This window comes from Gastrolobium bilobum, unplaced genomic scaffold (assembly GCF_033153095.1).
Source record: "Gastrolobium bilobum isolate Gb01-03AN ecotype WA unplaced genomic scaffold, APGP_CSIRO_Gbil_v1 utg500, whole genome shotgun sequence".
Lineage (NCBI taxonomy): Eukaryota > Viridiplantae > Streptophyta > Magnoliopsida > Fabales > Fabaceae > Gastrolobium > Gastrolobium bilobum.
The window spans coordinates 748,286-889,313 of record NW_026896335.1 but is presented as its reverse complement, the minus strand read 5'-3'; the positions used below and the strand labels follow the sequence as shown (position 1 = coordinate 889,313).

The following is a 141,028-nucleotide window of genomic DNA, read 5'->3' as shown; positions in this document are numbered from 1 at the left end:
AAAAATTAACACCATTTCTGTCTCAAAAAGAAAATCATGGAAGAATAGTTCAGCTTACCTTATAATACAAGTAAGGTTAATACTTAATAATGCTTTAGATCCTTTGATGCTGACGACGTATTAGTACAATATTATGATGATTTTTTGACAATAATAAATCTAGGCTTCATTGAAATACAAATTTATTATATATTATATGACTTCATGGCTAAGGTCAAGAGATGCCTTCTCGATATTCTTTAAATCAAGCCACTTTCTTAATGATTCAGCCTCATCAATCTTGGCCGCCTTTAGATTGTGACTGAAATCAAAGGATGAAACCTAAATCATTGACAAGTATATTATACCAAATGGCAAAAAAGAAAGACTAGTAACTAGCAATAAGCTTGGGAGAAACCAGGACAAAAATTATAATAATAATAACGTTGACCAGCGTTGTATTGAACCAAGTACCTCGTGAAGCTCGTGGTTCCAGTGATTTTCTGCTCAAGATTTCTCAAAACTATCAATAGTCAGTACTTAATTCCAGTCAATATCCATTTCAAGAATGGAAATTTCCATGCTCTTTCTAACCCAGTTGAGAGAGGTGAATCTCCATTCCATTATTAAGAATATCAATGCTTCAAAAGCCAGAATATCTTAACTAACCTGGTCCAATATAATTGTTGTCTTTTGGCCGAAAAGGCGATTGATGTGATATTGGGATAATGGACAAAGATAGATCTTCAGCTATGCTTTTGTTCATCATTTTTATGTTATCTATCCACAGCGTTTTTGGTGCAGACCTTATTGCTATCTATTGTCCGAATGAATTCCCATTTTACACTCCCAACAATTCATTCCACAATAACCTCAAGCTTCTTCTGGGGTTGTTGTCCTCCGACACCGCTTCAGAGGCAGGTTTCTATAACACATCTACAGGAGAAGGGCCAGACCAAGTGTATGGACAAGCACTCTGCAGAGGGGACATCACCAACTCCACAGTTTGCAAGGAATGCATTGAGAAAGCAAGCCAAGATATAATGAATAGGTGCACCAGTGAAGATGCAATGATATGGTATGAACTTTGCCAAGTTCGGTACTCCTTTCAGATGTTTATATCAAGGATGGTTTATACTGGAAAGTATCCACCGCATAATGATCAGGAGAAGAATGTCTCAGATCCTATTGGATTTGATAAATTCTTGACTTTCTTAATGAACAATCTCTCATATGAGGCTGCTTTTAATCCTGCTAAGAACATGTTTGCAGCTGGGGAAATTGATATCCCTGGGACGAAGACAATTTATGGACTAGTCCAGTGTACCAGGGACATTTCTGAAACAGACTGTAGTAGTTGTTTGAGTTCTGCATTAATGGACCTTACTGCATGTTGTTCCTACCGGGAAGGAGGGATGATTGTTAGTAGGACTTGCAATGTGAGGTTCGAATCGTCTGAGTTCTTTAATACTTCATCAGCATACCAGTTGATTTACCCAACTTCGAAAGGTAAGGTTATTAAATCTGACAATTTGCATATATACATCAAAGAAATTATTCATACTTTTCAGTTTCACTGCTTGCTTTTAAATCCTATTTCAAAAATACCCCAAAGTTGACTAATAGATTAATTTTTGTTCAGGATTAATCTTAATCTATTTTGTTCCTATTTGTTTATTCACATTTCATAAATAATAACTTTAAGAAAATTGAAATTAAAAGTAGTTAATGAGGGGTGTGAATAGGGAATTTGGATTGTAGCATCATCCTAATTTCATCCATCATGTCAAAAAGGAATTGATAGAAGCTTGTTTCAATTTACAAGGAAGAGGGAAATGGAAGCCCTGGATGTTTGTGTTGACTATATGTGGGTCAATTTTGACATTAGCAGTTCTTATTGGGCTGTGCACTGTTTGCTTCTGGCGAAAAAAGGATAGAGACAGAGGTGAACTTCTATAATTGTAATTCATTTTCACAAAATCCATATAAGAACTGCAACCCTCAGTTCTCTTTTATTTCTTTGCATTTTTTGTCTTTAAATATAAAATTAAACAGGTGAAGAAAAAAGCGAAATGACTCTATTACAAGAGTTAGCTAGCCCCAAGAAAGTAGAAATTACACAAGAAGGTGACTTGATTAGTTCAGATGAACTGTTGTTCATGAAGTTAGCAACAGTTAAGGCCGCTACTGATGACTTTTCTGATACAAATAAGCTGGGTCAAGGAGGGTTTGGTGCGGTGTACAAGGTAATATAATCCACTAGAGCTCTTTTAGTAGCAGTTCTGTCATTATGTTTGATTTTGGAATTCAAATTGCCAGGGTGTTCTGCCAGATGGTAATGAAATAGCAGTTAAAAGATTATCAAGAAAGTCTTGGCAAGGAATAGAGGAATTCAAAAATGAGGTCAAACTAATTGCCAAACTTCAACATAGGAATTTGGTGAGGCTAGTGGGCTGTGTCTTAGAGGGAGAGGAAAAGCTACTCATATATGAATTCATGTCAAACAAAAGCCTTGATCAATTTATCTTTGGTTTGTTCAGATTCTTACTTTTTCATAAACCTTCCACATGTATCGTTGATTGGTTTTACACAAGATAACATTCAATTGACTCTTGTTCTTTATTACTCAAGTTCCAGAAAAACGTTCCAAACTTGATTGGAAGACATGCTATGGCATTATCAATGGCGTAGCCAGAGGCCTACTTTATCTTCACGAGGAGTCTCGGCTTAAAATCATTCACAGAGACCTAAAACCAAACAATGTGCTGTTGGACCATGAACTAGTTGCTAAAATATCAGATTTTGGTATGGCCAGGATATTTTCTGAGAATCAGAATGCAGCAAACACGAAAAGAGTTGTGGGAACATAGTAAGGCAAAATTTTCACCCTTGTTTAATTTTCTGTTATTGCCATAATATTCATGAACTGAACTAATGAACCCATACATGATGCTGATGTACAAAATAGTGGATATATGGCTCCAGAGTATGCAATGGAGGGTTTGTTCTCCGTTAAATCTGATGTCTTCAGCTTTGGTGTGATCTTGCTCGAAATCATCAGCGGTAAAAGAAATAGCGGCTTTTACATAACTGAAATTGCCCCGACACTGCTGGCATATGTAATTTCATTAATCAAAGAGTTGATTTAGTTGTTAGTAAATCCTTAATTGTAGGGGAAGAAAATATATAATTCTTTTAAATTCAAACTATGACAGGCATGGCGGCTGTGGAATGAAGGGAAAGAATTGGAATTTGTGGATCCTGTGTTATTGGAATCATGTCTTTCCTACGAAGTTCTGAGGTGCATGCACATTGGGCTCCTGTGCGTGCAGGAAGATCCTGAACTCAGGCCCACCATGTCAGATGTTGTGGTTCTCCTAGGAAGTGAATCAATGGCTCTTCCCCAACCAAGACAACCAGCATTTTCTTTGGGTAGGGTGCTTCATGTCGATCCATCTATGCCAACAAATCCTTCCATTAATGAGATTATTTTGTCTAGTATTTTACCACGATGATATAACATTTTGTCACAACCTAGGGGTGCTACAATGTATTATTGACAGTACAGTAGCATAGAAATTGGGGCATGTTTTATGAACTGTGTATACTTGTATACTCTAGGCATATATGTATAATTGTTACATGAGATTTTCCGCTTGTACATAGAATTTTTAGGAGCTTGTTTTGTATCTTTTTTACATATATCAACAACAGTACGGAGACTTGAAGACATCCAGATCCGTACACGCGTTCACTTTAATCTTAATAACTCACGGTTCTCCATCTGACATGTTAGACTTTTCTTCTTTTCTTTTCTTTTGTATTTTGTTTAAGGGTTTTATAAGAGTTATGTTGTAGGAAAAGTGATCGTGTAACGTTATAGAGATTCGTTTTGCGTGTCTTAATCTTTTATTTATTTTTTTGTTTTAAAAAGTGTGGGCCCCACAAAATATTGTGAGGTAGGAAAGTTTGTTATGTCATGTTAAAGGATAAAACCAAAACCTTTCTTTAAAACATTTTCGAGTTTCCAATACGTTATAATCGAAATAACTCAACCGAGAAAATAAAACAAACAAACAAATAGAAGCTTGACTTACTTTATTGACTTCCGTCAAATGATGGCCATAAAAACCGACATAGGATTGCACAAAATATAACCAGCAATCCCATGAACCTGGTTATGAACATATCCTCCATGGCTGCTTCGTTGAAGCTTGTGTTGCTATTTATCATTCTTAGCTTCCTCAACCTTGGTACTGGTAAAGCACAGGAATTGGATTCCCCTGTGTATCTTTACCAAAACTGCTCAACCAACACCACCGGCAACAGTGCCTACCAACTGGACCTGAGGACCCTTCTCGGTTCCTTATCTTCCAACGCCACTGGCACCACCAAATTCTACAACACCACCGTCGCCGGAAGATCCCCCTCCGACACGGTGTTTGGACTTTTCATGTGCAGGGGTGATGTGCCCTCTCAGTTGTGTCGGCAATGCGTGGTGAACGCAACGCAGCGACTGCGCTCACAGTGCTCACGGTCCAAAAGGGCAGTGATATGGTACGATGAGTGCATGGTTCGTTTTTCCAACAGGTCTTTCTTCTCCACTGTGGACACAAGGCCTCGACTTGGCCTTCTCAACACTGCCAACATCTCCAACCAGGAAAGCTTCATGCATTTACTGTTTCAAACAATAAACCAAACTGCTGATGAGGCTGCAAGTTTTTCTATTGGTGTCAAGAATTATGCCACGAACAAAGCAAACATATCTGGGTTTCAGTCCCTCTATTGTATGGCTCAGTGCACACCAGATTTGTCACCCCAAGATTGTAGAAGTTGTCTCAGTGGTGTGATAGGGGACCTTCCATGGTGTTGTCAAGGAAAACAGGGAGGAAGGGTTCTCTATCCCAGCTGTAATGTCAGATATGAGCTCTACCCTTTCTATCGCACAATTACTCCTAATACTACAATTTCTCCAAATTCTACAATTCCTCCAAATTCGGGAGGTATAGTTTCAAAATATATTTGCTTTCGCCTTATATCTTCACTCTTATAATTAACATCTCCAAAAGAAGAATATGGGGGAATGGAATTTTACAATATCTTCACTCCAATGAAAAAAAGAAATCTTTTTTCTTTTCTTTTTTTATGTTTTGGAACTGTAGGAGGAGGAAGCAGTGGGATTTCAGCTGGGACAATTGTTGCAATTGTGGTTCCAATCGTAGTAGCTGTGCTTCTATTTATCGTGGGAATTTGTTTCTTAAGTAAAAGAGCAAGGAAGAAGAATGATTCTGCACAAGGAAAGAGTAAGGATCCACGCGAGTGAATCGGAAAGATATTAACTCTTTTTGTTCATAGTTGCGCACTCTTCTCTGGTAATTTTATCTTACACGTTTGATTTGGCCTCTTAGCTGCATATGACATCACCGATGTGGAGTCCTTGCAATTCGATTTCGGCACAATTGAAGCAGCCACGAACAAATTCTCTGCAGATAACAAGTTGGGTGAAGGTGGATTTGGTACGGTTTACAAGGTATGGTACTAAGATAGTTTGTGCCTTTTGTTTCTTATCTTTGTAAGAAGCAAATTACAAGGTATGGTACTAATTTTGTGTGGAAAATTCAGGGCACTCTTCCAAGCGGACAAGAAATTGCTGTCAAGAGACTCTCCAAAAGCTCCGGGCAAGGTGCAGAAGAATTTAAGAATGAAGTAGTGGTGGTTGCCAAGCTTCAACACAGAAATTTAGTGAGGCTTCTGGGATTTTGCTTGCAGGGAGAAGAAAAGATACTTGTTTATGAATATGTGCCCAACAAAAGTCTGGACTATATTCTTTTTGGTAGGATCATCTTATCTGAATTCTGTTCAGTGTACAATTTACATATACCTGCTTTGAATCTATTTTTTCAGTTTTTGCCCTATTCAGTGTATATGTTACCAAATTAGAGAAAGCTATGCATTTTAAAGCAATTGAGTATTCATTGGCCTAATAATAACCAAGATGAAATCATATTTGACATTTTTGGTATGACTTGAATATTTTGTTCAATGTGTAGATCCTGAAAAGCAAAGGGAGTTGGATTGGACAAGACGGTACAAGATTATTGCAGGGATTGCTCGAGGCATTCAATATCTTCATGAAGATTCTAGGCTTAGAATTATACATCGTGATCTTAAAGCTAGCAACATATTGTTAGATGGAGATATGATTCCGAAAATCTCAGATTTTGGCATGGCAAGAATATTTGGAGTTGATCAAACTCAAGGAAACACCAGCAGAATTGTAGGGACTTAGTAAGTACAAATTTCATATATTTCTTGGAGCATCCATGTTTGTGAAAGCGCTGGTTTTAGTTTCTAACAATCTAACAAGCAGAAACACTTTTTTAATCAAACAAATTTTAAAAAGCGTTTTCAATCTATGTTACAGTGGTTACATGGCTCCAGAGTATGCAATGCATGGAGAGTTCTCTGTTAAGTCTGATGTATACAGTTTTGGAGTCCTCATTCTGGAGATTATTAGTGGCAAGAAGAATAGCTCTTTCTATCAAACAGACGGTGCTGAGGATCTATTGAGCTATGTGAGTATTGCAAATATTTAGCTTCCTTGGGTTATTTCAACCAAAACTTGTTCTTCTAATGAAAAGGAAAAATATATGGTGCTCACTGCTCACACCTTAACAAATACTTAATGAAATTTTTATGTAGACTTGGCAACTTTGGAAGGATGGAAAACCCTTGGAACTGATGGACCCCATATTAAGAGAATCCTGTAATCCAAATGAAGTTATCAGAAGCATCCACATTGGTTTGCTCTGTGTCCAAGAAGACCCAGCTGACAGACCTACAATGGCAAGAATAGTTCTTATGCTAGAGAGTGACACTGTTACTCTACCAACACCTAAGCAGCCTGCATTTTTCCCCCAGAGTGGAACTGATCCAAACATGCCAAAGGAACTGCAATTTGATCAATCTACAACAAAGTCAATACCAATTTCTGTGAATGAGATGTCGATTAGTGAAATGGATCCTCGATAAGCTTGATTGCTTGAACACTGGAGGTTTGAATAGATGAAGAATCTTTGCCTGTGTAGTTATGAGTCATAGTTTAATATGACCGTATTTCGAAATATTGGAATATTATGTATTGTAGTTGCTTATTTTTCAATGTGAAATAATATATGCTGGCCATTTAGGCCATATATTGTATTTAAGACTACGAGGACTTATTGTCTATCTAGCACCGACACAACATGATATTTCGATATGTCATTTCTAAAAAAATATAAATTTTGATACGTTGAGACATATTTTATTAGTAAATAATATTTTTAATTTATATAGTGTATATTTAATTTAATATTCAATAATTTAACAAAAAAATGAAACTAACTTGATAATATCCATCAACATGTTATTTTCCAACTTTCCTTTTCAAACCAAAATCACATAAAGAAAAATTGGTTCAGATTCGGAATCCAAGTGTTACATAAAGGGAGAAAAAAACACAAATCTAATGTAACCAATGGCAACAATAGCAAAAAATTCACCAACACCCAATACCAAGAATCATAGCAACCTTCTTCACAAAAGGAATCATATCTAAAATTATTTACTGAATACACTGCAGAATAAAAGAACATCACGAACGCAATCAAACATTATAAAGGTGAAAGCTTTAATAAAAAAAAAAAAAAGAACTAGATGAGAGATCATATCAAAGAGAGACAGAGATCAGATTAGAGAGAGATCAGCGAGAAGGAGACACAGCAAAAGCTTAACAGGAATTACAATGACGATGCTGAGATGATCTATTACCTACTTAAGGGGAAAAGGGGGGTTGATCTGATTGTGTGGCAGCTTTATTAATATATTTTAATTTTTTTTTAAAAATAAAAATATAATATTTTTAAGAAAATTTCATTTGACCGTGTGTCGAACACAGTTAAATTCGAGTGTCAAAATGGTCAACGTGTCGATAATGTCAATCGCGTGTCGAACACTGTCTCAGAATATGTTGGAGCTGTAGGAAATCTTAGATTTATGCGGAAGCGGTTTAGGACCTAGTACATTGGTATGCTTACCGAATCATCCTTGTTTCACAATTACCTCTCGGTGCGCAAGTCTCGTGTAGAATCTTTCCTTGTAGGATTTCTCTCTCGGTGCGCAAGTCTCGTGTAGAATCTTCCCTTGTAGGATTTCTCCTCACGAACAGCTCACCTCAGCACCGTAGCACGAACAACCTCCTTGAAGCTGGACTGTGGCAGATCTTCCAAACTATCTCTCGAGGAGGATGAGATGGTTGTGTGGGCAACTGTTCAGAGTATGTTGGAGCATGTCAACGTATCAGAGCATGTCGGACACGACACTCCCTGTTTTTTTGGAGTGTCCATGCTTCGTAGCTTATTGTTATCTCTCCCCAAAATGTAAAATGTATATATTTGAGAGCAAGTTTGAATATGAAGTGTGATTTCGCTGTCCGCTAATAAGGATTACTCTGCCAATATATCTTTCTTTTATTGAAAAGTAGGGATCATGATAAAGATTTTTTTTTTTGTTCTAAAATTTTTCAAGTTATGATCTTGTCAACCAATAAACATCGTATTTGAAACTATGTTAGCGTCCAAAATATATCGCTTTGCAAGTTGCATTAGCAACACATCTTGCCATGTAAATAGTAAGGATTCTGCACCTTACATAAACAATCCATATTAAGTAGTAGTTTTGACACTAGAAGTTTATTTGGTCCTGAATCTAGAAGGATTTGAAAAGTTTCCATACCCACCCAAGAAAAACAAGCACGCAAGCGGCGTTTATCCTCCGTTAGTACTCCCAATGAAGATAAGGGGACGAAGATCTTTCCATAGCGAGAAGGAAATCCACACATTCGTTGATCATGCAATGCAACAGCAGAGTACTGGTCTGCTCTAGTGACATCGACACTTGAGCCATCAAAGTTGACTCTAAAATAACTAGTGACTACCAATCAGTCTCTAGCTAACAGATAAAGAAAGATATTTATTCAGTTTTTGCTGGACTTTAGGGGAAGTCTGAATCATTATTTTCCACAAAGCCGCACTGTCATTTGCCCCAATCTTGTGCTCCACCAATTATTAAGAAATAAAAATGGTTGAAAGTTACCTTAGTTAGTGCGTTTGTTCAATGTCCCTACAGCATGCCTAACCCACTTGTTCAATGTCCATATATCATGTCTTAAAGGAGGATTAAAAAAAAAAAAAAAAAGGACACAAAAACTGAAAACAATTGGTGAGTTGCAAAAATGAACAATCCATTCCAAACCTGTCTACCAAGAGAGTTCACCCCAATGCCTACTTCCAAGTACTCTGTAATTTCTACTGTTTTTCTGTCTGCGTTAATCTTTCTAGTCTTTCTAAGCGAAGCAGCTCCAATTTACAGTGATCATTACTGTACAAAATCTATCACTTACCAACCAAACACAACATTTCAAACAAATCTTAATCACCTCATATCATCTCTTTCCTCCAAGGCCAGTGAAGGCAACCATTTCTACAGAACAAAAGTTGGCAGTGATGCCCCTAACATGGTCAACGGCCTCTTTCTCTGCCGGGGTGACATCCTCACCAGCACCTGCCATGAATGTGTGAGCACCGCAGCCAGAGAGATAAAACGCCGTTGCTCGAGTGAGAAAGAAGCAATAATCTGGTTCGACGTGTGCATGTTGCGCTACTCTAACCAATATCTCAACAACATAGTTCCTTCAGTGAGCCTGTTGAATTCAAAGAACATATCTCGTGCTGATTTGGACAGGTTCAATGAATTGCTGGCTGGCATGTTGAATGCTCTGGCAACTAAAGCTGAGAATTCCCTGAGCGACAAGTTTGCAACAGAGGAATTGAACTTCACGAGCACAGTGACCCTTTACGGATTAGTGCAGTGTACGCCTGATTTGACAGTGTTTGAGTGCAACATGTGCTTCAGAAGCGCCATAGCATCAATCCCCAATTGCTGCAATGGAAAACAAGGAGCAAGGGTGCTGCTTCCGGGTTGCAATATTAGATATGAACTCTACCCTTTTTATAATACTACATCACCGGTCGTTCAATCTCGTTCTTCAGGTAACCTTCTAAGTATTCGATTGTACTATGTTCGTGGTTGGACCAACTACTAATTTGATTTTTGACAACTGATATTGGTGCAGGAAGGAAGCATGTTTCAATAATTATATCATTTGTCATTCCGATTGTTGCTTTAGTGGTGCTTTTCATTTTATGCTCTTTTGTGGAAAAGAAGGCAAGAAAAAGGATACAGTTGTGGAAGAAATCGGTAATTAAGATGTGCTCTTACACTTTCGATCATTGTGAATGATTATTTATTAGGCTTGATATGCAAGATGCTAACTCTTTTTTTTTTTTTTTTTTTGTAGAAAATGGAATTTTCCAAAGATATAGAAGAAAGTGATACAGGAAAGAGTTCAAGAAATTATAGTCGAGGTAATGAGAATGCTCAGAAGTAAATTATTTGGAGTTGGGACAACAGTATCACTAAAATTCGAGACTTATTTGATTTTATAAGCTTGATTTGGAAGGTTGTAATTAATCCAAATAGCTTTGAAAACTTAGGATTCAAGAGTTAAGGAAATCTCTAACGAAATGTTCAGATGCATCCATGTTTGGATTATTGTGCTTAGAAAGATACTGCCATTGAATTAGTGGGCTCAGCGCTCTGGTTCACTTGGTGTTGCTTGCCAATGTCTGCTTATAGGTGGCGAGTGGTGAGATAGGAGTAGGACTAGCCATAAATTCTTAGTGAGTTTGAGTAAAACATTTTTTTTTTTTACTTTGTATTTCATATGGGTATTATTTCAATTATAATATTAAAGATATATTTAAAGTTAAAAGCAGATAATTCACAATATATATTTAATAATGAAAAATACATATTTCAAAAATTTCTGATGAAGTAGCAGCCGCAGCCCACTATGTCTAAAAGTTCGAATTTAAATTGATTGTACTTTTTTTTTTTTTTTGATAACAAAATTGATTGTACTTTTGTTTATTGAAAAGGTTGTAGATGTTTGTAAGTTATGAGTTATAGAACTTTAATGATGAATTTTAGTACAAAAGTGGGTTCAAAGTAAAAAGTACCAGATATTTGAGTACTAGGAAATGTTGTACTGGGCTGCGCCGGATATTTTATGTTGTACTAGCAAAAGCCCAGATATCTTAGTAGTGAGCTGGGTCGGGTTTTTACTTTCCTGACTCAAGCTTACGTCAAAAAAAATTCAGTCTATTTGGTCTATTAAAGGCTTTATTTGTAAGTCAAGCTCGACCCATTTTTAAAAATAAGAAAGTCTGACATGACCTACAGGCCTTGTAGGCCTCTCACTCTGTTGAATTTGGTGATTTTCGTATTTTTCTCATAACGAAGCTAATGCTATGTCAAAGAAGTCATGTGTAGCAACTGGCAAAGCAGAAATTACATAGGATGTTAAACATCAATTCGTGAAGGAACTGTTACAATTAAAATAGTTGAAAGCTAAGAGAGAGATTATGTAGCTGAAATGAAATCTTTTCTATAATTTGCCTCAATTATTATTTTTTTCCTCTTGGGTTTTTGGTACAAAGTTTAGGAGTGAATGTTATGTGTGATTTATTATTACCTACAAGAATCGAACCAATATTCATAATATTCAATTTTACGAGGAGCAAACTTCATTCACAATATCGATTTTAATTTATTTTAATAAATTAAATAGGTCAGTCTACAAGACTGTAGGCCGAGCTTGACAAAATTGATCTATAGCTTATTTGTTAAAAAAACTTTTTTATAAATCTAAATCTACTCTATTTTTCTAAAAGACCGAACCTGAGCTGAACACAATCTAACCCGGCCTATTTACACCCCCGCTAATTGCTAAACTCATTCACTGATATACGCAGGCCATATATAAATCATCCCAGGTAAAACGTACCTTCAAATCTGCATTGCTGCCTTTTGCTGAGTGAAAGACGATCCTTTAAGTGATAATATACTATTATTTCAAAAATAAAATATCAATAACTGTCAATATTAAATGTTAAACAAATATATACATATAACAAAAAAAAATCCCAAGAGGATCGAACTCTAAACCATTAAACCATAGTGGTATTCTAATATTTTATCCAAAAATAAAATAGTATCATCTAAGATTATTAGGTGATGACAAATTAATAATTTTATATATTATATCTTATTATATGTAGCTTCCAATGCATCTATTTTAATTGTGTCCAGAAAGCAAAATAGATCAATAGACAAAAATTATTACTTTAAGTAATACTCCATTTGTGTTACATCTATTGATCGTAATGATAAAACTGTCTTTTTAATTAGAAAGTTGTCATTCAAATAATAAGCAATTTAGAATTTTATCATAAGCATAGTTATTAAAATTTCGATTTATCATTACGATTTTATCATTTTATGATTTTTTTTATCAAAATGATTTTACCAATATTCTAAATGTTTTTACGATTATTTAAGATTTTTTTACATTATGATTTTATGTGTTACGATTTTTTAGCCCCTTTTCAATTTTATTTAAAATCTCAATTTTAACTATCTTGATCAGAAAAGTTTTGTAGAAAAGAAGGAACACCATCAATATCTAGACAAAAATAAATTTCACACAGAAAAAGTATAGAAATTATAATAAACAATAATTGCACCGTTTTCTTTTCTTTAAATTTCTATACAACCAAATGAACTTGAATGTAAAATAAAGTCGTGTGCTCTGATATAAATTATGACAAAAGTATGTCATTTATGGGACCCATACTTGAATGTAAAATAATTTGTGTTATTTCACATTTTTATTTTATTTTTGTTCACTCTCTTTCCTACATAATTTATCTCTCTCATATTTAAAATTACATAATTTTACATCCTTTAAAATAATAAAGATTGTTTACATAAATTATTTAGCCACAAAAATTGACCTGGGGACCGTTACTTCGTTCTTATTTCCAAGAACTATTCCATTGCTTCTTTCTCTACCGGTACCCCTAGTTTCTACCTTAGTATTTGACCATCTACGATTCTATGTTCACTTTGCACGTGATCCATGTCATGGAAACTTGGAACTGAAACAGAACAAGAAGAAACTTTCCTTTACAAAAGTTGCTTCGTTGAGGCACAGTGCCTCTCGTATATACAATGGAGCCAATTTATTCATTGAGGTTGGATCAATAAAAATTTAAGTGGGGTTAGTATTAATTTTTTTTTCAGAAACTTAGGGACAATTATTTAGTCATTTTTAATGTGACTAATTTTTAAAAACAAGTCCAGGCCAAAGGCTCCTAGACCCCCACCCGCAACGTGGCTCTGTCATTGCATATATATATATATATATATATATATATATATATATATATATATATTAAGTGTGTGTTGTTGCATGACACACTTTGGATTTGCTGTTGACACAGTATTGTGTGGGACCCACTACTATAATTAAAAAAAAGAAAAAATGACTATCACATTTTTCTATGGATTAGTAGGATATAGGTTTATGTTTCCTGCAACATAACAGTTATGGTTGTTCATGGAGCGATTCATAACCAATTTTGACAAAAATCGAATCGAACCGGTTTTAAAAGGTTTGGTTTTCAAACTATTATATTTAAGTTTGGTTTTGCTCCTTAAAAAATATTATTTATAATAATTTATAATTAATTTATATAATTTTGAAGTGTTATTTGTGGTAATTTATGATTGAATTATATATTTTAGAGTGTTGTATATAATAATTTTGTGATTAATTTATATATTTTGAAGTGTTGTATGTAATAATTTTGTCATTGATTTACATATTATTATTATTGAAATTTTATTTACAGTTTTACATAAGAGATAATTAAAGAATTGTTTTGTTCAAAAATTAAAACTAAGCTTTTAGAAACAAAAATGTTTAAGACATATTAATGGAATTTAAAAAAGAAAAAATATTGTTTACCAAAAAAAATAAAAAATGGTTACAAGTATACCAGTGGAATACCAGAAGAGAGAGTGTGTGAAAGGTAGGGGTGTCAATATGGGTTGACACGACACGAATTCGACACGACACGAATTCGACACGACACGAATACATCAACACGAACACGACACGAATTTTCATTCGTGTCAAAATCTTCAACACTGACACGACACGAATTTTTTGCGGGTTGACACGACACGACACGAATAACACGCAAAATAGGGGACAAAACGGTAATTGACAAAAAAAATTAAAAAAATAGGTCGAAAATAAATAAAAAATTAAAAAATAATAATAAAAAAATAATAATTAAAAATAATACGGGTCGACACGAACACGAATTCATAAACACGAACACGACACGAATTTTTTGCGTGTCATTTTTTTCAACACGAACACGACACAAATTTTTTGACGGGTCAACCCGAACACGAATTTTCGTGTCGTGTCGCGGGTTGACCCGCGTGTCAAAACCCATATTGACACCCCTAGTGAAAGGAAAGACATGACGTGTTTGTGTGCCAAATCAATGGAGTGTCCAAACTGGAATTGTGGGACCATTCTAACATCCAAATTATGATCAGTTTGGATCAGTTAATTAGGATATCCAAACTGTTTTCAACAAATCAAAACTGAACCATATCCGAAATATAAAATCCAGTTTGGTTTTAAAAACTTTTTTAATAAACCAGTTTTTATGGAGCAGTTTGAATTAGATTTCAAAGTGGTTTGGTTATTTTGGATTTTTTGCACATCCCTAATAACAGTTGCATTTCACACACACACATATATATAGGGCTCATGAGTGTCATGCGACAGAGACAGCACATGTGGGCATCACTGATTTTTAAAAAAGAAAAGAAAAAATAATGCACGAGTTTTGATCAGTCTGCGGGACAAAAATTCCAACTCGTGCAATGTTATACTTGTTTTTCGCTATATATATGGGACAAGATCATTTGACACCAAATCGTAACCGTTGATTTTTGTCAATCTAACAGTTATAATTTATTGGAAATTAATAATTAATTAATAAGTATGACAAATAAATTATAACCATTATATTTACGAAAATCAACAGTTAAGATTCGGTGTCAAACGTTTTAGTTTGATAACGGTATCAAAGGATCATGCCCTTATATATATATATATATATATATATATATATATATATATATATATATATATATATATATATATATATGGAAATTATTATATATTAAAATAGGGTATATATTTTTCTAGAGTAACTTAATTTTTAATTTATTTATTTTTTAAAACGATACAAAATTTGTCATCACCCCTACCTTTATTAGTGACGGTTTGATAGGGGAGTGATTTGTATTATGGCTACATAGGCCCATTATTATGGTCCAACCGTCTAAGGCCCATTAAGGGTCCAACTTAGTGACATCTCATAGGTAAGCTCATGGACCTCACCTTAGGGGATCCCCTTCTCCTGTACACGGCCTACCATCGTACGGCACGATGGTAAGGAAGCACTTTATTGCAAATGTGAGTATTTGGCTAATGATTTTTGACTTTTTGGCTCAGTTTTCTCTTTATATAAACTTCTCTTCTCCTGTCAAAGAAATACTTTGTCAGATTTTAGAGCCATTGTAGCCTATACACACACCTCATTCATAGCATACTCTATGACTGCATTCACTGTAACTCCCCAATATCTCTCTCTTCTTGAGCATTCATACATCGAGATACTACACTCCTTCAATGATATAAACCTAGCTCACGTTCCACTACAGCTCAGTTTGGTTTGATCAATATCGTTGTTGGTGTTTTTTTTAAATTTAAAAATATTTTTTCAAATTAATTATATTTATATATAATATTTTAAACCATTTTCTCTTTTAATTTTTTTTATACAAGTGAGAATTGAACATATAACCTAATACAACCTACCCAAATTCCTACCACTAGACTAATCCTAATGGCTTTTTAATTTACTTTTTAAAAATTTAACTAAATAATTATAAAGGTCGGTTATATTGTCTACCATTTTAATCTTTTACTCCTACTAATTTTTTTTGCACATTCAATTAGTTGAATCAACATTCTAAACACCTCAAAATTAAACATAAAACACATAAAAAGTGCATTTATCTCGGTTCGTCAATATGTGAGTTCGGGTTCCAACTTTGGGATCCAATCAATAAGAAGGTGGTGAGAAGTCGATATGTGATATTTCATGAGAACGGGACTATTCAAGACATCTCGAAGCCCAAAGTTTGGGTTACTGTTAGACATGAAGAACTCATCCCTCCTGTCCGAGCTGAAGCGGGGGAGAAAATTAAGAGAATAAAGAAAATAATGAGATTAACAAAAGGTAATAAAAATTGAGGTCCTGAGAACCAAGATCCTGAGATCCGAGATGAGAATGAAGAGCCGAATTATCAGCCTAATGAACAACCCAAACACTCTACTCGAGTGAGATGACCTTCTACAAGGTACCCACCTGATGAATACACTGTTGTTGCTGAAGATGGTGAACCTCAAATCTATGATGAGGTTGTGGTTGAGCTCAGATAAGGAGGAACGGGAAAAGGAAATGCAAGACGAGATGAAGTCTCTGCACGAAAATCAGACTTATGAGCTAACCGAGCTTCTAGAAGGAAGACAAGCTCTGAAAAATAAGTGAGTTTACAAAATCAAGAATGAAGAGAACGACCAGAAGCTGAGATACAAAGCCCAAATTGTGGTAAATTATGGTGAAAGGCTGCAATCAGAAGAAATGAGTTGAATTGCGGAGATATTCTCTCCTATGGGGAAAATGACTTTGGTCCGAACCGTGTTAGCCATGGCAACTTCGATGGACCTTGAAGTAGAGCAAATGGATGTGAAGACAACATTTCTTCACGTGACCTAAAAGAAGAATTTTATATGGAGCAACCTGAAGGGTTCTGAGCTCCATAACAAGAAAGTTTGGTATGTCGGTTGAAGAAAAGTCTATACAATTTGAAGCAAGCACCTCGGCAGTGGTACAAAAAATTTGAATTCTTCATGACTGATCACAAGTTTATGAAAACAGAAGACGACCACTGCGTAATTTGTGAAGAGGTATAAGACTGGAGATTTTCTAATTTTGTTCTTATATGTTAACAATATGCTGATCGTAGGGTAAGACAAGATAAGGATAGCTGCCTTGAAGAAGACGTTAAGCTCGTCCTTCGCGATGAAGGAACTCGGTTCTGCAATGCAGATACTCGGCTCTGCAATGCAGATACTCAAAATCAAGATTATCCAAGATAGACAAAAGAAGCTATTGTGGCTGAGTCAAGAAAAATACATTGAGAATATTCTGAAGAGATTCAGCATGGACAAAGCCAAAACAGTGAGCACCCCCTTAGCCGGAGATATTAAGCTGAACCAGAAATAATGTCCAAGATCTGATGAAGATAAAGATGAGATGTTGAAGATCCAGTACCAATCCGCTATCGAAAGCTTGGAGTATGCAATGATTTGCACGAGACTCGACTTGGCATATGTTGTTGGAATAGTAAGCTAGTATCTGCCAAACCCCGAAAAAGAACACTGGGAAGCATTGAAGTGGATTTTCAAGTATCTCAGAAGAATAACAAAATTGTGCCTCCGATTTGGAGAAGGTAAAGTCGAGTTGCAAGGCTGTACGAATGTTGACTTAGGGGGAGATTTCGGCTCGAGAAAGTCGACAACGGGATATATGATGACTTTTGCAGTAGGAGCTATCTCCCGGCAATCAAAACTACAGAAATGTGTGGCACTTTCAACAATCGAGGCCGAGTATATAGTCGCGACTGAGGCAGGCAAATAAATGTTGTGGTTGAAGAAGTTTCTCTCTGAACTCGGGCATGATCAAGACAAGAACGAGCTGGAATGTGACAATCAAAGCGCCTTTCATCTTGCGAAGAATTTGACCTATCACTCCCACACTAAGCAAACTGATGTGAGGTATCACAGGATCCGGGATGTGGTGGAAGGTGAAGAGCTCGAACTTGTCAAAGTGCACACCGACCTGAATTGGTCCGACATGATGACGAAGCCGGTACCAACAAGGAAATTTGAAGACTGGTGTGAAGGTGTCTGGTTACTGCTGATGTTGATGCATTGAAGTCGGAAGGGGAAGATTTGCTGGACTTCCTCCTTAATGCTAAGCCCAAAGCCCATTGAGGGGTTTGAAAACCCTAAACCTTCTTCTTTCCCCTATAAATACATTAGTTGTGGGATTGAGGTAGGTTAGAAGAAGATAAAGAGAAGAAAAAGGTTGACTTGTGAGATTTGAGGGTTTTGAGTGAAAAGCTAAAAGCTTTGATTTTGTGAACACCTCTAGGGAGAAGCTTGAGTGTTATAACTCCTTAGGGAAGTTTGAAAGAAAACCACCATTGTAGGTGAAGTTTGAGTGTACCACTATTGTTGGTGAAACTTGATTCTTGTAACCCATTATTTTCATAATGGAAGTTTGATTCTGGATTAATGTTTCGTGGATTTTTACTTCTTCACATTGGAGAAGGTTTTCTCATGTTAAAATCTATTGTGTTCTTCTCTCTCTTCTCTGTGTTTTCCAATTCCCCACTGCGTTAGCCGACCTGATAATTCAGACTGACTTCTTTGACTCAGCCGAGTTCCTAGATCAACGTTTGACTTTCGCAAAATTTCTTAGCTAAATTGTGGGAACCGAGTTCCCAACATTTAATCACTGGATATAGGAAGAGACAATCAAACAAGAGTTTATAAAGAAAAGAATAAAGTCCATTTTCAGTCCCTAACAAAAAATACAGTCCCCACTTTCGTCCTTTACAAAAAAAAAAAATCAATCTTTAGTTCCTCTACAATTTCAATTCTTTGAAAATATGATCCTTCGTAAATCAATGAAGATATAATTTAGTCCCTAATGCAGTATTTATAGAGGGGATAGGATATTTATATTACTAAATTTCTGCGATGTATTCTTCTTAATTTTTTACACTACAGTGAAGTCAAACCTGGCGATGACCTGTTTTTTCTTTTGGTTGTTGTATGCGTATCTGTCAGAGTGAATCAGAAGTTTGTAACTAGAAGTTTTGACCTTTGATTAAGTAGGAGGAGGACACCTTTCTTCCTCATTATCTGTTTTGGCGATTTTCTAAGTTACTGTTCTGCAGGACATTTTCCTTGTCAGCACAACAGATATTCTTCGCCAGATGCATTAAAATAATATAATTAGTTTTTATTCTACAATTAATTAAAACCGCGTGAATTTTGTAGTTAATTTTGATGCGAAAATTGTTGGGGTTAGCCCGAGTACCGACTCTTAACATTAATCAATTAATATCCCTCTTTTATTAACTATCAGAAATCCCCTTCCTTGGATAATTCCTCCCGTGATCAAAACTCAGAAGCATATCAGGCGTAGAGTGTAGTTTTAAACTTCTATCATTCCGTCATCTCAGCCCTACCAAATCAAACCACAATTGCAATTGACTATAACATGCGGGGTCATAATGTAAATTTAGTAATTTCGAATGTTTAATTCAAAATTATTGCTGGTCAAAATTGGATTGATGGTGAAATATGAACTAGATTTCCTTCTAACCAATTTAATAATCACACGCTACGACCCATCTTTCTGCCATCACAGTTTGACTTTCATTTTCTTAAAACGGTTACTGACCCGTTGTTTAGTGTTTACACTCTTTATTTTTGTTTTCCTCTCCCATATAGCCAGAGTTGATAATATTAATAATTGTTGTGCTTATCAGCTTATGTCAAACATCAAATAGTTGATAATATTAATATAATTATTGCCGGGTCAAACCTGACTTCAGTCCCATCAGAAACTGTCAAAGACATGGCATATGCATCCTCCAACCACAATAATAGCAACCCTTTCTCCGTGAGAGAGAGAAATTGATCCAAAGATGGTTACCTCAAAACAATACTGGGCAACCTTTTACACACTTCTCCCCCTGTTTGGGATGCTAAGCTTGGCAACCCAATCATTTCCTACTTACGTTGGATCTTACTGTAACAACAATACCACATACGCACCTGACAGCAGACTAGGTAACAATCTGAATGTCCTACTCTATACTCTAACAACCAATGCCTCCCAACAACAGGACGGTTACTACATGACAATCATGGGCTTCGGAACCACTGATGCAGTCAACGGCCTGTTTCTCTGCCGCGGCGACCTCAACACCACCATGTGCCAACAGTGTGTCGCCACCGCCGCCAAAGAGATAACACGCCGCTGCACCAACCAAACCGAGGCCGTGATCTGGTACGAGGAGTGTTTATTGCGTTACACAAACAGGTACTTCAAGTACTACAGCATCGTCCCCGGATTGTACCTGCCGGATGGTAACAACGTATCTGCCGTTGACTTGCAACGGTTCAACCAATCATTGTTTAGTTTGTTCGATGAGTTGACAACGGAAGCGGCGAATTCCCCGTCTGCAAAGAAATTCGCCACCGGGGAAGTTGGAGTAACCAGCTCTCAGACGGTGTATGGGTTGGCGCAGTGCACCACAGACTTAACGAGTTCTCAGTGTGAGACGTGCTTACAAAGTGCCATTGGAACTCTTCCGGCGTGTTGCAGTGGACAACAAGGCGCAAGTGCTATGCTTTCGTCCTGTATTGTCAGATATGAACTGTACCCATTTTACAGTAAAACAGGGTTACCATCTTCATCTTCTTCAGGTAATGCACTGAACCTATTCATAAGCTCTTATTTTTATTCCCCGTTTTATGCCAGGCTCATCTTATATATAATTTGCAAGAGAATAGTATAAATTATTAAAATTGATTATTTATATGATATTAGAGGTTCCGTGATGTGTTCGATACTGGCAGTCACTCATCTTTTTTGTGGAATTTTTTATTACAAATAAGTTAGAGCTGATGCATCGTCCACTTTTCAAGTCCAATAAATCCTATCATAAGAAATATGTTAGAGAAATATATAAATTATTAATGCATCTTTATTTAATAACTTACTCTTTTTTTGAGTTGAATTGATTCTTTACCCAAACTATTTTGAATATACAAGTTTATTATACCTATACGTAACGAATGGCTCATGTAGACAGAGAAATCTCAGCCCTATAAAATACAAATCAACCATGATGGGAGAATATATTAAGATAAAATGATGATTTGAAAAGAACAACCGCTGATTTATATATTTACGGCTGAAATCCTCTCAGATATTCTCTAGAATCGATAAATATAATAGGTTATTATAGGCGGACTAACTAATCGAAGTTTAATATAAGTTTTAGTATTATTTTTTGGTTAGTTATCTAATTGACAGAGCCTCAACCTGAACTTACTTACCCCGAATATTGTTGTGCAGGGAAAAATAAACTTGGAACAAAAACAATTGTCATCATTGTTTTCGCGGTCTTCATTCCGGTAAAACTCTTACTTTTAGGCTGGTACTGCCTGCGGAGAAGATCCAAGACGAAACGTAGGACAATTCTAAAGGAAAATTGTACGTTATTTGAGGAAAATAATAATACAATCCCGTTTCATTTGCTTTTTCCGGTTAAATTATTAATTGGTGATTTTTTGCATGCTTACTTCAAAGAACTGTTTATTGGCTCAGTTGGGGATGAACTTAAAACTTTGGAGTCATTACAATTCAGTTTGGCTACAGTTGAAGCTGCGACAAACAAGTTTTCGCAGGAAAACAAAATAGGCAAAGGAGGATTTGGAGTTGTCTACAAGGTAAAGCAACTGAATAAAATGTATAATATATGCGAAAAATTATATTTACAAATTTTTTGTTTACAAACTCTTTACAACTTATATTATTTCTTATCGGTAAAATACTCTTGAATGAAGTCTTACTAATAAAACATAATGTAGTTTGTAAGTTTGAAAAAAAAAAAAAATTATCAATATAACCCTCTCGTAATATATATTTATGTTTGTTTTATGGCTAACCAATAAGTTATAATTTTAGGGTGTTTTTTTGGATGGACGACAAATAGCAGTGAAGAAACTCTCAAGAAGTTCAGGACAAGGTTCACATGAATTCAAAAATGAGATTTTATTAATAGCCAAACTTCAACACAGAAATTTGGTGACTTTATTAGGATTCTGCTTGGAAGATCAAGAAAAAATACTTATATATGAATATGTGCCTAACAAGAGCCTCGATTACTTTCTATTTGGTAAGAAACTTTTAGTCATACCCTCTACTTTGCATTGAATTTTAGTATGGAAAATGTTATATTTACAAACTATACTATGTCTGATCGGTAATACACTCTTGAAGAAAGTATTACCGGTCAGACATAATATAGTTTGTAAATTTGTAAAAAAAAAAGTTTGTCAATATAATCCTACTTTTTTAGTATACTTATTTTTGAAAATTGCACTTTCCTTTTCTTTTCTTTTTCTTTTTTTTTTAATTTCATTCAACTTACTTAGAAAGTTATTCCATAATTAGTTTTTTACCGAAATATTCCACCGTGAATTTGTAGATACCAAGAAGCAAAGAATATTACATTGGTTTGAGCGTTATAAAATCATAGGAGGAATTGCACGAGGAATTCTTTATCTACATGAACATTCACGACTTAAAGTCATACATCGAGATCTGAAACCTAGCAATGTGTTGTTAGATGACAATATGAATCCAAAAATATCAGATTTTGGCTTGGCAAAAATAGTTACAATAGATGAAGAACAAGGAAATACTAACAGAATTGTCGGAACATAGTAAGTAGTTATAAAAATCCTTATTACTCTTCTCATTCCATTCTTCAATTCTTTTGTTTCTTATAATTAGGTACAGATAAAATGTTTTTTTTTTCTAATATTTGGTGATTTTTTAATCATATAAATATCTGATGCACATGGTAGCACGAGCTTAATCATTATTGTTTCCTTTCTGTACTGTATTTAATTTAAAACAATTTTGCTTGAAGAAGCATCATATAGATGCTAACAATTATTGACCTCTCACTTAATTCTTCAGGTTGAATTTTTCACTTCACATCCAAGTTTAACTAACTAGCTAACTTCCATTATCAAAAATAAAATATTATGGGAATTAATGATTGTTAATTACCCGGCATACACAAAAAGACATCGTTGATTCAGTATTCAATGCACAGAATATACTTGTATTTTTAATGTCAATAAGGTTTTAATATCAATAATTTTTTTGTAGTGGTTATATGTCTCCAGAATATGCAATGCATGGCCAATTTTCTGAGAAGTCAGACGTATTTAGTTTTGGAGTCATAATTCTTGAGATAGTTAGTGCAAAGAGGAATGCTCGTCCTATTGAATCACACGATTTTGATGACCTCCTAAGCACTGTGAGTATTGAAATTTAGTATAATGTTTCCTTTTGTTGATGCTCGTATGTATAATCATCTCTTCTACTGAAAAAAAAAAAGTAACGATTCAAATACCTAATTTGTGAAATTTCAACAGGCTTGGAGACAATGGAGGAACCAAACACCCTTAGAAATATTGGACCCTAATCTAAAAGATTCATTTTCCCCCAGTGAAGTTATTAAGTGCATTCAAGTTGGTTTATTATGTGTCCAAGATAACCCAGATAATAGACCTACAATGGCAAAAATTGTTTCATATTTCGGCAGCCTTTTAGTTGAATTGCCAATTCCCGGAGAACCTGCATTTTCCATGGACAATGGAGCACCTGCCTCGAGTTCGGGTCAATCTACTAATTATTCTGCAGTATCCTCAATCAATGACATGTCTAAGAGTAATTTTTTTCCTCGATAGTTAGAGGTTGATCTTTTGTGAAATGATTATTTATCTATTTGTATTTAATAAATAAAGTTTCATGGCAAATCATTCGCTTCCAATGATGGAAATTTAGGAGGTGTATTGGATTAGGATTTTAAAATAGTTTTTTGAGATAAAAAATCCTACAAATTTTAAAAAACATTTTAGAATTGGAAAGACTTTAAAGATTTTTTTTACAATCAAGATTTCATAAGATTGGATTTTAAAGAATTTATAGGATTTGAAAGGACAATATGGATTTATAAGAATTTAAAAAACCATATGAATTTTTAACAAACATTCGAAATTACAAGAGTCAATACAAAAGGGAAATGTTATATTTACAACCTTTTTTTGTTTACAATATTTTACAACCATATTCTAAGCGGTGATTTCCGTCAATTAACGGTTATTATTCGTTGCAAATTAAATATTAATTAATGAGTTTGATTTGCAAAAGTAATAACTATTGATTGACGAAAATTAACGGCTGAGATATAATTGTAAAAGGTTGTAAACAAAAATAGGTTGTAAGTATAATCTTTCCCATAAAAAATAACAAAGAAATACAATGAAATTAATAAAAAGAGTATAACCTAATATAAATTTCTCAATCAGTAAAACATAATATAATCTTTAACAAACATTCAAAATTACTAAATAATAGCTTTTCACATATCTAATGGGTTGAAAATTATCTTCTTCATTTGGTATCAAAGCTATGCATATATGATTATAAGACCCAATTTTTTTTAATTATAAAAATAATTCTAATTTTGCATATAGAACCTAAAGTTCATGATAAAATTTTGTTTGGAATTTTTTGCAATTGACTTGAAAACCTCGGGGTTTTTAGAATTTTCTAACCATATGAATCTGAAATTTTGGGTTTAATTACATGAAAGTTTCGAAAATTTCTCAAATTTTTTCAATCGATATATTGAAACCTTAAATTGCTTTGGAGCTTTTAAGAAACAAGCTTTTAGTTATCTATTGACACAAAAATTGTTTGAAATTGTTTCCTATAGTGAAGGAATTTCGTTTGTGAATGTATTGTTACGAAATATAGGATTCATATTATGAAAGTTTCAATCTTTCTTTAAATTGATATTGTTTCATTGATATAAAACGAAAAATTATTTTGAGAGTTTTAGTGTCCCTGTTATTTTTCACTGTTTTATGTTGTTTTTAATACAAAAATCACACATTTTTGTGCCAAGAAAAAACGCGACCCATAGCTTGAAAAATCACTTTTTAAACTTTCAAAATTTCTCAAAAATGGCTCAAAAATATGTTATTTTTGAGATAGATTATATTAAAATCTCGTTGATTTGTTGTTTCTGGGTTGTTTTGTGATGAAAATCACTCAAAAATATGCTCCCTTTTTTTTTAGTTTTGACGAAGCTCCCATGGCGGAACCTAATTTTGAGCAGTCAACTTGCCAAAAGAAAAAAAAAACACTTCAATAGAAAAATCTCAAGAATTACTAAGGGTTTGGGTTAAATTGTGAGAGAGACATCTTATTTATATTTTTCACTAAAAAAGCCTCACGAAATTCAATCCAATAGAAAATCCATTAAAATCGTCGTATTTTTGAATATCACAAGATTGTGATTCCATTGTTTAAAATCCAGATTGAATACCAACGGATTTGGACGGATTCTAAAATAATCCTTTAAAATCCTAATCGAATACAACGTGACTTTTTTACCATCCATTAACATCCATTAAAATCCTAATCGAATACCAACGGATATTTTTGTCCAAAAATAATCTATTAAAATCTTTTGAAATCTCAGTCCAATACACTCCCTTAAACTAGTGCAAGTTTTGGTCGTTGCACTAGCTGTATCATAACTTTTGGAAGTATGTGCAGGTTATTTTATAGGGAATAAAGTTTTTAAAGTGAATTTAAAAAAATTTGTCTAATGCTCATCAAAATGTTATAGTTTTGGGGTTAAAAAATTAGAACAATAAAAAATATTATAATCTTAAAATAAATTAAAATTATAAATATATCTCAATTTTCTTCCTAAAATGACGTCATTTCAGTGAATATTAGATAGATTTTTCTAAAGTAACTTTAGAAAAAATTAACCCTATTTTATAAACCTGAATGCATTTGCTTCATAATTCTTTCAGATGCGATGCTGCATACTGTTAGTAATTTTGTTATAAAATATTGAAAAATATGCTAATTAATTAACTTGTATATACATGAAATTTTATCTAAAAAAATGCTATGGTTATAAATTGTGTACCCAAATCTCCTATGTTTGAAAGGGAAGGAAAGAAATTTTGACTTTTACATGAACATTTTATTTTCTCCCCTTGATCTAGACATTGAGAATTTTTTTTTGAAAATTTTGATTCCTCTCTTTTTTTTTTTTGATAACATGATTCCTCTCTTTTCCCCCATCTAATACAAATATAGTTTTTTCATAGGCTTTAATTTTTCTACAATGAATGTAGATAAGTTATCTACATTTGCTCTCAAAACGACGTCGTTTTGGGTTGAAAAGTTAAAAAATGGGGTTTGATTTTCTCATGTTGCATGAGAATTCAACTATCATGTTGTGACTCAATTAGCGATGGACCCTACATTTATTAAAAAAAAAAAAAATTACACGCAAATCGAAGGGTCACAACATGAGAATTGAATTCTTATGCAACATGAAAAAATATTTTCCCTTAAAAAATATAATGAAAAAGACTATTATAACCTTGAAATAAATTATAATTACAAAAATACTTTAATTTTTGTCTCAAAATAATGTCGTTTTGGGCTCAACGTAGATAAATTATCTACATTGAGTATAAATAAGGCGACCCCTTTTTCATATATTATGTAATAATGAATATTGAAGCAACAATAACAATTAACATAATATAACCCTTAACCCTCAATTCAACCAAAATATATAAATCTTTCCAAATAAGATTATTTCTTGTTTCAGTCCTATGCAAGAATCTGCATGTTTCATAATATTATTGCTTGTCTGGTTAAAAATACTCCTTGACATCTTTTCCTCATTGTCATTAACAATCTGCTGGTGTTAAACACTGACTTTATTTCAGAACTTGGTGAATAACCAACTGGCCTCACCTTAGAAGCATTCTTCGGTATATTTTTATTTTTATTTTTTTTCCAAATTTTAGGGGAGTGGTATTTTGCAAAATTACAAGCAAAAGCAAAGTTACTATTAAATTGAAAATAAACCAATGTCCATTTAGATTTGCTTACAGTAATTTTTCAATGAAGCAACGGGTCGAGAAGACAGTTGAATCCTATAAACAATTACACAATAACCGTTTAAACATTTCCTAAAGACATGTCTTCCTTCATGCTGTACTCACACTCAGTGAAAAGTTTTGATATCTTGCACCAACTTTATCATAGAAACCATGTAGTAAGTAACAATGTATCTCTCCCACAACTGCAGAGTTTTCGTTTTTGTTTTAATCTCAATTTCTGTGCTCATTAGCCCCAATAATTCCCTGCCAACCTACAATTTCCATATCTGTGAAGATCCATCAGAAAATGCAACTGATGCCAATTTCCAATCCAACCTGACTTCCCTATTGGATTCTTTATCTTTAAAAGTTTCACTCCAGAGCTTCTACAATGATAGTATTTCTAGTAACCTCTATGGCCTCTTCCTATGCAGGGGTGATGTTTCCAGTGACACATGCCAAAATTGTACCAGAACTGCAAGTGAAGAAATCAAAACCCGATGTGAATATAACACAAGTGCAATCATCTGGTATGAAAAATGCATGCTTCGGTACTCCAAAAAAAACTTCTTTGGAAAGGCACAAACTTATCCAGAAGCATTCATGTGGAACGTCAACAATAGAACTTCACCCATTCAAGATGATATCGAAGCACAAGCTCTGATTTACCAATTAATAAAAGAAGCCTCAAATACGGATATGCTGTTCAAAACAGGAAAATCATTGGGGAAAAATGAGTCTCAGAATAGATATGGGTTGGTTCAATGCACAAGAGATATAAATGGGAGTTCATGCGCCACTTGTTTGTCTCAGTTGATGAAGGAGGCTCAACAGTTTTGCCAACACAAGGTTGGGTGGCGCATAATGGGTCCAAGTTGCAATATAAGGTATGAGAGGTATATCTTCTATCAGCATACTTTGGTGCCACCAGATATCTCTACAAAGCAGCTTGTCCTACCAGTTATACCAATTACAGTTGTTGCGATCCTTTTGGGTTTAGGGTGGGTTTCATGTTCTCTCTGGAAAAGCAGAAAAAGAGGTACTTTGAAACAGTGAAGCCAAGGAAGTTTCTAGTTTCTACTAAATTTTGTTATATTTGCCAAATCTTTCCTAACGAGATTTTAATTCAGGAGGTGGAACAAGTGATGAAATTCAAGTCAAGAATTTGAAAAGCTCAAGAAGGTCACACTTTAAGAAGCAAGGAATGAATGCAACACATGAAGACAACAGTGGAGAAGTGCACTATTTTAGTTTGAGAACGATTAAGGTTGCTACCAACTATTTCTCTGATGGAGCTAAGCTTGGGGAAGGTGGCTTCGGACCAGTTTTCAAGGTTGTACTGCATTTTTTCTTACTTCTTAGCATTTTTAGTTACAATTGCATGTGATTTTAGTTTCACAAGAAAATAACTGTTTGTCACAAAAGTAGCAATGGTTCTCTGATAAAACATACAAATAGTAGTATTGCATACTCAAAATTCACTAACTGTCAATGCACTGCACTATCCAATTCCGATACGAAATCAACCTCATTTCCAATAGCAAACTAGCAAGCTACATTTAGCTTTCATTTTTTCTTAAATCATGAATCTCTGGCAAGCATACAGGGGAAGTTGATTAATGGCAAGGAAATAGCAGTTAAAAGGCTTTTATTCAAATCAAGGCAAGGCCTTGAAGAATTCAAGAATGAAATGGTGTTAATCGCCAAACTTCAACACAGAAATCTTGTCAGGCTTTTGGGATGCTGCCTCGATGAAAATGAAAAGCTTCTTGTCTATGAGTACATGACCAACACTAGTCTCGACGTTTTCCTGTTTGGTTAGCTCTTTATGTCCCTCTATGATTTGTTGTCTGTATTTCTTTATGTATGTCATAGATACTAATGAGGAGTTTCCTTCTACTCTTATCCTGGCCAAGCAGATCCAAACAAACGTATAGAGCTGGAGTGGCCAAAGCGGGTTAAAATTATAAATGGAATTGCAAAAGGCCTTCTGTATTTACACGAGGACTCAAGGCTGAAAATTATCCATAGGGATTTAAAAGCTAGCAATGTGTTGCTAGATGAAGAGATGAACCCAAAGATATCAGACTTTGGGACTGCTAGGATTTTTGGGGGCAATCAAATTGAAGCAACCACTGAAAGAGTTGTTGGTACATAGTAAGTACTTTCAGTTCTAATATCTCAATGTAAATCCATATGACCGATACTGTAAAATATTTTCTTCCCACTAAATACAGCATTAGTTTATAAATGCAGCATAGTGAAAATTCACCATGTTACTTTTCCTGTTGCCGGCTAATCCCCGTACCTGCAGTTTATAGCTCATTAAGATCATGCTATGTATGACATTGGACAAAATTGACATTAATCCTTCCTTATAAGGGTGAATCTACGGTTCTAAGGATATTTTCCTAATTACTGATAGTGTCTACTGTATAAAGTCCTATCCAATAAATTTTAAACTATTGATTTTGAAAGAGGCATATTCAATTGAAGTGTATTAAATACAGCAGCACTATAATATGCCTTCTATGACCCTCTGACCTCTCATAAAAGCCAACTAATGTTATATTTCTTAATCCGGTTGCTGCAGTGGTTACATGGCACCAGAATATGCCTTGGAGGGGTTATTTTCCATCAAGTCTGATGTTTACAGCTTCGGAGTTCTGATACTAGAAATTATGAGCGGGAGAAAGAACACTGGCTTCTACCAATCAGAGCGTGGTCATTGTAGTGGACAAAGCCTTATATCCGATGTAAAGCTTTTTTTTTTTGCCTCCAAATTTGTATTTCTTGAGCCCCTTTAACAGTTTACAAAATTTATAATATTACTGATGGTGATTTCATCTATGTCATTTTTCTGAAATATAATACATATTTACAAGCAATTAATGATGAAGTCACAACTCTAATCTCACCCCTATACGAGATTTAACAGGCATGGCGACTCTGGAGTGAAGGCAAGGGACTTCAATTTATGGATCCTTTCTTGGTCAACTCTTGCCCCATAGGTGAGGCGTTGAGATGGATCCATATTGGGTTGTTGTGCGTTCAAGAAAGACCCATGGATAGGCCCACCATATCATCAGTTGTTCTCATGCTTGGAAGTGCCATTAATATTCCTCGACCATCTGCACCTCCATTTTCCATAGGCAGATATTTTGCATCTGAACAATCTTCAACCACTGGAAGAGAGATTGACTTTCTACCATCTTCAAGTAATGATTCTATTAAGGAAGTTTAATAAGACCGAAATGTTCCTGCTACTTATTGGAGATTGTTAGATCATTTATGGAATTTATTTGTATATTAAATTTTCCTATTTCCTACCTCATTTCTTATAGCTTGCTATACCCGTTGGGAAAAAGATCAATGCTTGGTTTCTTCTGTGTTTTATCTTCTTTCTCATTAACACAAAAGAAGGAAAATATTATATTGTACGGATGTGTTCTTGTGCTCCCACTCAACAACCTTTTCGCAAAAAAATTAATTTATTACAATTTAAATAAATAATTATAAACTTATTGTTATTTTAAAATTATTTATACGTGTATTGCAGTGTTACGTCCAGATTGAACGTCACCCGTCACCTCTAAGTTGGGTGTCAACACCAGACAAGTCACGCCTAAATTAGACGTGAGTGCCTCGTGAGTAATGTCTAACTTAGATATAAACGCTCAATCCGAGCATGACACACTACAATACACGTAAATAGTTTCAAAACAACAATAAATTCATAATTATTTATTTAAATTATAATAAATTATTTTTTTTCCTCAGTAATACACCCTCCTTCGACTTCGAGTAAGGGATGTGCATGGGTCGAACCGAACCGGATTTTTTGAAAATTCGAACCGAATTGGTTTAAATGGTTCGGTTCGGTTCGGAAGTGGTTCGGTTTGGTTCAAAACTGGTTCGGTTCAGAACCGGTTCGAAACCGGTTCAGGTCTACCCTCTTTTGAAAAAAAAATTAAAAATTTAAAAATAAAGTTATAAAAATTAATTTGGTTTGATTTAAAAATGGTTCGGTTCGGTTCGGAACCGGCTCGGTTCTTAAACTGGTTCTGAAAACCGGTTTGGTTCTTAAACTGGTTCTAAAAACCGGTTCGGTTCATGAACTGGTTCTTTAAAAATCGGTTCGGTTCATGAACTGATTTTTAAAAACTGGTTATTTTATGGAGCGGTTCGGTTCGGTTCATGGTTCGATCCATTTTTTTGATTATTTTGCACACCCCTACTTCGAGTAGCATGCGTTTGTTTTCTCTCTTTTTATTTTTATTTTTATTTTTGTGGTTGGGTTGTCTGGCCCATTCTCATGTTGGGCTTTTTACTTTCGGCTTTCAAGCACTGTATTTACGCTGAACTGTTAAAGGCCACTAAGCTTGGCAAGTCGTTATTAACCATCCTTCTTCCCTCTATTTGAGTATATTTAAAAAATATAAATATATATAGAAAATTAAGAAGAAGAAAAAATGAAAGCATATCGAGATGAAAATGATTTTGGTTTTATCATGATTATTATTTATAAATGTTAAAAATATCACTTTTAATTCAATTATATTATTAGGAATCGGAATAACTGGATTTTATGGGGTAAGGTACAAAATAATTTTGGTTAAAGCAACTTTTTCACGAAAGTTAGCCAAAAATGACAAGCCTTATTCATTTGATTTGGCGGTTGCTAATTGATCCTGGAGGACACGGAAAATCGGGAATAAAACAAAAATAAGTGGGGCAACGAGGACAAAGATTAAGCATGTCAATATGTTTGTTGCCAGTTGCCTAGCTCAACATGAATAAAACTCCTAAAACTTTCTTGGCATTTTGTCGTCAATAACAGCTATATATTTAAAAGAATTCTTATAATGAACACAATTCATATGCAAAATTATATAGGCCAAAAGAAGAAATTAATATGAAAAATAGAAGAAAAAAAAAATTCTATTTAGTATGGTAGGGTTGGGACATTCCTAATCGGGTAAATGCAGACGCTCACTATCTCTACTCTCTGCCCCAGACATTGGCACAGTCAGACTTAAATATTTCAAAGAACACCTAAATCCTTAAATAGATTCACTACTTAGCGTAGAGCTCATAATTTGCACTTGTTGCTTGCTTCCCTACCCTTCTTTTTCTGCTCATTCAGGTGAATTCCTTTCCTATCCTTCCCCTTCCTCTTCATTTTTGAATCAAGGGTTTCCCCTATCTCTATTTAAAACTCAATCTTTCTTCTTACTTTGGAATAGCTATAGTTAGAAACCCCCCCACCCCTTTATCTTTCTTTTTGTTTCAAAGCGGCAAGGACTTTCTCTTTGATGAATGGAGGACAAGATATGGGCTTGTGGTTCTTCTTTTCCGATTGATCTTTGATAAAGATTTTGTTTCTTTGAAATTTTCTGTTCTTGTTTGTGTGTGGCTTTCTAGGGTTTGCTTGTGGTCTCTCCTTCGGGGATTCTTTTTCGTGAAACCCCCCACACTCACTACTTACTGCATTTCCACTTTTCTTGCCAATTGTATAGATTTTCATGCTTAAAGTAGTGTAGGCGGAGATAACTAAATGAACAGTTATATTCTTTCCACTTCTCAAAACATGTTATTTTTCACTTTTGAGGTAATTTGTGTTTGCTTTTCTGGGAGCATTTATTTCCGCTCTGGCAGCATCAGGCCATAATTTCAGTTTTGTTTTGTTGAACGCTGTTTTCCGCTTATCTGTGCTTCGAAAAAATCCCTTGACAAAGAAAAACACCTTAATTTAAATGATTATGATGATATCCACTTTTATAGGTTGGGTTTTTGTGTAAAATCTTGTTGTTTAGTTCTTTATCCCATCTCCCACGCCGTCTTCCCCCCTCCCCCCCCGGCCCAACTTATTACTATTTGTAAAAAGATACATGAATGTTTGTTGCCCCATTTAATAGTTTGTCTAGTTGTTTTTCATTTCTTTGTAGTTATGGAGTTTTCAGTTTGATGGGTGTTTTGTTGATACAGGCATTTCAAAGGAAGGGTATTATTTGTTTTTTTGTTTTTTGTTTTTAATTTTATTATTAATTTTGCCTTTTTAGCGTATCTGTACATTGCTGATCATTGCTCACTTCGTTCCTTAATAATGCATTCGAATTGAAAACAGGTAGCCTGCCTTTGCTATTTGGAGAATATAAATTTACGATTTTTTTAAGTTAAGCATGTTAAGACGGTCGCCTAGTAGAAATCACAGATCCAAAGGCATCAAGGTAAAGCATGTTCTGCAGATTATTCTGTTGATTGGTATTTGCTTCTGGTTGATCTATCAGGTTAAGCACTCTCATGATAAGAAGAGGGAATTTGATGAGAATGATGCAAAAGTATCAGTCGGATCTCAGACTGCATATAAGATTCCAAAACTCGGTAGAAAAGACCTTCATCCGGTTAAAGACGAAGTAAACCAGAATGAAAAGCATGAGAAAGAAGAGGAAGATGAGAATATTGTAGAGGATGAAGATAAGCATCATCACAATGAACATGGAGAAGAAGGAAACAGGCATGAAAGTGAAGAAAAAGAAGACGTCGAGCTTGGAATGAGAGGAGGAGGAGAAGAAGAGGAAGATGAAAACAAAAATGAAGACATGGAAGATGAAAGAGGGGGAGGAGATGATGAGATAGATGAAAATGATCAAGAGAAATCAGAGGTGGATACTGGTCGAGATGAGGAGTTCATGGACGAAGAGAAAGAGAAAGAAGAGGAGGGTGATAAGAAGGAGAACGAAAACAGTGAGGATGAGAATGAGGAAAAAGAGGGTTCAGTCGAAGACCACAATAGTCATGAGGCTCGGGACGAACATTACAAGGGGGATGATGCTTCTAGCGCTGTGACTCATGATACTCATACAAATGGCGTTGTAACTGAGACAGTTAGTTTGGGAAATTCTGATGTGAACTCAGAAATGAGGATGGCGAAATTAGAGAACAAGCCTAATTATACTGAGGAAAGTAACAGGAACCAACCTAGTTCTGATTTTAAGTTTACAAAATTTGAACTGACAGATGGGACTTCTTCCAATGCAAATTCTGGTAAAGAATCTGGAAACAACAGTTTGTCCAACCTAGTGGATAGCTCGCATCTAGATAATACTGCCTCGACATATTCTGACAGTCACTCAGAAGCAAACAGTAATCTGACAATAGTGGTCCCTAAAGTCATCAATAACATGACAGGAACTGTTGCCAACACTTCATCTGAGCATGATAAAATGGTAATCTTTTCTGAACCAAACCAAGCTGAAAATGATACTATGAACACAACTATCACGGAAGATGTGAAAAATGTGCAGACAGAGGGTGGCAATAGAGCCTTTGAAGAAAACCTGACTGGTTCTAACTTAACAGTCCCTGTTGAAAGAGAAAATGAAGATACAGCTGGTGGTGAATTAGAAAAGACAAGAAGATTTGTAGCATCAAATGAAACTGAGAACAAGGGTAACACTGAAACGAGTGAAACAAACAAGACTGAGAATAATTCGTACAAGAAGGAGAACACTGATGCCACTAAGGATGAAAAGTTCGAGGGTGACAGGCAAAGAGGTGAAACAGCAGACTCATTCGCTGTGAATGGAACTTCTGATTCCGTTGAACACCATGCTACTGATTCTTCTGATTCTCATTTCCTCAATGGAGTGACAGGGATCCGAACTGATCTGCATACGTTGCCAAATATTAGAAATGAAGGAGATAATGGTGATGCAACTGCGACAGAGTAAACTTGAAAGATGGTTTTGGGTTCTCGAGAAGAGCTAATGTGTTTTTCTTCTGACCCATGTAGTTTGTCAAAGGTACAAATGTAGTCTAGGGGATATTTATATCAAGGTCTGGATATGTAGAATTAGTTCTATTTCCACACTACCTACTGCTATTGTTTGTTTCCCATCTTTTTATTTGTTGCTATGAAAGTTTTTTTTTTTTTTTTCTTTGGCTGATCATGATTTTCTTGTTTGAATTTCTCATTATATCCAAGCCAATCCATTTCTCTTCTTACTAGGGTGGAGTACAGAAAGTAAATAAATAAATAACTGAAAAATATAAAATTTGCTATAGTGGAGAGAAATTAGGAGTGACAGGACTAATGGGGAAAGGATACGGAGAAAATCATGCAGCAAAACATGGACACGAAAGGCTTACATAAATACGATACGATCATACGATGAAAATTGTTCATGAACACCTGATTATTTGCGTGACAAACCAAAACAGACACCAGCCGCATTTTTATCAAACATTTTAGCGTAGTGTGCTTTACAAATTTGTCACAGCATGAAACCAACAAATTATTACATATTTTTCTTTTTACAATAAAATCTTTTTTTTGTCAACTGATTATGCCCTCAAATAATTTTTAAATTTTTTATACTATAATATACTTTTTATTTTCAACTCTTAGTTGTTCTATTTTGTATATATTAAATCGAATACATTACATTGAGATTATTTTTTCTTTTAATCTATTCTCTTAAATAATAATATATGATATTCTTAATTTTTATTTAACTCAATTTAATTTGATTTAACTATACATATCTTCGATATAATTTTAATTTTTTAAAATTTACATCCATTCCTCATAACTTTACTTTTTTAATTTATATTTTTTTAAACTTTATCTAAATTTAAAGTATCCGTGCAACATATTAATTATCCGTGCAACATATTAATCTAGTTGTAATCGCTTGTACAATTGTACATAGCTTAAGTCGTAAAACCATACTTAGATTAGAGTAAAAGTTCTTCATTCAATTATCATTTAAATTTTTATTTTCTTTTTTTTTTTTTAAAAAAAGGTCATATCCCAAGACATTTTAAGAAATAGTTTAAAAATAATGTGATCAAATAACTTTGTCCGTTCTAGGCTTCCTGCCTGCCAACCTATGTCCAGGAATATAATACCAATTAAAACATGTAACAGTGCAACCTCATATATGCATGCACTTCAACCAAAACATAGGATTCTCAGGCTGAATTAATCTCACAACAAATTCCAACACAAGAGACATGAATTAAAAGTACTGTACAAACCCATCATCAGAATAAGCAAAATAAAAGAATACTAAGACCTGATCCATGAGCAAAATCGGAATTCAAAAATTTCTGTCTTAGCTAAGAAAAATATTCAATTCAAAGAATGATCCTGCCAAATAATTTCTCATCTCAACTGTACATTTTTACTCAAAAAAAAAAAAAAAAAAAGTCAGTACTCAATGTTACTCCGGATTACTAGAGCAATTAACCTCGAAACGACAGACACCCGAATCTACTGCCTCAACTCCTTTCGGAGCTTCTGAGAGAACAACTTGCAAGCATCCATGCTCAAATCCACGGCTGCGGCAAGAGCAACGAAAGCCGCAGCATCCTCCGTGCAAGTCACGTGCTTCACCCCAACCTCCACCTCCGGCTTGCTACACTTTCTTTTGCCGTCCACCGTCGCCGACATCACAAACCCCTTGTACAATAATTGCTGCTCCAACCCGAAATCCGAACCGGATCCAGAACCAGGCCTAGAACCGGACCCGAAATTCGAAAGGCATCCAGAACGGGGCCTTGACCCGGACCCGAAATCCCAGCTGCCATGTGGAGTATTCACCGGGGTAACGCCGGAGGTAACATCGATGGTGAATTTCCCGCCATGTTGGGAACTGATGCTGGACTCGGCGAGGACCACCGGGTCGGCGGTGGCCGGAAGCACCTCGAACCGGTACCCGACGGCGTTGGAGTTGCTGTGTTCGCGCCATGCCTCAAGGCGGCCCCAAGGTTTCCACGTGCCATCTCCATCGGGTCGGATTATGAGCCAGGCTCCAGGGTTGGACCGGCTGACCCGCTGCGAACCTGGTGAGGGAACGAACGGCGTGACCATAGACGCAGCCGCAACGGGCGAACCGGACAAATCGTGAACGGTAATGGACCATCCTTTACGCTCCGCTACATGATTCGCATTCACCGAAGGGAACTGGCCCGGGTTTCTATCTCTGAAACTGAACTTGCAAGTGAAAACCGGTTGCTTAACATCCCCTCTGACTTGAAAGACCTGAGGACTGCATTCCGGTTCGCCGTCGAACCGAAAGACGAATCTCGGGTCGGGTTCGGCCCGGACTGTTAAATGCAATAACTGACCCGACGAGTTGACCCAACCATTGTGGAACATGCAGGGTCTGGAGTCTGCCAAGGTGAGATCAAGTGGCACCGAAATCTTGCCCAATAGTTTGGCGGAGCTGAAGGCACACGAGGGTGTTTTCCGCCCCTTGTAAAGATAGATCTTGATACGAGGGTTCTTGGAGACCTTTAGGATTTGGGCTTTCGTGAAATCGAAGCAAGCAGCGATTGAGTGAGGTTGAGGCTGTGTCTCCGATATTAGAGGCACTGTGGCCACGTGACAGCCAGGGGAATCGAAGCCCACGCCCTTGAGTTTGATCTCGCAGAAACATGGGGAACTTGATGGGTGCACTTTGCCGGAGAAAGAAGGCTTCGATGATGCCGGAGATTTGATGGCGAGGTTTCCGACGAGGATCCGGACGAAGGGACACGGATCCATCTGAGAAACTAGAGTGGTTTGTTCTGAGGGGAATTGAATTGAATTAATAGGTGGGCATAATCAGCAAAGAGAGCAACTAATGATTTTTTTATGAGTGAGGGAGGGGTTCTTTATTAAGTAGGAAAACTGAATGTGACAGCCTGTAATTTGGTTGCGGTTTCATCATTATTCCTTTTTTTCCTTCCTCCCTCAATTCCTTTGAATTTTTATACATGATAGCGACATTTTAATTTGGCAGCCTGTTATTCATTAATAAAAAAATATTTTTGCGAATTAATAATTAATTAATGAGTTTGATTTGAAAAATGATAATCGTTGATTGGCGGAAATCAACGATTAAGATGTGATCGTAACATTGTGCGTAACATTATTTGTGTGTCACAATATCCTATCCTTAGTATTTTTATTATTTTGTCATTGTTTCGATTATTATTATTTTTTTGTTTTATTTATGGCATTAATATTTCTACATTAAATATAGATAAGTTATTTATATTTATTTTTAAAATGACGTTGTTTTGAGTTAAAAATTAAAAAATTATAATAAAAAATATTATTATAACCTTGAAATAAATTATAATTATAAAAATATTTTGATTTTCGCTTCAAAATAACATCATTTTGAGCTTAATGTAGATAAGTTATCTACATTAATTATAAAAAAAAAAGTGAATCTTTTATTTATTATATTACATTTTATTTGGTACTCACTACCAAATATGCCCAAATTGCATCTAATTCCTTTAAAATCAGTCATTCTAATTGACTACAAATCTTTCCCTTTAGGATAATTCGCAAGTTGGAACAATTTTTGTTTTTGTTGGAGGCTAATAAGTAACAAATCTGACTTGATGGATATCATACTAAAAAATAATTATTTGGTAAATGTGATTTTTTTTATTTGCTCATTAACGTACGAGATTTTTGGTACTTTTTTGTAAGGTTAAGATATATTTTGATAAAATTCAAAATAGTAAAATAATATTGTGTGTGTGCACTCACGTGCGTGGGTGCAAAGATTATCAATAAGTATTTTGAACATCAGTGCGTGAATCATTTAATAATTGGAGAAAACGCTAAATTATTTTCAAAGTTAAAAAATGTAAACTAAACCACTTAAAATTTGACAAACAATGAAGGACTTTGATAATTTGTATAGATACAAAATACAGTATCATCCCTGTATAATAAAATGAAAAAGTGAACTAAATGATCTTGATGATAATAATTTTAAAAAATAAATAAACATAATTTTGAATTAATATGCCTTTTTTGAACATACACACATATACTATTGAGTATTGAGAATGAGAGGTGTACCATTCCGTAGTTTATTGTATAACCCTTTTTTTTAGTAAATCATTGTACAACCCTTTTTGAATGTGAAAAAAGGTAACCACAACCTAGAATAAATGTAAAGTAATTAATTGCAAACCATATTAATTTGATAATTGCTTATTCAAACTTGAGAAGTTTAAAAAAAAACAAAAAAACTTGAGAAGTTTGATGTCATGTTACTCATTTTGTCTGTTATAAAAAAAAATTCTTAATATGATAAATTGTTTTAACAAGAAAATTTGATTTTTAAAAAGAAATATTTTGATTGATGTGACATTATTTTCAATGACAACGCTAAGAAAGTAATAATAAGTTAAGGGGACGTTTGGTATGCGGTATTTTTCAGAATTTTGAGGAAATTAAATTTTTCTAAATTTTTAATTTTCGAATATAATCGTGAACTGGATGTAAAAATCATATTTTTAAAAATCGAGATTCTTGAATAAAAAAAATCTCTTCTGCCAATACATGATAGTTAAGGGGGTTTTTTTTCGGAGATAATAGTTAAGGATTTAGAAAAACGTTATTGTCATCGTCATGAATGGGAAGACAGAAAGAATGAATCAGTTTGGCATGTTCTGTGATCTTTGTTAATTAACATGGTACCTAATGAGAAAAAATAACCATGGAAGTGATGGATTAGAACAGTAAAGAAAGAATTTCAAAAGATAAGAATAAGAAAAAAGGAGGGTATACTAGGATGATATATAGAGAGAGAAATAAAAATAAAAATAAAAATAAAAAGAAAGCGGTGGTGGGTTTGAGTTGAGTGGTGCAAAAGAAAAAAGATAGAGTATGAGAGGAATGAGCTGGAGGCAGAGAAAGGAGAGGTACAGTAAGAGCCAGCAAAGAGTAAATGGGGGAAGTTTGTCGTATTGGAAGTGTGCACGTACACTTTCCTCATTGGCTACAGCCGCATATGTCGGGGATCCAACTCTCACACAGCTGGCATTATTCCACCTGGCTCTTTCAAATAAAATCAAAGTGCATCAGGTGTTATTATCTGGATCATGTGGGTCCCATTACTTTACCAGAACTTTCACTTCTCACGTTTGCAGTCGTCAGATCGAATCTTTGTTCTTTCTTTTAAACAATGTAATGTAATTAATGAATAATAAGAATAAATAAGTGTATATTTGTTTCAGTTTTTTAGTTTAAGACGGTAATTATTTTTTAAGGAATCCTAAAAAAAACATTTGTTATTTCTAAAATAAAATAATTTAAACACCCACTAAATTAAACTTTACTCGTTTGCCTTTTTTACCAAAAGTATTTCATTCTTAATATCATAAATCTCATACTTTTTCTTTTGTGATTTAAGTTTTATAGAATTTTTTAATATTATTTTATTCTCTCTCATATATACAGTTAAAAAATAAGTGAAAATACCACAAGAGTGAGTATGTTGTAACGAATCAGACCACATAAAGGCAAAATACCAAACTTCATAATTCACGATGATAAATTATTTTTTAATCAAATCACAGAAAGATAAAGTAAAATTTACCTTTTGGCACACGTGCAACTTCTCTGATCCGACGTGATTTGAGGTTAGCTTTTATTGACGGAACATCTTAACAAAACAAAAAAAAAAAATACGATGATAGATGTTCCATCAATAAAAGTAACACATACTAATTTACAAAATTGACATAGGAATTGTAAACTGTTTGGTGTGGTTAACCAAGAAAAACATGAGGATAAAGACTGCAGAACCGATGACCAAATAGCTCGTTCAAGAGACAGCTGTGAGAATTTGCATGAGCTTACTAGGTGGTTTTCTGATATTTCTCTGCTTCAATGAAGTAGATTTCAAGGATATCCTCCATTCTCCATCGTTTACCGCTGAAGACTACATCAGTTCCCGTTTGTACTTAGTATTCTTTAGGATTTTCGAGAAATTAATTTTTTTTAAATTTTTAGATAATTTTCAGATATTATCATAAACTGAATGTAAAAATTATATTTTTGAAAATTGAGATTTTCGGATAAAAAAAAAAATTTCTCCTCTACCAAACACCCTATTCAAAGTATTCACAGTACAAATGCTACACATGGGACAGGATATTTCCCAATTCCCATCATTATGTACTTGGAGACTCGGAGTATCTCTAAGGAGGCGTTCAGTATGGGAGAATTTTTTTTTTTTACTCGGGAATCATGATTACTAGGAATATAATTAGAATATTAGTTTCCGGGGAATGGTACGAAAAAGTTGTTTGGTAGGCAAAAATATTACTGAGAATTTTGGTTAATTTTCCTGAGATGCTATTTGGTTTATGATAAAATATTGGTGAGAGTATGAAAATTTTTTACGAAAATAACCTCATACATTAATAGACAGGATTCGAAACAAAAACATCATTGGGCGAAAAAGAGTATTTTTTCTGGGCGAACTCTTTGAATACAGTAAATCCATGTTCATCTTGAATATTCACATATCGTGAACATCTTAACATCACCTCATCCTCCTGGTAAGGGCATCCACTGGAAAATATAAATTTAAATAACAAAACAATTGCTGATTCGTTACAAATATAACAATCTTCACTGCATACTAAATCTTCCCCATATCATGCATGTTTCCTGCAAATTTCTGAAATTGTTTTGGAGAACTGTCAAGAGTCTTCCCATCAAAGGATCTAGAAAAGGAAGGATTTCTTCACCCATGTTCTCGCAAAAAACAGCCAAAGCATAGTATGACTTTTCCTGAATAAATTTAAATGTAATGCTCAGATAACATGCAAACAATCCAATTAACTTTTTATTTTTAATTTTATTTTTGTATTAGCACATAATCTTGCAATCTATTGTATTGAGAAAATCGTTCTCTTCTCCAACGTGTACCTTTGCTTCATCAGATGCATCCTCAAGAGCATTTAAAATGCAGGGAAGAACACTCTCATAATGGGATACAATTTCAGGCTGTAAGTGCTCACAGTAGAAGATCGACCAGCTGTCAAAAAGGAAGGATATAACTGTCCAAAAATATCAGATTACAAATCCTTACATTGGGTATTTCACAAATACCACCTTTTTTGTGGTAATTTCATAAGGTAAAGTACAACACATTTTGCTCATAAAAGCAATTCCAGGGCAAATTGAATACTCACGCAACTAATGTGAAAACTCTTACCAAATGTGGTCTTTTATGATACCTATTATAACTTTCCTGGTATTTTTCTAAACATACCTCTACCAAACACTGTACAAGGGAAGGTTTTAAATTCCTATGAAAGTTACATTAGTAATCTTATATTCCCATGTTTGGTACAAAAAAGATGAATTCTTTTTCTTCTGGGAATCATGTTTTCCCACTCAATAGGTGGTATTCTACAAATCCCACTGGATGGGAAAATGCACCAAATTTCAGGGGACAAAAATAACCCTGCTTTATTCATTCCAAATTTCTATCTTCATCTCTTTTTATGCATCTCCGTTAGCCAATCACTGGGAAATATAAAACTTTCAATTTTTATCAGTATAATATTATGGGTCAGAGTAAACCCTGCTCCAACAAGAATCATAACAGAAACAAAGGCCATAAATTTGAAAAAAATAAACAAGATAAGCAGAACATAATGGTATCCTTGTCATCTTTCCAAATGATAGGTGAATATTGTTGAGAACAAAAACAATGAAAATGCCAAAGTAGCCATTGAAGTCGAAAATCTTTGCAACTTTTCCTACGCCTGTTTTGAATGTTGTAGTCACATATCAAAATGTGTATTGATGAGAGAGAGAAATGCTTCATGAATAATTTTTATTCATAAGGTTACTTTTGTAAAATCACACCACATTCCCAACAATATTTTACAATCAACCAAACATACCGTTGAAAAAATAAATTAGGATATCTTTATTTTTTGTAAAGATCTATTTTCTTATTTCATTAGAATTTAGGTTAGGTCTGGGCTGAGTTTATATATTGTACTCTCCTGTGTCAATTCAAAATATAGATTTATTCAATGTTCCTCTCGTCTCTTATAATTCTACAGGGTATTTAGAGCCTAATGAGATGAATCCTTGTTTGCCTTTCCTTACTCTTTTTCATAATTTTAATATGGTAGTAGAGAGATATCACCCTCCGTGAGGTATTGACTTTCCCGTCTATTCCATTTCTCTCCTTCTCTCTCTGCTTCTCTTAGTTTATTCTTTTCGTTCCAGTCTTCCATCGAAGACTCAACCACCATAAATAACTAGCACCGGCCAGAACCATCCCTGCCTCTGCACAGTAGCAATTCTCATCGTCCATGTTCATCCGGTCACCGCCACAGTCCACCGCCAGAATTTTGTCCAACGACTTTTCAGCCGCTAAGCACCATTATTCGGATTGTCTTCCAATGCGCTCCCTGTCATTCAAGCTCATCTCTTTCCTCCGGCCACATCATCTTTTCTTCTCTAGCAGAACCTTGTTTCTTCCGGCTGTGTTTTTTTCTTCTTCGGTGATTTATTGTTTTTTATTTTGATTTTCTTTTATGACTTGTATTTGGCTAATTTTATTTTATTCTCACATATGTTTGTGGTGTTATTCAAGTCTGATTTGGCTTGTATTTGATTAATTTTTGCCATTGTTTGGCTTTATTTTGACCTCCCATTTAGGGGGAGCATTTATCTCCGTTGTTGCCTAGTCTGTGGATTATTCCAGTTACACTGGCTCCGTCGGCTTGTATTTCAATTGCAACATTATCTTTTTTCCCAGCCCTTCCTTGGCTGATGTCTTTTTCTTCCTTTGTTGATGTCCATTCCAGCATCATCTCTTTACCAGCTCTTCAAAATGCTAGTCATTCCAATTGATTTGATGTCGATTTCTCCGTCTTATATTCTGTGAAACTTCGTTTTAGTTTTCTTTCTTCCCAAGATGAAGTGTCGCTCCATCTTTGTTGAAAATCGACAATCACGCAAATCGTAATCGAGAAAGAGAAAGAGAGAGACTAAACACACTGATTTACCCTGGTTCATCTAATTTAGGCTGTGTCCAGCTTGTATGTACTATATTCACCTCACCGCCACTCATTACAAGTCACTCGATTTACAAAGAGAATATAAATGGAATTAGAAAAACCCTAACAATAGCTATTCATGGGCCCAAGCCCAACAATTGTCTTTCTACTGGCTCCGACAACAAGGGCCCTCATCAGCATGCGAAGTATGAGCCATACCCAACATTTTTATACCACTGTCAGGTGGGTCCAAAGGAAGCCCGTGGCGGGGGACCACCACCAATGGGCTAAGTGGATCAAATACACCAAGTGAGTCTGACACCATGTTTCAACCCAAAACCTTAAGGCATTGGGTTCATGGGTCTTTCCACTTATATGCTTTTCACTTAGCTCATTACCAACCAATGTGGGACTCATCACACTTGAATATCTCAACAATCTTGAGAGGGGGTATTCGAGATATAGATAATATTTTATTTTAGTTTATTATGTTTGTTATTTTTTTTAGGGTGAGTTGTAGAGTTGTTACAACCCCCACTCGTTTATTTTAGTCTTTATTGTTCAAACTTGTTGCTTATGATCTATACCCTTCAGCTTGAGGGGGAGTGTTGAAAAAAATATCTTTATTATTTGTAAAGATCTATTTCTTTATTTCATTAGGATTTAGGTTAGGTCTGGGCTAAGTCCGTTAGTGTTTTTTTATATATTGTACTCTCCTGAATCAATTCAAAATACAATTTTATTTAATGTTCCTCTCATCTCTTGTAATTCTACACATAACATCAGAAAAATTAACATAACATTCCTGGCTGGGAATATTTTGACCTACCAAACAGCTTTTTGATAATATTTTCGGGAAACTTATTTTCTCACTATATTTCAGAGAACTATGATTTCTGGATAAAAAAAAAAATTCTCCTCTACCAAACATCCCATAAGGAATATCTTAGATATGGGTTAATTGTTTCTCTTGTTATTGAAAAAATAATTAATCTTCTTGCATATACATAAAACTTTGCACCTGCTTTTTTTATTTTAAGTGATGGGTTCCATTTATTTATGTCTGGGCAGGAAGCCATGCTTCTCTCCTATAAAAAAAATGTTTTGCCCTTGGATATATATTCTATGAGTTATGGGTTGTTATTTTTGCCAAAATATAGAGCTATTGTGCCCTCGACACCATCCTTATTCTCTCAATCTTTGCGTGATATATTCACGATGCTCTTATAATAGAGTTTTGGTCCATATTATTGTCTCCTAAAGCACAGTTAATATATACTTCACCTTGTTCAAAAAACAAATCTAATCTCACCACTAAATGATTCGCCTAACAATTTTTTGTTTTGGCGTGCAAAATATATATATAGCAGATGTGGTAAATTGCAGCTAAAAGGTCCCAGTCTAGGTTGCTCAATTTATTATTATTATTATTTTATGAAAGGTGGTGGATATATCAGTAAATGAAAGAGGGTATTTATTGATAGGTGAGATTCCTTAACGATGAGTAAGGCTACTGATTAGTAATAGAGAGCCATAATTATTTTGCCCAATAAATCTCATTATATGTGTGAGTCAAGCACACCCACTGTAGATGGGATATGAGCAGTGACAGACCTAGAACATTTGATTTATGTCCGCACATTAAGTGGCGGAGGTTCGGGGAGAGTGCCCTCAAATTTTTATTTTTTTTAAATATATTAAAAAATAAATAAAAAAACTTCAATTTAACAAAAGAAAATATATTTTTTAGAAGCATTCCACTTTCCATATGAATTGACATGTGAAATGAGTGCCTATAACATACTCATCGTGATAATATTTTTTATTACAATCAGTGGTACCCTAATTTTTAAGGTGCCAACCAACTTAAACTCGAGAGAAACAAACGATGACATGTGTGATTAGAGTTGGAGAGTATTGTTCTAGAAACTAGGCGAGGCAATCAACACCATCCGTCCATCAATCATGGTCTTTCTAGATACAACCTAGCAGCATGTGGCCCACCAATCAGTACTCATGATAACAAAACGCTGACGTTTTGTTCTTCTCTCAATGCAAACATAATAAACGAAATCACGCGAGTCTCTAAAACTCAGTTCAATTCTATTAACAGAGCATGTCTATCGTTGCCGTTCTCCTCCTCCTCGTGTTGTCGTCGCCGCTGGCGATATACCACTTTCCAGAGGGTATTTTCCCAAAAGGAATGATGGCCTACGAACTGGAGTTTATTCTTTCAGAATACTAGTTTTTTTTCCTTCAAAAATTCATGTCCGCACTTGCGGTCAATGGCACCTACGTAGGTCGTGGATATGAGATGTGTGTATGCATAAGAGTAATATCCTCTATTGTAAAGGTTTAAAAGTCTCATTTTGTAGATGGGATATGATATGTGCCGATGCATAAGAGTAATATTCTCTATTGTGAAGATTTAAAAATCTCATTTTAAGAATGCAGGTAGAGTGACCATGTAAATGAATATTAATAGTTAACCCATTAGACTGGATCAGGCTGGTAAAAAACAATTGCATTTTTTAGCAAGTAACAAATAGCTTTTATGAGATTGAGATATAATTTCTCCATCTTACTTGCGTAGTGGTTACATATTTAATCAAGGACATTCGATAATAAACAATGTCAAACAGATGGAATAGTCTTTGCATAGGAGAAACACTTTAGCTTACTCGTTTTTTTTTTTTTTTTTTATAATATTTAATCAGGTATCCCCACACATAGGTGTACGTGAGATTTTAGTCGGATTACAAGTTCGTTTAAGCCCCAATCCACTTCTACCACCATCAGTTACTATTGAATTAAGCTTATATGGAATGTACAAAGACCAAGGATCCTTCCATTACAAAGAAAGAAATTGATTTGCGGCTTCGTTCGCAAACGGGTGAAAATTATATTTTCACCGCAACCACTACACAATATAAAATTCAGTGGTCGATTAAGTTTGTTTGAAATTCTTTGGACATATTGAGAAAAAAAGAATGTTATATTCCTTAATTAGTTGTTAAAAAAGAACCACATTTTCCCCCCTTTTAATATATATATTACAAATTTGTTGGTGCAAGGTTTATCACTTTTTATTTGACTTCACATCTATCATTGCTAGAATAGGAGATAATGGATATAGATACAACCGTAACAGTAGTGATAAATGCTTTAGGGTATCCATGATAATTATTATGTTTTCTCACATTATTTTTGAAAAGAAATAATTTTTTTTTTATTATCGTGTCTTGGAACAGTTCATGAGAAAAAAAAATATTTGATAATATGTTATATTTTTATTATAAGAATGAGAATTGCGTTTGATAACATAACAAATAATATAATAAAAATAATTCCTATTAAGGATAAAAAAATTCCGGATCATCACTATCATTTCCATATGGTGTGGTGGTGGTGGCAGCGTAGTGATAATGGTGGTGGTGGTGATTGGTGGCATGATGATGGTGGTGGTGACGGCAGTGACTGCGGCGATGATTGATTTTAATTAAAAAAGAAAACAACAATGAGTAATAAAATTATATTATTTAACCAAATTGTGATAACTCAGTAACCAAATTGTGATAACTCAGTTGGTAACAAGGGAACTAAGTAAGTAGAAAGGAAAGGGTCTTGGTTCGATTCTCAAATGCCACCTTAGGGAGAAGTTTAAATATCTTCATTTCTGACCCGCCTTGCACTCCGAATTAGTCTCATAACCGACTCAATTAGTCGAAGCTTGTGGGATACCAGGAGAGCCAACTCGCCTAATCAGATGGATGTTTCTGTTTTTTATTTAATTTTTTATTTGCATATGATTTTCGTTTCTCATTTTGTTTACGTTGCTCATTTAATTTTCATAAAAAATATAGTTTCCGTTTTCATTTAGCTTACGCTTTTTATTTAACTCCCATTAAATGTATATACTATTATTTTTTAAGCCCAATTTGGTACGAAAAACTTTTGTTATCACTAACTCATTTAGTTTCCGTTTCTCATTTTGTTTTTGTTTCACAATTAATTTTTGTTTGAAATATAATTTCCGTTTCTCATATCATTTTCGTTTGAAATATAGTTTTCGTTTTATCGAAACCCAAAGTTTGGCCAACGCACATATTGATGTATTCTATACAATGAGTCAACCAATTCAGCAAATTGGGCTTATGATATGGGCTTGACTCATCAAACGGATGTTTTTATTTTTCATTTAATTTTTGATTTGCATATAATTTTATTTTCTCATTTTGTTTACGTTGCTCATTTAATTTTCGTTTGAAATGTATTTCCGTTTTCATTTAGTTTCAGTATATACTATTATTTTTTTGAGTCCAACTTGGGAGGAAAAACTTATGTTATTGCTGACTCATTTAGTTTTCGTTTATAATTTAGTATCTGTTTCTCATATAATTTCCGTTTTCATTTAGTTTACGTTTTTCTATTAAAATCCCATTAAGGGTATATACAATTTTTTTTAACCCAACTTGGATGAAAAAATTCTAAATGCTGACTTATTTAATTCTTTTTATTTAGTTTGTGTTTTTCAATTAATTTTCTTTTGAATTATATTTTCCGCTTTCATTTAATTTACAATTTTCATTTAATTTCCATTAAGGATATATACTACTATTTTTTAATTTATTATTATTAACCGGTTAAGTGTGAAAAAGAATCTGATTCATTGGGTCTAAAGCATACACGTGACATTTTTTCTCATTATCATTATTATTAACCGGTTGAGTGTGAAAGCGAAATTGGTTCATGAGGTGTAAAACAGACATGTGTCATTCTCTTTTCCATTTAGTTTGCATTTCTCAATTAACTAGTATATTACCCGTGCGATGCACGGAGAAAAAAGATCAAAAATTTTGTCGTCCGTCGTGGTTGGTTAATCGCACTGCAAACTTTATATTTATAAAAAATTGTGTTGTTATTTTGTTCTATATTTCAGGTGAAAAAAATTACAGCATTGACATAGAGCTTTGCAAATATCAACCATAAACAAAAATCTGCTATTCAGAGGGATAAATAATTTTGCACATACAACTATATCATAATACACCATGTTAACATGAGAAAGGGATATAAAAAGAAAAATGCGTACAAATCATTGCTAACTATAACATTCATCAACAAAATCAAGGCAACGATAATACCAAGCAAATATGGATTTAAAATATCAGCTTTTACCTATAATATGAAAACGCTATTCATTCAGTGTCATTTCGTAGCAATTATTAGAGGGATGAGTTCAACACTTACTAAATATGTCATTTCTTGTGTGATTTTCGTTCCTTGTGCCTACGATACAGAAGGAAAAAACTCATTAAATAAGTAACACTAATATGTTAACACCCAAAAGTCATAGTATCAGCAAAATAAAAAGATTGGATTAAATTTTTTTATGGACAAAAAAAAAATGTTGTCTGAACGGGATTTGAATGAAACTTAATCAAATAAGCATGTATAAGTTATATTTTTTGCTTACATTGCAACAAATGCATATGAACAGAATCAAAGCAATTACACTAATCTTTGAAATAAACTTTCATTTATTGCAATCACATTTAAAAAATAATAATAAATAATTATTATTTGCAAGGATTTGTGTCAATAGTATTTAGAATTTTACAAATTTGTATTTACAAAAATTAAAATCAGATTTAGGAATTTAATTACAAAAGAAGAATATTTACCAAAAAAAAAAAAATTATAAAAAAAGAAGGATGAAATTTTAATTTAATTATAAAAATATGTTTGTGGGTCGGTTCTCCGGGCCGAGTCCAGTTTTCCACCTATAACTATCAGCATGTCATAGGTTTTTATATTTATCCATAAAAAAATATTTTTATAGATGCATCTAGGTTTTTATATTTTATCTCGGAGATGAACTTTCATTTACTACAATCAGATTTATAAAATAATAATAAATAATTTTTTTTTGCAAGGATTTGTGTCGTTAGTCTTTGGAATTTCACAAATTTATATTTACAAAAATTGAAATCAGATTTAGAAATATAATTATAAAAGAAGAATAATAAAATTTCAGTTGAATTATAAAATATATTAGCGGGCCGGCCCTCTGGGCCGAGCCCAGTTTTTCACCTCTAACTATCAGCATTTTATACTTGCAATTTTTTTTGCAAGGATTAGTGTCGTTAGTCTTTGGAATTTCACAAATTTGTATTTACAAAAATTGAAATCAGATTTAGTAATTTTTTTTTTAGAAAGCAGGTTTAATAATTTAATTATAAAAGAAGAAAGATAAAATTTTAATTGAATTATAAAAATATATTGGCGAGGGCCGAGCCCAGTTTTCCACCTCTAACTGTCAGCATTTTAAAATTGAAATCCAAAATCTGAAATCAATTCAAAATTTGAATTTCAAAAGAGTGAGCAATTCCAATGTAGAAAGCATTTAAAAGAGCCGAGTAATTCAAATGTACAAATCAGTGGGACATTGAATGAGTTGTCTGCCACCATAAATGATTAACTTAATTTTTCATTGATTTTTTATTTCAATTTTTAAAAGAAATTATTATTTATTTAATTTTTTATTTCCAAATCCTTTCCCACCATTCTAATTTGAAATTTAAAATTGAAATCCAAAATTTGAAATCAATTCAGAATTCAAATTTCAAAAGAGCTAGCAATTCCAATGTAGAAAGTATTTAAAAGAGTTGAGTAATTCCAATGTACAAATCAGTGAGACATTGAATGAGTTGTCTGCCACCATAAATGATTAACTTAATTTTCCATTGATTTTTTTTATTTCGATTTTTAAAAGAAATTATTATTTATTTAATTTTTTATTTCCAAATCCTTTCCCACAATTACAATTTGAAATTTAAAATTGAAATCCATAATTTGAAATCAATTCAGAATTCGAATTTCAAAAGAGTGAACAATTCCAATGTAGAAAGCATTTAAAAGAGCTGAGTAAATCCAATATACAAATCAGTGGGACATTGAATGAGTTGTCTACACCATAAATGATTAACTTAATTTTTCATTGATTTTTTATTTCAATTTTTAAAAGAAATTATTATTTATTTAATTTTTTGTTTCCAAATCCTTTCCCATGCAACAAAATCCCAAGATTCATAATAATTGTATTTTAATAAAAATCATTTCTGTTTTCAGTTTCAACAAAAATCGATAAAGCTTGAAAACTTTTAACTTCTTCTGATATTGAAATCATGTATAAATTGAAACGCGGAGCGTTAAATACTGGACAACGATTAAAATTTTATCTTATCTTACATCGTTTAAGTGCAGCCTTTATATTTATATTAATTAAACCTTAACGAAAATGCCTAATACATGATTGTTAAGCATCAAATGGCTTTACAACAACATCAACAAATTCCAATATTTAGATTATAACAAATTCAAACATCATGCACCATAACTGAACACCACACAGATGCAACATAACATCACACAAATTAAAAATATTCAAGAACAGCTTCAACAATTAATTTCTAAATATAGTTCAACAACAACAAAAAATAATAATCTGAAATCACAAAATAGAATTTTACATCAAATGAACATAACACATAACAAATAACCAATAGATACATGAGGTTATCAAGCTCCACGACAACCATTTTTGTCTTCCTACCGGAGATAATATGCTCACGAAATTCCCCTATTCCAGAAACTAAACCGATGACGTCTACACATTAAGGATGGTTAGACAGATGATATTGTCACACAAACAACAAAAGCATGACTTAGTGGACAGTTCAAAATCTACAAATCTACTAAATAAGGGGAATCAGAAGACTCTTTCTCTATAACGTCAAAATCTACAAAATCAAATCCATTGGTAGGAATAGCAGAATCAATAGTGGATTTTACATCAGTCCTCAAGTTGAAGGACAAACGATAATCATGCTTAGTTGGCCTGAAACTCCCACTATTCAAACCAACTCAGAAATTTTTTATGAAATAAACTTCTCCTTCGTGAATTTTGTTACGGATATTTAAAGAACCCTTGATAGCAGTGTGGACCCTTCCACCCTACAAAACACATGCATAGATTAGTACATTTTAACGAAATTGTGAATTGAATGACGATCAGGTCTTCAACAATTGTGAAATTTGTTTTTGTTTCTATTGATCTCCATGAATAGAGATCGTGAATGCATGTCCGTGAAAAGAGTTTTCTTTTTATTGAATTTAAAATTTCGAATTTCAGATGGTGCAAAATAAATACATAATTTCAAAATTTAATTGATAAACCATTTAAAATTTCGAATTTCAGATGAGATGACCAATTCCAACATAAAAAGCAATTAAAACAGCTGATTTTTTTTGGATACCAATGTGATGGGCAGTGGGACATTCAATACCTTGTTTGCAACTATTATTCGATTTAAAAATTAATTTAAAAGAGTTTTTTTTTTCCAATTTACCCAATAAATAAAATTTGTATATAACCAAATTGTAGAATTAACCAGGGAGTGACACTTGGCAAAACTTTCCAGCAGTGAACTCTCCTTTATATATATATATATATATATATATATTCATTTGAAATATAGTTTTTCTTGTAATTATTTAATTTATGATTTTTATTTAGTTTTCATTAAGGATATATACTATTTTTTTTATTAATTTATTATTATTATTGTTATTAACCGGTTAAGTGTAAAAAAAATCTGGTTCATTGGGTCTAAAGGAGACACATGGCATTTTCTCCCCTCATTATCATTGTTATCAAGAGTTTAAGTGTGAGAATGAAACTGATTTAGGGGGTGTAAAGCAGACACATGTCATTTTTATCCTCTAATAACTTCTCTCTCTTCTAGTTATATATAGATAGATGTTAAAAGGAAACCAAATCCCTCCTATTGTAGTTGTGAATGATTTTTCTCGTGTTTAGTTTTAACAAAATCCTATCATGTGTTAAATCTCAATCATTCATTAATTGGCATATTAACCCTCATAATTTTAATAATAAAGCTTGTAAAATAAAAAATTTGAAAATGATCATTTTATTTGCTCATCGTGGATCTGTCAATGAACGATATACATTTAAAATATAACATGGTAATGTTAAAAAGAAATATAAAAGAATCCACTCTCATTTTATTTTAGTTTTTTATTTGATGAGTCACCATTTAAATGATTAAAATTTCATTAAATTCATTTTATTTTGTTAAAGACATGTATACGATTTTTTTTCTCAAAATAAAATATAAATGTAATCTCCACATGAATATTTAACTTTATAATTGAATTTTTTTTCAGTTCATCATATATAGATATTATGTTAAAATGCATTGTAAATACGCACTTCACGTACAGGCGGCTTAACTGAGTGGCAAACTCCAAAAACAATCAATATTTGAGGAGAAAAGCTCGTGTGGAAAGGAACAAAAACTTCATACGTTTCAATAAAAATGTCACTTTAAAAGTTTTAATTTATTTTGTTTCAAATTATTTGTCCGACACTATTATGAAATGAAATGAAAAAGTGAAATGAAAAAGCATTAATTAATGGAACGAGAGGTGATATAATGAAATAAACTTATGTTTCTTTGAAATTCAAAATATTTAATTACTCTCATAATCTTTAAGTAAAACCGTAAAAACATAATTATTTCAAACAGCATATAAACGAAAATTGCATAAAAGAAACAAATTTAACACAACCATGATGGTTCAAGATCATTGTTGTTAAAATCTCGATTTATCACTATGATTTTATATTTTTACGATTTTTTTTCATCAAAATAATTTTACTAATATTCCAAACGTTTTTATGTTTTTACAATTTTTTACGATTTTTTTACATTACGTTTTTATGTTTTATGATTTTTTAATCTACTTCTGAATCTACTTAAGATCTCGATTTTAACAACATTGAGATAAAAGGCACAAAAGTAATTAAGCCGGTGTCTCTAGGGAAATTAAACAACAGGGTTTTTTTATTAATGAATATATATAGCATCATCCCCAGATGATCATGATAATCAGCAGATATATATATATATATATATATATATATATATATATATATATATATATATATCAATAGAACCCATCAGGACCATATCCTCCCATGTTGTTAAAACCAAAACGATTCATCATGTTGCCATCGAATTCACGAGCATTGTTCAGCAGAAAGTTCTGGAGCACCGTAACAGGTGGCACTGGGTAATTAACAGCATTAAGAATGTGATTCATCTCAGATTGGCGGGTGATGACGCTCCTTTTCAGCTCTTCCAACGCCACCTTGAACTGTTCCAGTTGCGGAATGCTCATCTCATCAACAAGCTTGATGATGATACCGTTGGCCTTTAGCAGTTGATTCAGCTCTTCAGCACGCATCATCTCAGCATCGAGTTGGTTAGTGAGCTCAGTCAAACGCGCGTTGAGATCACGCACGTTGGCACTGCGGTGAGCTTCCACGAGTGATTGTGGTGGGCCCCCCATAAGGTAGCGATGTATGAGAGCGTTAACATTGGGGTGACCAAAAGAGAAGACCTTATCACCAGGGGAGAAGATGATAAGAGCAACCTCAGCTCCGCAAAGAGTGCTAAGCTCGCTGGCTTTTTTGAAAAGCCCAATGCGGCGTTTGGAGAAGGTGACTTGGAGGTTGCTCTCGTTCATCATCTTCTTCATCTCAACCTTTCTGCGACCATTGCTTCTCTTAATTAAACTCGACATGGCTCAAACTAACCTGAAAGGTGAATATGAGACACACTGACAGGGCTATTCAATTTATAGTGCATTGGATGTTAACACTTTGGTTTTGTATGCAAACAAAGATTTAGCTGATCAACTATTACACCTTTTGTTCTGATTCAAATTATTCATGGGTTGAGAGACTGTGGAATCGCCACGTGTATAATGCTTATATGGCAGGAAATTCAATGTAAAAATAACAATGGCAGTCTCATTAATTGCTTTTATTATATCATAGCCTATTTAGTAATAAACTGTAAAAAGAAACTTAATAAAATGATGAATAGCATATATTAATAAATCTAAATAGTAAATTCATTTTTACTTTTCATCTTTTTAAAATTGAAGTAGAGATGGTATAATTATTAAGGGATTTATGAATATTATGTTACATGATGAAGCTTACATCATGTTACACGCACAATGCAAGTGGGCCCCACCATTTTCTTATTTTTTGTTTTTTGATAAAAACTTGTGGGGTCCACTTGCATTGAGAGTGTAGCATGATGTAAGCTTAATCATGTAACATAATATTCATAAATCCCAATTATTATATTAGTAAAATAAATATGTTAAATTTTATACCAAAAGTTGGAGTATCCATTTATCTATATTTTGTTGCAGAATTTATTATAATTAGTTTAAATATTAAATTTAATTAACACTTATTCATTGTTTAATTTTCACTTCAATTTAAATAACTATCATTTCATTTAGTATACGTAATAATACAGAACAGATTATAATTATTTTTGTTATGTTAAATTTATGAATCATGGATGACATGAATAATTATAATTTATTCAGCATTAGTTACGTATGTATTTTTAAATATAAGCGAAATATACAAATATAATTAAAAAAAAATATGGCCTATATGATAAAAGATTATTTATGGTAATAAAAATTAAACTAAAATATAAAATTACATGCATTTAAAAAAATATGGTCTGTATGATTTAAAATTATTTTAGGCACATTTTTTTTTTCTTAATTTTGTGAGACATGTTTTCTTAATTTTCATATTAAAATAACTTTTTTCTTTCTCTTAGAGCATGTATGACACATTTTAGTAAGCCAAAAGTTATTTTTATGTTAAATTTGAAAAATCTAACTTAAAAAATAAAGCGAAAAGTTGTTTGGTGATTATACAAAATTTTGATGATTTTCTTAGGGTTTTTAAGATGAGAGATGGCATGATTTGTCATTAATAATGCCCATTATCAATTGTATTGTTACTATAAGTTATTTAGTATGTATATTTCGTCCTTGTCTATAAAAGCCTTCTCATCAATTTATTAATAATTAAATTGATCATTTGAGAATAGAAAACTTTTTTTTTTTAGGAAATTCAAGTTATGTCCAACCTGAGCTTTGATGAAATATTTTTCTTTTTTTGACATGTTATCATTAAGTGGGTTACGATTGTAGTAATAAAGTAAATAAAATCGGGATCTCTTAATAAATTTTCAATGATGTTGTTGAACGATTTATGGTTTTATTTTTTTATTTTTGTCATCATCATACTTTTTCTTTTTGTTGAGTGGGATTACTGAATACATGGGTGAATTAATATGTTTCTTTATTTGGAAATTTAATTAAATTTTTTACATGCTTACTATTATTTTATTTTTGATTAATAAAATGGCATATGTATTGTTAAAAATTAAAATTGCAGGAAATTCAATATAAAAAATCAAAAAATAACAGTGGCAGTCTCATTAATTGATTTTTTATCATACCCTATTTAGCAATAAATTGTAAAAAGCACATTAATATAATAGTGAATAGAATATACTAATAAAATGTAAACAGAAAATTCATTTTTACTTTTTATCTTTTCAAAATAGAAGTCGAGAAGGTATAATTAAAATAGTAAAATAAATACGTTAAATTTTAGGCTAAATTACATCAAACCACCTTTAACTTAATGGGCGTTTGGTTGAGGAGAAAATTTTTGAATACTAGGAAAATATAATTACTAGAAAAATAGTTGAAAAGTGAATTTGGTAGGAAAATGTAAAAAAAGTTGTTGGTTGAAAAAAAAATTACTGAAAAAATTAGATAAATTTTATAAAGTCTATGTTTGGTTGAAGATAAAATATTGATGAAATGACGAAAATAACCTTGTAAAATATATGAATCTGAAGCCAAACATAATCGTGAGTCAATCAGATTTGGGGTTATCTACCAACATTCACGTTCCATTACTCAGAGATCTCCGTCTTTCTCTTTGTCTGGTTTCAAACTCGGCACCATAGCTCCGTCAAGGTGAGCGAGTGGTGTGAAGATTCAGTCAAATTCATAAAAATAAGGTTGGATATTACGAGAGTGTTCTGGTTTGAATCCTGTTTATTTTGTTTTGCTTATATCAATGCTGTGGGAAATGAGTACTTTTTTGGGGAAACATATTTGTAGATACTGAAGTTGCACTGGAAGGTGTATCGTTCCTCTTATGTTACCGTTTTGGAAGGTTAAAGAGGAACAATGTTTCTGGAACAACAGGGACAACTTGGTCAGCAACCTTGCGTTCGATTTTTTTTTCCCCCACCAAACCCAAAATATCACCATCAATATGGGTTTCTGAATCAGTGTTTTTAAAGAAATTTTGCAAACAAAACGCGATGCATGGGCAAAGGATTCTGCTACCTAAATGTTGTTAACTCTCTTACCAAACATACTTAAATTCAAAATCCATTTCAAGTTGCCGGGGAAAGAAACTAAAAGCCGCTACCAAACACCCATGAGGTAGTGTTTGGTTGAAGGTTTATTTTGAGATTGATGGGAAAGTGTAAGTGAATATTGGAAAATATCATGTTTGGTTCAGGTTTTTTCAAAAAATACTAGGTAAATAGGATAGATGGAAAAATGAATTTTGTGTTGATTTTTGGATGAAATTCACTGTTACAGAATACCACTTGAGATGTGGTATTTTGAAATAACTGAAGAAGTGAAAAATGAAAAAACAGGTGCAAAGTTTCTCCCCAATATAGATTTTGCATATTTAAATAAATTTCCCTGGTAATATTTTGGTCAACCAAACAATTTTTTTTACATTTTCCAACCAAACTCACTTTCCAATCATTTCCCTAATAAAAAAAAAATTCTCCCGAACCAAACACTACCTAGAGTTTTTTCAAAAAGCCACCTGACAATTCCAATTCTAACAATTAACCCCTTAAACTATAAATTTATAGCAATTAAACATATTTTGTAAATTTAAGACGAAAATAACCTTGTCTTCGTCACCATCCCACAAACCAATATGCTGTCAGACATCTCGTCACCCGCCGGCCACCACCCCTAACTGTGCCATCATAGATTTGAATAATAACAGACTATATATTCCAATGGCTGAGGCCTACACTTTTTCTTCTTTGCCTCACTCTCAACCTTCATCGCCATCTCCTGGTAATTTTTGATTTTTCGTTTCTTCGTTTTATTTTATTTATTTATTTATTTGTTGTTAACTTAAATCTTTTATTATGATGATTTAATCATTCCTTTCACAAATGCTTTGTTCTTTAATTGTATTGGAATTTCTGTGCGCTTTGAAGTTATTCAGAAACTGCATTTCAGAAACTTGCAATTAACGACATGGCAGATGAATGAGGTGAGACTATGGGTATTTTCGTCTTAAAAATGATAAATATGTTTAATTATTTCAATGTCAAAGTTTAGTGCGCTGAATTGTTTGAGTTGTAAGTATAAGGTGGTATTTTAAAAGGAAACTAACTACATGGTGATTTTATGAAATTTACCCTAAATTTTATAACAAAAGAAAAATAATGTTGAAGTATCCATTTATCTACATTTTGTTGCAGAATTTATTCTAATTAGTTTTAATTATAAATTCAATCAAGACTTATTCATTGTTTAATTTTCACTTAAATAGAATCGTAAAATAACTATCATTTCAGTTTAGTATACGTAATAATGCATAACACATTTATTATTATTTGTGTTATGTTTAATTTATGAATCAAGGATAACATGAATAATTATAATTTATTCAGCATTAATTACATATGTATTCTTAAATATAAGCGAAATATACAAATATCATTAATTTTTTTTTTTAAGAAAAAGTGGTCCAATTAACAAAAGAATATTTTATGGTACAAAATTAAATTAAAATATAAGAATACATTAATTAAAAACTTCCAGTTTTAGAAAAAAATTATAATTTATTTAAAATTATTGTAGTCTTTTTTTGTTTGGTAAACATATAAAGATATCTTTAATTATTTAGCAGACCGTGTAATATAAGTATTTCTTATAAAAAAGTTTTAATATCTTTTTAAATTATTATTTAAAGATTCCATAACTAATACATATTTTTTTTTGGTAAACCTAACTAATACATATTTAATACATATAAAACATGTTATGAATTTAAAATTTTTGGTTTGTTAAATTTAATTTTAAAATGATAAAGAAAAATGAAATTTTTTTATAGATAAACGAGGTTATGTATAAGGGTTATTAATTATTGTGTGTAACCCCCTAATATTTACAATAACTTCCTTGACTCATTATCTGTCATCTATTCATTCTATAACAGATGTCTTTTCTTTGATTATAATTATTCTAAAAGGGAGTCATCAGTATATCTAATTTATTTATTTGATTATTTTGCTATTACCGGAAGGAACATTAATATTGTACCTTTGATAAGAAAAAATATCCTCCCAGGATTGGTTTGCCTTGTTTGTGAATATTATTGTTGTCAAAAATTAGTGTAAAATTGTAAAAATTTAGGTTTTTATATTTTTACTGAAGTGATACATGTTAAAAAATAAATAAAAATTCTCCTCAATAAAAATTGGTAAAAACTTCGTGCACAAACATAAAAACAGTAAAAATGCAAATTCCTACATTTTTACTTCAACCAAAAAACTGAATTGGGTTTTATACCAATTTTTTTTTTTTAATCAGGTCAATTTTTATCCAATGTAAATTTTTTAATATTTACTAAAATAATGTCAATCCCATTATTTTGAAAAATAGTGTTACATTGTTAATGATAAATAAGTAGGAAATATTTTGTTATAATTTAAACAAAAATAATTGTGATTTTTAATAGTTAAATAAATGAAATTATATTTGTTTCAAATTTTAAGAGGAATAAAAGTAGATTATATTTAAAAGACTTTTTTAAGATAAAAAAACTTATAAATTTTAAAAGACTATTTAGAATTGGAGAGACTTTAAAGATTTTTATTTTACAATCAAAATTTCATAAGATTGGACTTTAAATGATTTTAATAGAATTTATAAGATTTTAAAATACCATATGAACTTTTAACAAACATTCAAATTACAAGAGTCAATAAAAAAATAACAAAGAAATACAATTATATTAATAAAAAAAGTTAAACCTAATATAATTTTCTCAATCAGTAGAATTTATGATAAAAATTCATTTGGAAATTTTTGCAATTGATCTTGTAAATCTTGGAGTTTTATTCTACGTGATAAGAGTTTTTCAACTATATATATCATATGCATGTTTTTACTGAGTATTACAAGAAAATTAGAATATTAAACTTTGGATTTTATTATATTAAAGTTTAGAAAATTTCTCATGTTATTTTCAATCTATATATTGAAATCTTAAATTGCTTTGGAGCTTTTAAATAATAAGTTTTTAGTTATCTATTGACACAAAAATTGTTTGAAATCGTTTCCTATAGCGAATGAATTTCTTTCATGAATGTATTATTATGAAACATAAGGTTCATGTTTTAATCTTTATTTAAATCGATCTTGTTTCATTGATGTAAAACAAAATTTGGTTTAGGGGTTTTCGTTCCCTGCTATTTTTTTCACTGTTTTATTTTGTTTTTAATACAAAAATCACATATTTTTTGTGCAAAAAAAAAATCGCGACCAATAGTTTGAAAATTATTTTTAAATTTCTTAAAACTCTCAAAAATCTATTTTTGTAGATAAATTATATTAAAATCTTGTTGGATTGTTGTTTTTGAGTTGTTTTGTGATAGAAATCGTTCAAAAATATCTTAGAAGCTCCCATGGAGGAACTCGGTTTCGAGCTGGTCGACCCACCGAAAGAAGAAGAAAACACTGTAACAGATAAATCTCAAGAAATCGTAGGGGTTAGAGTGAGATTGTGATAAAAACATACTAATTATATTTCTCATTAAAAAGTCTCACGAAATTCACACTAATAGAAAATTCATTAATACCAAGATTATTTTTTCTTTGTTTAAAATACTGATTAAATACCAACGAATTTGGACGAACTCTAAAAATAATTTTATAAAATCCTAATCGAATACCACGTGATTTTTTTTTTCAATTATTTAACATCTTATTTGAATACCAATGGTTTTTTTTCTAAAAATAATTCATTAAAATCCTTTAAAATCTCATTATTTATAGGGAAAAAAGACCATCATTTTAAAGGATATAAGTTGTGTCCTTTTAGATGATTTACACAAAGTGTAAATTTGAAAAGTTGCTTTTATTTTCTCTCTTTATTCACATCGCTGAGGTGTAAAATAAAAAAAAAACAATTTTTTAGAATTACACAGAATATGACCAATCGTGTCTTTTAAATGACACACACTAATCCCTTATTTATATCACCAAACAATACACACTAATTTCGTGCAAACCAGAAAAAAGAAGGGCACTAACTACTAAGGACAAGTCGGGGGGCTTTCATAGAACGGGTCGGGTTAACCTTTTACGGACCCATTGGCGATTTTCGAACCATAAAGGCAATTTGGTTTTGATTGGGAGAGACAGAAGTACTTTGTCTGAGTCTCACCCAGGCATGGCGAAATGCTATGTGTGAGAATCTCCATTCCAAATTGCATAGGTGTTTACTCTAGTCATAATAATTATACTAACTTAATTTGGGGCTTAGGTTAGCCAAATAAAATGGCAACCGCCTCTCAGACCCACCGTTATATTGGCCCTCCTTCCGTCGGACCAGGCGACGCTCTCAACCGCATCCTTGCCGACCTCTGTACCCGCGGCAACCCCAAGGTATTGCTACTTCTCACCACTCACTACTTCAATTTCCCGTTTAATTAAATAATATATGCACTTCACTGTTCAGTCAGTCACTTACATGCTTGCTAGCCACAACTAGAACAAGAACCACTAATTTATTTGGAAGGATTCTCCGCAGGAAGGTGCTTCGCTAGCTTTGAAGAAGCATCTGGAGGAAGAAGCACGTGACCTAAGCGGCGAAGCCTTTTTTCGTTTCATGGATCAGTTGTATGACCGGATCTCGAGCCTTCTGGAGAGCAGCGATCCTGCTGAGAATTTGGGAGCTCTGAGAGCTATTGATGAGTTGATAGATGTGGCGCTTGGGGAGAATGCTTCTAAGGTCTCCAGATTTTCCAGTTATATGCGTACTGTCTTTGAGGCCAAACGTGATCCTGAGATTTTGGTTCATGCTAGTAGGGTTCTTGGCCACCTCGCTAGGGCGGGCGGAGCTATGACTGCTGATGAAGTTGAACGCCAGGTTGCTGCACCTTTTTTCTCTATTCATATTATGCCTCTCTCTCTCTCTCTCCTTTGAGTCTGCTCATTTTTCTTATTTTTTTAGGTTAAAATTGCTCTCGATTGGCTTCAAGGGACTAGAGTGGAGTATCGTCGATTTGCTGCTGTCTTAATCTTGAAAGTAAGTGCCATTATTAGTATTTTTGGTGACAATTGATGGAGGCTTCGATTCCTGATATTCATTTTCTAGTTGGAGAGTTATTATTATTATTATTATTATTATTATTTTGAATTTTTTTTGTTAACAAATTCTTTCAACGATGAAGTCTGATTGTGTTCCATGCTCTCTCACATCTTTGGAATCTCACTATTCCTAAGCATATGCACTATCTTTTGATTTTGGTCTTTGCAGGAAATGGCAGAAAATGCTTCAACTGTTTTCAATGTCCATGTGCCCGAATTTGTTGACGCTATCTGGGCTGCTTTGAGAGATCCAGCATTGCCAGTTCGCGAGCGGGCTGTGGAAGCATTGCGTGCCTGCCTTCGTGTTATTGAAAAGCGCGAGACACGCTGGCGTGTGCAGTGGTTAGTTCTTACTTTTTAGGTGTAACATATATAGCTATGATAAGGGTAGTAATACTATTTTGTCAGCTATGTTGCCATTGGCGACATTTGATGTGCTTGGAGATCTGGACTAAATGAAATATAATGAAATTCTTTTTTACTAAAGAGTTTGAACCATCAGAGGTTATTTGTGTAGTAGTTAGACTATTTAACTGCCTGCCAGCTATAATGAATTTGACTAGAATGAACTAATGATTAGACTCTGAACTCTGAGCTGAAGTTCTTGTCCAAGTTGTGAATAATTATGGCAGATATTTAAGATCATTTGTCTCTACTTGGTGCTGTTAAATTTCAGTTTTATTTAGTTGATTATAGTATAAGCCTAGCCTGCTGCCGGAAGCAGCTTATGTATCATTGTCAAAAGCAAGGAGTGCCTCACAGTCTTCGCTTTGGTTCTGCTGTAATAAATGGCACAAATTTTGGCATAAATTCATTTGGTTGTTTAGTTTGTCTTATATGTCCTCCGTGGTGCTAGTGAAAAATATGGGCTGGGCCTGTTAGCAATAGTATAATAAAATTGGCTTGTGCATAATGACAGTAGAGGGAGTATATCTTTAGTAATCTGAATCCACATGGATTGTGAAGAGGCTAATGTTGAGGGATAGAGCAGTGTTTTTAGGAGGGTTTTGACTAGAATAAGTATGTCATTGCCTTTGGGACATCTGATTTTTACTGACTTTCATCTCACAGCATGCTTACCTTGCTTTAATCATTTATTGCACAATACGTCCCTACTGGAGACTAAGTACTGTATTTTTTATTTGATGGCAGGTACTATCGAATGTTTGAGGCAACACAAGATGGATTGGGTAAAACTGCCCCAGTACACAGCATACATGGTTCTCTGCTTGCTGTTGGAGAGCTTTTGAGGTTAACATAATTTTCAAATTTTGCATTGTTGATGAGTAGAAGTTTTGTGATTTTTTCAAGCTAGCTTTCTTGACAAATCTTGTCCATTTTTAGTGAGCATTATTATATGCTTCTGTGCATAGGGAAAATACATAAATAAATTTATGTTCACAATGTCTGCAAGCTTGGAAATTGTTGCTTGGTTTATTTAAGCACTGGTACTAGTCAACTCAGTCTGTTACTGATGTTCTGTCTTTATAAAATGTGCATTGGAAAAATCTCTGTTTTAATACATTTATTCTTAGCAAATGTGATAATGGAATGAGAGTTGTTAATAACTACTATTATATTTTACTGCTGAAAGAAAGTTTTGACAGATTATGGCATCAATGAACCTATTAGAACCATACTGGACTTTGATCATACTTAGAACTATTTGATTTTTGAGCTAATTTATTGTAAAGAAATCCAACTTTGTTCTTTTTATTGCCTGTCTTCTCTTGATGAAGCTTGTAGAATCCCTTTGAATTTGGTTATCATCAGCCAACTACAATTTGATTTCATCACTCTTGGATTTAGTATGTTCTGTCATCAACCAAGTGTAATATGTTCTTAACATGCCCAATGTTAGGGATTAATATTGTCAACCCGTGTGGAAAATTAGAAGTCAAATAATTAATTTATTAAAAAAGTAAAAGATAGCCAATTATGCCCATTGGGTCTAGTACAATTATTAGCAAAATTCTACCTTTTTTCGTCGCGGCCAATAATAGAAGGCTGGATTTGGTTTACTGTAATGAATTTATCTTTTTCTTTTAACTACTATAGTGAAATTAGTGTCAGATAGTCAGATACTAATTTTCAATCTTATTATTTTGTAATTGATTGATTTGTAAATTTTGCTTGGCAGGAATACTGGTGAGTTCATGATGTCAAGATACCGAGAAGTTGCTGACATTGTTCTTAGATACCTAGAGCACCGGGACCGGCTTGTTCGCCTGAGCATAACTTCATTGCTACCTCGAATAGCACATTTTCTGCGTGATCGATTTGTTACTAACTACTTAACAGTATGTTAACTTTACCTTATTACTCAACTATGCTTTTTAAATTGGGAGTATGACCATTGAGAATGGTGGCTTTTGAGTAATTTCAAAAGTTAACTTATTTGAGTGCCTATGGAGATGTAATTCCTTGCAGATATGCATGAATCATATTCTTTCTGTCTTGAAAATACCTCAAGATCGTGATAGTGGGTTCATTGCTCTTGGAGAAATGGCTGGAGCACTGGATGGGGAACTCGTCCATTATTTGCCGACTATAACTACTCACTTACGTGAGGCGGTATGTTACAGTAACTGTTTTTGGTTGCCAGTCCTATGCCATAATTTATCTTTTTGCATGTTACATTTCCAATTAGGTGATTTTTTTTTTTTTTGGGCTCTATAATGTGTTACAAGGATATGATTTGACAGTTTAGACATTTTATGAATATAGATTGCTCCACGTAGGAGTAAACCTTCGCTTGAGGCTTTGGCTTGTGTTGGAAGTATTGCAAAAGCAATGGGGCCTGTGATGGAACCTCATGTCCGAGGACTTCTGGATATTATGTTTTCTACTGGTCTTTCAACTGTACTTGTGGAGGCTCTTGAGCAAATAAGTACCAGGTACATGGCTGGTTTGGAACAAAGTCTTCCACCTTTCTAGTGATTAATTTTAAAGGCATTTTGTATTTGTGTCATTGTTACTCAGCATTCCATCTCTGCTGCCAACTATTCAAGACCGGTTGCTCGACAGCATATCTATGGTTCTTTCTAAATCCCATTATCATCTGGGGAGGCCTGCCCAAAGCATTGGTAGAGGAACAATGATGAATGTGCCTCAGCAAGTTTCAGAGCTTAGTGGTTCCGCTCTTATACAACTTGCATTGCAGACTCTTGGTTCTTTTAACTTTAAGGTTCTGTATGCTCACTTTCTATAATGAACCTCTGTCAGATTTATTAGAATCTTCACTTTGTTTTGAAGTATTTATAAGTCATTCATTGGAAAATGGCCAGAGGTTGTAACCTCAATTTATTCTGTTGATATAGGGCTATGAACTACTTGAGTTTGCTAGAGAATCAGTTGTTGTCTATTTAGATGATGAGGATGCAGCTACACGAAAAGATGCAGCTCTATGTTGTTGCAAATTAATTGCTAATTCTTTCTCTGGTATAGCATGTGTGCATTTTGGTTCTAGCAGATTGACTCGATCAGGGGGAAAGCGCCGCCGCCTTGTCGAAGAGGTTTGCTGTATACTAATATTTTATTTTTGATACATTTCATATCCGTTTTTTACTTTCCTTTTGAATACGTATTTCCAATTCTGTCTCCACTATTTCTTGAAATTTTTGATTTTAGGAACCCACATGTTAAGAAGCTTTTTTTAATTAGACTCCTTATTGTCCTTTGCTTTGGTTATGCCCATTTGATGCTTAACTTGGATAGGATTTTGGCTTGCTATGATTTCGGTTTGGAATTTTATTGTGTACGATGAACCTAGGTAAGCTCTTAGAAATTATAAGTGGAGAGTCGAGACAGCTTTTCATTATTTTAATTAGACTCCTTATTGTCCTTTGTTTTGGTTCATGGAGCTTGAATGTGAAAACAATGTTTGTTTAGCTTTAATCCCAGTGTTATCTGTTGCTGGGGAGTTGGGCTGTTTGGTGTTGTTTAGGTGGATATTAGTTGATTTATTGAGTATGATTTTTGGTTTTGGGAGCATGGTTTGGGTCCCGCAAGGGTAGAAGTTAGGTCAGGCAATAATGGCGCGTGAGGGATTGCAAGGGAGAGTGAACTCCGGTAATAGCTTTTGACTGAAGTTTTGGTTTTGGGTGTCAGCTTTTGAGTGTTGCTGGACACGAGGAATGATAGCTGGTTTTATTGCTTAGGACCGAAGGAGGTTGTTGGTCTTATGGAGGTGTGTTGCTTGGGTGGTTGTGGATAGCTTTTTGATGAGTTTAGAGGTGACCTTGGGTATTGATTTGAGTTGCTTGGGATTGTGGTTCATGATGGCCTAGAGTAGTCAATCAAGTTTTGTGGTGTCATGTGGCCTCCGAACGATGCATAGAGCATTGTATCATATATTGATGTCACAGCCAACGCGAGCCCATATTGAGGCAAAACATTTTGGTGATTTTCGTTGTGATTTAGGGTTGGAGTGCAAGCCTCCCCCTCCGAATTGGTGATTTGGGGAATTTCAGAGTGTTTGTCTGATTTTTGTCATTCGTGGTCTTTTCGGCCAAGCACTCCATCGTGCATACCAATCTGGTTTCGAAACAGCATTGCTTGTAGTGGCTGTCTTCTTTTGTTGTCCAACTGCTTTCTAGCAACCCTTGGCCATTTGTGCTTTGCCATTTTTCTCATCCCGTCCTGCCTTTGTTCTCAAAATTTTGGCTGGTCTAGGGGGCTCTTTGTAGCTATTCGAGTTCCGCACCTTTGTTCTGTCATGTTCTCTTATTCGAAGACCTGAGATGCTCCCATGAGAATAAATGTTTGTTGCCAAAAGAACATGACACAAAGAGAGTAAGAGGTCGCTAAAACTTGGGAATTAGTAAAATAAGACTTAATGGAGTGAGAGGAATAAATTGACAGATAGTGTGTCTCAAGATGGAGTAGTGAAGAGCTATTAGCGTCGAGGAGGGTTAGACCCTTTTTTTTCCCCATGTTCTAGATGGTCTGATAGGAATAACTCCCTGTCTAGAGATGGGGAGAATTTTATATCAACAACAGAGAAATTACAAAAAAATTTAGAGCAAATGCTCCCTGCAAAGGAATAGATCCCCTTGCCTCTTAGTCAAACTAATACAGATATACTCACATACCCAAACTATGCTATAAACTACTCCTATATACAGAACACGCAGTGCAATACCTAATGACAGTTATTAGCAGTTACAAGTCTTACATTCTAAAAAATTGATCACACCCGCTTTTAAAAGTAAATCCTAAAATAATTGAACACTAATTTGATTTTAGCAGTTACTAGCAGTTACAAGTGTTGCATTCCTATCAATTCCACCCTACCTAAATTCTGCTTTGTCCTCAAGGCAAAAAGCTGGAAATTGGTTCTTGATGTTATGTGAGGCTTTCCCATGTAGCTTCTTCCCACGTCCGGGGAACCTATTTGCTCTTCTTCTCCCAAATTAAGAATCTTAATTACTTGTCAGGATATTGGTGTGTAGGACAATAGGTTTGTCCCTACTTGAAACATTCTTTTTGGTATACGATCCATCAATTCTTGGTAGGATAAATTGCATACTCAATGGTGTGTCTCTCCTGTGGACTTATCCTTAGACTTTGTAGGTTTATCAACACATCCAGACTGTTGCGATGCTAACTTGTTGGGATCAAATTTGATTTCTGATTCAAAATTTCTTCCCCCTGTTGCGTATGACTTGTGTTCACAGCATTTCTTTGATACCCACTCTGCTCGCCCCCACCATTTGCTTGCTTCTGTGTTCCTGTACCGTCTTAACTTTTGTTCTACCAACTTAGCTGCAAAAATGGTCTTATATTTGTCGTTAACATCCATGGCGAGAACCTCCAAACGAATATCATCCTTTAACAACCCCCCCCCCCCCCCCCCCCAAAAAAAAAGAAAAGAAAAAAAAAACAGCCCTTGGTATTACTCTTCTGGCATTGGTGGAACTTGTGCGGTTTCAAATTTTTCCACCTAATCATCAGCTGATCCTTTCTGTGTCAAAACCTTAAGTTGTGGAAAAGGATTTGCCTAATGCTTTTCTCCATAGCGTTCAAAAAGGGCGCACTTAAAAATCTCCCATCCTATTTGTGGATCGGATTCTTTGACTACTTTAAATGAGTACCATGTAATTCCCTCCATACAGATTTGAGCAAATTGAACCCGAATTTCCAATGGTGTTCTTTGTACATCAAAATATACTTCAACGCGTACCACCATCACATTGGATCAACTCCAGAAAATACTGGTAATTCAACTTTCTTGGCTGTCATTCTACAATCCTCATTATGAGAATTACGCAGTATTGTATAATTTGGTTCCGTTCCACCATATTTATCATTTACCCCATATTTTGCAAAGGATGAAACCCGGAATGTTGTTTGCAAAAACCTTCTCGAAGTTTAGTGTGCAAGGTCTCTAGGGACTTCGTGATATCTCCTACACTAGTGATGAGTGAGGCGAGGTTGGTTGAATGTTCTTCTAATAGCAAGGAATGACTTTTCATCGTTGCATCGTGATTCTGCAACGTAGTTTCATGTGGTTTGATTGATACATCCACTTCAACAATCCTCACATCCAATGCATCTACTCTTTGTGCAACCATTATTGTAAAGCATACATCAACCAAAAAATGTCTCCCTTTGAAATCTCTCAGTAAAAGGATAATAAAGGGACTAAAGGCAAAGCCAAGGAAAAATAATATAAAACACCTAGTCTGCAACATGAAACTTATTAAGAATATGCCTTCTAACAAAATTTAACCATGAATCATGAGAAATATTATAAAAGCAAACAATTAAAATTCACAGTTTATTACTTTTATGTGGTGATGTATGACATGCCTGTTGCTAACTGATTTTTGGCTTTCTGCAGCTTGTGGAGAAGCTTCTCATATCTGCTGTTGCAGATGCTGATGTTACCGTTCGCCGGTCTATCTTTGCTTCTCTCCATGGAGATAGAGGTTTTGATGAATATTTGGCACAGGCTGACAATCTGAGTGCAGTATTTGCCGCTTTAAATGATGAGGTATAACTAGACTAGATACCTTGTATTTTGAAGATGTCATGCTATGTGGCCCTTAGATTTTGATTCCCTGTTTAGTCTTGCATTAGGCTCCATTGGCTGATTCTTATCTAGGCAGTTGTGTAGGATGTTAAGTTTTATTGCAAGGGTGGTTGCTAGGTATCTTGGGGAATTATATTTACCTGTTATGCTTCAGAAGATGTTACATTGATATACACGTTGTTACACAGCTTTAAGGGCTTTTTTTTGTCAGGTTTGTTAAGCACTATGTTGTGTTTGGTGGTGAAATTTTATATTTTCCTTCACTTTTTAAATTATAATCCCATTATATTTGGACAAAATTGTGTTATTCATTCATTAAGAAAAAGTATGCAGAGATTGGACATCCTACCACCTTACCCTGGTAACGTTGTGGTTATGATTTATCATCATTGCTCCTGTACACTTTAGTAGGGACTATGAATTTATTTTCCAGTAATTTGCTCTTGAAACTTCATTTTGTTACATCCTGTTGATATTAAAGAGTAGTTCTGCAGCATTTTGATGTTAGAGAGTACGCAATTTCTGTGGCTGGAAGGTTATCAGAGAAAAATCCTGCATATGTTCTTCCAGCTCTTCGTCGCCATCTTATACAGTTGTTAACATACTTAGAGCAGAGGTAATTTTAAGTGTTTATTTGATTGGTAGATTATGCAGATATTTCAAAAGATTATTGTTATGGGGTGCATGGATAGAACAAAGAACTTTTCTATTCCATGTCCATTTTATTGTCTTCCTATGTCAGCAGTGCAGATAGCAAATGCAAAGAAGAAAGTGCGAAGTTGATTGGCTGTTTGATAAGGAATTGTGAACGGCTAATACTTCCATACATTGCTCCAATTCATAAGGTTTTAGAAGTTGTAGTGTTAAAGATACATTCATGTTCTTTTTTATTTGGTATCTTCTCAGTGATTTTCAAATTATATCAGGCACTGGTGGCGAGACTTGTTGATGTTAATGCCAATACTGGAATCATTAGCGGAGTCCTTGTAACCGTGGGAGATCTTGCCAGGGTGGTTAGTAAATTTGTCTCCTTTGGATGCTTGTTTTTTATATTTATTGGTAACCAACTTATTTAGATTGTGTCTCTGTTTAGGGTGGTTTTGCAATGAGGCAATACATTCCTGAACTTATGCCTTTAATTGTTGAAGCTTTGTTGGATGGAGCAGCTGTCTCCAAACGTGAAGTAGCTGTTGCTACTCTTGGTCAAGTTGTACAGAGCACTGGGTATGCACATGTTTGTTTTTGTTAATATATAGAATAAGTATACGTTGCTTTGTGCATCTTTATGACTTATTTGGGGATTTTTTCCATTAACAAAATGTTATGACTGTATACCAAAAAGAATAAAAGTTTAAGCTGTTGCATCTATGTGCACTTTTTTACATTCTAAGATTTTGTATTTTAAATTTCATATTTAGTTTTGAAAGGTTTATGTATTATTCTGGATGTGGAGATCATATGAAGAATAAAGTAAATTTGTTTTACACTAATGTAGTTCAAATTTGTGACACTATTTTGACAGGTATGTGATAACTCCATATAATGAGTATCCACAATTACTTGGGTTACTTTTAAAATTACTGAATGGTGAACTAGTGTGGTCCACCAGACGGGAAGTATTAAAGGTAATAGTAAGAATTAAGTAGATATTTCTTTATAATTCAGGCATGTATGTGTGATTAAAACATACTTGGGTTCCGCCAGGTTCTTGGGATTATGGGTGCTCTGGATCCTCATTTGCATAAACGAAATCAAAAAACATTGCCAGGGCCTCACGGAGAAGTTACCCGCCCTGCTAGTGATTCAAATCAACAGATTCAGTCTATGGATGAATTTCCCATGGACTTGTGGCCTTCTTTTGCTTCATCAGATGACTATTATTCCACGGTAGCACTTTAACATTCCTTGTTAATGTTTTGATTTGTTCCCACTTGTTTTGATATTTATGATATATTCTTTATGATTTCAGGTTGCAATTAATTCTCTCATGCGTATATTGAGGGATCCTTCACTTGCTAGTTACCACTTAAAGGTGGTTGGGTCTCTTATGTTTATATTCAAGGTATGCAAGCATGAAAGAGGCATTGTCTCTTGTGTGTGTTTTTTTCAAACCTATTGTTTTCGGTGTAGCCTTGGAAGTATTTGAGATCCTCCTGATTTTGACTCTGTTTCTTAATGAGTTCTTCTTTTATAAAAAGGAAAACAAGAATAAAGAGTTGTTGCCTCTTTCTGTTTAGTTTACTTCTCTCCCTGCAACTTTACGTAAATGTTACTCACAAATATTGATGAAGGAATGAGTGGAAGACCCCAAATTTTAAGGGGGACAAGAGCTTGAACCTTCTTTGGTTGAAGTTATTTTCTTTCTTCAATCTCACCAAGTTACTGAAAACTTTCATGAGGTTAATCTCGATCTATGTACTCAATAATTGAGAGCCCATGACCTCCCTACCATTACCGCCTAAAAAGCCACCTTAGATCAAAAGCAAGTAGTACTAAATATTAGTTATTTAGGCATGTGCGCCACACTATAATTCACTCTTACCCAGTATGTCAAATTTGGTAAAGAAAGCTTTGAATAGAAATGTTCAATATTTTTTATTGTTGCATATGGCAGAATTTTGATGTGAGCGTGAATTTTTGATGCACACTGATGAAATACTAATATTTGATATAAGAAGCTTACTATTTCGATTTCCTTATTTTGATATAATTTTTGGTACTGGAGAATATTTAAGTGTTGTCTTTCATTAGTTGGATATTGTTACAGTAATTCTTTCATACATTACTGATATTCGTTGCCAATTTGATTGTGTTTTTGTTTGTGAGGTCAGTCAATGGGACTTGGCTGTGTTCCGTACTTGCCAAAGGTTAGTTCTGAAGCTTACATTTGTAATGGTCCTTACTTTCTTCCACCTTCTTTAAGTCTAAGTTCATTGTTGTTTTGTGTCTGTCTTCGCATCTTAGTACTTATTTATGGCATTTGAATTCATTTTATGAATTATGGTAATTGGGGTGGTGGAATTGATTTTCCTTAATTGTTCAATGGCTTTTTCCTTTTCTTTCTTGTAGGTTTTGCCTGATCTCTTTCATACTGTTCGTACATGTGAAGATAGTTTAAAGGACTTTATAACGTGGAAGCTAGGAACTCTGGTGTCTATTGTGCGCCAGGTAGGTTTTAGTGCATTCAAAATATGTCCAATGTTTGTATGATCATTATTTTCTATTCTGCTTACATGTTCGATTTGATGTTGTTGTGCAGCACATTCGTAAATATTTGCAAGATTTGCTTTCTTTAATATCAGAATTTTGGTCATTATTCACTCTTCCAGCACCAGCTCATCCTGTCCTTGGCTATCCAGTTAGTGTTTCCACTTCTACAATTTAGTTAGAATAACCTAGGGATGTGTTCTTGTGGTTTATGATTCTTATTTTTTATATTCTTGAATGTTACAGGTTCTTCACCTGGTGGAACAACTTTGCTTGGCTCTTAACGATGAATTTAGAACATATCTTCCAGTTATTCTGCCTGGTTGTATTCAGGTCATTAGTGATGCAGAACGGTGCAATGACTACACCTATGTTCTTGATATTCTTCACACTCTAGAAGTGTTTGGTGGTTAGTACCAGTAGCATATTGTGTGTATTTTTATTTAAGCGCTGAATCACACAAGACCCCTTCAACTTATGGTCATGTTCAACTTATCCCTTCTGCTCCCAAAACTTGTAAGATTTTGTAAATTATTAAAGGATTGGTGCTGACATGCTAATAATTTTGAAATAAACATGAAATTCAAAAGAAAGAAAATTGTGACTGCCACTGTTAGTAAAAACAGGTTTTATATTATCAGTTTTGTGTTACTGTACAAAATGAGATTATAACATGTGTTATTGTTGTGGCCAGAAATGGCAAACCATGACAATTTTGTTCTTGGTTATATAGGGACTTTGGATGAGCATATGCATCTACTTCTTCCTGCTCTTATACGATTATTTAAAGTGGATGCCTCAGTAGACATAAGACGCGCTGCAATTAAAACTTTGACAAGATTGATCCCCCGTGTGCACGTTTGTTACTGTGCTTACTTCTATTTATCCGCAAATTTTTAAATTTGGATTTATTTATGCTAGATAACATCTTGTTTGGTCTTGATTGTTCTAGTCTTCTTTTTGATCCTTTTCCCGTTTATCATCAGGTCACTGGTCATATATCCTCTCTTGTACATCACTTGAAGCTAGTTTTAGATGGGTGAGTCCCTAATATCTAAAATTTCAAAATTGTACATGTTATAATGACTATAGAGATTTATGTCAAAGCAAATTGTGAACTGTGAAGCCAAGGTTTGCAAATATATGCAATCCTTACTCCTTAGGCAAAAGTTCATTCTGAATTATTGGTGGAACCAGTGTTTTAAAACTTGGACCGGTCATCGACTCGATCGAAGTACTGGGTCACTGGTTCAACCGGATTTCAAAATAATATATAATAAATATTAAATTATGAATATTATGTCCAACAAATAAAAGTAGTCTAGTGGTAAGCCTTTCGATCCTCAAACAAGGGGACTCAAGTTCGAATCTGTTGCTTGCAAAATGTATATATTTTACACAATTTAACAGAAAACTGGTTCAACACCGGTTGAACCTGGTTTTGGTCCGGTTCGAGTGCATAACCCATCTGATGCCAAGCTCGAACCGGTGAGGGCACCGAGTTACCGAAACCTGGGTCGACCAGGCTCGGACAAAAACACTGGGTGGAACTACCTTTTGCTACTACTGTGAGCCTTGTTCAATCTTAGTATTTTAATCACGTGGGGGATTATGCCTGAAGGAATTGCTAAAACTCCTTGGCAGCTTGTTATCCAACACTGGGAGAATGATGCACCATGAGGAAATCATATTTATAATTATTATTTTAATTTATTAAGTAATTGTAAATTGGAACTTAGGGTTTTTTAATTGAGGATTTAGGGATTTATTATCAATAATTTGGGAATTTAGGGATTTATCTCTTATTGTACGTTAGGTTTCCTTGAGTTCTAAGTTTGGGTTGCTTGTATTTATAGATTTAAGGTGGTCCTTTGAATAACCTATAAATTCATGCTATCTATCTCAGGATGGCAGCTTATTATCGAATGCTATTTGTGGAGAATTCTGAGATTGTTCTCTGCTTCCTTGTTCCCGTTTTATATTATCTGCTTATAATAGTCTTCCTTGGATTATATAAATTTGTCATATCATTTTAAGTGATTGATATTTGCCACTGAAAATAGCTGATTATACTATTTTTGAATTCTTTTGATCAATTGTGTTGCTCATTTTCTCTCTCAATTCTTGTTCATTTCATCTTTACATTCTTCTTTGTTCCTTGATATGGCGATGTCTATCAAATGTACTTCTCATTTACAGGAAAAATGATGAGCTCCGAAAGGATGCTGTTGATGCACTTTGTTGTCTGGCTCATGCCCTTGGCGAGGATTTCACAATTTTTATTCCATCAATACACAAACTACTACTGAAATACCGCTTGCGGGTCTTGAGCTTTTCCATGTTTATTTTTTTACTTTTTTCCCTTGATATGTGAAATCAAATTTTTTGTCTTAAAAATCTTTAAGTAATATATTACTGCAGCACAAGGAATTTGAGGAAATTGAAGGGCGTTTAAAGAGACGTGAACCACTAATCCTTGGAATCACAGCTTCTCAAAGACTGAACCGTAAGCTTCCCGTTGAGGTCATTAGTGATCCTTTAGAGGATGTGGAGGTTGATCCATATGATGATGGATCTGATGCTCACAGACTCAGAGGCCATCAGGTACCCTCTTGTAATGAGTTGTAAAGTTTTTTTGTCCATTTATTCTTGCCTTAGTTCACTGAGAAATATAGGTACTGGGCATGCTTCCCATGGCTTTTTAGTCAAAGTTCAAACTGACCAAGAAAGTTTGGGTGTTGAAACGCTAACTCCCTGTTGACTGCTTATGATAACATGAAGTGTTCTGATGAACATTGGTTTACGCATAGTAGTTAATAGCGGCGCTATTGCGCCGCAAGCCGCGCTGGATGCGGGTTGCGGTGGCCCACCGCAAGAACAGACTCCGCGCCGCGCCAGAAAGGAATTGCAGACATTGCGTCTGCTTTTGCGGTCAAATTGTGGAAATTTTGCAGGCAAATAGCTGGATGTGGGTTTTTAGTCGTTTTATTTAACCCCAACCCACTCCTTCCTGTCGCATGAAGTTGCCCCTTTCCACTCTATCTCTGCGCGCGAAGCTGCATCATAGTTTTGTGCTGTCTCTTGCTCTCTGCTTTGGCTTCCTCTCTCTATCGCGTGCTCTCTTGCTCTTTGCTATGGTTTCCTCTCTCTATTTCTCTGGCCTGTTTTGTTATTTCCTCTCTCTCTTTCGCGCTCGCTCTCTGTCTCTGGCATCTTTTATTTTATTTTTTTTCTGGCTTTTTTTTTTATTTCTTTATATCATCTTTTGTTTTTAATTTTTTTCTGGCATTTTTTTTTTTTTTTTAAATTTTTTACCATTTGTACCAACCCAATCAATTGGAGCCACCCACTCCAACTTATCACCAATAATGGCCACATCTTTAGCCACGTCAGTATTTTGGTTTAGGCTTGTACCAAAGTCAAGCTGGGTCCAACTATCATTTTCATCCTGCTGTCAACATTATTGCACATACCACTGATGTCACCCTTAGGGATAAGAAAAATGTAACCTAACGATTCTGTCTCTGTCTAAGGAAAAATTAAATATCAGGACAAAAAACAAAAACCTGGGGTTTAGTAAACTTAAAAGATTCTGTCCAAGTATGTTAAATTTACTATTGGTTATAATATACTTTAAAAAATAGCTCTTATATAATTGCTATATTTTTTATTATATTTAAGAAAATGGCTTATTATCATATTACTGTTTTTTTTATTGTGAATGAATGTTTTTATGTTTTAGTATATATATATATATAATTGCTATATTCTTTATTATATGTAAAAAAATGACTTATTATCATATTACTATTTTTAAAATATATTCTTTAAATATAATAAAGAATATAGCATTTTCTTAAATATAATAAAGAATATAGCAATTATATATATATATATATATATATATATAGATATAGAGAGAGAGAGAGAGAGAGAGAGAGAGAGAGAGAGAGAGAGAGGTTCTATTATTCCGCTATTTCCGCAATCCGCTATAGCGTTTCTTAGGGTTGGCCGCGCAGGTGGCAATCCACAATTGAATTTTGAACCTGACGTCTTGCCTTGATAATTTACATTTTACAAAACCAAAATGAAAAAGAATTCAAGAACTTAATTCAGAGCAACAATTTCTTCTACTAAATTGAGAGCCTGTTTGTTTGAGATTTTTTTAAGGAAAAAATGCTTTTTTAACTAAAAGATAAAACTTCAATTTCAAGATAATCGGTAAGCTTTTTTATGAAAAAAACATAAGAAAGGCAGTTTTACAGTTTTTTTTTTCAAAAGCTAAAATAGTAGCTTTTGAAAAAAAGCTATATCATAGAAGCACTTTTTTTCAAAGCTCACCCTGAATGGATGAATGAAATTTTCATTTCTCCAAGAATTTACATGTTTACACAAAAAATCACATCTTCAAATCACAGGCCGAACTTTGGCATTTTTTTTTTCAAATGCAAAAGCTTCGTCTGAAGTTCTGCATTCTATAGCTGCAATAGCTATAACCACCTCCAGTGCAAGTAAGAAAGGTGCTCTATTGCAACTTAGGTAGGCACTTGGCGTACAAGAAAGCAAAAGTTCCCAAACCACCGAAGATTGATGATATCAGGCTGGTGTGTTGATGTGTTAATTAAGAGTTAGGAGAGATACACAATATGCAAAGCCCTTTTCCAGCTGAGAGAAAGTGAGATAAAGATATGGTATGTGAAAAACTCAAGAGCTGGGTACATAATGAAAAATAATAAATGAAACAAAGAAAAAAATTAGTGAAATGGGAATTAGTAAAGTAATGCTGAGGAAGAAAAAGATACAAGTAAAAGGAGAAATGCTGTGACGTAAAGATTACAGAAAAGTCTAGAAAAAACAAATAGAATCATGTTTCGGCTGAATTCAGATTCATTTGGGTTTCATATATCACAACTGTAACCGACCTATATTTTTAATAATACATCTGATGCTGACTGATTATCAACATATTTGTACAATCAATCCAATATGGAATTATTAATTTTGTGTCAGTCGGATTTTTTCTGATTTATGCTCACCCTAAGATTTAGGACCATATAAAGTTTAAGACTACTTCATCTCTTAAAAGTGGCAACAGAAAAGTTTACGGCTTTCTTTTCCCACTACAAGCACCAAATTATTAGTTTATAACACATTGGTCCATTGCACACCGCATAAGAGCCTCACTCTCTTTACTCCTTGCAAAGCTATTGAAATGACATACAAGATCCAAACTTTATGAATATATTCAACATTCTCCAAAAACGGAGTCTGCACTGCAAATATCATGCAGCTTGACATGTAAAAATATATAGCTTCTAGTCTGATAATCAGAAATACCCAGTACATAGCAGAGAGCTTTGTTCTGTCGGTGAACCTGCAACAAATCATTTGTACTAATTATACTAAGCACTGTTGTCCTATTGAAAGATTGCACATTAGAGGGTAGCTTAGACTTACAAGTTTGGAGTGTTGGGAACTGGAATCCGGAAATAAGATTTACAGAAATACAGTTCAGAAGAGTCTAAGTACTCTACTTGTCATTTTTCTGTCCATACAGGTTAATGATGGTCGACTACGGACTGCTGGGGAGGCTTCTCAGCGAAGTACTAAGGAAGACTGGGCAGAATGGATGAGGCATTTTAGCATTCAACTTCTAAAGGAATCTCCTTCTCCAGCCTTACGAACCTGTGCTAGGCTTGCACAATTGCAGGTTTCATTGGCTATTGATATTATTCATTTTGGCATTAGTGTTTTATATCCTATTTCACTTCTTGTCTCTGTGTTTTACAGCCTTTTGTTGGGCGAGAATTGTTTGCAGCTGGATTTGTCAGCTGTTGGGCACAGCTAAACGAGACTAGCCAGAAACAGTTGGTTCGGAATTTAGAGATGGCCTTTTCATCTCCGCATATTCCTCCAGAAATTTTGGCTACACTTCTTAACTTGGTACATCTTCTCATCTTGGTGGATATATTGAATGTGTGAATGTGAACTATGACATCTATTATATTTGCTGCATAAATATTATTGATTAGGTACTTCTTGTTAAAAATGCCGAAGGTGAGAGTTTACTGAAGATATTTAACTGTAATGCATTTGAACAGAAAAATTTCTGAGATTTGTATTATTTTTTAATTTGTATTTGGATACTTCTATCATCATTTATGTCTACTTATTTATATTCAGATATGTTTTCTTGGGTTTTGTGTTTATTAATGTGACTTTTTTATTGCCCAAATAATGAAGTTTATTAATGGTCTAACTTTATAGAGAAAAGGCTACTGTAGGCTCATAAAGTATATTTTAAGGTGAAGGATGGATTTTTCTCAATCCTAGCAGCCCAATTACCACATATACCATACATTAGTTTGGAATTGAGTAAGGAAACTATTGTGCCTTGAAGTGTGTTTATCTTTTACCAATAATGCTTCTGTCAGGTACAATCATTCAAAATATATTTTCTGAAATATATATGGTACTTGATTGGGAAATTAGTCCATGAGTTCTTGTGATGGATGTATTTAGTTCTTAAATAAGCAAGCATTTAGAGTGGTGATGATCAATTTGAAGGATAGCCTATGTCATGAATTAAGCTATTAGGTGAAGATATATGAATGATTTTTATATTATATTTTTAACACGTCTCCTAACGCAAGAGTTCTTTGGGCTTGAAGGATGGACAATGCATAAACCCACCTATCCCGTGCTTAGAAATTCCACAATATTCATTAGAGGAATGAGAGCAACAAAAATCAAACTTTAGACCACTTGGTCATAGAGGCTTTGTTACAATGTCATGAATCAACTCTCCTAAAAGCTCAAGCTGTTAGGTGAAGACATATAAATTGTTTTTACGTTATATTTCTAACAGCCTACTATTTTTCATGATTGGTTGGGTGGTAAAGAGTTTTTTATTTATTTTTTTATGCCTTTATGGTACTTAATGTTGGGTGGTAAAGAGTCAACAAGAGCATAAGCTCAGTGATGCGGGCATAAGGATGTTCCGGTGGATGAGTGTACATACAAAATGATAGGATTAGGAATAAATGCATTGGAGAGAAAGTAGGGTAGCACCTATTGAGGAAAAGATAATAGTCTTGCCTAAAATGGTTTGGAATGTGAGAAGACCAATTGAAGCTCTAGTAAAAAGAGTGGATCAGATGGAGGAGTAGCTCTATTGTTGGAGGTATGGGGAGGCCAAGAAAAAAATGAGGAAAGCTAGGCGAAACCATAAAAAAGGACTAGGACCTAATCACCTAACTGGACTTGCTAAGGATTTAGTTCATGATAGAATAAAATTGTGTTGTTTGATCCATGTAGCTGACTCCACCTATTGCGAAAAGGCATTGGTTGTTATTTTTTTAAGTGACTTTTGTCATGAAAAGGAATTCAAGGTTTTGGTTTTTGAGGGATCTTTTTCAATCGGTTACTACACCCAACCTGCTGTTGTGTGGAATATGTTTTCTATCAAGTTTGGTTTCTTTGAAAACAAGGGTTATTTAATATTATTGATTTTGAAGATGCATGGAGAGAGATGAAACTCTGATATCTTGCTACTACTGGAATTTACTCTCTTATGTTTTGTTAATTGATTATGCAGGCTGAGTTCATGGAACATGATGAGAAACCTCTGCCTATAGATATTCGCCTTCTTGGTGCTCTTGCTGAGAAGGTCCTTTGCTTCTCTCCTTTCTCGTCTTTGGGTGTGTGTGTGTGGACATAATTCATGCATGCCCTTTAACAAGCTCTTTTAAACAACTTTTTAATCCTGTTATATTGGATATTTTTTCTGACTTTTCCTTATCCCTTTCACGTGTTGTCACTTTTGTATGTCACAGTGTCGTGCATTTGCAAAAGCCTTACACTATAAAGAAATGGAATTTGAAGGAGCACGTTCTAAGAAGATGGATGCTAACCCAGTTGCTGTAGTTGAAGCTCTTATTCATATAAACAACCAATTACACCAACATGAGGTTGATTTGAAGAGAAATGATTTCTTATCAAGTTTATCATTTGGCTGCTGCTTTCAAAGTTTTGACTTTGTTAAAACATTTACTTTTGCAGGCTGCAGTTGGAATATTGACCTATGCCCAACAGGGTCTAGATTTTCAACTTAAGGAGTCATGGTGATGTTTGACATTTTAACATCTATATTTATCAACCTTTCTTTTTTGTATGCAATTCTAGTTTATATCTCTGCATACTCATGAGAAGATTAGAAACTTATAGTTGATGTCCTTTAGGTATGAGAAACTGCAGCGATGGGATGATGCCCTCAAGGCTTACACTTTGAAGGCCTCTCAAGCAACAAGTCCACATCTTGTCTTGGAGGCCACTTTAGGTCTGTACTGATGAATTCACCCTCCTTTATAACTTCCTTTGTTTTGATTTATTTGAATGTGCTTCAACTCTGCACCAATTCTGGCATTTATGGTATCTGGTTAGCTATGAGCGTGGGAAATACTGCAATCTCCAGGGAATCCAGGGTGATGTTTATAGCAGGGAATGCTGAACTAACTTTCAAAAGAAATATCTACCAACATTATGTGTTAATATAGAAGTGATATTTGTAGAATCAGAATTCAAATACAACTTACATATATTTCTAATTCATACTTGGGAATAATTTTATATCCTGTACCCCAATAATTGGGAAATAACTTTATAACTTGAATGAAATACTTGAAATTGGCAAATATTAGAACATTAAAATTGAATTTGTATCAGCTCTTAGCATCTGATTTAGATGCTGTGAAGATTGATGCTCCTGCTATATAGCCTTGATTACCAAGGCAAGAATTATGCAGCTGTTTGGTTCAAATTATTAAATATAAAATACAAAGCTAAATGCTTCACAAGCAAGTTTCAAAAGTTTTGTAGTGGATAAATACTTGCATCCTGATTCCTAATTAGCAAGGAAAAAGATAAAGAAAAAACTACTTAGAGTTATTTGTTGACAAAGGAAATGTTCCACGGATGCATTTGGGTTTAAAATTTTGGCCATTTTTGTAAACATGTGTTACTGTAATCGTACCTCTTCTTATGTGAGAAGTGTATGTGCTCAAAATAAAAAAGGTGGGAAACGGACTATTTTTTTGTTTGGTGTATTCTCCCAGTCTAAATCTGTGTGCATTTCGCTACTAGGCATGCTTAAACCAGAAGAATATGATCTTTTGTTTCTTTCCTTTCTTTTGCCTTCTGTTGCTTTTGTAGTTCTAATTGAGATTTTGGCCTTACCATTTTATCTTTTAATATGGTCCTTCAATAAAGCCATTGGCCAAGTGCAGTCTCATTGGAGATCTCGGCATAACCATTTCATCTTTTTCTCCAAAAGTGATCGGATCGCTGCTCATGCAAAGGGATATTTTAGCCCTGCATGAATGTATTCTAGTTTTTCCTTTTCTGTTTTTCACCTTTTGTTCCCTTTTAACCCAAAACAAGAAAGTGCCCTCCAGTTTGTCTGAAAATCCACAAAGTAATGCCCCTATGTAGGTCAGGGGACGAATATAAAGAGAAGGTACATGAACATTCATGTCCCAAACAGAAGTGGCTGAAGGTTTTTTTTTTCTTTATTCAAATGTCGCATTCTTTTCTTGCTCCTTTGGAATTCTTTTTCATCTTTGAAAACGTGTGAACCTGGAGCTTGCTTTTCAGGTAGAATGAGATGCCTTGCTGCATTGGCTCGATGGGAAGAGTTGAGTGACCTATGTAAAGAATATTGGACCCCAGCTGAGCCAGCTGCTCGTCTTGAAATGGCACCAATGGTTGGTTTTATACTCTTATCATGTGTGATGGACCTTTTTCCCTGCCTGTGCTTATGGTGTTAATGTTGTTTTTTTAGGCTGCAAATGCTGCTTGGAACATGGGAGAATGGGACCAAATGGCAGAATATGTGTCTCGATTAGATGATGGTGATGAAACAAAACTTCGAAGCTTGGGGAATGCTGCTTCTAGTGGCGATGGAAGTAGTAATGGTACTTTCTTCAGGGCAGTTCTATTAGTTCGTAGAGGAAAGGTATTTGCTTGCTTGAGACATCTACTATTGGTTTCTGGTTTATTAAATTTTACTTATTGTGATCTTAATCTATTGGCAGTATGATGAAGCACGTGAGTATGTTGAAAGAGCTAGAAAATGTCTGGCGACAGAGCTTGCCGCTCTGGTGAGTATGCTTGTAAACTTCTCTTACTAGTTTTATTCTTTAGCTTTGATTATTTTGAATTCAACTAATCATGTAATCATATTGGACACAGTGCCTTAGTTCATTATCATTGGATAACAAGAAGTTTCACTGATACTAAGTGATAGCACTGTGTTTTTGGTAATGGGGTTGGGAAGTTCTGTAATCACTTCCCATGCTGTACCTGTATTGTACTATATGCTGGTCATTCACCACCCACATATGACATCATTTTGAAGTACTTGTTCTTCATATGCTCTACGTTAATATAATTTCACCTTGAGAATGCATTTGATTGTAGGATTTAAAAGCAGCCTTACATTTCATATTGGTTAGAGATATTGATAAAAACCATTTCCGAGCCTTTACTAACAACTTAAGCATTAGGAATTAATTGCCCCTCTACTCAGAGTTACATAAGCCTTCTGCAATTTGACTTATATGGTGAAATCTTGTACTCTTTATGCTCATTATTTGAATAATGTTGTCTTGTGGATCTATAAGTATCACGGATCCCCATGAAACATTGGTTCATACAGCCTTTATACATGCCTTCTTCTGAATGCTTTTTATTGCCTAGTATGATATTCCTGTAGTTTCCATGTGTAGTTTAAATGATGTAATTGTTATTCCTATTTCATTTTCTTATAAAGAAACTTGTTCTCATAAATTTTTTCACTTCCAGGTTTTGGAGAGTTATGAGCGTGCTTACAGCAATATGGTTCGTGTTCAGCAACTATCAGAACTAGAAGAGGTTAGCTCTAACAGTTTCAGAAGTCTTACCTTCAGTTGCTATCCTTTACCCAATGTTATAGTTGTGAATTTAACTTGGGAAGATCTTCTCTTCCACCAGGTTATTGATTACCGTACACTTCCAATTGGAGACCGAGTTGCTGAAGAGCGTCGGGCTCTTATTCGCAATATGTGGACTCAGCGTATACAAGGAGCTAAAAGCAATGTTGAGGTAAACAGATTTTCCCTACTAAAAATGCATGTGCATGCTTAAACATTACGGGTGTTTTATGGATTAAATTTCAAAGGAATGTAATTAAAGTCTTCCGAGACTTTTGGGATTCGCTGTTTCTTTGGTAGGGCTTGGAGGGAGATTTTTCGTACCTTCTGAGATGCACTGTACAATATGGGACCAAGAAGCCAAAATAAATGATATTTTAGTCTGTATAAGTTAAAAAAATGGATTCTCCTTTTCATGCTCACTCATATTTCGGTGAGATAATGCAGAAGAAAAATTGCAAAATCCGATTTAATTTATCATAATCGATTAGTTAAAATGTTGGTTAATTGTATTCTGAAACACGGAAAAAAATCATTGGCTTATCAGCTTATCTAATTCAACAAAAGATAGAAACAAATCCACTATTTGTTTTATATCAAGTAATACGTAGAGTAGCTCCCAATATAGTAGTAAAAGCAAGACTCGAAGGCTTATTGACTCATCAAGTTCCCGTTGAAATCTGATCCACATTGGAAATTGCTAGGGCTACTACCTTGTGGATTAAAGGCCATAATTATTTTTCTTAATAAGCATTAGTATTAAGAATATAATACTAATATATTCTTAAAAAACATTAGGGCTACAACTCTTTACTAAAGCTCTCTCCAGGCTGTGGCTTACCACTACAGCAACTGCAACTCTGACACATGATGTTATAGGAGTTCTGGAGTGGAACAGGACTGCAATTCAATGCTCCACTGTGATAGCGCTGCTACGTTGTTAGAATATCCTATTAGAATATGTTAAACGCTGTAGGTATTTATGGTGGGTTATCATGTATGTAGTGTAGAATGAGTTAGGATTATGTATATCAGGGATTAAATCATAGTAATTTAAACCCTCACTAATGTATATCGAGACTGTATGGACTGATGCAGACACACAATTTACTCAACCAGATTTGCTTTCTAAATTTCAAGTATCGTTATTGACAACTCTGGGTGTCCCATATTTAGTTTTAAATCTCTAACATTAGTTTATAAATGAGCTTGCAACCTGGTTTATCCTTGTAATTAACATTTTTCAAAATTAGGCTTGAATTTCCTTCCTCTAACTTTCTGGTGCTTGTTTGTAGGTTTGGCAGTTACTATTGGCTGTTAGAGCACTTGTGCTGCCTCCCGTAGAAGATGTTGAAACTTGGCTCAAATTTGCTTCTCTTTGCAGAAAAAGTGGACGTATTAGCCAAGCAAGATCTACTTTAGTTAAACTTCTACAGGTTTATGCTGTGTACCTGGCCTAAGAAGTTTGTTGTCTTGGTGTTAATTCTTATTCTTGATTTGTTGTCTATCTGACTCGAGTTATTTTTCATTCTATCAGTATGACCCTGAAATATCTCCTGAAAATGTACGATACCATGGCCCTCCTCAAGTAATGCTAGCTTACTTGAAGTACCAGTGGTCGCTTGGAGAGGATTCAAAGCGCAGGGAAGCATTTATTAGGCTGCAGGTATAATATGTCTCCTTTTATACAGTGAGCTCTTATCTAAACTTAAATATTTACTGCCAATTATCTGCGTGCTTTACTTGGCCTAGAGTTTGGCTATGGAACTTTCAAGCGCACCCACCATTCAATCAGTCACACCTTCTGGGTTCACAAGTGTTTTGAATCCAAATGTTCCTCTCCTTGCCCGTGTTTATCGGACTCTTGGGTCCTGGCAGTGGTCACTTTCTCCTGGGCTGGTTGATGAGTCCATAAAAGGTTCTTAGTTATTATAGTTTAGACTTTAAAGACAAAATGATATTGATCAATTTTTTGATTTAGTTTCAACGTTTGTAGATATACTTAATGCATTCACAAACGCTACTCAGTATGCAAATAAATGGGCCAAAGCTTGGCATAAATGGGCATTGTTCAATACAGCAGTGATGTCGCATTACACTTTAAGAGGTTTCCCCGATGTTGCAGCACAGTTTGTTGTTGCAGCTGTTACTGGGTACTTTCATTCTATAGCATGTGCTGCAAATTCTAAAGGTGTTGATGATAGTTTGCAGGTAAGCTCCAATTTCTGTTATAATGTGAAACTATCAACATATGTATCCATCAATTTGGACCACATTAGCAATGATGAAATTTTTTTTGCTGAGTTATTATTGTTTGTCCTGACTCGAGCATACTGTATGTCCTTTTCTTTATATTCTTAAGCTTGCTGTGGTATTGGCTGCAGGATATTCTTCGACTTCTGACATTATGGTTCAACCACGGAGCTACGGCAGAAGTTCAAATGGCCCTAAAGAAAGGATTTTCCCTAGTTAATATCAATACTTGGCTAGTAGTTCTACCTCAAATAATTGCCAGGATACACTCTAATAACCATGCTGTGAGAGAGTTGATACAATCACTTTTGGTTCGAATTGGGCAAAATCATCCACAGGTATGTGGCTAATATTGTTGACTTGGAGTGGTTTCCACTTACCAATTTTCTTTTAGAAGTAGCACTCTGTAGATGTTGGACTGTTGTTCTTTTCTGAGAACTGGGAAGATATCGTGAACCTGTGGAAGCAGCAAGTATTTATGTTTGGATGGATTCCATTTTTTGTCGGTTATCTTTATATGAATTTATTTCTTTTTTCAAAATGGATACTTTTTTGTATATTCCTGTTATACTTGTGTTACAACCTTGGACCTTGGCATCTTTTTTCTATTCTGTATCCTTCATGCAAAAGTATGGTTCTATTCAAAAATAATATTGCAACTCTTTCGGGAGGACAAGAACTATAAACCCATTGTGCTAAGGCACTGCCACTGTCCATCTTTAAGTCTTGGGGAGTTGCTTAATTCTATCATAGATTTATTCCTTACATTGCTGCAAATATATATCAGTAGTTTAATATGATGATAAGTTTAATACTTTAATAATGAAGTACTCTTCTATGAAGCTTTTGCTGGAGGCAGTTGCAAGTAGTAATTTGAGACTAAAATAAAGAAAAAGGAAAAAAGGAGTGTTGACAAGCCTTAAAGTTTGCAAAATGAGACCTACTTTAATTGGATGACAAATCTGGGACTATGTAGTGTAATGACATGGTTAAGTCAGATTCCTTTTATTTTCAACTTGATATACTACTTATGTTACTTCACGGGGAGTAGCACTTGAATGATTTACTGAATGCTTCTTATTGTACTGTTGGCCATGCCACTGTAAATGATTTGGATGTCAAATTTGTTATTAACTTCGGACGATTGTGTTTTGTTTCTTCTGTAGGCTCTCATGTATCCTTTGCTTGTGGCCTGCAAATCGATAAGCAACTTACGCAAAGCTGCAGCTCAGGAAGTTGTGGACAAAGTTCGGCAGCATAGTGGTGTACTTGTGGATCAGGTTTGATAATAATCTATCCAAAGTTTATTTTTGTCAGACTTCTGCCATTTTAATCCTAAGCTGGCTTTATCTACAGGCGCAACTTGTATCAAAAGAACTGATCAGAGTTGCTATTCTGTGGCATGAACTGTGGCATGAAGCGCTGGAAGAAGCTAGTCGTTTGTATTTCGGTGAACATAATATTGAAGGGATGCTAAAGGTGTTGGAGCCATTGCATGAAATGCTTGAAGAAGGAGCGATGAAAAACAATGTTACCATAAAGGAGAGAATATTTATTGAGGTTTTATTATAATCTCCTTGTCTGGGTTGTTTGTTTAAACCATTATAGTATATAGTTGGCTGTCTTGGAAACCTTGGTTATATTATTATCATAATTTCTTACCTTGGGGTAATCACCTTAAAACTTATTGAGTTTAAATTTGTCAGTACTTTTTTGTTATTTCAGGCCTATCGACAGGAATTATTAGAGGCGTATGAGTGCTGTATGAATTATAAGAGAACTGGGAAAGATGCTGAGCTTACCCAGGTATGAAAGTTTGGAATTGTAAAATTGTAGTGAGTAACTTGTTATGAAGGTCCTGGCTCATTCGGATGCTTTAATGTATTGGGACAAAAGATGTTATAAATCTTGGTCAAATCCTATTCGTGGTAGAAAACTTCCTTCCAGAAAAGGGGGAACTCAGACAAATGTGGAAAACCATGATCTGATCCTACTCTCTATATTAGGAAATATTCTGTATTCAGCAACATATCGCATCCCTCACATTTAGTTGTATTTTCTAGTCAATTGGGAATTCCAAAAAAAACATGGGATCTGACTTTAGTTTATTTTCTTCTGTCAAGGCTGACTTTCTATAACTCTAACTTTTGTGTATCAGAATTATCTGAAAATAATATTTTTCATATTCTTCAATTTCGGAGACGTACAACCAAAACAAAAACCCTCATTAATGGATGAAACTACATTAATGGTTTTATATGTCTCTAACAAGCTTATTAAATCCCTCCAATGTTCCCTCATATCATTTAGCGTAATTCTCTCAGTCCCTACTCCAAAGCATATTTATAGACAAACCTTTTTTTCTAGATAGAAGAGAGAGAGAGAACTTGAATTCCTTTTCAGTCATGAATAGCAAACTTCCATGAAATTTAGGTACTCTAACTGAAGCCCCTAAAACCAATCAAAAGAACTGTTCCAAAATCAGGAAATATACTTCACAGTCCAGAGTCTAATCCATATGGAAGGGGCTGTTGGGCAGTGTAAGAATAAATGAACAGCATTTTCTGTAGTAGAATGAAACACAACACGTGTAAGGACTAATGAGAAAGAATTAATCTTAGAGGAAGCTTTAGATTTCCAAATGAGCATATCAAGAAGGAATCTGACTCTGTTAGAAATTAGTAGCAGGAGTTGCACTCCTGAAAAGAGCCTTAAATCCAAACTGTAAATTAATGAAAAAGAATCAAGCAAAAGTGATACGAACCTCACCCCAAAAGCTAGTTCAAGAGGTAGAAGAGCCCAAAGTCCATATAAACCCTATATTAGTCATCCATATAACCATTGTGGGACTTCAAGTCCCATACCTTGGAGCAGGATCGTAGCATTCCACCACGCTGCGCCCACAGGGGCTGGCTTTGCGCTAGTCTTTTACTAGCCCTTGACGAACACTGCAATGCCAGAGTCACCACACGCGCCACTCGATTGCAACTGGGAGACATAGTCGAATGCTTTGATACCAATTGATACGAACCTTGGGAGAACCTTACCCCAAAAGCTAGCTTAAGAGGTAGGAGAGCTCAAAGTCCATGTAAATTCCACATTAGTCACCCATATAACCAATGTGGGACTCTAAGTCTTATGTTTCTCTATTATACAGGTTTCTGAAAAACAAAAGTACCACGAAATATTGCAACCTTGACTAATATAGAAATGCTGAATTTCAAAGAATTAAATCAATTAGTTATTTGCAATTATGTTTGATCCACTTTGTTCGATCCACTTTTATGCATTCTGATTGTATTTTGGAGATCATATTCGGGGTTAGATGGGTTGTTCAGTCTTCACTGTAGGATGGATAAACAAGCTGCTAAGACATCTTCCTAGATTTTGATTTGTTTGACAACATCTTCCATGTCTATATTTGCTCCCTTTTTTTGTGTGCATGTTACTTGTTTTGTGTGTGTTTTGGTACATAACTTATCCTCCCTTAGTTATAACTTATATTTGTCTGCATGCATGGCTAGCAGTCTCCATGAAAGTAACAACAATTGCAGTCTGCTTCTGTAATTTTCCCTTTCTGGCACTAGTTTTCTAATGATTTCTTTGTCAGGCATGGGATATCTATTATCATGTATTCAGAAAGATAGATAAGCAACTTCAAAGTCTTACAACTTTGGACTTGGAGGTAAGAGTGATGCTTAGTCAATCATTTATTTCATTGTTTTGGGCCTTAAATTTTGTGCATATTTTGTAGTCTGTTTCTCCAGAATTGCTAGAATGCCGCAATTTAGAGCTTGCTGTTCCTGGGACATACCGAGCTGGTAAATTAGTTTTGTTTGTTTCCTTGATGCTAAATCATATTTAGATATTTATTGATTTACTAAAACATCTATATTCTTTTTTCAGATGCACCAGTGGTTACAATTGCATCATTTGCACGCCAGCTTGTTGTCATAACATCTAAGCAACGACCCAGGAAATTAACCATTCATGGGAGTGATGGTGATGATTATGCCTTCTTATTAAAGGGACATGAGGATTTACGCCAGGATGAACGAGTCATGCAGGTATTTCCTCCCTATGGTTTTCTTTGAGCATGCTGTTTGTATATCTTTGGTATCTGGTAAATTTTTGTCTAGGTTCATTCATCTTGATGAGTACCCTATCATTATTTTTGTTAGCTTTTCGGTTTGGTGAATACCCTGCTCGAGAATTCTCCTAAAACAGCAGAGAAAGATCTGTCTATTCAACGATATGCTGTGATTCCTTTATCTCCAAACAGTGGTTTAATTGAATGGGTCCCAAATTGTGACACCTTGCATCATCTTATTCGGGAGTACCGAGATGCTAGAAAGGTCAGTTAGAATCCCCTCGTTTTCTTCTATCCATTGCTCCCCATAGTCCCTGTTGCTATCACTTATTACCATTTTATAATCTGGGTTTAAATGTAGTAATAGTTTATTAACTCATAAATATGATAATTTTCCATGCCCTTGTTGTACAGATAACCTTGAATCAGGAACACAAATGCATGCTCAGTTTTGCACCCGATTATGATCATCTGCCTCTTATAGCTAAAGTGGAGGTGTTTCAGCATGCATTGCACAATACTGAAGGAAATGACCTTGCCAGGGTAATATAATGTTTTTATAAATTTTAATTGGCATACGGTCTTCTATAACATATACTTATCTCGAGTTTCACAATGTTCCTACTTTTAGATTCTTTGGTTGAAAAGTCGAACATCAGAAATTTGGTTAGAGAGGAGGACAAATTACACCAGGAGTTTGGCAGTTATGAGTATGGTGCGTCCTTACTATGCACAAGTTGAAGTTGTGATACCTGCTACATTTTATAATGTGTAATTCACCATGTAGAATCTATGCTTTTCAGAAGTTCCATGATATTCTGATTTTATTGTATTTCAAAAGCATTTATAAGAGGTCCCACTAGGTGGCTTTACCAAACCTTTGATAACTCAGCTGGAAAAGATAGACTTATGCCAGGGAAAATTTTGGTCATCACTTGATGTCCTTCCCCTGCCTTTCGAAGTTTTAAGCTTTCATAACCACTATTATCAACATTTTTCCCCCTTTAGTGCTACAATTCAATGTCTCCATTTTATTGTTGATATAAACTCACTGTGTATGCAATTATGCGCGAGTTTTTACCATCGACATTGATGACTTCTAATATTGTACATGCTTGGCTATTGATTGTCTATCTAATTTATGCATTCCTCCAAAAGCAATGTAAATTAGATTGCAAGTTCCAATTTGTAGTGTCAGCTTTTGTCCTTTTTATGACATTTTGCATATGATTTCCTGCGTCCTGGCAATAGTATCTTGAATAGTTGCCGACTGCAAATACATTTCCCCTCTGTTGTTGTGATATTAGTATTATTGTTGTTGTTGTTGTTTAATATGAGCTAAACTATAATGGTTGGGTTTTGCAAGGTTGGTTATCTTCTTGGCTTAGGTGATCGCCATCCAAGCAATCTCATGTTACACCGGTTTAGGTAGCCTGTGATAATAAATAAAGTTATCTGGATTGACATTAATTAAAAAATTTGAAGCATGTAATATTTTTTATGTTCCGCAGTGGAAAGATTTTACACATAGATTTTGGAGACTGTTTTGAAGCATCAATGAATCGTGAGAAGTTCCCAGAGAAGGTGCGCTCAAGAACTAATTATTAATTTTGGACGATAGTGGTTCTGGATATTTTGTTGTATCTTATCTTTTACGTTCCAATTCAGGTTCCATTTCGCCTGACAAGAATGCTTGTGAAAGCCATGGAAGTTAGTGGTATCGAGGGAAACTTCCGCTCAACTTGTGAAAATGTTATGCAAGTTTTGCGAACAAATAAAGATAGTGTTATGGCCATGATGGAGGTATAGATACTCCCCCCAGTTACCCTTTATTTGTGAAATTCTAAATGATGAAAGCATTTCTTTAGTAATGGGAGAAATTCAGATTCTGCATTGAAGTTTGAAATTAATTGTTAACTTGTGTAAATGTTAAATGCATTCCAGATCTTGAACTAAAGTTCTTGTCCCAATTGATGTGGCAATCCAGGTCACTGTTGCCATATCGTCAATCAAATTTAATGCCAAGAAAAGAAACATCATCTACAAAAAGGCCTTATCTTTGATTATTTATGATTTTTTAAGTATTATTTTTATATTTATAAAATTTAATTTATTACTCGGTAGTGCAGATTCAGCTGCCACATTTGGTACGAGTATTAGGATGTCTAGCATTACACGTTTTGGTTTGCTCATGTGGGTCCCAGGTTGTAGATACTTGATTGAAATTATTTATTAATATTTGTTTAGAAAATGGAAAACTATGAAGCAAAGCGTTGGAGTGAACTATGTGTTGGCCCTTAATCAAGTGTGATTAATTAGGGCTTGAACTCGGGTGACTGATTCTTGTTAAGTAGGGGCAGATTGTGGGGTGGTTGATATACGACTGTTGCTGTGCTCTTCTGTACCTTTGCAAAGATAGTAGATAATTATTATTAATAATAATAGTAAAGACTACATATAAAGGTGAAAAAAGAATTAGGGCGAGATGAACAGTAAAGAAGAAAGATATGTTAAAAAGAATTTGTTTAGTAATTCAGCTCTTACTATTGCTTTAATCTTCATGTTGTTGCTCTTGAACGAACCGTTCTCTAACTGCATATGTTAAATTTGGGCCACTTATGTGGGAGTTGTTACTCTATACCATCTCATGTTAATCTTGATACATTTTAATAAATAAGTTGATTATTTGTTCTTTCTGCATTCAGGCCTTTGTACATGATCCTCTCATAAATTGGCGTCTTTTTAACTTCAATGAAGTTCCGCAAATGTCCATGCTTACCAGCAATCATGTACCTCCTGTTGTAAATACTGAAGAATCTGCCCCAAATAGAGAGCTTCCCCATCCTCAGCGCGGCGCCCGTGAAAGGGAACTTCTTCAGGTACCTTCATACTGAATTATTTTATTGCTTGCTATTGATTAATGATGCTCATTATATCTACCTGCGCATATAGGCTGTCAACCAACTTGGTGATGCTAATGAGGTTCTGAATGAGCGTGCTGTGGTTGTCATGGCTCGCATGAGTAATAAGCTTACAGGACGAGATTTTTCAACTTGTTCTTCAGTATCAAACAACTCCCTTCAGCATGCGGTCGATCATAGCAGCTTAATTTCAGGAGACACTCGTGAAGTTGATCATGCTTTATCCGTGAAATTGCAAGTTCAAAAGTTAATTTTCCAAGCTACATCGCATGAAAATTTGTGCCAAAATTACGTTGGGTATGATCTCTTAACTCCTGTAGTTTTCATCGAGTAAATTTCGAATTTCACTTTTATATATATATATAGGGCTTATTCAAGCTGCTGGAGATAACTTTATCTCCGGTTACTAAATCATAACCGTACAAAGATGGATCAATGGTGATAAAGGAAGAGAGAGAAAAAGGGAATCATAACCATTCTAAGGTGAATCAATAAATATAAGGAAATAAATAATCAAAACAACGTAGTTTTGGTGTGGCCGGAGATAAACTTATCTCAAGCAGCTTGAGAAATGTTTTTCCCATATATATAAATAGAGAGAGAAAAAAAAAAAAAAAAAATTCCGGCAACTTGAGATAAGTTTATCTCCGACCACTCCAAAATTACGTCGTTTTGTTTATTTATTTCCTTATATTAATTGATTCACTTTTGAATATATATAGGTTATTTCTGCTGCTGCTTTACGTGCAGCAATTAAATACTTGCCATATATATGTTTGAAAACATTAAATGCGGAGAATCATAACCATACAAAGGATGAAAACATTAAATGTGAGAAATCATAACTATACACCTGTCGTTGCTGTACGTAAAGCAGTTACAGAAATGATTTTACCACATATATATATTTATAAGGAAAAGTGTTTGTCCTTTTAAATGACACAACTTATATCCTTTCACTCTCACAAAGAGATGGGATCCACACCTTTATATTTTTTTGTCCACTTTCTCCTCCTTTATCTATATCTTTCTCTCACTTAAAATGACACAACTTTATATCCTTTAAAATAATACACACTTTTTTCCATATATATATATATATATATATATATATATATATTGTTTGAACCTTGACAACATTATCTGTCCTTTTTGGCCCAATAACAAGTACAATGTATGGGCCAATTGTGAGAAAATCAAGGAATTGGTTTCCTCCTGTTTGACCGAGTGATTGACTGATTGTTAGATACTTGAGGTTGGCTCCATATTGCAATTTTATTGTTATAAATTGGCTTAGCCACCTTCCTCGCAACTTTGTTTTTTGTCTTTTAGATCAGATCAAAAGAACCTTTGATTACTTTTTTAATTTGATGTGATAATGAAGCTTTCATATGTACAGCGAATTGTGGCTTCTTGATTACTATGCTTTTCTTTGTTTCTCAGGTGGTGCCCTTTCTGGTAAATCTCGAGGCAGCAGTAAATATTGTATATGATTTGTACATAGTGAAGACTCGCCATGGATCCTTTCCTCGGAAGGCCCCTTTGCCTAAGCCCGCCCTCCCTCCCTCTTCCCTTCCTATTTCTCTTCGCCTTACATATTTAATTTGTGTATGTATATATGTACAGTCATTTGTCTGCTGACATTCTAGTCCTAAAAATATTGTGTATCGGGTCTTTGTAAATACTGTGTATCGCAATTTATGATGCACTTTTCATAGGATCTATAGCATTTATCATCAAAATACCCTATAATAAATGAAAAGAAAAGTGCGCTATTCAATTTATGATTCCCTATTTCTTTTGCCTAGCCATTCCAAATAAATGGAAAACGAAGTCGGCTAGAATGGCTTGAAAATTCGATCTTGGCCTAAATTTGGCTGCTAAATACTTGCAATAAGAGCATAAAAGGAACATGTTACGCATTTTATATAACATTTTAGTTTAGCAACCAATAATTTTACCCACAGAATTGGGAAAAACGACAATCTCTAATCACAGCCCTAGAGAACTTGCAGCACAATCTTTTCTTCATTTGCGAGAGTTTGTTACTGGCCAGTGGAATAAAAGTAAACAATTTGGAAAAGTAGTAGACTGACCCAATGAGAGAGAGAAGAGAAAGATTACACAGCCTTGCCGAACCCATTTCGGACATTTTAAAGAGGCTTCAGTGACATTAAATACTAAACTAAAACGAGAATATTGCCCAATTTTCAAGAAACCATCCGCAACCGCAAGGATAGCATATTCCATGGATCGTTCTACTCACTTCGCTTAGTTTAAGTACCATGTTTCTTCTTACACTTGCTCTGCACTAGGCTAAGTAGGAAATCTATAAATACGTGCTCATAGTCTGGCATTTTTCCATACCCTGCAGAGGGTAAAAGAGAATAATGTTCAACCAGTATGCGTATAGTACAGCAGGTTAGCAGCATATGCAACACGTGCATTGCCCATAACTGGAAGAAGAAATCACTGACACGCTAAAACAAAAAGAAAAATGATTTACACACAAAAAGTGGATGAAAGCAAAACATCAATTTCAAAAATCTGAACGCGGATGAACCATATTTGACCCATAGAATGAAAATTTTGGAGATTTCAAATATCATTCATTCAGAGCTTCATAAAAAACAATTATGAATTAGTTGAATTCTGGTATTACTTATCGTTATGTGTATGCCTTGAGATTAAGTGAATTTAAAACACCAGATTTTGTGAATACAATGAGTTTCTTTATATAAATTCCATTTCTTAATATAATCCTATCACTGGCTAATATACGGCAAGTTCATTCATGATTAGACTCAATTATCTTCTTGGAATAAGGAAGATCTAGGACAGAGACAAAGCTGGAAATAGAGAGTACAAAGAATCCAGCACTCAACACAATTTATGCACTGACACAATCATAAAATGTGGAACTTGCTTAAACGGAATTGAGTTATACTTGCCAGGAAAGTAATTGATATCAATGACATAAAACACATCCTTGGTCCCATGTTCCCGGATCATATCTATGTTGAACAAGCGGAGTCCCTAGAGACGGTGATGCAGTCTAGTCTTAGTATACTGTAAAGATATGAAAAGTAATTATAGAAAGAAGTAAAATAATAATAGAAAATACCAATCTGCGACGGAGCTCCCTTGCAAGCCTCTCCAATAAAGGTCTTGGCGGATGTTCTGCAACAACAATGTCACATTAAATTGAAAGAAGCCGCTAGTTATAATAATATGATGTGTCAACCCAGAGTCTCCTAACTACATAAAGGCCTCGTGAAAGACACAGGAGGAAGGAGAGTAGTTGCTGCACAATGGGATTTGCTCTAACAAAACAATTTATCTCAACCATGCTGTGCCTCTTTAGAAGGCTTTAAAAGACCATCCATATCATTTGGGACATAAAATATAAAACATTAGTTCATAACGAAGCAAAACTTTGACATTAGCATAAAATTATGCAAATAATATGGTTTTTGAAGATATTTCTTTTATGTAAAAAAAGGTAATTGTTATTTTCCACTTTTATTTAAGAGAGAGAGAGAGAATAGAGAAGGTGAGTCTCACCTGCAATGTTAGGATCCAGATCAGCATCATCTGCAGAAGCTGCCGCACATGAAACTCTTGGAAATCGGAATAAACCATCAACTTTCGATAGTTCATGTTTACTGATGTTAGGTAGAGAGAAACGTCTCACAACCTTTATTGTTTCCCCAACAATATAAATCTTAAAGACAAGACCACCTGCAATGTAACAACAACAACCACCCCCACCAAAAATAAACAGAGAGAGAGAGAGAGAGATTTAGAAAACAAAGTGAATTGAACATAAAAAGAATAAGGTCTGTGGATCAGTTCACAAACCATGATTTACAAACTCTTGTAGAACAAGTGGAGGCTCAAGCTCTGAAAGAGAGAACTCATCATAAGCAAGAAACAGTTCATGTGACTTTGCACTTCCATCCACAATTAACGGTTTTGCAACTAAAAATGACAAAATGAATGTGAATATTTAAAGATACACATCAGTACACAAAACAAGAAAGATGACAGAATATCTGAAACAATCAATCAGGATAATCGGAACAGCCATGAAAATCCATAAGACAACTAACTGCATATCATCTTCAGCTAATAAAACATAGCATCTTCAAAACGTATTATCCAATAGATACAAACCATGTTCTTTGAGGCCATTCAAATTTATAAAGCTTATCAAGCAACGACATCCAAGACCACAGCAATTCAAAGGTTGGCTAAATGCAAGCCAAACAAACATGGCTAAAATGATTTGTACTAACCTCAAAGAGAAACGAAGAAAAGAGGAGAAGAGAAGAGAGAGAAAGCTGAAATATTATATTTCTAACCTAATAAAAAAGAGGCACTGTACAGTACATATATAGAGCTGTAGTTGGACAACTCAGCAAGAAAAGAAATGTTCTAGAATATGTACAACTCATCCTATTCTAACATATAAAATTGCAAAGAATATAATTACAATAATATCCCTAATATGCCCCCATAAACTCATGGGCGTGGAGAGAGCTGTGTATATCCAGAACCATGAGTTTGGTTCTAATATCAGTAAAGCGGGCAGTAGAGAGAGGCTTGGTGAAGGAGTCAGCATAGGCTGGAACATGAGATACTTGAAGTTGTTTAGCAAGGACCTTTTCACGGAGGAAGAAAATATCTAAATATCTAATTCCATATGTTTAGTTCTGGCATGTAGAATAGGGTTATGAGAAAGTGCAACTGTACTTAGATTATCACATAAAACAAGAGGCACTTGAGTAGGGACTTGTAGTTCACACAACAATGATTGAATCCAAATTAATTCAGCGGCTGTTAAGGCAAGACTTCTATATTCTGCTTCGGTACTTGAACGAGTTACAAGAGTTTGTTTCTTTGACCACCAAGAAATCAAATTAGGACCCAGAAAAATACAAGCACCGGAAGTTGATCTGCGATCATCTGGATCGCTTCCCCAATCTGCATCACAGAATGCAATTAAGAGGCATGGCAATGGCTGGATCAGCAGAATGAAGGAGAAGACCAAAAGAAATGGTTCCATTGAGTTATCTAAGAATTCTTTTAACAAGCTTCCAATGCTCCTCAAGAGGTTGACTCATGAATTGCCAATGCTCCTCAAGCTTCCAATGCTGTAAGCTTTATTTACAGCAAAGCTAATTTCTGGTCTTGTAAAAATTGCATATTGCAAAGCACCAACAACAGACCTATATTGATAAGAATCTGGATGGTAATTAGCACCATATCAAGACAGTTTACTGGCACCAATCATGGGAGTGGATATCCTTTTTGCATCAGCCATATCAGTCTTGACAAAAAGATCTCTAATATATTTTGATTGCGAAAGAAAAAGAGCACCTGAAGAAAGTCTTTTAACTTCAATGCCAAGAATATAATTAAGCTCACCAAGATCCTTAAGTACAAACCGAGAATGAAGATGGGAAATAATTTGTTCAATAAATTTGGCATCATTACCGGTGACAATGACATCATCCACATAAACCAGAATATAAATGCAGTGAGATGTGGTGCAAAGAATAAATAGAGAAGGATCACACCGGATGGTCTTGAACCCCAATTGGAAGAGAGTCTCCTTAAGTTTGTCAAACCAGGCCCGTGGTGCTTGTTTAAGGCCATATAGAGCTTTGTGAAGTCTACAAACAAAAGTCTTGTCATGTGAGTCAAAGCCAGGTGGTTGTTGCATATACATCTTTTCCTCTAAAACACCATTGAGAAATGCATTATTTACATCAAGTTGCCTAAGAGTCCAGCCAAACGAAAGAGCAAGAGTTAGTATGATACAGACAGTTATAGGTTTTATAACAGGAGAAAATATTTCACCATAATCAAATCCAGGCTATTGATGAAAGCCCTTTGTTACTAAACGAGCCTTGTATTTATTTATAGAACCATCTGGGTTTTCTTTAAAACGAAAACTCCATTTACATCCTATTGCTTTTCTGCTAGCGGGTAAAGACACCAGGGACCAAGTAGCATTGGTGTGTAAGGCAGTAGGCTCATCTTGCATAGCCTCAAGCCACTTAGGATTGGCCAAGTGTTTAACAGATGTAGGCTCCATAGAAGTAACAAGAACAGAGGGTTGAGCTGCTGTTTTAGACCGTGTTGTGATGAATCTGGCTGGTGAAGGAGTGCCAAGAGATGATGAAGGTAAGTACTCTGATGGAGAGGATGATGTTGGAGAAGAAGGAGAAGAAAGTGATTCTGGAGTAGATGGTGAAGAAGAAATAGGAGATGGAACCATGGTAACAGGTAAAGAATTAATGTTATCAAAGGATGAGGTAAGATTAGGAGAAATGTTTTGAGATCTGAATTGGAGTTTATGCTGATTATAAGGTTTCATGTGAGGATAACAAGCACAGCCAAATACCTTGAGAAAGGTGTAATCAGGAATTGTTTTGTATAACTTAGTAAACGGAACTTCAAAGTTCAAGGCTGTAGTGGGTAGTCTATTAATGAGATAAACAGCCGAAAGAAAAGCATGATCCCAAAACTTTAGAGGCAAAGAAGCATGAGATAATATTTTTAATCCCATATCAACAATTTGTCTATGTTTCCGCTCAATAAGACCAATTTGATAGTGTGTGTGGGGACAAATAAGTCTGTGAATGATACAAAGAGTGGCAAGATACTTTGTGAAAGGTCTAAATTCAACCCCCCCCCCCCCCGCCCCCCTCCCCAAATCTGTTTGGACAGCTTTAATGGAAGCTTTAAATTGGATTTGAATTAATGAATGAAATTGTTTGAACACATCTATTGCTTCACATTTTTGTTTGATAAGAAAAATCCATGTAAAGCGTGTGTGAGCATCTACAAAGGATATGTAATATCCCACGGTGGACAACATAGGAGCAGAACCCCAAAGATCACTAAACACCAAGTCAAATGGTTCAGCATAAATAGTAGTTGAGGGAGAAGAAGGTAGTCTATGGGACTTGCCCATATAGCATGCTGGACTGAAATTAAAAGAACTTTTATTACTAAACTGAATGTTACAAGATTTCAGGACAATTTTTATAGCCTCATGATGAGGATGACCTAGTCTATAGTGCCAAAGGGCATAAGATGTGTCTATATCTTGAACACCATTTGTGAAATAAGCTGAGGATGACAATGAGTCACTTGAATCAGAGAGAGTTGCTGAAAGAGCAGTAGAGAAACAAGATGGAGCACACGATGATGATGGATGAAGAGAAATATCTTTGAACCGATATAATCCATCACTACCAAGAACACCTTCAAGAAGAATTTGGTGAGAATCCAGTGATTTCAGAAAGCAAGAGTGAGGATAAAATTCAAAATAAACAAAATTATCTTTGGCAAATTGACTCACACTGACCAGATTCTTTGTTATAGATGGAACCAAAAGAAGATTATTGAGAAATAGAGTAGTGTGTGGTTTTAAAGGAGATGAAAATTGTGAAGAGCCTACTGCTGTTATAGCCAAACCTTGACCATTTCCTAGCATGACTTGATCAGCTCCATTCAGCTGTATATTTTGAAGAGCATGTTGTGGGTCTGAGGTGACATGATAGAACGCCCCAGAATCTGGAAACCACTCCAAACCTTGCTGAGATGATCGAGGAGTAGGAAGAAGGCCTTGCTGGTTATATGGAAAGGTTTGAGTGGTCAATAAAGCATGGGTTAAGGCTGATTTTGTTGAATGCCCTGTTGTTGTGATTGTTGGAGGGTGTTTTGGAATGTGTTTATGCCAGAGAAAGATGGAATTTGGGACTGATTAACACCTTGTTGTGCTTGAGATGTTTTGGTGAAAAATGGCTGATATAGTTGAGGAGGCAAGATGCTTTGATGTGGTGAAAAGGGTGGTGTTTGTGAGGTTAAATATTGAGAATTAGAAGGTGGTAGCTGTGTAGGTACAAAAGTAGATGGCGGCTGTGTAGGTACAAAAGTGGGGTCAAAACGATGCCAGCATGAGTGAACCTCATGTCCAATTTTATAACACAGTTGGCATTGCAAATTACCTCTTCCACGTCCTCTACCTCTATTTCCCCTTCCATTAGAGCGGCCTCTACCTTGTCCAGCTAAATCAGATGCCCCCCTAAATATTGGGAGGCGTTGCTGCATGCTCTGTTTTGAAGACTGAAAAGCAGGGGCAAACAGAGACTGGTTTAGGCTGTGCCCTGTTCTGAAGACTAAAAAACGAACAAACAGAGACTGGTTTGGGGCTGTGTTAGATGGTTTAGAAGGAACAAATGTAGTAGGGTGTATATTTGGGTAATGAGTTGCATTAACAGATATTGAATCACTAAGCAAGGACTCTTGATGTCTAAGGAACCTAGACTCTTGAGACAGCAACTCAATTTCAAGGTCATCAACAGAAAGTGGGCTTTCACGGGCATGGATAGTGGTAATAAAAGGGTCATACTCTTGAGGAAGTCCTTCAAGTATAAGCTCAACTTGTTCTTCATCAAATATTAGAGATCCAATGGCCATGAGTCCGTCTGTGAGTGTTTTAATTCGAGCAAGATACTCTGAAATATTTCTTCCTCCCTTTTTGATGCTTCGTAACTCTGCGCGCAGTTGTCTGGCCTTTGATTTCAGAAGCCCATTAAAGTATTTGTGTATTTTCTCCCATACTTTCCATGAATGAACAAGACCCAACATTTTATTCAAGATAGATTCTGATAGAGTGGTCATAAGCCATGAGAGAAGGGTCTGGCCTTGAGTTTCCCACGCTGTATATGCTGGATTAACTTGATCTGCAGCACGATCTTCCTCAGTAAGGTATCTATGAGGAATTTGTGGGTTGATTAGATAACGTTGAAGCTGGTGAGACTTTATCACTGGTTCAACCAGCTGCTTCCAGACAAGGAAGTTACTCTCTGTGAGTTTTACTATTATATGATGGGCAACAAGCACAGATTGGCCCTCAAAGAGAGCTCTGATACCATCAAAGAGAAACGAAGAAAAGAGGAGAAGAGAAGAGAGAGAAAGCTGAAATATTATATATCTAACCTAATAAAAAAGAGGCACTGTACAGTACATATATAGAGTTGTAGTTGGACAACTCAGCAAGAAAAGAAATGTTCTAGAATATGTACAACTCATCCTATTCTAAGAGATAAAATTGCAAAGAATATAAACAAAACTAAAGACCTCAAAAAGAAAACCAAATAAAGATAAATACCTAATGGCAACTTCATCCCAGCCTTAGTGACTTCGTAAGGGATAGTAGATGGGTTTTTTGCGATAACCAATTGTCGTGGAACTCCAACCTTGCCTTAAAATCAAAAGTTTGTAAAAAATGCAAACACCAATGAGCAATGACAGAACCTAGTTTACCCCATATGAAATAGTTCTTTTAGAAATATAATATAATATAATATAAAATATAAAATCATTCATCTGCCTTCACCTACAACAAACCTTTTGAGTTAAATTGATTGCATGACATAATATCAGAGCCTTTTTGACCAAGTGGTCCAGAGTTCAATCCTTGTTGTCCAACGACTTAAGCTTTTGGATTGAATTGGATTTTTACAAGTTCCAACTTGAAAAATAGAAAGCAAACTACTTTTTTTATATTCCAATAATATAACAAAATTTTCTTATGTACCCAATATTGGACATAATGCATGATTCTAATATTTAAGATTCATGTAATCAATCCCAAAACTTTCAGATCAAATGTTTTAACTTTAATAATCTATTTTAGTAAATTGTAGTAAACAAGTTACCATGGCAGTCAGATAAGTTTAGATCTGCCACATCTCGTAGCATGGATTGGCGATTGTGTAAATGTTGAATTGCATCTGGAGGGTCAACAATGGCTACTTCTGGATGCTTTTGCATGTAATCCTTCAAAAATAAAAAGACAATATATAGGTAAAATCAGCCAGATTGGAATACAAATTTTACAGATTACTTAGAAAGCATGCCATAATAACCAATTATATTTTCAGCCAGCCATGAACATATATACCAGAAAAGGTTTAACACTAAGACCAGTATGGCAAAGTAGTAATTCATCATCTCAAAAAACTAACAAGCAAACCTTTTTCGCACACATGAGACAAAAATAGGCAACTTCTATATAAGTCATATTTGTGAACAAGTTAACCAGAGACTTCTTGCACACATAATGAGTTACAAACAATTTGTCAGAACTCAGAAGCTTTCATCTTTGGTCCCTTCTAGATACCATTATATCTGTCATATCTACCAGGAATGTTAGATACTATAAAATTACCAGAGACAATTGATTTTGGTATGTAGCATTATTGGATTCCAAACTATAATCTTGGCCACCCTTGTAATTTAAGAAATTTGATCTTGACTTTACCATTCATGAGCTACAAAGAAGGAAGGAATACTTTGACAGGATAATAATTTACAAAAGAATAATATTCCTTCCATAATATATATCAATAAATATGGCAAAAATTTGTATCAAAGAAAAAATTCTCTGTTTTGAATACATAGACAACTTGCCAAGTTTGCCATTGCCAAGATTCAGGGCATCCCTTCAGATGAAGGATATAGGACAGTATGAGTAGAGGGAGACCAAAATGAAACACCCAAACAAACAGTTGACATAACATTTCATCCCTTTAAAGGACATTATGTTTCCCAATTCTAATATAATAAAAACAATATCATTAATATATAGAAACAAAAATGCCAAGTAATAGAAGTACAACATTTTAATTGTTAAAAAGAGAAAGCAGATCAAATGTTAAAAGAAAATTGCTACTTCTTTCCCAATGAGATTAAGAATGTGTACGCTCTAGGAAACATGATTATTTTTCTGTTGGCAACAAAGTCCACCAATGCCTAATCACATTATTTAGATTAATCATACAAGTAAATCCTCACTTGTTTGAATACTTGAGGGACTGATTTCAACTATCTGATCATGATTCATGATGAGGAGAGCAAGAACTCTGCAAATTATGTCAGACAATAATAAGTTTTTAGAATATTAGGTTGTCCAGACAATCACCACCATCTCATACTTAATTCCCAGCATTAATAGATGCTAATGATTCCATGCAATGCCATGAATGAGTGCATCAAAAGATCACAGCAACACAGGATTGCTAGTACAATGTGAAAGTGGCGGGTAGAAGTATTTGGAGTTCACAAACCTCAATAATATCACACCACTCTTTTCCTGACAACTGGAAATAAAAAATAGACTGTCAGATTATGATAAAGAAAACACAAAATCAAAAGTGGGGAAAAAAAGTAGCACTTACACATGAAGGCTTTTACACGTCAATAACAGAGAATTTTTTTGAAAGAAATCTCACAAACCTTATGCAAGACAACATCAAAAGGACCTTGTTCTAACAGGGACTTGTTTAGATCAATGGCAACAAAGAATATCCCCTTATTCCTACATTATACATAGCAATCTTTAAGGATCAGTATTGAGGATGTCAAAATAGTAACGACATTACATAGTTCATCAATAGATTTTTTTAATACAAACTGCCAGGCAAATATATTTGAGAGTAAGTATAAATTTAAAACTATATATATATATATATATATATATATATATATATATATATATATATATATATATAGACACACACACACGTGTGTGTGTGTGTGTGTATTTTTCGTACCTATACATAACACTCATTTTTAATTTGTTCCTTATAAAAAAAATTCAATTTAGTCTCTATAGGTATAATCATTTTCAATATCGTTCCCACTGTCTGTTGCTTTTAAAACACCATGAGATTGACATGGAGTTAATGTGAAGTACAGGGACCAAATAGAAAATAAATGACATGCATCGAGATAAAAAAATATAATATCTAGTCCCTACCATTTTTAATTTAGTCCCTACTCTTCATTGTGTTATTACACCAATAAACAATAATGTAAAAGCAACTATTGGCGAGGATTAAATTCAAAGCAATTGCACTAGGGACTAAATTAAAATCTGGAAAAAATATTTATCCTTTTAGAGTACAATCATTTTAGTTAAATGTAATATTTTTTTATTTAATATTTAAATTAAAAAAATCCAACTTTCTCCCCCATTATATTTATGTTTCTCTTATTATAAAATAGAGTAATTTTGACTAAAATAACACAATTTTATGTCCTTAAAAAAAGAAAAAGAAAAAAAAAAGGGGGAGAAACACCGATCGCTTGAAATAGGGACAGAATATAAAAGAAGCAACTGTTTCCAGTAGTTATGATCACGAGTTGGCAGGTGCGAATAGAACAGAATACAAAATTTGTGGACATGAATGTAATTTGACATTCCGGATAAGCTAGGATGGGAAATAATTTAAATAGAGGATAAAGAAAAAAAATTAGTAAGATTTGACATTGAATTCTCAAGGTGGACAAATCCAAAGGAAAGGAAGGGCATATATGGCGGAATATTCTCATTTAAATCAGATATATTATGAAGAAGTAAATCAATAGTATAGATTCAGGACATAAAAACAGCTTCGGGGTTCGACTCATGAAAGTGATACTAACTATACTGATTGGAAAAAGGGACTAATGTGTAAAGGCAGAGGAAACCATAAATATAAATAAATAAATTAAAAAAAGCAATGATCAAAGCCGTTACTGAGAATTTGAAACAAGGGATTCAGAATCAGAGGTACATGAACTATGAATATGCATGCAGACGCACTGACACAAGAATGATGAGTGAGGTACCTGGCAAGGCTAATAAACTTTGGCTGTAGAAAGCTCTTCTTCTTCTTGGACGTTAAGGCGTACCCGACAACCACTTTCTCTTCTTCTTCATCTCCTTCTACGTGCGATATTTCTCCGTTCAACCTCATGCCCGCCCGCACCTCCAAGAAACCCTAATTCAAAAATCAATTTGTTTGTTTGTTTGTTTTTCCACCTTTTGTTTCAACTTACCTTTGAAATCCCCGACTAAGTGGAAATGAGATTTGCAAAATCACGCAAACTGAGTAGAGAGTAGAGACAGATTCTTCTGTTACGCCTCCCTTCCTCTACAGGTTCATATGTTGAGTTGAGTGTATATGAAAAAATGTCTGAGATTTGTATAATAAATATATCAATGAATGAATTTTGTGTGGGAAATTCAGGTTGCAGAGACAGATTAAGAGTGTCTGTCATTGTGTTGTGAAGATAGTGACATGTATTTATAACATTGTTTTGGAAAAACTGCTTTCTCTATTTTACCCTTTTCCCATTTTTAATTATGTTTGTAATTTTAAATAACATTTAAAGAAATAGATAAATACAAGAATTTTTTTATTTAAATTTAAATTAAAAAAAAATTACCCATTTTCTCTCTCCCATGATTTTTATTTTTTGTGTCTATCTCTCTTAGAATAACATAATTTATGTCATTTAAAATGACAAACACCGAACTCTTTTAATTAAGGAGTTCATTTCATTTTTGGTTTGGCAATTGCCATCTTCCAAAATGAATATATTATTTGCTAGATAATCTTTACCTCATCTTCGTGCTAACAACTCTTTTTAATAAAAACATAATCTGAATTTAATTCCCATTCCTAGATTTAAATAGTTAGTCTAATAAAATAAGCAATTGTTTTCATCATCACATTGAAGTTTCACAGTAAATTTCCTGCCCAAATAGTCAATGCCTTTTATTCTTGTATGAAAAAAAATTGAATTTTCCGAGAACTAAATACATTACCCGTTTAGTCAAAATTCAATTTTCATTGGCCAAGAGTGAAGGAATATTTGAAGAGAAGTCCGAGAATATGCTTGGAGTTAGGCCAAGTAAATGCGTGATTTGGGGGATCAAACACTTCATTACCTGCCGGTGCCACTAATTGTCATTCATTTTAGTTGAGTATACATAGGAGAGTCAAATTTGTGATGTACAAACATCGAACTTTACGGGTACATGCACAGCTATTTCACCCTTTTGTTTCTCATTAATTATTTAATAACAATTTTGTCCTTTATTTAGAATTATCTATCAATTTGTCTCTCTTTGTGATGCAACCGATTAACGAGAGTATCATATATCAGTTGATATTCTTTTTTTTTCTCTGATGTGTATTGACTAATGTATGATGTTCTTATTAGTCGATTGCATTGAATCTTAATACAACTATTACACCAAAGATTTATTTTTTTCCATAGATGCTCAAGACTCGAGATTAACATCAAGTCAGTTTTTCTCTTTAAAAAAACAAATATATAAAAGGTTGAAGTTGTTATTTAAGTTGATCTTTGCAAGCAATATTGAGGTACTTTATGATGCGTCTAGATGCAAGCAATCTTCGAGCTTTATGTTTCGAACTCTACATAGTTTGATGTAACAAACCTCTCATCTGAATGACGTTAATTTCCTCCAATTTTTTTTTTTAATCGCCTCATTGATTAATTAATTAGTTTAATTCAAATCAGGATGATGATGTTTACCCAAAAAAAAAAAAAATCAGGATGATGATAACGACAACTAAACTCTCCATAAGAAACACAGTTGCATAATCATAATTGAAATTCAAAATTACTAATTAAGTTAAAAGAATCATTGTCATGTGTCAGTTTGCACAGGTTTGCCTCGACAACGACCCTCGTTATTTCAGTTTATTGTAACACCTGCCAATAATAATACAAACCCGGTTCTAATCCCATGGTAAAATTAGTACTGAAAGATTGAAGAAGCAGCGTGATCCATGTTCCTCACATGGTCACATGCTCCAAATTTATCCACTTTAATTAGTTTACTCGTTTTTCTTCAAATTCTATGTTCACTTTTAAAATAAATTTTCAGTGCTCATATTACCCTCAATTAATTTAAATGGATATAATATACATTACACGAGTAATGAAAATTTATCGCTTTTGTCTCCACTTTCTGCCTTTTTGGACCCTACTCTTCCGTCCATTTATGCAACTCTGACTTTTGGTTGAGTCTAAGGCCGTGTTTGAATTTTATTATCGAAAATAATATTTTGATTTTAAAAAAATAAAAAAACTGTTTGATAAAGTTTGTTTTATAAAAATAATTTTAAAAATTATAATTTTTTTAATTTTTAAAATAAAATTTAGAAAACATATTTAAGTTGTTTTTATTTTGTGTTTGGTCTTTTAAATTTTAAAATAAAAAAATACATATTTCATTAACTATTCTACAAAATAATTTTAAGAAAAAAAAATAAAACACAATTAAACAGGCCATAAATGTCTGGTTACTGTATCCTAGTGTATGCACCAGTGAAAGGTCGCTTTGAATGAGTTTAAATGGTCATTTGTGATTATTCTTGTCGTTAATGTTTGCAAAGATGCAACTGCTCATCGCCGAGAATCATTTGTGAGACATCCCATATAAATATATGTCTAAATAGACATAAACAGATTACTTGCCAAAATTAGTTTAACCAAAAATGCTAGAGTTGATTGGATAATTTTAGGTTCTTGTTCAATTAAAAAAATGTAATTTCAAATCTCTGAAGATTTGGCACGCGGAGAGAATAAAAAGTAGTTATGATCTCGAAAATGCGGTGTCAATGTCATGGTGGAACATGTTTTGAAGTGAATTCCTAAGAATGGTCGCTTATCGGAAAATGTAAGATAATTTATTGGGTTTGTTTTTTCTAAAATTACTTTAGATAATTTTATCTAATGTTTATCGAAACGACGTCGTTTTGGGGCGTAAATCATGATGATTTTATAATTTTAATTTATTTCAGGATTATAATAGTCTTTATCATTCTGATTTTTTAATTTTTCAACTCCAAAACGACGTCGTTTCGATAAACATTAAACAAAGTTATCTAAAGTAACATTAGATACTTTTTCCCCTAATTTGATATACACAATGTAAATACAACTTACAAGAATAGATTGGATTGTAGGCACTGTTGCCTTGCTAACAGTTATGCAAGTAAGCGTGCAAGTATACGCGACAATAAGTAATATAGGGTTTTTGTGAGTCCCAGTTATCGTTTCCACAAGGATCTTTGGCGTTTTCGACTTTGAATGAAAATTGTAATTGCTATAACTGAATCTAATCTAAAAAGAGAGTAAAAATAAAAATAAAATAAAAGCAAAACTAATCTAAAATAGCACTGACCACATTACTCTATTTTTTTATAATTTTCTGAATTAAATTCTTGAGCTAAAGGATGAAAAATAGTAGGAAAACAATTTAAGTATCTGATGTAAAAAGATTTTTATATAAGAAAAAATGTAAAACAAAACGATGATTGAAAATTTAAAATCAGGGGAAAAGAAAACTGAGTTTGCGAAAATGTTTGGAAAATTAGGTTGAGCTTCGTTTTACCTTTCCCACAGCAATGGTTTCAATGCCAAGTACGGATTATTAAAATTTAATTCCCAGTTAACGGATCACTTCTTGTTGATTTTAATCTCTTAAAATCATTTTATCCCAAACAATCATTTACACATCTTTGTGCTAAATGAAGTAAGCACTCATGCATTTCAAGTCCAAAATTACATGGTGGCTGCCCTCATCTCTAAGTGACAGTCCTTGAATGCTCTAGCAATCAAGTCCATATGCTTAATGCATTTCCAGAATTAGTCACCTCTCGATGACTACTTCCTAACATAACATCTACCATAAGGCCTTAATGACAGAATATTTACATACAAAGTATAACATTAAACAACTGAGAATCAAAAATTAACAAAAGTAATTAACAATCGATCATCACTGAGGTATGGGTAACCTAGACCCAACCTTAAAAGGTTTAGCTCATACCCATAAGGGTTGAGCTACAAAAACAGCAAACAAAAATTAAAAGGCAATTACAATTAACAAAATGGAAAATGCGAGGCAGAAGCTATATCTAGAAAATAGCTCTGCTACAGTACTCAGAAACGAAATTAAAACTACTCAGCAAAATAAAATTCAAGAAAGAAAAGAAAAGAAAAAAAACCAGAAAGAAGATGAAGGATCCTTTTGCATGGTGCTAATTTCTCCATTTATAGTGCGCCTTCTACACATGCATGGGCTTTGGGCCGTTCGTCAGCATCCACACGCGCTCGTCTTGCAAAAGTCGTGTGACCCATTTTTCGCACAATCACCTCCACGAGTTTTCCATCCAAAATCTGTTTGCACATCCACTGCATGTAACAACTTCACCAAAAATGACAGCTAAGACCTTGGTTCCTTCTCACATGATTTGGGTTAAGTCACGGGTTAGGAAAATGATATGGTGAAAGAAAACAATATGAAATATGGTTTGGTGGCTCATGGGTTCAATGAAATTTGAGGTCATGTGTGGTTATGGCTTGATGTAATGAGTGGATTTGGTGATCTGAAATTGAGAGAAGGATAGGGTTCAAAGAAGGGTAGAACAATGAAATTGGGAACGTGACTTGCTACTTTATTTGCTCAGTTACTGACGTGGGCTGCATTTTCTTTGTCATGCTCTCTAATTTGATTTCTTTTGAGCTTCACCTTTTTGGGCTTTCAAAATTCTGAAATAAAAACAAAACATAAGGATCACATCCCACTTTAACTCAAAATAAACTAAAAATGAAGTATAATTAGCAGTGAATAAGTCTTCTAATAAAGAATTATCAGGCAGCACATATTCATAATATAAATGAGTTTTTAAGCTCCCAGCATCAAACTCGTCAGTGTTTCAGAAGATGTAAATTTGAACAGTGCAAGTTCCTGAATGCTGATAAATTGATGACTAACATTTGTATCAGCTGAAAGGTCAATGAAAACCTATATATGCTATTTCATGTATAATTCGCCTAAAAGAAACAACATAGATACACTATTTCTGTCGCCAATATTAATTTCTTATTCAACAATTAATGAGATTTAGAGATAAGCACCATTTGTCAACATCAAGAATATTTTATTAATTATATGTATCTCGGAAGGGCAATGCAAAATTGATATAATTAATTATAGGGAAATTATTATCTCATTTTACATGAGATAACTCTCTCATGTTGTTTCACATTAAAAATTATGTCATTATTTTTTTTTTTAATAAATGGTGAATTCCACCACATTATGTGTCTATAATAGAAGATAATTATCTCCATTAACATAAGAAAATAAAATCCCTTAATTATATATAGTGAGGACAATGGTCAAATCTAGCTTCTGCCATGGAGATATGCTCTGTTGCAAACGGCAACAATGACTTTACACACGAGACTCACGTGCCGCTATATGAATCCAAATCTATGTAACCACCTTTTATCTTCTACTCGATTCTTCAAATTACCTTTGCCTGCCCTATAAAATATAACCTTGGCCCTACAACCCTCGACCTAACTGGAACCCAAATTTTTTAATTTGAAAAAGTGATATACCGAGTTTGGTACATTTGATGTATCAAAGAAATTTCCTTAAAGTAGCTATCACTATCACTATCACTATGAGGAAGTGACTTCAAGTTCGACAACACAACCCCGTGCACGTTAGAGGTAGGCGGGAGATAATTGACCGTCAAAGTCAGACAAATATCTGCTCTCTACTTCACTTTCAAAATTATTCGTTGCCTACTAGACATTTTTTTTTTTTCATGGTTTAAGGTTTAGAGTTACTGGAGAATAAATCTTCTTATGTGTTAATTAACATGATCATGTCATGTGGGGCAATCATAATCATATATGGATGAATGAATGATGATAAGAGAAGAAAGAAAAAAAATATAAAGATAGAAAGTTACACAATCATCACCGTTGATTTAATTATTAATGGTTAAGATCCTCTCACATGACATGATCATGTTAAATTACACATAAGAGAATCTATTTCCCAATTACTAACCTCTCTACGGAAATATATTTTTAAACAAAATCGATGTTAAAATATATTTTTTAATCCGAAACATTCATTTTTAATTTAATACCTGAACGGTTTATGCAATGAAAATGGGTTTTGTTTTTATTTAGGGATAAAATATCTCAATAGAACACTAAATTAGTGAGTGAAAGGTATGAATCTAAGCTTAACACGGGAGTCATTGCGTGGATCTCACTTAAAAGCTAAGAATGAGGGGAATATATTTGACGATTATTTGACCATTTGGGGGCGATGTATATTTTACACGTTTGATATGTCTCAAAGTTATTTTCCAATGGAAAGCGTTTAATTTCGTAGACTAGTTATCGTGGAACTGCTTTAATTTTTATTTTATTTTTAATTTTTTTAATGAGTTTCGCAGAACCCCTGGCGAACTCATTAATTTTTTTTGTTTCTCGCTTCATTTTTCGCAGGAACCCCTCAGGGAACTCATGAATAGTGCCATGTGGCAATCTCAGTAATTCAAAGTCTTTAATCCTTAAGATAATATTAATGAGTTTCCAAGAGAGATATGCGAAATTCATTAATTTTAAAAAAAAAAATATTAAAACAGTTTTGTGGGGGTCAGTCTGTAAAACCAGACACGGGAAAATAACTTTGTGGTGTAATAAATAGGTAAAAATTCATTCAGGCACCGCTGAACGATGAAATTGGTCATATTTGACACGATGACTCTTGAGACTGAATTTTAATAGAGTAACATTATGGCTATTTGGCCATTTGAGGGCGTTACCATCTGTATTTTACATGTTTAGAACACCTTCAAAGTTATTTTTCGGTGGGGGCATTTAATTCTATGGACTGGCCCCCTAGGAATTGCTTATATATTTTTTTAAATTTTTAATAAGTTTTGCGGATCTCCCTTGATGTGATGCAATCTTAGCCATTCGAAGCCCTTAACCCTTAAAAAATATTAATGAGTTCCCCAAAGTGGTATGCAGAACTTAATAAAAAAAAAAAAAATTGAAAGCAATTCCACATAAACCAGTTTGAGAAAAAAAAAAACCACCGAAAAATAACTTTATAAGCATATCAAATGGGCAAAAATACCATTCAAACACCCCTAAATGGTCAAAGACGCATAACATTATGGTAAATAGGTGTGCAAAAAGTGTCTCCCCATTAAATGTAAGAGAGGTAGCCATAACCCTTTTTCTAGCCTTGTTGGCCCGTTAGGCGTGACTTGCGGACAAACATCCTCTCACCTTCGAAACTAAAATTCATTAGTGACATAGCATTTATTTTATTTTTTATACCAATTCTAATTATTTCTTTTACAAGAAAAATATTTCTGTATTTATTAAAAATAAATTATCTGTATTTATTCTCAAAACGATGTCATTTTAAGATTAAAGTATATAAAAATTATAATTATAAGGACTATAATAATCCTGAAATAAATTAAAATTATAAAAATATTATGATTTTCATTCCAAAATGACGTTGTATTGAGCTTACTATAGATAACTTATCTGCAATAACTGTAGAAAAAATGAACTCAAGTAATTTTATTTTTTAGTATCTTTACAAATTTTAACTCTTTAAACTAATTATGAGACTAATCTTGAGTCAGAACTTAATCATAGTTAAAACTCTTTCTTCTTTCCCAAATATATATTTAATTGAAATTGAATACAAATTTTGTCCTCATCACTCAGTTCTATGATGTGAAATTGTGAACGGAATTACTCCCATTAAATAACATTTATCTTACGATAAAACTTTTTATATTGAGCTTTAATTGTTTGCCACTTTGCCCAATGGACTGAGCTTATATGACGGGTCCACAACAATACCGGTATCAGATTATTAAAGTTTAAGCATATTTTAATTATTAAAATTTTTTATTATTAATTTATTACTCATCACATCACTATTGGATTAAAGAGAAAGAATGTAAAAAAAAAATTGAAGAGAGAGAAAATATTAATTTAATGATGATTAAATAGATAATAAATTGGTAGTAAATTTTTTTTGATAGCGAGAACATCCCTCTTCTTCTTCGTTGTTAAAAACAAAAAAACAAAAAGTTGACGCCTTTTTACCTGCGGTGTGTTCTACCTAACTTGAATAACAGTAACAGCTAGTAAAGTCCCCTGTTTCTTTTGTATCCAAAAGTCCAAACCTTGGCGGAGTTCACGAAATTCCTACAAACCCACATCGACATTGTCGTAAAAGTTCAAATTTTTCGAGTCCTTCCGTTCTTCCAAACAAAAGGCTTTCTGTAATCACTAAGAAAATGGCTGCAGCAGCAGCTGGCGATCTACGTCTTGTTTTCAAATTTACTGTAGCGGGAAACACACGAGTTGATTTGAGAAATGGGGTTTTTGGCACCCCATTTTTGAATCGAGGGCTTTGTTGTAACAGAGAGAATTGGAAGGGAACTATTGGGGATGGGGTTAAGGTTTGTGCAGCTGTGCAAGTGGGTTTGGAGGAAGGATCAAAGAGCAAGGTTTATCCAAGCTGTTTGGAGGGGAATTTTGGGTTGGATGTGGTTTCAGAAGGGTATTTGAGAGAGAAAGGGTTTATGGGGTTAAGGAAGACAAAGCTCGTGTGCACAATTGGTCCCGCATGCTGCTCACTGGAGGATTTAGAGAATTTGGCATTGGGAGGAATGAACGTTGCCAGGCTCAACATGTGCCATGGCACTAGGGAGTGGCACCGTGATGTCATTAGAAAGATTAACAAGTTGAATGAGGAAAAATGTTTCTCTGTTTCTGTAATGATTGATACTGAGGGTAGTCAGATTCATCTTGTTGATCATGGGGCTCCTTCATCTGCTAAAGTAGAGGTAGGTTTAACTTTAGCACGTGTATCTACCACTTATTGTAGATTTTACTCCCATTAGTTTGGGAAAAGTATGTATTACAATTTGCCCAATTGAATTTAGAAGCATGCAACACTCTTGACTAATGTCTGCTCTTGTTTCAATGTCAGGAAGATTCAATTTGGCGCTTTACTGCCGAACGTTTTGAGGGATCTCGTCCATTTACCGTTCAAGCAAACTATAAAGGTTTTTCTGAAGGTGGTGATATTTTGCTAATTGAGGGAAGAACCAACGCTTCCTTTTTCTTTCACAATTAATTTCTTTTTTGGAACGTTTTGAGGTGAATACTAAACTTAATTAACGATTATCAGGTATTGAAGTGGGTGATGAAGTAGTTATTGATGGTGGAATGGCAAGCTTTGTAGTCGTTGAAAAGACTGAAAATGACTTGCATTGTAAGTGCATAGATCCTGGCCTTTTCCTTCCTGGAGCCAAATTTAGTTTCTGGAGAGATGGAAAGATTGTGGGGAGGGATTACAAGCTTCCCACTCTATCGACAAAGGTCTCTCTCTCTCTCTATATATATATGCTACAGCTTCTATTCTTCAGAACCGAGCATTTAATATTCTTGAGCTTAGCATACTAGATTTTGTATGTGTGAACTATGTTTTCTTTTTAATACATTTCTTTGAATAATAGTTAGGAAACTAAAATCTTTCCCTTATTTTATGTGATCTTCTAATAAATTCAAATTGTTTTATATACAGGATTGGGCAGATATTGATTTTGGTATATCTGAGGGAGTTGACTTTTTTGCCTTATCCTTTGTCAATCGTGCTGATTCTGTTGAGCATCTAAAGAAGTACCTCTCTACCAAATCAACCAAGTAAGAAAGCACAAATTCACGTAAGGGTCAACTATATAATCTATATAACCTATGAATTTAATTTGTGTGCATTGTCAATATAAAAAAGTGTTACACTTTCGTTCAATGATATGTTGCCCCATCATTTAATGAGTTTACGTAAAGAACTAATAGTTTAATAACACAAATTGTGAAACTCAATAAATGATCTGGATACATCATTGGATGATAGTATTAATTTTTTTCAATAATAGGGTATTAATTAAGGGGAAAACTAATATTATGTAACATGATATAACAATTTTTACCTACTCACCCATTGGTTTCCCCACCAGCATTTTTTATTTTGTTTTTATTATATGTATGTGACCCACATGATTTTTGTTTGAGTAGGAAAAATACTTTAGATTATGTTACATGATAGTAGGTTTACCCATTAATTAAACTCATAACCTATTACTACTGTTAAAAAATGTTGGTGTAATTTCTTGAACAGAATGTCATGCTAGTGGCTAATGGCTAGGTATCTATTGTTGGAAATCGACACACACACAAATCGAAAAACGAAAAGAGAAAGGGAAGAGAGAAATCGACACAGTGATTTACCTTTGTTTACCAAATGTAGGCTACGTCCAGCTTGTCTGTACTGTATTCATCTCATCGCCACTCATTACAAGTCACTCGAATTTACAAGGGAATATAAATAGGATTTAGAAACCCTAACTGCAATTATTCATGGGTCCAAGCCCAAACTATTAAGAAAAATAGAATTACAATAAGTCAGAGACTTACAACAGTACCAAACCTATGCCCCCCTCCCACACCGCCGAGGCGGCTTTTCCGGACCCAAGCGGGACCCCAGTTGTCTTTCTGCTGACCCCACCAATAAGAGCCCTTATCAGTATGCGAAGTATGAGCTATATTCAACGTTGTCAAGATGGAGAGATAAGATCCATTGATTTTCGTGTTCCCTTTTAATTGCTATGACGACACCCTACTGTGCATTACTCGTCATTCATCATGATGGGCGTATCCATGTCACAATATGTCATTATCAACCTAGGTGTTTCATTTTTTCATCTTCTATTTGATATCATATTGGTTGCAACTGTTACAAGCCTCATAAGATTGAGGGTTTCATAATCTTGTAAGAAACTGGCATGTTCAGCACTATTTCTTGGTTATGATTGCACCTACTGTGATTTAAGAAGTGGATAGATCATTATTAATATTGGTGATCAGCTTCCTTTCTGTCATTGCTGCTTGATAGTTCTGTTGATAACTGCATATTTATTCAATAGTTAATTGCCCCAAGTTGTCTAAACACGAGTCTCCTTTCTACTATAAAAATGTTTTTTTCTTTCAAAATCATATTTTTTGCAGGAATTTTCATAATATCTTCTGACTTGGAATATCATGAATGGTAAATGGTCGTTGCAGATCCATAAAAGTATTGGCAAAGATAGAGAGCTTGGAATCTCTTCATAATCTGGAAGAAATAGTGCAAGCTTCTGATGGAATCATGGTGGCTCGTGGTGACCTTGGAGTCGAAATACCACTTGAACAGATTCCTGCAGTCCAAGAGGAAATAATTTACATTTGCAGACAACTTAACAAGCCAGTGATTGTAGCTTCTCAGCTTCTTGAGTCAATGATTGAATATCCAACACCAACACGTGCTGAGGTAAAATTAAGTTATACGACCAGAATGACTGTTATCAATTTGGTTGCATTGACAGTATCTTAGGTTGATACGAGAATATTTGCTTTTATGCAATAAGGTAGCAGATGTTTCTGAAGCAGTTCGACAGTATGCTGATTCTTTGATGTTGTCTGGTGAGTCAGCTATTGGATCCTACGGACAAAAAGCTCTGGCAGTACTTGATATGACTAGCAGTAGAATGGAATCGTGGGCTCGTGTGGAAAACAGACAAAGTCTTCTCAATCACCATCAACTTGGAGTATCATTACCTGATCGCACCACTGAGCAGATATGCAGTTGTGCTGTTGAAATGGGTAATTTCATATTCTTCCTGCAACAATTCTGATTAAAAGATTGATCCTGTTGTGAAATCTGCAAAATGGCTCGAAAGTGGTGATTAAAATATAATTATTTGTGCATGTGTGCAGCCAACAACCTTGGCGTGGATGCCATCTTTGTATACACAAAGCATGGACACATGGCATCACTCCTATCACGCAACCGTCCAAATTCTCCCATATTTGCTTTCACCAATGATGAAAGTACACGTATGGCTCTGAATTTGCAATGGGGTGTTGTAGCCGTCCATGTTGATTTGTCAGATGATGCAGAATCTAACATATCAAAATCCATTGGATTTATGAAATCTAAAGGATTGATCACCCAAGGAGATGATGTTTTAGTGGTATCAGATGTTCCCCCAACACGAGCAACCCCGATGGCTTTCCAGTCAATTCAGGTAAAGACCATTATCTAGAATTCAAAGCAGCAAATATCACCTATGCCATTGCCATTGCAGGGACACCTGTCTGTCTATTTTCTAGGCTTGGCGGGTAGTATATTGTAAGATTCTATATGAAAGACTCATTTTTAGTACTACTTTCAATTTTATTTTGACTCAAGAACCGATTTTTGAGTGGTGAAGTATTAATTATTTACACAATCTAACATAAAGGCGGCATGAAAGAGAAGTTATAACTTATAATTCAGAAACTGCTTGCTAGTCCACAATTGAAAGCATGACGGTGGAAAGTCAAGTCAGTGATACAATTGAAATTGTCTTGCACTTGCTTTGCTAGCACAGACAAATATATGTCGTGAACATTCCTAAATAACTAGAACACACAATATGTTGGCGAGTCAATTATTCAGATGTTGCTAGCCTACATATGAAATTTTCACGGTGGAAAGTTAGGTGAGTCGGTGATACAATTGAATTTGTCTTGCACTTGCTTAGCACAAACAAACTGATAATCACGGTATTTCCATTTTTTCACTTTGCTTTTACTAAGCATGTCATTAACATCTGTTTGAGAAATAAAATGTGGAGGAAATAAAATTCAGTTAGGTATTACACCAAAAGAAAACCAGTTCGGTAAAAAAAAAAAAACACGCATTCTAATTAAATCTGATTGCCAAACAAACATGTGTGCTGCTTTATATCCGATAGATTCTACAGATGCTGGCGTTATATAATAATACCAAACAGAAATATCCAAGAATTTCAAAATATATCCGAAGAATAATAAAACACTTGATGAAGCTAAAAAATTATTAAACATTTGGAAAAGGAATAAGAATAAAATAAATTTAAAATAAGTACTCGTTTAACAATGATAAGAGAATAAGAATGGATATTGCTTTATAGGAACGTACTACACTTTAGTAAGAGGAATAGGCTGAAATTGATTTATACTATCGGAAAGTATAGAAAAAAAAATTTACATGAGAATAATTCTCACGTTATAGAGAGAAGTCATGAGAGCCTGCCATTAAAGGATAAAAAGAAAAAAAATGAGGGAGAATTTTGAAGTGAAATAACATGAGATAATTATCTCATGTAAAATGAAAGTAGTATTTCTCATAAAATTTTTTTAGGATTTTATACTTTTCATATAATATTAGAAGAGAAATTTTCTTACACACTCTTTAATTTTCGTGTTGATATGGGGTTCTACATATGACTTTTTCTAAGTTATGGATTTCACATTATTTTTATCTCTATGACATAAGGAAGTTCATCTCATATAACACATGAGAAATATAAAATCCATAAATTTATTGCATAGATATTTGGTATAATTTGTATTAATTCTTTATTTTGATTTATAAAATTTAAATTCAAATGAATTGCTTTATAAGAGAATTACTTCTTTATTTTAATTCATAATAATATTGGATGCTATATTTATTTATTTATTTTTTGAGTAAACTTAGGGTATCTTCATCCTGTAGGATGAGACTAATCCTTTCATGACTTGAAGCGAAGAGATTTTCATCAATGGCCTTAAAGTGCTTTTTGTAGGAATCAAACCTATGACTTCATCAATCACCAAAGCCCGATCCTTAAGCTACAGTTCAATTACCAACTTAGCTACACATTGAGATTGTTGCTATTTTAATTATGCTGCTAACAATTGAAAGATGATATTAGTTGATGCATAATATCAATTAAATATATTAGTTGATATTTTTGTTTCTATTTAAAATAGATAAATTGTAACCAAAGAAATTAAATAAATAAATATTGCTTGTACCTAATGCAATTATGTCATGTGATCAGAGTCAATTTTTTATAAAGAAATTAGAGCACAGTGAATTTGATTAAAACTAAATGAAATTTTTTAAAAAATTTTTAGTGAAATCACTTCATGTTGTTTAAAATTGACATACACATAATTACTTGATTGTTTCATAATTATATAATTAACTAATACTTATTATAATTGCATTAATCAGTATAATTATGAATTTTAAAGAATAAAAAAAACTTGTGATAGAAGTTATTTTTGAAAGGGAAATACATAAAACAATATCATGTAATAAAAAATTTACTTTCAACTTTTTTTTTATAAAATAATATATATATATATATATAACTTGCACTGGCGGCACATGCAAAAAGTTAATTTTTTTTTGAGTAAAAACATATAAATTTATAATTTTATAATAATATGGAGATAATTGTCAAGAGAAGATAAACCCAACAAACATTTATAGAATATATAAAAAAATAGTCTACCAAAAAAAAAATAGGAAAAATATATTCTGATGTTATAGGAGAGAATTTTTTTCTGCCACACATATATTGATTCGTATTATTTTTTATTTTTTCTATAATGGATAGATTCCCCTCATGATTATCTCTATTACACGAGATAATCGTTTCATGAGATTAATAAAGCCAAAAAAAAAAAAAAAAGACGAAGTAGTGAACTGCGATTTGGATTTATTTTATGAGCAATATAGCATTTCCCAGATTTTTGTGGAAGGAACAGAATATCAGAATTTTGTTACAGAAATGAATTGTCGTTTTCATCATACAAGAAAGCTGAATAATTCCTTTAAAAATTCTTTTTTTTTCTTTTTCTTTTTCAGCCTTTAACCGCAAATGCGCAAGTTCTAGCCATAAATGCCGACCATGTACCGCGCACAATAGCCAACACTCGTCTTCCAATTCTAAACTGCGCTTTTCCGGTTCCTGAGCCTTCCCCCTCTCTCTCTCCAAATTCTGTTTCGTCTTTCTTTCTGGTACAAATGAAGTGGCTCCCCTAAGCTTTTGTGCTTATCAGTTATGGCTTCCATGCAAGTTCTGAAACCCACCCTCCCTTCACTTTCACTTTCTCAATCCAATTTTCACAGGAAATCAACTTGTAATTCCTCACCCTCCTATTTTCTGAAAAGGATGCCAAAGTTACAAACTTTCGGTGTTTCTAAATCTTGTACTAAGTTCAGGGTCTGCTGTCGAGCTCAAAATACCGAAAACCAAAAGAATGGCAAGTTTTTTATTTTTTTATTTTTTATATCTGTTTTTTAGTTTTCTTTTCTTGCGTTATTTAATATTGATACCAAAAAGCTTTATATTTTGTTAATATTTTTTTGTTTCTTCTTCCTGTATTTTCAACAGCTTCAACTTTCATTTCATTATTGTTTATCTTAAAAATGATAGTTTTGATATCAGATATACATTATAGACCGCTTATGATTGATATTCTCTAAAATGAAGCTTGATAGGTGTGTTTCCTTTGCTTGGATAATATTTCCCCCAAGATCAAACAAAGAGGTCCTTACTGTCTATAATACAATTTATGATGTTTGGCCTTTCATGTTTTGCTAGTGGCTACTTAGAAAAACTGTAATTTATTTTGTTTTGGCCATATTTGTAAATATTTGTGGTAGTGATTCAGATTATCTAACTGATGTATCTTTTTAGGGGGGGGGGGGGGGGATTCCTCTTTGTATTCCCTTCAACAAATTGCTGGTTAAAGAGAACATAGAGTGACTAACTTCTCATGTTGGTGACTCAAACTGCAATTGTATTTTCAGGAGAAGAACCTCCAGAATCGTTATTTTTGAAGGAATTGAAGAGGAGGGGTATGACCCCTACGTCGTTGCTCGAAGATTACAAGAAAAGCAACTATGGACTTGATGAAGAGATATATTTGAATGATGAAGATAGACGCTTCCCCAACAGAAATTCTGTCTCAACCAATGTTGAAAGGAGTCTAGACAATCAAAGGGAGCGATCTGTGGCACTGAACAGTGAAGGTCTTGAGGTTGGTTCTTTGTCTTGACATCTCTTAGACAATTTTCAAATATCAGTAACTTTGTTTCAGAGGTTTTATTACCAGTAGTTTGTTTCTACTAATCCATCATGCATTCCATTGTGGGTACAACAGAGCTCAGTTATAATTGGTAACAAGGAAAGTTTCATTCATTGTCATACCTGAAACACTTGTATACTGTTTTATGTGTCATCAAGTATAGCAGTAGTTATAGGTTTGTATTTCGTTGATGAGTAACACCAGTAACTAGATCAATAATTTTTCAAATCTGGAGAAAGCAATGTCGAGCAAGTACTCCTTTGTGGTAATGATGATGATGAATTGATGATGACAAATATGAGGCATATGTAAAGTCAGTGTTGATATTATTGCATATTCTTTTGCATTGAATATTTATATTATTGACAGTGCTAGTAGCAGTTGTAGCACTGCATAACATAAAAGTGAACTTTATGTATTTATCTATTTCAGGGCTTGGTCCCTCGGGCTAAACTTTTGTTGACGATTGGAGGAACATTTTTCTTGGGATTTTGGCCATTGATCCTCATAACTGTTGCATCTTTTTCTGCACTCTACTTCGTAAGCTATTTTCCTTTGAATTGAAGTTTACAAGTTTTTCTTTTTATTTGTCCTATCAGAGCATATTTATTGCACGTTAAGTGACGTATATATTATCTTAGCTATCTTATTTGTACTATGATACCATGTTTTTTTCTTTCAAGTATTAAGTTGCTTCTTGTTAAACAACATAAAAATTTGGTGCACAGAACATGACCACCGGAGTTTAAATTGGCAAACTATATTTGCAAAGATGACATGTTTAAATCAATAGTGTCAACTTCCACTTTCGATTTTTATTTAGAACTGAGGTCATTGATTAATAGTTTAGTACTTAAGTGATATTTGTAATTGGTGCACTCCTCTCTTTCCCTTTTTCAGTTTTTCTATTTTAATTTGCTTCACTAGGCCGTGTTAATTGTTATAGTCCACAATCAATGTTGTAACTAACAAAACTCACATTTTACTGAGAATAATTTTGCATCAAATTTTGGGAGCAGCTAGAAGATTTCATAATTTTCTACATTTTCCTCGTGTTCCCTGTGGTTTTGTATTTTAATACTAGGCCACAAATTTTATATGGCATGACTTCACTGTATGACATATTTTAAGAGATAACTCCAATATCCATGAAGTTGAATTGTTAAACATTTATTGTTTGTTGGTTATATTTAAAAGACGTCTAAACATTTATTATAAATACTTCACAACATGACTCGGATACCATATCCATTAGGGTATCATTGCAACTGTGAATTGATGATTTTAAAGAAGGGAAATTATACTTTTATCTTACATAAGATTTATCTCTCATGTTACACTCAGATGTACTTCTTTTTTTTCTTCTTTTTTCTTTTTTTTTTTAAAAATTGGTAGGCTCCATTTTATTTATCTCATAATATAAGATAATTTCTCTACTACTACATAGGAGAAGTAAAACCTTTTAAGGAAATATATTTCTTGTACATTTATGTCATGATGACTTTGACCAATTTTCTTTAATGTCTATTGCAGTATTTGGGGCCAACATTTGTCCACGATGCAAGCAGTTCACATTTATCACCTCCCCAGTATGTGGACCCTTATGAACTACTGGAAGATGAAAGGATATCACAGATGGCACCTCGGCTAAATTAGTGGCAACATTTTACATGCTTAGCTCTAGTAGGAATGCTGCTGCATAAATATATGTTTCCTTAGCCTCCGTTGATTTATTTCATTTTGTAATATATCACCCACGAAGAACTTTGTTATTGATTTTGCTTTGCATTCATCTCCATTGACTCAATTCTCAAGATCCGTCCTTTCCATTTTGCGCATATTATATAATTTAAATAAGATGAAAGCCCATTAGGAGCAGCATTAGTTTTATATATATATATATATATATATGAATGCATATATTTGACAACTAACGAAGGTTTTACACCTTCAGGACGATGCGTGTGATGAAATGTTACTTACTGAGCATCTTAACCTCCAATGCACCGACAAGTGATTTTAAAATAAATTTATGTGTGGGACATGACACGTTTCAACATGCGCTCAATATTTTGGCACCGTGATTAACGCTCTGACACGTTTTTTTGACACGCGGTCAATTTTTTCTGACACGTGGTCAACGTTTTGACACGCATCCGACATTTTTTTTTTAAGGTCTAAATTTTTGCTTTATTAATTAAAAATGAAAAATTAATTTATAAGTCAACTTTTTTCTCTTCTGGAATTTGACATAAAAAATTAACATGGTATGAAAAATTACTTTTGCTTTATATTTATGTTATAAAATTTAAATATTTAATTGGTTATATGACTTATTGTGAATTATTTTATGTATTAAATATAAATTATATTATATATATTAAAAATATTTTTTAATATCAAAATGTGTCCTAACATGTTGAAATATGACATTTTTTAGAATTAACGTGTCGGCGTGTCATATCGTGTCGTATCCCATGTCGGTGCATCATAGATCTTAACAAGAAAAAGAAAACTATCAGGAGCAAGCTATTTATGTTCGATGGTCATACTTTGAGTCGAATTCTAAATGATCATAAACTGCTCCAAAGAAATTTCTGTGACCATGAATTATTTGTATGAAGTCTATATTAATCCTCTAACAAAGACTTCTCAGGCCTAGCAGCGTGCATGAATGAACAAGGTATCAGATAAATATTTGATAATGAATTACTTTTATAAATTATGTCTAGATTCATAACAAGGTATCAAACAATGTATTTGTTCTGGATAGCTCACTTACGTAGGCCCAACCGCTGCTGGGCCCAGTCTAAAAAGCCCACTTCTAGAAGACAACATAGGATTATCCTTCTCCCCCATGTACATGGCTGCCTATGCACACTGGCAGGGGTTCAGCATGCCTAGCCTTTTCAGGCTGGTGGGGGTTCAGGCTAGGCTGGCTAGGTTCACTGGGGCTCCCATTCTAAATACCCCCTCTCACATTGAGGATGGGGCTTCGGCTCCTCCATTCCCAGCCACTTCCACACCCCCCCTTAATTCACACCATGGGAAGCTCCACTAGTGCTTTGGTCTCTACCAAAGCCACTATGGACACCCCCTATATCAATATACTTCACCCTCCATGGGTCACATTTTATATACACCAATATTACAGTATTCAAAGGAACAAACCAGTAAGACTCAACTAGGCGTGAAAGAAAACAGAATGCAAGAACAATACAGATTGTTTGAATTAGATTTTATAAATCATGTCCAGATTCATAACAAGGTATCAGACAATGTTTTCAAAGGAACAAACCAGTAAGACTCAACTTGGCGTGAAAGAAAACAGAATGCAAGAACAATCTGATATAGATTCTAGTATTCATTTCCTTGGTCATTCTCATCCTGATTCTCAGGTGAGGCATACACGAGGTCAAACTCGTGGTCAATGCGCTCGAAGACTTCAGCCATTCTGATACTAGTGGAGTTTGAAACCATATAAACTGCCATCTGCACCTTAGCAAGGTCACCCCAGGAACAACTCTTCAAACCAGCAGGGCACCAACAGACTAAATGGTCCCCTTGCTCTTGATGGTGACAGCAACAACATTCCCATCTTTGGTTTCTTGCCATAATCAAGAGAAGGGAACTTGTGCCACCACCAACGCAATTGAAAACCAAGAAGCCTTGGAGGCCAGTGCAGTTGTCAGCAATTTTTCATCTAAAGAATGCATTCTATCACAACAACAAAATAAATAAAATAAAATAAAATAAAAAACATTGCCTTCCTTTAGGCATAGTGAAAAATTTGCTTAAACAAAGGTAGGTTTATCTGAAACAAGCTATAGACTTGACAGGGTAAATTTTGCAGTAAGTCAAAGTGCACATCACTTTTACAGAATCGGAGGGAACATGCGTGATTGGGGAGATATTACATACTCCTGGATATACTTCTTAGAATTACTTGGGTCAAGAATCCAATGAATCTCACTCATGTTTGGCGTCTCAACAAAGGACATAGTAAACTCTCCTATCTTCTCAATCTTCCCTCTCTTGCCTGCCCTTAGTATAAGGTTGTTGCGCTGGTAGGAAAAGATGCCATTTGTCAGATAAATTATGTCTCCTGGTTCAAAAGCATTACACTCATCTCCCCAAAGCTGAAAATGAACAGCTGCTGTCTCATCAGCTACAAGCGCCAAGCACATCTTATTTTGCCCTTCTAGTGTTGTCCTGCCTTTCTCTAGAAGTATAAATTTAGTGTCAATGTTGTTTTGAGCTGCAGGCACAACGTCTTTGAGAAGAATCATTTTTTATATGTTCCTGCAAGATCCTGCATTTTATTATACAGAACATGTAATAAAATTCAAAGCTTTTGATTTAGTATGGAACAATCATGTAATGGGTGTCTCAGCTATAGAAGAGGAAGACACTAGTGTAGTCCTTCACGAGTGTTTTTGAAAGAAAATTTAGAAATCTAAGAAAAATAAAATTGAAATGAAGGAAATTAAAATGCAGTAATTGGAGGACCCCCAAATAATCCTACGTATGCCATCCTACTGACATTCTGCTGGAATTTTCTAGAAAGAATCCTAGAAAATTAGGATTTAAAGGAGAAAAAAAATCGTTTCCAATCTAATAGCATTCACGCGTAAAATTGCTTTAAATAATTATTATCATTATTTTCACTTGGACACTCAAATAGTTAAAAATCTAACCAAAAGGAGGCATGCAGTGCATCAAATTTCAAGCATCTTGACAACCAGTGGAAGAGAAACAAAATTAGGCACAGCCAATGTCACAAGATGCAAACATGTTCTACCAAATCCTGAGATGAACATTCAAACCCACAGCATAATCTAAAACATAAAATCAATTTAATTTTTTATTCTTTTATGAAATCAAATTAACTTTAACATGGACAGGAGAGAATACAAGCTATGGTTTGGTTCTAAAAGGAAAACAGTTTAACATGGTTCTAATTTGAATGCTCTGTGAACCTACAAGCAGAAGACTGCGTACCTGGTGCGGCAGTGATGTTGGATTGACTGTTACAGAACAACGACGGAGAGATTAAATTTCGCAATTGCGAGAATTCGGGAATAATAGTATATGAACTTGAGTAAATATTCGGGAACCTACCCAAGAAGGAAATTTTTTTCTTTTTTTTCTTTTTTTTTTTTCTGGGAAGAAGAAAATTTTAACCTAACCTAACAAATGACGGGATCCAAACCTAAGAAGAAATTAAAAAAAAAAAAAAAAAAACTAAAGGTCACCACCGTCAACAATTATTTAATTTAAAAAATATTAGAAAAAATCTTTTACTAAAGAAGGGCCCCTTTTAAAATGAAATTGAATTTAACATTGGATTTTGTACAAGATTAACGTTTGTCATTTTTTTTTTTTGGTAAGTTAAAGTTTGTCATTTTAAATAATATAATTTTGTACTATTTTTAATAAAATTATGTCATTTTGTTGTGTTTTTTCATTTTCTTTGATTTATAAAATTAGAAATAAAAAAATTTAAAAACACACCAAAATGTCATAATTTTGTGTCATTTAAAATAATATATATATTTTTCCTTAAATTAATTGCATAAACTACTAATAAATTTTAAAAAATATTTATTTTCTTAATGATATAATGAATTCGAACATGTAAAATTATTTATAAAAACTGAATCAAGATAATTTAATTTTAATTTGATGAGATCACTCCCACTCTACGTGTAATCAAAACTCAACTCATTGTTATTTAGAAAATAAACAAGTTTGAGTTAGTTAACTTTAATTAATTAATAATTCGTTTTTTTTTTAATTTTTAGTATTTTTTATTTTTTTCATAAGATAGAACATATGTAACAATAAGAAATTCTTAATTTATTAATATGTAAACTAACATAATAAAAAAATATGAACATCATAAAATAAATAAACAATTACTAATAAAAAAAAGGCATATCTTAAAAACGACAAAGCATACTTCACAAATACTTCTCTAAAATCAAGTCGCAATTCTTCATTGAAAGATTTTAATACGACAATTGCCTTGTACAGTATTAAAACTAAACGTATTATTTTCTCAAACGATCTAAACACATGCAGATGTTAATATAGGAAAATGAGAAGATAAAAAAGCATAATTTCTCCTACGCGGAACTTGAGATACTTCAATGACAATAGGTCAAGTTTGTCACTTTCTTTTATTTTAAATTCTTTTTCCTTGGTAATTTTTATTATCATTTATTGTTTTTTTTTTCAATTAGGAAAAAAAAAAACTCGGACAAAATTGAGTGTACTAAATCATGAATGGGTTTCGGTACATACACTTGACTTGAGCCATCAATTTTCTTGCTTCTAAACGTTTTCTACACCATAAATACCTTACAGGAATCTTGTTCCGCAGCTACTTTGTTACACAACCAGTCAGAATTGCAGCAAGGAATGCTTACAGTAGCAGTGTAAAGGTTTTTTTTTTTTTTTTTTTTTTTCCTTTAGTTCCTGTTTTATTACCTTAATTTAACTTCCCTAACTTTAACGGGGCATGTCTTCAGAATGAGTCAATGAACAATTCAAGTCACAGGCTGCGCACCATTCCATGCATTGTGCTCTACATCAAATTCATCCATCTTTTGGTTTCGGCTTTCTTGTAAAAAACTAACACCAGACCATATCCCACGGATTAATAAGATGCTTACAAACACTACACTTCCAAGTGTGCATACCACCTGCATTGAATTATACTAAATATATCAGTACCAAAATGTTTAAGGTGAGTAGAACAAGTTCAGAAGAAATCGGTGAATAGCTGCTCCAGGTACTACAAAGCCAAAATCTTTAGCAACTAAAACTCAAGAATAAGAATAGATGTATTTTTCACTCCATGCCAAAAATCAATTGGCAAAATTCATCACCATTACACTTTAACAAATCCTGCCTGCATAAAATAAACTGATGCCACATATTAGATATCAATTTTGCACTGAGATCTCTGAACCGTTGGTCTTTCACCTTGTCATATTTCTAAGAAAATGTTGTTTAACAAAAACAATCTGAAAGTGTGACAAAAGCTTCAACAAAGTCAAGCACTTAGATTTTTCACAGTTCTTTATGGAAATCAAGTAAAGTGCAACATAAACAACAATCAAATCCAAATTCAGTTCAATAATGTATTATGTACCCAAATGTTGCCTGGAGAAAAACTTCATAAGGATATGCTACAAGTTTTTTTCTTGTGGTTAGGACCTTGACTTGCTGTGATTAAAAGGCTATCCCCAACCCCATATTTTAGGGTGGGCATTGGAGCAAAAGGGCGCGAATGAATTGAGTTATTCTGACCTATTCAAGCTTGATTTGTCAAAGCGAAGCTTAAGCTTTATTTGCTTGACATTAAAAGCTTATGAATAACTCACTGTGAGTGTGCGTGCTTGACCTATTTCGTGTTCTGTATGGCGCTTTGAAAGTAGTAACCAAAGGTCATGAAGAACCTTTTTCTGCTCAGCAATAAAAGCTAGGAGAACTAAGGTTAAAAACAGCTAAACAGGTAAAACTCCACAATGCTATCAGTACAGAATGCAAAAAACTCCTAACTATAATCATGCAGGTCTCCAAAAGTATCATTAAATGCCCAAAAGAAATAAAGCCTGTCGTAAGCATAAAATATGCTAAAGGTTGGATTTTTTTTCTTTTCTTCTAGAAATGGCATTCAGTAATGATGTTAACAATGTTCATGCCCATTGTAAATGAATGAAAACAATACCTCAAGAAATGCCTTCAAAATCCACAAGCATGCCAGCACAAGGACCCCATTTACAGAAAATCCCACCTGTAATAGAAGTGATGTTTAATCCCCCGAAAAATAAAAAATCCGGTAGTGATAATCATAACTTGCAGCTTAGAATCGCCAGATCAGGTGTTTTAAAAACAAAGTAACCAATGACCACGTTATTCAAGTATCTGAATTAACACAAGCATAAATCTTCAGAAGCTGAATACTATGCAAGAGAAGATATACAAATGCACATAATATATTAACTTGCATTACAGAAACCTATTCGACATTTTCCGACGAAAGGTTGAAGTTGGGGGTATATAAGGAACGGAAGAGGGATGATAAAAAAAAAGTGAAGCTATGCATTTTGGAGCATGTAGAATGAAAATCACTTCACACAAATATGTAAATAAGTGAGTATTAAGCTAGTCGTACCAGCTTGGTAGAGATGGGGACAGGGAGAACAGATCGAATTGCTTTTCTCGCTCTCTTTGACACCTTCTTGAACACATTCTGAACGAACCTCACCAATAGATCAAAACTCCGATCCTCATCGTTTTCGTCGTCGTCGTCACTCCACGCGCGAGGGTCATGGATGAAATTACTGCCGCCGCCCTGAAACGAATTCGATTGTAATTATAACAGAAAGCGCGAATCATGAATAGGAAAATCGAATTGATGAAGTGTTCACCTGAGGCTGAGGCTGAGGCTGAGAGAAATTGGAGACACGTTGACTAGAAGCGTGACGAGGAGGAAGGGCGATTCGGCAAGCACGAAAGGAAACAGAATCAAGATTAAGGGAAGAGCGAAAGAACGCAAGAGGAGCTGATTTAACTGTCACTGAGAATGGCATAACTCCCCCTCTCTCAAACAATACACCTAACTACCAAAAGAGCATCGCAAATTTGTTTAAAATTTTAGTGTTCATACGAGTATATATTTAAATTAATACATAGATAAACAATGAAAATACGCTTGATAGTTTTCATGATTCAAAAATTTATACCAATATCATATCTTTAGATAATTAATTTAACTATTTTTTTTTGCATTTCTTGTAAAAAAAATTTCCTACCACATTCAGCAGCGCCACCCTAGACAGAATATGTTCTCATATTAATAAAATTAAATTTGGTCATTCATTCAAAAGAAATATAATAACAGCAGTAGTAATAATAATAAAATTTTAATTTTCCTTATAAGGAGCAGTGGGAAGAAATGCTTGGGAGCTTGTGATTTCCACGCTGGTTTCGACATTTAATGTCATCTGCGATTACGATTACCATTGACCATATTGAATTCTTGATTATGATTATATTATGACAAGGAAACATAGCTCGATCTTCACATAATGATCATTCTAGTTCTAGTGAAAAGATGTAAAATAAATATACATAATTACATTTACAGATATCTAGTGAGACGTCAAATACGTGTGTGTACATAATCATTTACATTTGGCCCCTGAAAAATGGATCACTGAGGAATGGACTGGAGAATGTCCCTCCACCATTAGGGAAAAGTGTGAGAAAGCAGATAAGGCCAAGGACAATACCCCAAGCATATCTGCTTTCTCCAAGAGGGGTGATCTCGTCTTTTGCGGGAATTTCTTCCCCGCCCCTAAAGAAGGTTGCAAACAATCCCCATGCCAAGCACAGAACACTACCACTGAGGCCACCAATACCAAGCAACAATGAAGTGGCGAAAGATAACAGTGCAGCAGTGCTTCTGCCAAACATGGCTTGAGCAATCCGGCCTCCTTCTAGTCTCCCACACGGCAACAAGTTCAAGGAAGTCACCACCATGCCTGTATAACCATTAAATTGTTTAGCCATCTTAATCCAAAGTGGCGTTTTCCAACCACTTTCTCACCTAATAAATAGAATGTAAAACCAAAATCTGCTATTACCATTCTCCTACAAGTTCAGGCTAACTAACATACAGGGCTAAAATTTGGCAAGGAAAAACTTTTAAAAAGTCAAAGCTGTAACTTAAGTGTTGGCATCTAAATCGTTCTAGATATTAATAATTTAATATCAGAAATAATTGCTAGTTTCCCTAGAAGTGAAAACTGTTGAATCATCCAATTTAACCATATTCATGAACATTTGCCATAATCGGTCAAACAAGTAACCTGGATATTTAAAAACTATTAGATCTTAGGTTCCAAAACATGTAGACTTGCATACTGGATCATTCTTTTCAAAAAGTGAAGACAAGGATAGAAATCACAACAAACCCACCTAAAAGCCCAGCAAACGCAAGCGGATCAACAGGAACTCCAACACCTTCCACGGCATAAGGCAACACATTTCCAAGATCATCCGTGTAAGGCCCAATAACTAATTGGATGAAAGAAAGCAAGGGGTTGTTATAGAAAAATTGAGGCCGTATATACCTGCAAGTAAATAAGCACTAGAAAGTCATAATCATGAGAAATGATGTCCATGGAGTATGTTGGCCGTATAATTGCTGTAATGCATCGAACTCATATGGCCAATATGAGGCAACAATGTCCACTGAACATGCTGGCCATATTATATTATTATTGCTGTAAATTGTAATGCATAGAACTCGTATGACCAATGTTATACCGCAATATATCTCAGTTTAGCCTTCTTAAATTTATTCAGCATTGACTATATGCCATTTTCAACTTATACTCAGGTAATATTTTTCATAACCATGTAATTCTTGACCTCGTATCATAGGCCTTTTGTATAAAGCTATTTGTTGATCATAAAGTTGTGGTTCCAGCAAACAATTTTTCACTTAATAATTAATCAAGTTTAGTTTCCTTTCCTTTTCTTCTTGACCCAAAAAAAAAAACCTTCAGAAGGTACTATATATACACTACTCACAATGCGTTATCGCCCCCATTAAAGCTTCCATCAGCTATAAAGGCAGCAACAGCAAGCACTAATGAAGTCAAATATGCACTAGCAGTGCGGGCTACAGGAATATCAAAAAGAGCTTTCTTGTTCGGGAGGAGGGATTCATAATTATTCATCACTCCTAAGCACCCAGTCCAATTAGATGGCACCAGAAAAGAAGGGCTGAGTTTAACACCATAACGAGCTGCTGTTACCCTGGTGGCTATCTACACAATGAAAACAACATAGCCATAGAATAAATTGAATGTCAAAGATGACTATCATGCATGATATACACTTGTAAAAACAGTGGCCACAAAAATCTTTTGAGATAATTAGCATGAATACACACAGAAACATGCATCATGCTTGTGTCTGGAGGCTGTATATTTAACCACTACACAACCCTAACATAGAAAATTGAGCAACGGCCACTATGTCCCTTAAAGATGATATGCCTATCCAATAAACTACAAAAAACATTATGTACCAAGAGAACTTTTCAGATTTTTTTTTATGCCATTTTTTTGTGCATTTTCTTTCTTATTATAAGATAAACAAGTATTTATCAGTTAAAAGAAGATTATCATTAAGGACATATTAAATCAGAATCAGAACATAATATGGGATAAACTGTCAGGTTTGTTGGAAATCTTGAAATATAACTTACCTCAGAAACTCCCAGAATGGATAAGAACCCACCAAATAGAGGCGCAACATTAGCTAGATAGTCATCAAATGTAGCCCCAGGTTTAAGGAAGAAGCCACTCATCAGAGCAACTGTTCCAAAGGTAGTAACGGATAATGCAATTGCACTAAAATAGCCCAGAGGAGTACTCAGCTTAGTTGACTCAAATTGGAGATCCATTTCTGCTTTGGGTTGGACCATACAAACCTGAATGTACAATTTTTTTTTTCGCAATGACCATTCCAGCAATTGTAAATGTATCAGTGAGAGTTCACGTTGTAGAACTGCGAAAGTGACTACGAAGCTAAGAATTTAAACATTCATATGGTTGGCAGATATAAAATAGGTTGCAAAATTAGATGTCAATATCATAGGAAAGTACCTGTTTGGTAATGTCATTTGTTTTTTCTTCCATGAACCATAAGACAATCTCCCGGCCGGCTGCATCAGAGAGCTTCTTCTCCAACTTGGGGATGACCTCATCAATGGGTCTCCTTAAATTCCCAATGAAAATGCCTCCATCTCCAAATCTTCGAACATCCGTTGCAAAAAACGTGTCAAACCCAAAGCAACTCTTTAACTGCATCACCTCAAATAAGTAACATAATTACAACGTTTATATAAAGACAAAAAGTAGTATAATTTAGGGAAAAATTAACCAATACTACTCTAATTTATTCCAGAATCACTTATGTTTATGTCATTGTGATTTTTTTTTTTACATATGTCCTGATTTGTAAAATGATATATTTTTTATCAGATATACCCACGTGATTTTTTAATTTTTATAAAGCACAGAAGCATGTGATAAAAACAAAACCACCTATGTACCAAAAAAAAAAAAAAAAAAAAAACCACAGATGATTTTAAAACAAACCACGTGTGCCGAACTTTTCCCTATAATTTAATATACAAATTCATAAGAATAATAAATATAATACCTTGTTAAGATCAAGAGCCCTGAAAGTTTCTTCAGCCTTTTGCAGTCTCTCCATTTCGTTGGTCAAATTATTACGCAGTAAGGTGTTAAAAAGAGAGAGAATAGGGTTATCGGTGGATTCCCTGTCAAGGTCCTTAAGCTTCCTATCAGCCCTCTTCTTCTCTAGTTTTATTGCAGCTTCAATAGAAGGGTTGCCCATGAATTTCTTAAACTCCTCGTCCGTTTTCCAATCCATTTCCTGTTCCTGTTCCTGCTCCTGTTGTTTCTTAGTAGAATCTTCATCGTTGCTCGGATTCTCAGGAACATCGGCAACCGTGGTAGAAGGGGAGGAGGAGGAGGAAGAGTCGGTTTCTTGTTGGTCTTTGAGGGAGGACCTGAGGCTGAGGGAAGTGCGTTTGGAGCAGAAAGAAAATGAAAGGTTGGTATTGGTATGGGTATGGGTTTTTGAATGAAGAGGGAAAAGGAAGTTGCTCCTGTTGTTAGTGTTAGTGTTGGCAATGAAAGAAGAATAGGAAAGAAGGGAAAGAGTAGCCATTGCCATGGGAGATGTTGAAAAGAGAACATGATTGGGGATTTGTATAATTGTAGTAGTCGAATCGATGGCCAATTCCAGAAGGTTGGAGAATTTCACATCTGGACAACCAACCAAACCATGTCTATTGTCTAGACACTGCTTGTGTTGTGCTTTCGGATTTTGATCGAGACGCCTATATTTCCATAATAAGTTTTATTTCGATTAAGCACGAGCAATAAAATAAAATAAAATACGGGTGCCAAAAAAATCAAATCAATGGAATCGATCCATAAACACAATCCAACCGCGTCCAACAAATTATATTTTTTATTGGTTTAAGTTTTAACATCCAAATTTTTTTTGTATAATATTACTCTCTATTTGCATAAGAATGAAATATTTTTCTATACTCACGTATAATTGTTGTGGAGTCTACCAAGAAAAAGAAAAAGAAAAAAATAGTAGTTCAATTATTAATGTGACTAAATAAGTGTAGAAAAATATTCCTCTCTTATACAACTTGAGAAAAATATTTTACAATTTTTTTTCTAAATCAATTTCTGTATCACGTTGTTTTTTAAAACCGATTCAATTCGAAAAATCCAACCACTTTACGAGTTGAATTTAGTTTGGGATAGAAAATCAAATTAAACCAAGTCGAACTCATCTTATAAGTGTAAAAAAATGACTTTTTGACCCTTTTACCTTCGTTAATTAATTAATAATTATTTTGTCCCTTATTCAAAATTATCTACTAATCTGCCTCTCTTTAATTGATTAACTTGAAGATTTAATCGATTAAATAGTCAAAACAGACAAAAATAATTGAGTTGAAGATTTAATCGATTAATTATTCAACTTAATCGATTAAATCTTCTTGGAAAATGAGTACATGTATTCAAATGAAATAAAAATCCACCTCTTGATTGACGTCCGATTTCTCCATCTGAACAAAAACTTTAGACCCATCCCTTTGAATACTAGGCTTCCTAAACGATGAACAAGGTTGCCTGCATTCTGATTAATCCACGTTTGGTTCTCCGATTTTATGTTTTTTATCTAGCTTTCATCGTTGCCTATCTAACTTGAATTAGACGTGATTTGTTGAAAATTCACTGTTACGGAATGCTTTTTGGACGGTGGTATTATTTGTAAAAATCGGATAAGTTGCAAAATTCACTGTTACGTGATTTGTTGAAAATTCACTATTACCGTTTGGACAAGTATTGGCATAGAGGGCAATGTTTAATAAAAGGATAGTTTCGTAAATTCAGAATAATTTCCCATCAATATTTTATATTCAACCAAACAACTTTTTTTATATTTTTCTACCAAACTAAGTTTCCAACCATTTCCCTATCAATTACATTTTCCTATTATTCAAAAAAATTCTCCTCAACCAAACACCCCCTCAAGAAGAAAAAGAGGACTTTGGGGACTAATGGTATGTGGTGGAGAGATCTAAGTAATAGCACTAAAAAAGAGGCTTTTGTCATCAGGAAGTGGGAAAAGTCCTCTTTTTTTCTTGAAAGTATTTCAGAAAAAGCCTAGTTCAACGTTTAGGAAGTATAGTATTCAAAGGTGAATTCTTATTGCATTTGAATACATGTACTCATTATTATCTATCCCAAGAAGACTTAATCGATTAAATCTTCAAGTCAACCATTTTTGTCAGTTTTGATCATTTAATCGATTAAATCTTCAAGTTAATATATTAAAAAGGGACAGATTGGTAGATAGTTTTGAATAAGGATTAAAATAATTATTAATTAATTAATGAAGGGTAAAAAGGTCAAAAAGCCAAATTATATAAATTACTACCACATATCAAATGGCATGTTATTATTTGAATCTCTTTATTTAAGAGGTGAATTGTATTAGGATTTTAAAATATATTTTTTGTGATACAATTTTTTATAAATTTTAAAAGATTATTTAAAATTAGAGGGATTTTAAAGACTTTTTTTAAAAGACTTTTCTTACAATTGAGATTTTATAAAATTGAATTTTAATAGAATTTATAAAATTTGAAAGGATAATATGGATTTATAAGATTTTAAAAAAAATCATATGAATTTTTAACAAATATTCAAAATTACAAAAGTCAATAAAAAAAACAAAGAAATACAATAATATTAATAAAAAAATAAAATCTAATATAATTTTCTCAATCAATAAAATATAATATATTTTTTAACAAACATTCAAAGTTATTAAGCAATAGCTCTCCACATATCTAAAGTCATACTAGTCTTCCACATATTAGCATTTTCTCGTTCTTGCTTTTGGGTTTAACCAATGGGTTGAAAATTATCTTCTTCATTTGATATCAGAGCTATGCAAATATGATTATAAGACCCAATTTTTTATTTGTTAAAATAATTTTAAATTTGTAAATAGAACCTAAAGTTCATGATAAAATATCATTTGAAATTTTTTACAATTAATCTTGGAAATCTTGGGTTTTTTGTTCTACGTGATGAGAGCTTTTTAACTGTATATTCATGTTTTCATTGAGTATTCTAAGAAAATTTTGAATTTCAATTTCTGGGTTTTATTACATGAAACTTTAGAAAATTTCTCAAATTATTTTCAATCGATTCATTGAAACTTTAAATTGCTTTTGAGTTTTTGAAAAACAAGTTGTTAGTTATCTATTGGTACAAAAATTATTTGAAATTATTTCCAATAGTGAAGGAATTTTGTTCATGAATGTATTGTTAGTTTGTTACGAAATATAGGATTCATGTTATGAAGATTTCAATCTTTATTTAAATTGATATTGTTTCAATAATGTAAAACGAAAATTGGTTTGAGTGTTTTAGTTCCCGTGTTGTTTTCCTAATGTTATATGTTGTTTTTAATACAAAAATCACATCGTTTTGTGCCAAGAAAAATTGTGACTCATGGCTTGAAATTTTTTTTTTAAAATTTCCAAAAGCTCTAAAAAATCGCTCAAACATCTGTTGTTTTTGAGATGGATTATTTTATAATCTTGTTGGTTTGTTGTTCCTGTATTGTTTTGTGATGAAAATTGCCCAAAAATCTACTACTTTTGAGCTTTGACAAAGCTCTAATGGCGGAACTCAGTTTCGAGCAAGTCAACCCGGTTTCGAGCTTTGTGAGAGATGCATCATATTTATATTTCTCACTAAAAAATCTAACAAAATCTATATCAATAGAAAATTCATTAAAATCGTCATATTTTTTTTATTTTTTTTTTATAACAAATCGTCATATTTTTAAATACCACATTATTGTTTTTCTTTTGTTTGAAATCCTGATTGAATATCAACGGATTTGGACAGATTCTAAAATAATCTTTTAAAATCCTAATCAAATAACAGTGACTTTTTTAATTCTTTAAAATCCTAATTAAATGCCACTGAATTTTTTTGACCAAAAATAATCCATTAATCTTTTGAAATTCCAATCCAATACACCTCCTCATTCAGTTTAATTCAGCACAGAAATCAAATTTTCTATTTTATATTGGTGTATCATTTAAAAACTAGAAATTGAAACAAATATATTTTTCAAAATAAGTAAAATTATAAAATTTAAAATCACCAAAATATATACATCATTGATTAAAAAAATGAATTTAAAATTTAAAAAATATCAGCAAAAGCAAACATGTGTCAGTTTTTAAGGAAGAATAAACAAAAAAATCTAATCACTCTCAATATAATCGGTTTTTTCTTCTCCAAAAAAGCGTCTTGACTTTTGCATAAATCAAGCTAAAAGACTTAAAGCGCATTGTGATGCGCATGTTTTCGAATTAAATTGATAGATAGTTTATCAAACAAATTAAACGATAATATGTGTCAAAATGAGGTGCATATGAAATCTCCAAGACTGAATTAGGCTAGAGACATGATCCTTGATATTTTTGAATGTTAATCCATTCAATGGCGGTGTTAAAGTAAACCAAGCCTCACAAGCGAGTATGCTTCCTATGAACATGGGCTGATTAAAATGAATCAATTATTTCCCTGACAATGTCATCCATGATAGCATCCCCTATCTCCATGTGTATCTCCCAATCTACAATTTGGAAGCTTTTCCACTCTTGCGATGATGTGACAGAGTATTCTGTATGTAACAGATGGCTGATCTTTTTAACTCGTTTATATTGTTCCTCCAACAAGTTAAAATGCTCATGTATAATACTCAGCAGGTTTTCTGGCTCTGAAACTGCTTTGATTGAAAGACCTTTACCTTCATTTTTACGAAACTCTTTTTCTTTTTGTACACAGTGAAATGGAAGCTGCTCCCTCTTCTGCAGGATCCTTGTGTTACTTGGGCATAGAGAAGCGGTCTCAACCATCTCCTCTAGTTTGTTCTTTTTTGCTCGTTTAAATTTCAAAATATTTGAGTTCACCATTAGCTTTCTCAGATAGGTTGAGAACACGGGGTCTCTAACAAGTTTCTGGGACAAACTCGGAAGAGGAATTACTCGTACTGGGGCTTCTGGATTTTTTAATTACAATTAAATAAAGCTAGTTAAAATTAACAGATACATGTTAATACTTTTTTCTTTTTTTTCTTTTCTGATTTGGTGAAAGTGTAGAACCTGCATTGGGTAATGGTTCCTTCCATCCTGATCCTTTGCTGTACTGCTGCCTGTTCTCTTTCGAGCTTATCCAATATGGTTTGGTACCTGTATCAACCTGTTAGCCTAACGAGTGAGCTTGCTCAATTTATAATGTGGTAATGAAATATTAGCGGTTGCAAATATACACTGACATTGTGAGTATCCTGCTATTTTTTACTATGTATTGTGGTTCCATAAAAGAATTCCTTACCTCCGATCTTCTCAATTCGGGGAGTGTTAATGTCTGAAACATGTTCACAAGAGTTGAGCTGTGATTTTCATATGACAAAACCTTGTCCTCAACATCATTGTTAGTAAAATGATCAGACACAGCCAATCTTTTGAATGAAAAGGGCTCATTTGTTTGTTGAGTAGCCACAGTAATTTCATGAACATAATATCGATCACAATTGGTCTCTTCAGCCCAACTTGATAACACCTGGTTGTCCTCTGTGGGAATGAGCTTGTAAAGTAGTGATCTCAGGATCCCTGTAGCATCTAAGAACCTTTTCCTTATCTTGTGTAAATCATATTTGATCGACCTGTTCAGATTCTTTGCTGAATAAAGGATGTGAGTGTTGATACTATCAGAGTTGTTGCAGTTCTTGAACATGTAACTTCTTTCAATGAGATAATTTTGCAATGAAAACGGCTCTTGTTGGTGTTGGAGATATTCTTTTAGCTGTTTTGCTGATTGTGGCTTGGAAGCATCCATCTGAATCGAAGGACCAAAAAGTGGGGAAAAAAGTAAAGATGTTGAAGCTGTGAATACAAGACTTTTTGAAGAAAGATGAAGAGCACGTGTAGCAAGTGGAAGCTAATAGAGCAGGCCTGTCTTTGATAATGGGTTCATAGTAGAGTTGGGAGTGCAAATAAATTTGATATGGATGGAGGGAGGAGCGTAAGAGGGAGAGGAAAGAAAGGTGTTGGTGGAGTGGGGAGGAGACATTCATGTCCAGCAAATATTTTAATTGACTGGGGAAACAGAAAGCTAAAGCTTGGCATCCTTGTAATCGATTAGTGGTGCCAACATGTTTGATTTATGCAATCTCTTGATTGCTTTGGTTTCTTACTAGCTTATGAGCTGCATCATATACTATAGGACATTCTCTTTGGAATGTTGTGTCAATCTTTTCGTATTTGTTTTCGTAGATGAGGAAAGCCCTTTATCACTCTGTCATGTCCTTCTCTACTTCCTTTTCTAAAATCAGAATATTTGTTTACTAAAGATATAAAATTGATCATGTGGGTGGGTCTTATAATTGGCAATAGTCATATTGCTTTATTCATTTGGCCCAAGCAGGAGTGATTTAAGTTATAGAGATGGGGACGTCATGTTTAGGCATCCAATAAATACATTGGTTCCTGACTTGTTAAAGGATGGCTTAGCCTTCAAAGGCGGGCAAAGTGAATTATTTGAAAACTAAAAAAAAAAAGGGCACATTCCAATCCCCTTTGTCATTTATTATATAATCTTCTTGGCAAGCAATTATTATTAAGGAAAAAAGTAGTGAGATGCATTGCTGGGCCTGTACAAGCAAGCTCACGGACAAATAGCCGAATTCAGCTTTTAAAAAATTATAATAATAAAATTATTTGAAGCTGATCCCAAGAAAAAGATATCTGAAATCGGCTTTGGCAACCTTTATCTGCTGGAGGTACCATCTTGCGTTAACCTTAAGAAAATGGTTGTCCTTCTTTGTTTGCAGGATGAATGCGTCTCTTTATTCAGCTGTCTCTGACATCTGAAGCTGAACCTTACTCATTCCCTACTCCCGGAATTGGGTGTTTTATGGTACAGTCGTTGGCATGCCCGACCCTGATCTTCACCTCTAATTATGTGTTCATTTCTTTATTACTTCTTGAGCGTTTTTCGTCTTCTTAAAGATATCATTATAAAGTAATTCTTTGAGAACTCACTAAATAATTTTTGGTATAATTAATTTGGGATAATAGTATCGGAGTTTTCATGATTATATGAGATTTTTTTAACATGCACCCATGCATGGTTTTTTGGGTGCTCTTTTTCCAAAAAAAAAAAAAAGTTCTCTTTCATTTATATCTTTATTTTTTTTTTTAAATTTTCTTTCGGTCCTTTTTTCCTTTCATTTTTGGATAAGGCCCATCAAGTCCGAGATCACAAAAAATGAGCTCGATCATATGATATAGAATTTAATTCTTGTTTTCTCTTTTTTTATAAAATTAAAAAAAAAATAAGCATAAGAAAGAGTTAGTTTGTGCATTTTTCACTCTTTAAAATCTAA

The 141,028-nt window shown here is 33.9% G+C and overlaps 14 protein-coding genes across 20 annotated transcripts; 8 read left to right on the top strand and 6 right to left on the bottom strand.

Annotated features, from left to right (window-relative positions):
* The first annotated feature begins 707 nt into the window (after window positions 1-707).
* Window positions 708-3,494, top strand: LOC133299183 (cysteine-rich receptor-like protein kinase 10). The gene is made up of 7 exons (XM_061498627.1): window positions 708-1,488; window positions 1,871-1,924; window positions 2,035-2,225; window positions 2,299-2,509; window positions 2,611-2,848; window positions 2,948-3,098; window positions 3,195-3,494. The coding sequence occupies exons 1-7, from the start codon at window positions 708-710 to the stop codon at window positions 3,492-3,494; spliced, it is 1,926 nt and encodes a 641-aa protein (XP_061354611.1).
* Window positions 3,495-4,125: 631 nt separating this feature from the next.
* Window positions 4,126-7,257, top strand: LOC133299056 (cysteine-rich receptor-like protein kinase 10). 3 transcript variants are annotated; one of them, XM_061498458.1, is made up of 7 exons: window positions 4,126-4,982; window positions 5,148-5,282; window positions 5,388-5,509; window positions 5,602-5,812; window positions 6,030-6,267; window positions 6,404-6,554; window positions 6,682-7,257. In XM_061498458.1, the coding sequence occupies exons 1-7, from the start codon at window positions 4,148-4,150 to the stop codon at window positions 7,009-7,011; spliced, it is 2,022 nt and encodes a 673-aa protein (XP_061354442.1). In that variant the 5' UTR covers window positions 4,126-4,147; the 3' UTR covers window positions 7,012-7,257. The 3 variants fall into 3 exon arrangements, with proteins under 3 accessions (XP_061354442.1, XP_061354441.1, XP_061354440.1); XM_061498457.1 differs by having other exon boundaries at window positions 5,145-5,282; XM_061498456.1 differs by having other exon boundaries at window positions 5,142-5,282; window positions 6,682-7,256.
* A 1,980-nt stretch (window positions 7,258-9,237) lies between these two features.
* LOC133299059 (putative cysteine-rich receptor-like protein kinase 9) lies at window positions 9,238-10,803 on the top strand. Its single transcript, XM_061498461.1, has 3 exons — window positions 9,238-10,070; window positions 10,154-10,278; window positions 10,379-10,803. The coding sequence occupies exons 1-3, from the start codon at window positions 9,254-9,256 to the stop codon at window positions 10,466-10,468; spliced, it is 1,032 nt and encodes a 343-aa protein (XP_061354445.1). The 5' UTR covers window positions 9,238-9,253; the 3' UTR covers window positions 10,469-10,803.
* A 9,060-nt stretch (window positions 10,804-19,863) lies between these two features.
* LOC133299182 (cysteine-rich receptor-like protein kinase 25) lies at window positions 19,864-30,207 on the top strand. The gene is made up of 13 exons (XM_061498626.1): window positions 19,864-20,647; window positions 21,303-21,440; window positions 21,555-21,676; window positions 21,915-22,125; window positions 22,438-22,675; window positions 23,130-23,280; window positions 23,399-23,693; window positions 27,246-27,989; window positions 28,081-28,283; window positions 28,557-28,767; window positions 28,870-29,107; window positions 29,544-29,706; window positions 29,889-30,207. The coding sequence occupies exons 1-13, from the start codon at window positions 19,864-19,866 to the stop codon at window positions 30,192-30,194; spliced, it is 3,804 nt and encodes a 1,267-aa protein (XP_061354610.1). The 3' UTR covers window positions 30,195-30,207.
* Window positions 30,208-31,970: 1,763 nt separating this feature from the next.
* Window positions 31,971-34,942, top strand: LOC133299057 (uncharacterized). The gene is made up of 2 exons (XM_061498459.1): window positions 31,971-32,096; window positions 33,078-34,942. The coding sequence occupies exon 2, from the start codon at window positions 33,133-33,135 to the stop codon at window positions 34,681-34,683; it is 1,551 nt and encodes a 516-aa protein (XP_061354443.1). The 5' UTR covers window positions 31,971-32,096; window positions 33,078-33,132; the 3' UTR covers window positions 34,684-34,942.
* A 995-nt stretch (window positions 34,943-35,937) lies between these two features.
* Window positions 35,938-37,582, bottom strand: LOC133299112 (uncharacterized). Its single transcript, XM_061498541.1, has one exon. It carries the CDS (start codon window positions 37,500-37,502, stop codon window positions 36,228-36,230), a length of 1,275 nt encoding a protein of 424 aa, XP_061354525.1. The 5' UTR covers window positions 37,503-37,582; the 3' UTR covers window positions 35,938-36,227.
* Window positions 37,583-53,815: 16,233 nt separating this feature from the next.
* Window positions 53,816-54,454, bottom strand: LOC133299181 (agamous-like MADS-box protein AGL62). The gene has a single exon (XM_061498625.1). The coding sequence runs from the start codon at window positions 54,452-54,454 to the stop codon at window positions 53,816-53,818; it is 639 nt and encodes a 212-aa protein (XP_061354609.1).
* Window positions 54,455-61,273: 6,819 nt separating this feature from the next.
* Window positions 61,274-94,241, top strand: LOC133299072 (serine/threonine-protein kinase TOR). 3 transcript variants are annotated; one of them, XM_061498487.1, is made up of 57 exons: window positions 61,274-61,489; window positions 61,635-61,973; window positions 62,058-62,132; window positions 62,364-62,536; window positions 63,347-63,445; window positions 64,335-64,494; window positions 64,625-64,768; window positions 64,922-65,091; window positions 65,177-65,381; window positions 65,515-65,709; window positions 69,039-69,191; window positions 69,725-69,846; window positions 69,976-70,075; window positions 70,157-70,243; window positions 70,324-70,454; window positions 70,753-70,855; window positions 70,935-71,117; window positions 71,200-71,292; window positions 72,062-72,097; window positions 72,300-72,398; window positions 72,490-72,588; window positions 72,684-72,846; window positions 73,171-73,295; window positions 73,424-73,476; window positions 74,637-74,760; window positions 74,859-75,041; window positions 77,995-78,147; window positions 78,228-78,380; window positions 80,035-80,106; window positions 80,273-80,407; window positions 80,499-80,560; window positions 80,678-80,775; window positions 82,089-82,198; window positions 82,276-82,449; window positions 82,529-82,594; window positions 83,298-83,366; window positions 83,547-83,576; window positions 84,700-84,840; window positions 84,942-85,070; window positions 85,157-85,322; window positions 85,401-85,615; window positions 85,789-85,995; window positions 86,824-86,937; window positions 87,014-87,217; window positions 87,383-87,463; window positions 89,268-89,342; window positions 89,412-89,478; window positions 89,564-89,724; window positions 89,839-90,012; window positions 90,162-90,290; window positions 90,379-90,462; window positions 91,114-91,175; window positions 91,259-91,331; window positions 91,416-91,550; window positions 92,453-92,626; window positions 92,700-92,965; window positions 94,112-94,241. In XM_061498487.1, exons 1-57 carry the CDS (start codon window positions 61,382-61,384, stop codon window positions 94,128-94,130), a joined length of 7,320 nt encoding a protein of 2,439 aa, XP_061354471.1. In that variant the 5' UTR covers window positions 61,274-61,381; the 3' UTR covers window positions 94,131-94,241. The 3 variants fall into 3 exon arrangements, with proteins under 3 accessions (XP_061354471.1, XP_061354470.1, XP_061354472.1); XM_061498486.1 differs by having other exon boundaries at window positions 83,466-83,576; XM_061498488.1 differs by lacking the exons at window positions 61,274-61,489; window positions 61,635-61,973; window positions 62,058-62,132; window positions 62,364-62,536; window positions 63,347-63,445 and having other exon boundaries at window positions 64,395-64,494; window positions 64,609-64,768; window positions 83,466-83,576.
* A 412-nt stretch (window positions 94,242-94,653) lies between these two features.
* LOC133299073 (inositol-tetrakisphosphate 1-kinase 4-like) lies at window positions 94,654-105,775 on the bottom strand. Of its 2 annotated transcripts, none has more exons than XM_061498489.1 (10): window positions 105,365-105,775; window positions 103,988-104,069; window positions 103,819-103,851; window positions 102,409-102,529; window positions 101,859-101,951; window positions 96,530-96,649; window positions 96,233-96,409; window positions 95,793-95,848; window positions 95,620-95,704; window positions 94,654-95,036 (listed from the first exon to the last, which is right to left on the bottom strand). In XM_061498489.1, exons 1-10 carry the CDS (start codon window positions 105,490-105,492, stop codon window positions 94,945-94,947), a joined length of 987 nt encoding a protein of 328 aa, XP_061354473.1. In that variant the 5' UTR covers window positions 105,493-105,775; the 3' UTR covers window positions 94,654-94,944. The 2 variants fall into 2 exon arrangements, with proteins under 2 accessions (XP_061354473.1, XP_061354474.1); XM_061498490.1 differs by lacking the exon at window positions 105,365-105,775 and adding an exon at window positions 103,547-103,614 and having other exon boundaries at window positions 103,988-104,071.
* Window positions 105,776-113,703: 7,928 nt separating this feature from the next.
* Window positions 113,704-117,583, top strand: LOC133299179 (pyruvate kinase isozyme A, chloroplastic-like). The gene is made up of 7 exons (XM_061498621.1): window positions 113,704-114,255; window positions 114,402-114,489; window positions 114,603-114,793; window positions 114,999-115,117; window positions 116,537-116,780; window positions 116,878-117,112; window positions 117,227-117,583. Exons 1-7 carry the CDS (start codon window positions 113,704-113,706, stop codon window positions 117,553-117,555), a joined length of 1,758 nt encoding a protein of 585 aa, XP_061354605.1. The 3' UTR covers window positions 117,556-117,583.
* A 2,570-nt stretch (window positions 117,584-120,153) lies between these two features.
* On the top strand, window positions 120,154-123,272 carry LOC133299100 (uncharacterized). Its single transcript, XM_061498525.1, has 4 exons — window positions 120,154-120,574; window positions 121,125-121,354; window positions 121,835-121,942; window positions 122,936-123,272. Exons 1-4 carry the CDS (start codon window positions 120,373-120,375, stop codon window positions 123,056-123,058), a joined length of 663 nt encoding a protein of 220 aa, XP_061354509.1. The 5' UTR covers window positions 120,154-120,372; the 3' UTR covers window positions 123,059-123,272.
* A 1,385-nt stretch (window positions 123,273-124,657) lies between these two features.
* Window positions 124,658-126,576, bottom strand: LOC133299144 (uncharacterized). Of its 2 annotated transcripts, none has more exons than XM_061498584.1 (2): window positions 126,404-126,576; window positions 124,658-125,714 (listed from the first exon to the last, which is right to left on the bottom strand). In XM_061498584.1, the coding sequence occupies exon 2, from the start codon at window positions 125,689-125,691 to the stop codon at window positions 125,278-125,280; it is 414 nt and encodes a 137-aa protein (XP_061354568.1). In that variant the 5' UTR covers window positions 125,692-125,714; window positions 126,404-126,576; the 3' UTR covers window positions 124,658-125,277. The 2 variants fall into 2 exon arrangements, with proteins under 2 accessions (XP_061354568.1, XP_061354567.1); XM_061498583.1 differs by having other exon boundaries at window positions 124,658-125,704.
* Window positions 126,577-127,677: 1,101 nt separating this feature from the next.
* On the bottom strand, window positions 127,678-130,319 carry LOC133299049 (protein SHORT HYPOCOTYL IN WHITE LIGHT 1). Its single transcript, XM_061498449.1, has 4 exons — window positions 129,844-130,319; window positions 129,588-129,767; window positions 129,141-129,206; window positions 127,678-128,109 (listed from the first exon to the last, which is right to left on the bottom strand). The coding sequence occupies exons 1-4, from the start codon at window positions 130,003-130,005 to the stop codon at window positions 127,954-127,956; spliced, it is 564 nt and encodes a 187-aa protein (XP_061354433.1). The 5' UTR covers window positions 130,006-130,319; the 3' UTR covers window positions 127,678-127,953.
* Window positions 130,320-130,463: 144 nt separating this feature from the next.
* On the bottom strand, window positions 130,464-134,323 carry LOC133299048 (probable zinc metallopeptidase EGY3, chloroplastic). Its single transcript, XM_061498448.1, has 6 exons — window positions 133,655-134,323; window positions 133,096-133,293; window positions 132,696-132,920; window positions 132,014-132,252; window positions 131,396-131,550; window positions 130,464-130,959 (listed from the first exon to the last, which is right to left on the bottom strand). Exons 1-6 carry the CDS (start codon window positions 134,192-134,194, stop codon window positions 130,604-130,606), a joined length of 1,713 nt encoding a protein of 570 aa, XP_061354432.1. The 5' UTR covers window positions 134,195-134,323; the 3' UTR covers window positions 130,464-130,603.
* Between the last annotated feature and the right edge of the window lie 6,705 nt (window positions 134,324-141,028).

What these genes read in the sequence shown, in the direction of transcription:
- LOC133299057 (XM_061498459.1), top strand. Translation starts at nt 33,133, where the DNA reads ATGTTAAGACGGTCGCCTAGTAGAAATCACAGATCCAAAGGCATCAAG.
- LOC133299112 (XM_061498541.1), bottom strand. Translation starts at nt 37,502, where the DNA reads ATGGATCCGTGTCCCTTCGTCCGGATCCTCGTCGGAAACCTCGCCATC.
- LOC133299072 (XM_061498486.1), top strand. Translation starts at nt 61,382, where the DNA reads ATGGCAACCGCCTCTCAGACCCACCGTTATATTGGCCCTCCTTCCGTC. An exon ending in GTGTTCCGTACTTGCCAAAG is followed by an intron (nt 72,098 to 72,299) that starts GTTAGTTCTGAA and finishes TCTTTCTTGTAG; the next exon opens with GTTTTGCCTGATCTCTTTCA. An exon ending in AAGATGCTGAGCTTACCCAG is followed by an intron (nt 87,464 to 89,267) that starts GTATGAAAGTTT and finishes TTTCTTTGTCAG; the next exon opens with GCATGGGATATCTATTATCA.
- LOC133299048 (XM_061498448.1), bottom strand. Translation starts at nt 134,194, where the DNA reads ATGGCAATGGCTACTCTTTCCCTTCTTTCCTATTCTTCTTTCATTGCC. An exon ending in GGGCTCTTGATCTTAACAAG is followed by an intron (nt 133,294 to 133,654) that starts GTATTATATTTA and finishes GAGGTGATGCAG; the next exon opens with TTAAAGAGTTGCTTTGGGTT. An exon ending in AATGGGGGCGATAACGCATT is followed by an intron (nt 131,551 to 132,013) that starts GTGAGTAGTGTA and finishes ATTTACTTGCAG; the next exon opens with GTATATACGGCCTCAATTTT.
- LOC133299073 (XM_061498489.1), bottom strand. Translation starts at nt 105,492, where the DNA reads ATGAGGTTGAACGGAGAAATATCGCACGTAGAAGGAGATGAAGAAGAA. An exon ending in GGGAGCTCCGTCGCAGATTG is followed by an intron (nt 95,705 to 95,792) that starts GTATTTTCTATT and finishes CACCGTCTCTAG; the next exon opens with GGACTCCGCTTGTTCAACAT. An exon ending in TGATATCAATTACTTTCCTG is followed by an intron (nt 95,037 to 95,619) that starts GCAAGTATAACT and finishes TACCCTCTGCAG; the next exon opens with GGTATGGAAAAATGCCAGAC.
- LOC133299181 (XM_061498625.1), bottom strand. Translation starts at nt 54,454, where the DNA reads ATGTCGAGTTTAATTAAGAGAAGCAATGGTCGCAGAAAGGTTGAGATG.
- LOC133299059 (XM_061498461.1), top strand. Translation starts at nt 9,254, where the DNA reads ATGAACAATCCATTCCAAACCTGTCTACCAAGAGAGTTCACCCCAATG. An exon ending in CGTTCAATCTCGTTCTTCAG is followed by an intron (nt 10,071 to 10,153) that starts GTAACCTTCTAA and finishes ATATTGGTGCAG; the next exon opens with GAAGGAAGCATGTTTCAATA. An exon ending in TACAGTTGTGGAAGAAATCG is followed by an intron (nt 10,279 to 10,378) that starts GTAATTAAGATG and finishes TTTTTTTTGTAG; the next exon opens with AAAATGGAATTTTCCAAAGA.
- LOC133299144 (XM_061498584.1), bottom strand. Translation starts at nt 125,691, where the DNA reads ATGATTCTTCTCAAAGACGTTGTGCCTGCAGCTCAAAACAACATTGAC.
- LOC133299179 (XM_061498621.1), top strand. Translation starts at nt 113,704, where the DNA reads ATGGCTGCAGCAGCAGCTGGCGATCTACGTCTTGTTTTCAAATTTACT. An exon ending in CTTCATCTGCTAAAGTAGAG is followed by an intron (nt 114,256 to 114,401) that starts GTAGGTTTAACT and finishes TTTCAATGTCAG; the next exon opens with GAAGATTCAATTTGGCGCTT. An exon ending in TTCCCACTCTATCGACAAAG is followed by an intron (nt 114,794 to 114,998) that starts GTCTCTCTCTCT and finishes TTTTATATACAG; the next exon opens with GATTGGGCAGATATTGATTT.
- LOC133299049 (XM_061498449.1), bottom strand. Translation starts at nt 130,005, where the DNA reads ATGCCATTCTCAGTGACAGTTAAATCAGCTCCTCTTGCGTTCTTTCGC. An exon ending in TCCCCATCTCTACCAAGCTG is followed by an intron (nt 129,207 to 129,587) that starts GTACGACTAGCT and finishes CTTCTATTACAG; the next exon opens with GTGGGATTTTCTGTAAATGG. An exon ending in TTTTGAAGGCATTTCTTGAG is followed by an intron (nt 128,110 to 129,140) that starts GTATTGTTTTCA and finishes AATTCAATGCAG; the next exon opens with GTGGTATGCACACTTGGAAG.
- LOC133299100 (XM_061498525.1), top strand. Translation starts at nt 120,373, where the DNA reads ATGGCTTCCATGCAAGTTCTGAAACCCACCCTCCCTTCACTTTCACTT. An exon ending in TACCGAAAACCAAAAGAATG is followed by an intron (nt 120,575 to 121,124) that starts GCAAGTTTTTTA and finishes TTGTATTTTCAG; the next exon opens with GAGAAGAACCTCCAGAATCG. An exon ending in TGAACAGTGAAGGTCTTGAG is followed by an intron (nt 121,355 to 121,834) that starts GTTGGTTCTTTG and finishes TATCTATTTCAG; the next exon opens with GGCTTGGTCCCTCGGGCTAA.
- LOC133299183 (XM_061498627.1), top strand. Translation starts at nt 708, where the DNA reads ATGGACAAAGATAGATCTTCAGCTATGCTTTTGTTCATCATTTTTATG. An exon ending in AAAAAAGGATAGAGACAGAG is followed by an intron (nt 1,925 to 2,034) that starts GTGAACTTCTAT and finishes AAAATTAAACAG; the next exon opens with GTGAAGAAAAAAGCGAAATG. An exon ending in CCTTGATCAATTTATCTTTG is followed by an intron (nt 2,510 to 2,610) that starts GTTTGTTCAGAT and finishes TTATTACTCAAG; the next exon opens with TTCCAGAAAAACGTTCCAAA.
- LOC133299182 (XM_061498626.1), top strand. Translation starts at nt 19,864, where the DNA reads ATGGTTACCTCAAAACAATACTGGGCAACCTTTTACACACTTCTCCCC. An exon ending in AATCAATGACATGTCTAAGA is followed by an intron (nt 23,694 to 27,245) that starts GTAATTTTTTTC and finishes ATATCTGTGAAG; the next exon opens with ATCCATCAGAAAATGCAACT. An exon ending in TCTCGACGTTTTCCTGTTTG is followed by an intron (nt 28,768 to 28,869) that starts GTTAGCTCTTTA and finishes CTGGCCAAGCAG; the next exon opens with ATCCAAACAAACGTATAGAG.
- LOC133299056 (XM_061498456.1), top strand. Translation starts at nt 4,148, where the DNA reads ATGAACCTGGTTATGAACATATCCTCCATGGCTGCTTCGTTGAAGCTT. An exon ending in AATTCCTCCAAATTCGGGAG is followed by an intron (nt 4,983 to 5,141) that starts GTATAGTTTCAA and finishes TTGGAACTGTAG; the next exon opens with GAGGAGGAAGCAGTGGGATT. An exon ending in TCTGGACTATATTCTTTTTG is followed by an intron (nt 5,813 to 6,029) that starts GTAGGATCATCT and finishes TTCAATGTGTAG; the next exon opens with ATCCTGAAAAGCAAAGGGAG.